We start from the raw sequence: 121588 nt of genomic DNA on the forward strand, positions 1-121588 counted from the left end.
TTTTTCTGGTTACTTAAGTGCTCGTGCCACAGTGTTCTATCCAGTGCTCTGCTAATCCAGTTGAACGTTGCCGTTTCTTATGTGTCAGATGCCACATGTCAAAAATAGTTTGAGTTGAAATAGTAGATCAACTTTTACTCTGTTTTCTATCACTGAAATGAAGGATAGCAAACTGACACATTAACACTTACTCACTTTACTTACCCTAAATGCAAAACACAATTTGAATCGAAATATATTTTTCTAAATCCATTACAATCATACAACCTGGTTCCCAAAAATAATCACCCAAAAGTTAAATATCCCATCATTTGGTCACAGGTATTTATTAAATCTTATTTCATTTTAAACAAAGTGTGCTTTCGTCAATGATGATCTTTTAAAACCAAATTGGGAAACACAATCTGCTTCTCCATAGAAGATTCACGTTTTACGTGTACCTATGCTTTCATTTTAAAGAACATTTTAAGGAGAAGATGGGCCTCCGTATATACCTTGTGTATGTCAGTTCACCTTGAAACATTACATTTAGACTATGGATACTGCATTTATACATCATGCATATGTTGTTGTCTCAGAGTACGGTTAAGGGATAATTGCTGCCATACCCAACACAATGCAGTCGTTATTTAAAGCTCCCAGTTTCTACATTGATGAGTCCATTAGACGCCACGGCGTCAAGGAATGTCCCAAACGTTTTGTTCCAGTTGACTGAAACCTGAATCGCTACCATCCAAGTATATGACGGTAACACTCGCTACTCAGTTGCAGGACTGGATGTCTCAATGACAAATACCATTTACCGTTATACGTGAAACATTTCCCCATATCAGTTTCCAGATAGACAAAGTCGTCGTGTCCACATGGCGCTGATTCCCAGTCACACTGAAAGAAATAAGATGGTTGATTATGGTTGATGTTAACATGACCAGCCCAACTCTACCCGATTGTTGTTCTCCACCGATGTTAAAAATGCGTATAGGTTTTCGCTTGTATTAATTATGTAGTAAAACACCAACATGGCAGTCCCAACTCTTTTAACTGCTGTCCAGGGATGGTGGCGCAGTGGCTTTGTGCCACTGTCATTGGATCCAGAACAATATCTTCTCAATGACCAGATAACAGCTCTATTTTTACAGCAGAAGCAAGCGCCATATTAACAGCCTAAAAGTATATTCAAAAACACCCTAAATACAAACAATATATAATCTATTCAGACTCTCTTTCTTGCCTTCAGGCTATTAAAAATCTTTCTTGTAAACATCCACTTTTAACCCAAATTGTTGAATTATATAATGATCTTGCTACTGGCAAATACGACATCGTCATTTGTTGGTTACCCAGCCACGTTGGCATTTCTGGGAACACAATGGCTGATCTTGCTGCCAAGGCGGCACTCAACAAATCTGTGACACCACTTCTTATTCCATACGGCATCCGTGAAGAGCCACCTCCTCGTGGTGGGTGCTGGGTAACGCTAAGCGCTCTTCAACCCCCCGTTGTGGACCCGGGGGTATATTTGGTCCACCAACCTGTTGGCCGTGGGTTGCGCCCCTGTGTCGGTGAAGGAAGGGAGTCTGGTGGTTGAGGGCGCTGGTTCCAGGAACAGTGTTCCTTTGCCCAACACACCACTTCGCCCCTGACTTCACTTAGACGGGTGGTTGAATGGGCCCGGTTCAACCAATCGGCTGGTCACGCCAAGCCCTGAGCATTACATTATGTTATGTTGTCTTGGCGAAATTTTAGACCTTCACATTTTCAAATGCACACTTTCATGTATTTGCCTAGAGTCGTATGCCCAGAAGGCGGTGGCTCATGGGCCAATCTGGTGGAGTAATTAACCTTTTAATTTTTCCGCGTGCGTATATCATCCGGGTATCCTTGGTGAGACCCGCTTGTGTTAGCATTGTCCTTGTGATACTCCGTGGTGCGTGGGGGCCCGGATGATGAAATTTAAAAAATACAACATGGCTTATGAAACCCCAACAAAGAAAACCAAACGTCCTATTGACGATGACCTCAGACCGTCCAAAGCTATTGACTTTTACGCGGATGACACGGCAAGGTCTACGGCAATGGAGGTTCCCGCTGTTAAGACGTCGGCGTACTGTATCAGAACCGATTGGTCTTCCGTGTATTCCCACTGTCTGGCGTGCTGTTTCGGATGCCTGCATGAAGGGATTCTGTACGTGCTGTCGCACAGCATGGCGGTCTTGTCGTCTTGTGATCACCCTTGGTCTGCCAGTACGGGGGCGATCATTTGTGGTATTAGAGGCCCGGAAAGGTTGCTGCAGCCTGTAGATGGTCCGAACGTTGACCTGGAAGTGATTGGCAACGGCTTGTGCAGTGTGGCCAGCTTCAAGTCTTCCTGACATAAACATCGCTCCATGTCACCCCAAGCGTGCTCGATCGGGGACAGATCCGGAGAAACAGCTGAGCAGGGGAGTACCGTAATCTTCTGCTGTCTCAGGAAATCGGTCACTAAACGTGCGACATGTGGACGGGCATTATATTACGTCTTTGTCCTTAAATAATATATCTCATCCCTGTATCGCAGACCTGTCTGATTGCCATTTACAATGACAAATTGTGTCCGACCATGAGATGTGACGCTTTTCTATACCATAACGTTTATGCCACCAAATTGTCGACGTTGAACAACACGCGTGACACCATACCGTTCACCTCGACGTCTGTAGACCCTTCCCTGTCATCTGAGCTGTCCAGATGAAATGTCGACTTGTCATTGAACAAAACACCATCCCAATCTTGTCTCCTGTACTGTAGATACTGTCTGCATCAGGCAAGACGTGCCTGTCGGTGACGTTGGAGCAAAACATGGCGTCTTGCGGGCCGGATGTTATTCTCCCTCAGTCGGTTCCGTACAGTTCTGGAACTGATTAGACGTAAGCCAGAAATGATCCTAGCAGTCAAACTGGCAGTCTGGAATCGATTCCTTAGATGGATCATTCGAATATGTCGGTCTTGCCGAAGTGACGTCACGCGTGGACGGCCGGTGCGAGGCAAATCTCTCGTGTTCTCATTATGTTGACAACGTCTCCTCAGAGTGAGTGAGTTAAAGTTTAACGTCACATCGGCAATTATTGCAGCCATACCGTGACGAGAACAGTTAATATCAATATTCAAATCAATAAATGTATAACATAAACATCTGTCATCGAAGGACAGTAAAACTACTAGAATATTAAAGCTCTTAATTTAAAACTAGTACGCTATCATAAACATAGATCACGAGAGATAACAGTACAATATAGGAACGGGCTATAGATCACCAGCAACTGAAGGTTGATCACCATACTAAGGACCAAGGGGACTTACTGTACCTTTGCTACCTACATGGACCCTAGTTGGATTTAAATCATCCCTTCTTCAGCCGGCGATTGTAGTCAAATTTAGCCATAATTAAAATCACAAAAATTCTACGCTTAAAATCCTGGTAAGTTTGAAATTTACTTTGAGAGTTTTGGGGCTTACGTCCCTTCCCCGGAGGACAATAATTTTACAATTCTTTAATTCCCCTTGAGGGTACAGCTAAACTTCCAACATTAAAAACTATTTATGTACAAATTGTATCACTCAAAATTTATCAATCAGTTCAATTTCTTTTAAAAACTCAATAATTAAATGATAATTAACTTCGTTAAAACGATCTTTTACCGTTTTAACACTGAAATATTTATCCCGTGTGATGGAAAAATCAACACAGTCAAGCAGGACATGCTTGACCGTGATTCTTTCATCACAAGGGATACAAAACGGAGTATCCTCACCTTTTAGTATAACGTCTACTTAGAGATGAGATCGCCTTTCGGTGGACACCAAATGACTGTCCACTTCATTTGGGGCCATTTCAGTCTCCAGCATACATACGGCGCGTTGGGGCTGGTCTTCTATAAACCGCGGCATGACTTACGCACAGTTTAGGTTGAAATTAACGTATTTTCCACAACATTCAGAGGCTAGAGAATAATCAACCGTTCTTCAATAGCAGGTATGTGAACTTCAGGTGTCAAATAGCATGCAAAAAAGGAGTAAGTTGATTGTGCAATGTGCACGTGCCAAATTTCATGTAAAGTGCATTGCTACGTGTTTATTTAGGGTTATTTTTATAACTTTTAAAATAACTTTGATTTTTCGCCATTTATTTCATTTAACACGGTATAGGCGAGATATTCTCCATGGATTCCGGGATGCCATATCGGTGTTGTGTCATATACGGATTTGGTTCCAGTTAACATATTTATTATCGCAAACTGTATATTTATATATTACCCAGTAACCTTAGGAGCATGATGATATATGTTGAATATTCTAACCAAGTCTTCGTAACATAATGTATAAATGTTTAGTGTTACACTTATCTCTAGGAGATTTATTCCAAATTTATTCAAGTAATATAGCAATGCTTCCTGATGAAATAAAAAATAATGAACAAGAGATCACAGAAAATCCTACATTTTGAAGAAGCGATTCCACAATTCATGGATCTTGCATATACATCTCTGAAATAGTATATTAACTGTAAGAGCAGATATTTGATCTCTACGCTGCCATCATGCGTGTAGGGATAATAAAAAGAATATTTGCATTTCAGGGTGCAGTTCAACTTGTATAGATTGTGTCAAACATATGTCCGTACATATATACATTCAGCAATAGCAAATAACTTCAATGATTTATGATCACGCTTTCACTTTCTAGTATTTACTCATGCTACCTACCTTAAGGACAATGTTTTCCAAGATGTGTCCGTAACTGCTGTTTACATATACTAGTCCGTCAAGAAACATCTTTGAGATGTCCAACTGACTAAGGTTAACGTTTGGTAACTGTTCATCGAAATCAGTATATGGATACGCCACTTGCTGCGCTTCGCTCCATCCAAGATTCTCAATCAGTGAACTCCTCACCATATTGTTATTACATATTGTTATGGTCGGAAACGAAAGGGTGTTGTCAAGGATTTGATCTACTCTCACGTTGACCGGGGCGGACAGATATAAAGATATCTGCTTGTAGATGTTGAAGGTGGTGAAAGAAAGTCCGCCACAAAAGATGAGGAACCAGACTACACGTCTGAAGATATTGGAATTGGCGTCACATATTTGAGATAATCCCTGTACCGTCACCCTCTCGTGAAACGGTTTATTGCCTCTCATTGCTTGAGAGCAGATACGTTCGTCAAGATGGCCAGAATTTAGATTTCAAACCATGCGCACACGAAGTATAAGAACATCTTGTCATTTGGTTTTTCAATTGGTATCCCGTGGTCGTGGAATCTCTGCTGATTGCTCAACATTGTGGCACATGGAACGTGGGTGTTATGTATGGACTGTGTTGTGTGGGTTCAATACATGACAGATTCATGTTGACTTTGTAAATGGGTTGATGGCTGACATCATCGTATTTGGATTCTATGCATTAGTCGCCGCTGATTAACGGCTAAGCTAACAGCTCATTCCACTTGCTCAAAATTGTTCTCTGAGAGAGAGAATGTTACCCTGGGGAGAGAAGTGTGGTGGGCTGAACGGAAAATATAGAGGGATTAATACAATTGCACAGTTAGAACCCTTTACATTATACCCTGGTATTACTATGGTGTCGTGGCTGTGTATCGTTATTATTCCCAGCGAATGGATATTCTTTAGATCTTGGAATTCAATACAACCACATCTGATATTTTCACTATATGATAGACGTAAATGGCTGGATGTCCACCGTAGTTGTCTGCGGCAGAACACATTATATATTGTCTTCTGAACTGTTCCTTCTCTTTCTTCACATGTGAAACCAACAAACACCAAAGATGTGTGATATACAATACAAATGTATATAGATACACGCCATGGTATACCGATATGACTGAAGAAAGTTTAGAAAAGCTTCTGTAAAACTATGGAACGGATGATCAGTTTGCGCCTTGTCTGGCCATGGTATCTGGAATCACATTATCGGATAACGGATATCCCATGTGATTTAGACATCACAAGAGCACTGTTGATCATCTTGTGAGATTAGAATCTTTTGTCCGAAATGGCTTTTTTTAATACACAGCATGTTGTTTCACTACTTTGAGACTTTCAGAAAGCTTATGATACGACATGGAAGTATAATGATATTCTGAAAGATTGGCATCATATTTGTCTTCGAGGCCGTATGCCTGAGTGTATTTCACAGTTTGTAGGAGACAGGATCTTTAAAGTCAGAGTATGTTCCATATTTGCTACTGTATTTGGTCAGTAAGTGGGAGTCCCTCAAGGTAGCATTTTATCAGTTGCTCTTTTTAGTGTTAGAATAAGTAGCCTTGTGAAGGTTTTGAATGAAAATACCGATGGATCATTGAGAAACAATTGGAAACAATTACAACTTTGTCACAACAAAATACACATGTTTTGTTCAAAGACAAAATGTGCTGTGTTTATTCTTGTCGTAAACGCAAAACGACCCGGGTTCGATTCCCCACCTAAGCACAATGTGTGAAGCCCATTTCTGGTGTCCCCCGCCATGATATTACTGGAATATTGCTACAAGTGACGTAAAACCCAACTCACTCTTAGATAAAAAAAAGAACCTGAAGCCATTCACCACCAAGGTCTTATACTGTGTTTAAGTGCATTTAGAACTTACCCTGTTGGAAGCTTATATGTTGAAAGTAATGAGCTTTGTCTTGAGATCAGACGGATAAAACGGGCACGGCAATATGTTACTAAACTCAATTCTAATCCATTCAACCCTGCCTTTCACTTTGCCGTGTCCTTATTAGACCTTACATGATAAGAAACCCAACTCGACTGCTGCACTTTTGTCCGCATTAAGTATCGTATAGCAGATGCAAATGTACATGTGTCTGATTTTGCTGATTATATACTACCGGAAGTGCCAGTCAATAGTGTCTGATGTCAATTTGGGATTAAACAATTTGAACATAGCTGATACAAACCCCTTGTTTTGTCAACAGGCCTTCTTTGAACTTAAACATCAGTATTCCAATCATACAAATATCAAAGAATGGAGATAAAGTGTCAGCTGCGGCTGCTGTTCGTCCATACACACTTCAGATTCAGGGTTCATTGGAATCTACCTTGTTGCACAGCGACCACGACCACGATGCCTCTACTGACTTCCAGGATTTTGCATAATCAAACATGAATACAATCAAAGAAGTACCTTCTTTATCTTTACAGGAAGTACTTGAGACAAGTGAAGTTAATACCTTGTGGGTTCTCAAAATGGGATTTGCTTGAGTTTTTGCCTCTAAGAAAAAGTTCACTTCTGTCAAAATGCACTGTTATCCCACACGACATGCATACAGAGCCACCTTATTGACAAGTGTGTTAGACTTGAAGTGATATACGAGTGAGTGAGTAAGTTCAGTTTTACGCCGCTTTTAACAATATTCAAGCTATATCACGGCGGGGACACCAGAAATGGGCTGCACACATTGTACCCATGTGGGGAATCGAACCCGGGATATACGAGGATTTATGTCAACTGACCACTGGGTGATCACTGAAGGAGTTACGTACTGAATTCCTCAAATATTGTACAGTTTCTAACCTCGAGTATTCTACTTTTTCAACAGTTTATAAGTTTGAATTATAGAAAGTTGTCCAGTTCAATTCTGTCAAAAGATCTGATCTTATAACTTTCAACACCACAGAGACATATGCCTGACTTCGTTCCTTCATCCATTGGCCATTCTTAACTAAACGTACTGATGGTAGGTATTGGTACATTTCTTACTACAGAGAAAAGTGTTAACTGAAGTAACAATGCATGCAATGTCTGAATTCCTGGACTTCCTTCATTGATAAAATCTACATGTATCTGAAATTTGGGAGAAGACATTTAGGAAAGAAGTATGTGTGTGCAACTAATGTGCTCCCCTGTCTGCCGATCCCTTTCGTTATACATCGGAATCACTGCTCGTATTGGCAAAATCTAAACAAAGGAATTTTGTTGTGCACATCAATCTCTGTATCTTTGCGTTTTTCATGATAGCACACTGGTTTCATATGATAGAATATGTGAATAAAGGAATAACGATTTCTATGTCATAATTATGAGCGTATACTATTAGGTTAGTGTACTTTGTCATATAGAACATGTAACAGTGTTAGACCTATTCAGATAATCAGAGAACATTACAACCTATACCCAGCATAGTTGTGCGTTCTGTATAAACAATAGCTTAACAGAAATAATCATAATGAACTATTTGCCTCACTGACATTGTAGATCCTGTGATGTTGGCCTAGTTGTAGAGTTTGGTCCTTATATTGTTGTTTATTGTGAAGCGGTTTTAATGGCGCTGCATTAGTTACGTTGGGATTTGGTGGAGGTCAAAAATGAGTTTGTTGATATGGAAGTGAAGAATTATCAGGAATTGTCAGGAACAGCTAGAGTAATCCAGCATGGGATACAACCTCCCGGGCGGTTGTTAAACTACACAATAAGGCGTGCGCCTAAATCAGTCATGCCACATACCACACCAACAGTTTATTGCTACACTCATCTTGGATGTTCACCCTAGACTTGTTCTGGAGCTATGAGGCTGACATTATACCATACGTCGCTGTTGGAAAATCAGAGGTATATAAATAGAAATTATAATAGCTCTAAATTTGATTTAAAACCGATTTACCGAACGCGTAGCGTGAGGTTTTAAATCAAATATTTAGAGCTATTATAATTTCGTTATATACCTCTGATTTTCCAACACAGTATGTTTATCTCCATTCTACCATAACTGCGTTATTAAGATTTTTAAAACGAACTATTTACCTCCGCGACTGTGCCGCTGCGCTATTCGGTACGACAAGCTCGCGCTCGGAACACCGAAGAGGTGCAACAATTCTTTTGTACAGTCCAACTGCATGTAGGGGTGATGGCCTCTTCCCAAATTTTGAACAATGCCAACTTTGTAAAAATATATTCAAACAAACAACAGCTTCAATGCTTCAGAACTTTATTCACACGTTTTACTATGTTATGTTTACAGTGTGAAGCATAATTGTTGGGTTTTGAACAGATGAAAACTTATGAATTTTTAAAACTGGAACCCCTCTCAAGTTTTGGAATGAATTAACCCACTGACCTAATTCCCACCGTAATGATTGTTGATGACTGTCACTGCACAGTTAGTGATTTGAAATGTGGACGACGCACATGACTTTACACTTTGTGCCAAGTTGACCTGATTCGCCGAATTCAAACTGAAAGATGGAGCCAAGTGCGTGGAACTACCTGAATTACCCTGCAGAATTGATGAATACTTTCTTTTTTGGTCGGAGGAAGAATCGGTGTTGTATGAATTTAAACTTTGCTGATTCTTGTGTCCTGTCAACTTTACGATCTCGCGCGATTCCACACCAGCATGCGACAAAATAGTTACCGTTGTGGCACGCACGCAGTGATTTGTGTAAATTTTACTCAAGCCGGCACTTACTGACAAACTTTTCATCATTGAAGAAAGCGTGTTGTGGCCTAATGGTTTCAGAGTGTACCACGTGGTGTCGAAAGCAGTTACAGATTTCCGCCCTTGCTGAAAAAATGCTGGATTTTGTGGATTCAATTTCGATTTGTATTTTGAAAATGAATTGACTGGACACGAAGACAACCCGGTCTCATATATACGAGGTTTTCCCTGCCCCTTATCATGAACCCCCCCCCTGGATGATTCTTTGTAGCCTCAGAGTGTGTCATCGTGATGTATTGAAGACCCATGTCGTCTGTTTCGACAGTGAAAGAATCGCGGGAGAGAGACCGCTGATTTTCACAGCCCCGCCTACCGAAACCGAGTGTGAGATCGAACCAAACTTTAACTTGGAGGTTTTCCGGTGTGTCAACAGACAAATGTGATCTTATTTTTGCCATGTCACCCTCAGAAATTGCCTCATGATGTTTGGGGTTATCCAAGCCCATCTTTTTTATTTTGCGCAAGATACCGAGAAAAACATTATTTGCACTGTGAAACAGCTGATCCTGCAAGATATTGAAATTGCACTCGTGAGGAGGTGCTCTGAGATGGCGATGTATGGCGGCCCTGATTCCCACATAGCTCGACTTGGAGTAATACTGGCCGTCGATCGTCCTTACTTCGGCATAAAAAATGTCGAAGCAATTTTGCCAGTTCATCGGCCGGAAGACTTTCAAAGTTTGGATTCCCATTTTGTTGTGTTAGCCATTCTGAATGGAAAGGAATATAATCAGTAGATCTACTTGGAATACCTATGAAAAGGTAGGAAATATGTTTTTTTCAGTATAAGTAGGGTTCGGTTACACTTACAGTACTTTTTATACAATTTTCACATGAATTCTGATGATTAAAAATATTAGGTGTATGTCATGTTAGGTCTATATGTCATGTTGTGTAAAGCTATTTTCTAAATTAGTAAAGAAAACTCATTGGTGAAATTAAGTGAAAATAAAATCGAATTCTAAAAAAAATTCTTGTACATTTTTTTCATTGCCTTATTTTCTTACGTTTGAAAATAGAAACGCCCCAATGAGTTGTTTTTAGGGTGTTTTTAGGTCTCTCGGCAAGGTATATCTGGTCCAAATCAGCCTCGTCCACTTTTTCGAAGCGCCTTGATTTGTTGGTATCCGAAGGTGCTGAATTTTCATCTTTGACATCTATTAAATTACAGTAAATAGACACATTTAGGTAATGTTTACCAATGTTATTTTCACATGTAGGCCAGCTTCAAACTTGTTATATTACTATTGCGATTGTTATGTTTATTGTTATATTAATAGAGGCCTGTGGTAGTAGCTAATTTCAGTCATGATGCTGTAAATATATTCATAATCGCTTTCAGTTCTGACATTCGAACATACTCTTTTTTAATTATTCATTAATCTTGTTTTCTTATGGCAAAATTTTCATACCCAAATTTCCCAAATCAGATTTGGTTTGGTCAGGTTCATTAGGGCGACCTACAGTTTCATTCAGGCTGGGTGTTGACTGTACCGTGAAATCTGAAGAAATTGAAACTGGAATTAGGAGATAAACCTACTGTGTTTTGACATCAGAGGCAGTATAACGGAATTGTGATAGCTCTGAATTTAATTTCTCCTCCGTTACCAAGTCAGGATCAGTGGTGATATCGTCAACGAAATCTGATAATAAATACAATTTAATATGAAAAATTATGTATACTGGATCCGTTTTGGCATAACACTGAATGTACGTAATGACAGTTTTGCTTGTGTTTTTATTCTTCGAAAAGCAGACGATATCTTGGCGTTATTCGACTGAGTATTGTTTTCTATACTTGTGAACTAATTTGTGTATATAATCACCTGTTTCTGTGATTTGCGACAGTAATGAGTTGAACTCATCATCGCTAAATCCATCATCGAGTAGAGATGCAAAATTTCCAACTGCAAAATCGCCGTAATCCATCAATGTATCGGTTGCTTTGTTTACGTCGGCCATGTTGGTGGTCAAACGAAAAAAGTGCATTACCGTAAACAATGTATAATTGCGCACGGAAAACAGAGACCTGTATATCGTGATTATATACCTCTGAATGACTATAATTAACCAATCACAATCCAGTGTTTACTGAAGTCATGGTAGAATCATGGTAACACGAGCATCCTATTTGTTATTATTTATCAAAAAAACGATAAACATCAGAGATTATTTCTACCACAGAAAAAGAGAAACTGTATTGCGATAATTTGAACTTGGGTACAGCTTGGTATATAAGTGTACAAGCGTCACAAACTTCTAACGTTCTTTCATTAAAGGGAGAACAAAATCTACTGCTTAATTCGTTGGAGTTTGTCTTTGCAGGAATTTCATATGGACATCAAGCATAAAATGGTAAAAACATCATTATCGCTGATGCAATATCGCAATATGTTTGAGTGTGATCAGTTTTGACTGAACATGTGATTTGCATTTTTTTTCTAAAGTTATATTTGTTGTTTAACGCCACACTCAGCAATAGTCAAGCTATATGGCGACGGTATGTAAATAATCGAGTCAGTCCAGTGATCAACATGAAGAGCATCGATCTACACAATTGGGATACGATGGCATGTGTCAACTACATCAACGAGCCAGACCATGCCGTTAGTCGCCTCTTGCGACAAGCATGGATTGCTAAAGACTCCTCACGGTCCATTTCTGTAAAGATTACTAATAATCTATACCCAAATAAGCAAAGAAAGTTCTGTGTTCTCCAAAGGTGACAATACCACGTGGCAGTGTACACGTGGTTCATTGTGAAACAGTGTTGTGGTTGTGCGGCATCGTTTCTTTTGGGATTTTGTGGAGGACAGTGGTGTGGTAGTTATGTTTATACTTGGCGACAAGGATACAAGGGTCAAAGATTCTATAACCGATAGTAGTATTCAGCATTAGAATTACGAAATATCCCAGCAATATCACGACGGGGTAGGGGCGGTATGGTAGCCTAGTGGTTAAAGCGTCCGCTCGTCACGCTGAAGGCCCGGGTTCAATTCCCCACATGGGTAAAGTGTGTGAAGACCATTTCTGGTGTCCCCCGCCGGGATATTATTGCTAAAAACGGCATAAATACATACTCACTCACTCATGGCGGGAAACATCAGAAATAGGCTTCACCCAATATACCCATGTGGATTATCGAACCCGGCTTTTCGGCGTGACGATCGAACGCTTTAACCACTGGGCTACCCCACCTCCACCATAAGGTATTAAGAGCATATAAAGGGTCACGTGCGTGCCTCTATAATCTCAGTCATGTACAGCAATCCGTTCAGATCAGTATTTTCAGCCTACCCGTGAAGTTCCGGGTTAGAATATTGATCTTCAGTAACCCATGCTTGTCGTAAGAGGCGACTAACGGGATCGGGAGGTCAGGCTCGCTGAATTGGTTGACACATGTTATCGGTTTACATTTGAGCAGATCGATGCTCATGCTGTTGATCACTGGATTGTCTAGTCCAGACTCGATTATTTACAGACAGCCGCCATATAGGTGGAATATTGCTGTGTGCGGCGTAAAAGTAAACTAACTCACTCACTCATTCAGTATTTTCAGCCAGCTTTGGAAGTTTATCCATTTTTGCAGCTAGCTGATTATCATCATCACGTTTTTTAAAGCGTTGGCTCGTCACGCCGAAGACCCGGGTTCGATTCCCCACATGGGCACAATGTGTGAAGCCCATTTCTGGTGTCTCCCGCCGTGATATTGCTGGAATATTGCTAAAAGCGGCGTAAAACTAAACTCAGTCAGTCAGTCATCACTGTTTATAGATAGCATTGACAGTGGTCTTGTACTGCCATTGGAATTCCTTTGCTGTAATAGGTATTTATTTGTAAACTGAGTTGAATTTATATAGTTAACAGTTGTTAACAGTGCAACATTTCTTCCTTGTATGGTTGGTTCTACACAAAATTTGTTTGCCAAGTTATTGTTTCAACATGGAAATCGACAGGTCACAGTTTCAATGGTTTCACACGCATCTCTTGTATGTACTGGTTTCTGGTTATCTTGTTTCAACTTGGGAAATGAATTTGCAATGAAGCCAAATGAGGGCTCTGTTTTTAATGACGAGAATATACTATCCAAAAAAGGAAACGCATAGTCGTTTTGTATTTTAAAAAATCTATTAATTACCTGTTGTATTCAAATAATCGTCAAAATATGTAACAAAAGTGTTGATGATTTTACACAACTGCACAAGTAAAAAATCGACTTTACATGAAAATGTTGATTTTGATGAGATTTCTTACAAGGATTAAAAAGGCATCGCCACAACGCAGCAGAAATCACCTTCCAGTTGAAATTGTGCAGCAAAGAGCATGCATTGTCAGGCTATAAGAATCCAAATTACTTTCGGAAATCGGCATTCGTTTTGAAGGAGTTTCAAGGTCAAATCACTACGCCACGTCTTGACTCTGCGACACGGAACATCGCCATTGAAAGAATGCACGCTGGAGATTACCAATCTTCTGTTCCAGGCGTCTGAATGTTAGTCTGAGCGTAATAGACTTGTAGGTCGTTACAACCAAACAGGTATAACAAATGACCGTCACCGTAAAGGCAGACCTCGAGTCACCACTGCAGCCCAAGATACGTACATCCGGGTACTTCATTTGCGTGATCGTACTGCCACGGGTGAGAGCACAGCAGTCAGGCTGCCTGGACTTCGGAGGATACCCGGTCACACTGTACGGAACAGGTTTAGAGAGATTGGACTAAGAGCCAGGAGACCCGACGTCGGGACCGTGCTACGTCGTCCCCATCGCGTCCAACGTCTCCGTTATCTACAATTTTCTACTTGGTTGTATAGACATTTCCGTCTTCTAAACTGATGTAAGAATTCATGTACTATAGTCTATTTGTGGACGAGTTGTACATGTTTGAAAATACAACATTTTCGCAACAGATTTCTGGGTTATGCGTTTCTTTTTTTAAATAGTATATCATCTGTCACGCCACTTAATTCTAGCTTGATGGGTTTTTTCAACAGTCATTAACCTTGAGGGCATTTGGTGCATTTGAGTGTTGTGTAAATAGATATCACCTTGTAAATGTAATACGTCACCAGTAAATCACTAATGTTTGTGATGCACAGTGTATGGTCTTATCAAAGTACGAATGGTTCACACATTTCATCCTACAATGACGCTACGCATTATTCCTAGTTTACATCAATAAAGATATTTGTTCCGTGATTGATCACATTATTTGTTCAGGGAGAGGATACCACGTGTTAAGTTAACGTTATTCAACTTTCCATGTACACCCTAGATCAACTCCCCAGTTCAACCAACATGTGTTTATCCTCTTGTTTGACTATCTCAATTAAACATTCCTGATAAAAATCGTTGGCCAAATGAAGTATAAAAGACTCTTCTACCAAATATAACACCATTACATCTAACATTTATTCACATAATTACAAACAGTGAAAGTCCATTACGAGGTATGATGCCCCATTGTTCATCGGAGTGAACGTTGGCATTACACAAATAATGTTCTTGGATTTATACCACGAGGAATCTCCGAGCACCGGATAGAATTTAATGATATTGAGATCCTATGATGTGGAACGTTGTTAATGTCACATCCCAATTAGTTATCCACTCCTCGATTCCCAGAAATCAACATGAATATCAACTTTGGTGTGTCAGGACTGTTATAATGGGTGTTCCATTACTGACATGAAGAAATTATTAGATGCCTTTGTCGGCTGTAAGTGATTGCCGTCGTGTACCTATTGAATAACATTAAAAGTATTAAACGTCCAAATACTTCAGAACATCCGACGTAATTCTTTTTAGATTCAGTATCAGGTTTTTCTCAAAATAAAGCAATGTATATATAAATATTTTAACGACGCACAGGAATATGCAACGATTTTATGCCAATTGTGAGCGTGTTGGTGCTACCAGTTAGGCCAGGTCGTCCTTACTCTCTTTGCGAAATCCTTATCGATTCACATCATTTCTACCACTATGGTGTCTTTTGTGCGAATTGAAATCTATTTTGAGACTAGATATATTGTAGCTTTGACATTTTAGAATTATTCTCGGATTCTGAACAGTCTCTGATTGGGAATGAAGACAAAAACACACACATAGAATATGTTGAGAAAATTTTATTAAATTTAAATGAAATACGCCACCCGAAATTATAATTCATAAGTAGAGACAATAAACATTAACTGCGGTGTCACTCATCAAACTAATATATTGACACATAAACCAGTTGCAATCACAATTTTGCAACACAAAATGCAAGGTCAGCGCTATCTGCAGTAGTATTGGACAAAATACTGACACCGTTTGTTGTCCGGTTTGCAAAACGTGTTTATCGGGGTTTGGTCGTTTAGGACGACAATGCTTTGTCACCGTGCACGAATCGTCAATGCTCCAGGTGCACAACGTCCATCGAATATCACGGTCAGCAACGAGTCCAGAGTTTTCCCCCACTGACCATGGAAAGGAAATGGGTGCGTCCATGTCAAGGGCAAAGGGGATAAGTGAATGAATGTCTGACAATGTGTTGCGGAATTACAGACAAATGATCCAATAACGCCAACTTTGAACATTCCTATGTTACCCCTTCGTCATTCGGGATCGCTGGCCGTCATATCATCTATTGTCATACTTCTCCAATGGATGTAAAGTGTTTCGTTTATTACTATCCTATTCCTTTCACTAAAAAAGAATTTTCCTTACAATTTTCGAAATATACACATGGAAATGAATACGGGAACACATGAAAGTACAAGTGTTCCTTGATTTATTTCCAGAATTTCACTCACAGCGCAATACATACCTTGTGAAAAATCCTGGAAAAGAATAAAGGAATACTTGTACATTCATGTGTTCCCTTATTCGTTTCCAGGAGTATATTATATTAGTGTCCTCTACATATATTTCAAGAGTATATGAAATCGGTGTGGGGGTTGGAGTGGGGTATTCTGCTGTGAAGTTTAAAGTATCTTGACAGTTGAATGAATACTTTGAGTGAGTGAGTTTAGTTTTACGCTGCAACTCAGCAATATTCCAGCAATATGGCGGTGGTCTGTAAATAATCGAGTCTGGACCAGACCATCCAGTGATCAACAACATGAGCATCGATCTGCGCAAGGGGGAACCGATGACATGTGTCAAACAAGTCAGCGAGCCTGACCACCCGATCCCGTTAGTCGCCTCTTACGACAAGCATGGGTTACTGAAGATCTTCACGGGTCATGAATACTTTGAAAGCCTTAAACATACCAACTTGCATTTGCTGATATCACTACTTCATACGATCGGTTTTGAGAAAGGGAGAGTTCTTCTTTTACATTGTATATGTCTTTGATAAACAACCTCATGCATGTCAACATCAACCATAAACCTGACCTAGGGTCAAAAAAGTTGGCATGGTAACTGAACACTTAATCAATATCATTTATTTCATACAATATATTTGCCATTAAATGTTCGAGAACACATTCATCACATCTGTCCGGTTGCAGTCTCATAGGTGAATTAGCCACACGTTATCAAACCCAAAACCAAGTACATTTCTTTTCATGTTTGTTGGGTGCTTTTTTTAAATCACCCATCCATTATTTGGAATGATCTCCTGGGTAAATCAACTTTGTTCTTTTCAAATAACGACGAGAAGACTGTGATACACAAGAAGTCAAACACAAATCATCACATCTGTCAGATTGCAATCTCATAGGTACGTAAATTAGCCACACGTTATCAAACCAAAAACCAAGTACATGGTTTTAATGTACGTTGGGTTTTTCGTTTGTTTGTTTGTTTGAGTTTTTTTTGGGGGTCTTTGGTTTTATGTTTTGGGTTGTTGGTTTTTTGGTGTGGTTTTATTGGTGGTTTTTTGGGGGGTTGGGCTTTGCTTTTGGGGTTTTTTGGGGGGGTCGTTTAGATCACTCATGCATTATTTAGAATTATCTCCTGGATCAATCTTATGAACTTTGTTCTTTTCAAACACCACCGAGAAGACAGTGATACACAAGAAGTCAAACACTTCTAACACTGTCAGCAGACTGGCACCAAGCAACAGCCCCAGTGCTCCACCGATGTCACAGAACAGGTCCAGGATCTCATACCCGACCTGTTTTTCCATGTGTTCGTAGGTCATAGAGCTCATATACATCTCCAGAATAACGAGGTTCCTCCTCCAGTACTCTTCAGTCTTACCCTTGGCCTTGGTGTACGCAGTAATGTAGTTCCTGGTCAGTGGGGAGCTGGAATGTTGGGTGGTGAACCTGGTGTATCTGCATGGCTCAGGACATCCAGCTTCACAGCCAGTGTCTGTCTCCAGATACTGCTCTACGGCTGGGATTAAACATTCCTGGTACTGTTGGGGCGTGCAAAGTTGAACATCGCTTGGATTTGAAACGTCCTTGCAGTTGCACATGCTGACGATGAAATCCATCTCACACTCCTGTCTGCATGCATCCCGAGAGTAGTTTCCTGGATAATACTTCAGAAACTTCATGCCACAGCCACCCACACCCTCATTTGCTGTTACCTTCTGTTATAATACAGAAATAAATAAAGAAAATCATACCTCAACATATAGCATCAGGTTAGGATACCATGTATTCATTGTAATCGTATGTTTTCCACTTCAATCATGTTGCAACAGTGCATACAAACAGGTAGTAAACTTCTCTAAATCTCGATTTCCACTTAAGTAGACATGTACAGAAAAAGAACCCTTTCCATAGCAATTAGAACCTTCAGCTGAAACTGCCATAAGAATATGTTTTGGAATCCTTTTTGAAATAAAGATGATACCAGGTGCTGGCGAGTCAGTTATTAGTAGCTCAAAGTATAGTACCATGCACCCTATACTTACGTGTATTTGGATATTTTGGAATAGTGTCAGGATCCATGCGTTTATGGATATCTGTAAGTAGGAATATGTCTTCACGTCGCAATTCGAACTATTTATATGGATTTACATTAGCTGTATGTCAGTGCCCGTCATTCCCGTACCTACGTGCATGCAGAAGTAAAGGTTCACTTTCCGTCTTTTTACGCAAACGTTATTCCTATATAGTCAAAATACTGTCAATGTTAAGAAAGAATTGCATTGCAGTTAGTGTGAGTCCATTGGACTATGAACCTTCATGGAATGAGGGCCGAACTCATACAATGAGTTCGGCCTTCACTATTTGATGGTTAATACTCCAATAAAGTCCAACACAGTGAAAGCATTCCTTCGAATGTTTTCATGCCACTATTCTGTACTTTGACGGATGGGTTACACAACTGACTGTAATGCGGAATTAAATAGTTCATCAACAGGAGTGGTTACCTGAGGGTATGCATGCTAATATAGCTCTACAGGAAACAGCACTCGTTGTTGGGTCATAACAAATGGATTCAAATAAAGCCATCATTTGATGCTAACACTTAATTTCTTATTAGGATATTGTTAGAGGCGAGTGACACCGTTAATCCCCTTTTCGCAAACACCTGGTGCCATCATTGATTTTCAGCGATCCATTCATGTAATTTTAAAACACCCTTTACCTTTTGTGATTTACAACGGGGAAAATCAACGTGCAGCTGTTTTCGAGTTTCACTGGTATCGACTTCCGGAAGTTGAAGAACATGAAACTGACCTTGATTTAGCTTATGAAACTGACCTTCACTCCGAAACTCATGAAGTGCTGGGAGCCGGGCGCTACAGCTATACCCATCTCGGACATGATTGGGGGCACCTCCGGCGCGTGAACAGCAATCTTTAATATAACAGCAAGACCTTAGCACTGGAAAAAATATACGCTCACATATGGGAGCATGGAAATACTTCACGGGATAAATGATATAAGGAGAGAGCATATATTTTGTCAGTAACAGTATGTTGTGGCTGGCGTTTCCCGGTTTTGAGATTGCCTGTTTTCAGATAATGCTATGAATTAAGTCAGAATCGGGTATACAGTTGCTCAATAACCAGTATACCTCCTGATGCAGAGCAAAATTCCAGAGAGCAGTCTCAAAACTACGCTGGGTATGCACATTTTGCTGATTTCACAGATGAGCTGCAGTAGTCCTGACGATGGACTCTCTCTCTTGAACGATTACCACAAATTTCGATTTTGTCGTCTGCGTGGCTTTGATAGTAGTACCAATGGCAAAACAATTCAGTGGGGTGGTTCATTGTTTAAAGTGTGGAAGAACCTATGTCCTACATCACGGTGCCCAATTCCTGCCAAGGTCTTAAGTTGAATCAGACAGAAGCTTTCTGCGGGGAGGACCATATTGGTAAGCGTTAATCACACCTGTGGAGATGATATTTAATCGATAGTCACCATAAAACCTGTTCCCAGGTACCCATCAATACTTCGAGTGTATTCCACGTCCTCGACATTCAAGACGAGGCGCAGCCCATGACTGCGTCCAGACTTCCGAGCTTGCAGAGAACCATTCACTGCAACAGAAAATATGTGTGTAGATTTATATTGTGTGATATAAGATCAGGTCACCTGAAGGTAGTGAGTTTACGCCGCTTTTAGCAATATTCCAGCAATATCACGACGGGGAACACCAGAAATGGGCTTCACGCATTGTACCCATGTGGGGCATCGAACCCGGGTCTTCGGCGTGACGAGCGAACGCTTTAACCACTAGGCTACCCCACCGTCCTGAAGTCAGGGTGGTGTATAAGTACAATAGAAGCTGCCACATAGGTGAAGAGTCTTTTTATTATTTTGTTCAGTGTAAGTTATAACATGATATGAGTGAGCTTAGTTTTACGACGCACTCAGCAATATTCCAGCTATATGGCCGTATAACATGATATGATCTTAGCAGGGGATACATGAACTGTCACAAAAATACCCAAATCTGATCAAATGACAGATTCATAATAATTTATGACATGTTTTACCATTTATTCCATTCATTGAAAAATGCCAACAGTTTATTCATGTCAGCACATATACCAAAATACGTTTTCGTTTAAATTGCCGTCTAATAGCTTTCAGAGTCGGACTTTCAAAACGGGATCTGCTGGGAAGACTGGTGGTTGGGTCCATAGCATATGTGAAATGCTTGAAGCAAGTATGGATCCAGGGACTATATATGAACGCACGCACGCACGTACGCACATTTCCACACATTTTCACACGTCCAGAATTGTAGGAAGCGATGAGGGCCTGTTGGTTAAAGCCTTCGTAGAAGCCTGTGTTTGACTTACCACATGTGTTAAATTTCTTTGTTAGCTGTGATAGTGCTAAACACAATACCCACTCTCATAAATGAATACCATTTCAAGCGAAGAACAGGTACCAACATACCTTTAATATGGACGATCAACCCGCTCTACGAAATCGAGTTGGAACAAAGAATCAAATTGCTACTACATTTAATCAAGCTACCGGAATGCGAGTTTTGCAGAAGATTTGCAATCTCCATGCAGTCATGACGACGTCGAGTTATGTCCCCGATCTAAAACCGACATATTGTCGTAGATGTCATTGATACAGACAACGTCGAAACTGGTCGCTTATCAGTATCATGTTTTTGGTTGAGTTACGTTTCTCTTTGCACTTTGCCGTCGTGTCTGGCGACGTCGGAAGGCTCAAGCCAATGTCAACATGACACGTTGATGTTGATCGCCTATTGTATGGGATGGCATCACAATAGCAATCAACCCGCTCCATATTGTGTAAGGAAGGGCCATTAGAGAGAACTATCTGAACTACATACTGACACCCTTTGTCTCGCCAGCGAGTGGGTCGATGTGTTGTCTTTCAGGATGACAACGCGCGTACTCTATAACATCTATAACATCCCATGGTCAGAAATGAGAGCAGACCCATTGAAGACGTCTGGAACATGATAGGGTGACGTCCGGATCAACATCACAGGCGGCCGTCGACTGTTTGGGCTGAACTTGACCATGCGCTGGAGTGGGACGTACTCTCTCCAGTCGCCATTGGGAAACCCACACCCAATATCCCTCGTCAACTGAATGAATGTTTGTCAAATCGTGGCGCTATTACGCTCTATGCCAATGAAAACGTCAACATAGAAATTTCCCATCTTACCCCAATCGCCCGTCAACATAACAGGCGATATAAACAACTGTATATAAACTGTCGATATAAACTGTCATACTTCATTGCCCGTTTCCATGCGTTCATAATTCGTTCATCATTACCATGCAACTATTACTGGGAACTAATATGTATTTTAATCTTCGAAATATTAAGTTATTCTCGAGTACCCACCCCAAGTCCCACGAATACATATTCAACGTACCGTTAAATGTGAAACATCTGCCCATATCTGTTTCCTTGTAGACAAAGTCGTCTTGTCGACAGGGCCTTGATTCCCAGTCACACTGAAACATATGATGCTTGAATACATGATCGTGACTATTTGTTAAGTTAATATTATTCATTGATTAACAGTCAAGTTCGCTCAAATAATTTACCCACCTGATATAAAAGACACTCATGTAACCGCCTCAACTGTTTCATATTTACGTCAATGCATAACGATTCAGACTGAAAGAATATCTCAACACGTCTATATGACAAGAGGAAAGCTTATTTAAAACGGGTTTAACGCCGCACTCGGCAATATTCCAGCTATGTGGACCAGACAATCCAGTTCTCAACATTATGATCATCGATCTGCGCAGTGGGGATACGATGTCAACCAGATCAACCACTGCACCCGATCCCTTAACCGCCTCTTACGACAAGCATGGGTTGCTGAAGACCAATTCTAACCCGGATCCTCGGGATCCACACACACACACACACACACACACACACACACACACACACACACCCCCGTTGAAAATATTTCAATCAGGTCCAATCTATATATATTTCACGATTTTGTTGGTACAAGATCAGCGCCCCGTTCCTCAAAGCGATCGTAGCGCTACGACAGTTGTAAGTCTATGTTAAAGTATGGGAGTTACGATCTTCTTAGCGCTACGATCGCTTTGAGGAACGGGGCCCTGGTTTACAACATTCGTGGCTTAAGTCGAACATCGTGATTACACAATGATGATTGGTCTTCAGCAACCCATACTTGTCGTATGAAGCAACTAACGGGACAGGGTGGTCAGGTTTGCTGACTTGGTTGACACATGCCATCGTATCCCAATTATTGATGCTTGATCACTGGATTGTCTGTCCCAGACTCGATTATTTTCAGATCGCCGCCATATAGCTGGAATATTGCTGAGTACGGCGTTAAACAACCAACAAACAAAAACAAACAAACACGATGACGATGTCGTCATGAGCTACTGGAAAATAATGCCGTCCACTAAATTCCTACGTGCGAAAGAGCACTGTGTAGATAGAATGTTACCACCGTCGAGATTCTTCAACATCATACAACTTCATTGTTATACATGTAGATAGATTGTACGGAAGAAGAATAAGTCTGTCAAGTGGAATAGGACTCAAGCTGTAGGGGATGATATCAGAACCCACTGGGAAAATGATATGAAAATGTATTTAGGATGCAGCTAACTATTTTACCATATATCCGAAGCATTAATTATATACACTGACAAAACGACAAATCACTTTCAGACATGCACCGACATAAAATATCTGTTATGGCCAAGAGATGTTGTCCTGACATACTGATCGTAGCTACGTCGCTTATAACGATTGCCGTCATTCGTAAATCGGAGGCAGGCCATATAATTCATCTGTAAGTATGATTCAATGCAGTTCCAGCTATTGCCTAGTCAACCCTAATCTGCTGCCTAATTTAAACTGTTAGGATCACACCTTTCCCGTGACGTCTTGCTTTCGCTATGGGAAGATTCGAATCCAATGCCTAAAGCAATTCATATAAAATCCTTATGCTAGGGTTACACTATGTCCCCGGAGGCCAGGGCAGCCCCGTTTCCCCGGAATGTAGTGCGCCGTGAGATTTTGGACATGTTTTCCCTCCAAAGTCAAGTCTTGTCACGGTCTATCACGGTATCCGTGATGGGCCGTTAGGAAAAACGGGCTGCTGAGTCCATGCAGCTCAAAGGCGCACTACGGTTCGGTTCCTTCCCGCCTGTCGCGTTCTGGGCGACTATCTTGTCGTAAGAGGCGACTAACGGGATCGGGTGGTCAGTTTCGCTGACTTGGTTGACACATGTCATCGGTTCCCAATTGCGCAGATCGATGCTCATGCTGTTGATGACTGGATTGTCTGGTCCAAACTCGATTATTTACAGACCGCCGCCATATAGCTGGAATATTGCTGAGTGCAGCGTAAAACTAAACTCACTCACTCACTCACTGTCGCGTTCTGATGGGTTCCCACACGTTTTGATCAAGGTATTTTGATCAAGGTATTGACACGTTTTGATCAAGGTATTGACACGTTTTGATCAAGGTATTGACACGTTTTGATCAAGGTATTGACACGTTTTGAGTGTTCTGTCAAGACTTTCAACAGATGAGACGTGGACGCTGGCCATTTAATGAAATTTAACCTCTATAATATGCCTATGGTACCCAAAATTCCATTTGTGTCTGTTGTTACTTATCGACGTATTCGACGAAAACAATTAGGTATCTCAGAAAATGAACTAGGTTTACAAATCAATAATAACTACTGCACAGCAATTACAATTGAAGTACAGAATAGAATACAATAGCAGTGGTATCAGCAAAAATAAAGTCAATGATAATAGTATTCACCTTGCCGCAAAAAAGGTCACGTTTCCAAATAGACCTAAACTAGAACCGCTGGTCTTAATGTAAGGTTAGGTGAGAGAGAGGCACTTTTCCATGTATTCTAATTATGCATTCTAAATATCTATTACAAAGTGCCTTGTCACGCTGGATTGGTCTATAGTTCTACTATGTCCATTTCTGGAGTCCCTCACAGTGACATATGGAATATTGTTAAAAGCGGCGTAAAACCTGCTTCAGTCACCGACTATAGTTCTTCTTAAAGACTAGATTATACTTGCTGCTTTGATTTCTGGTGTGAGAAATAGTAGTATTGTTCGTAAAAGTGTCCCGACGAATTCCCAATTAGCCTATCAAATGCCTGGATTAAGTAAAGAGTGGCATGTGATCCAACTTGTCTACATGTGAGTTGATAATGATACAATGCCCTTTCCACGAAAATTTCAAAGAACGTCATTAACTCTTTAACAATAGTTTTAACATTCACAACATCTGTAGCTTGCAAAGAGTTTAATGGTATACATATGGAAGCCATTTCAATAATGACAAAAATTATGTCATACGCCATTCCGTATTCTATTTGAACAATGGTATTTTTAAGAGCGATGTCCGCAAACATTTGGAATTATTATTATTGGATAGTGATTCACTGCCATAACGTAATCGTAAAATTAATGTTGATGGAGTTACTCTTATATTTCAGGCAGGAATAGAAACTTTGGCAACATGTTAAACTTATTTTATGAAATTCCGTGCACTGTTCTTGTCAAATATGTAGGTACTTGAACAGACACGTGTTTGGAAACGTTTACGCTTTGAAGACGTCACTGTGTCTAAGAAGAGTGAGAGTGAATTTTGTTTAAAGCGGTGGCATGAAATGATCCTCACCAGCCAACAGCCAAGTTGAATACCAGTTCAGTTGATGCTACCATTAGTTGGCCCTTACCACAAGCATGAGGTGTAATAGTTAAGGACAACACTCTTCTTGACATGACTCACAGGTTTGAGAGACTTAGGTAGCTGCTGTAATGGGGGTTCGGATTGGAAAGTGGTATGGCATCAGCATATACGTAATACTAAAGACAGTTCCCAGTTATGGCATTTTGTGGATATTTTTGTAAATGATTAATGGTATTTAGCCCTGAATAGATCTTTAACTTCAATATCAATTTCAGTGGGAGAAGGATTTACATCAGTAGCATGTCCTGGTATCGAGCACTCGCGGTGCTGTCTACTGACGAGTAAATAGCTGCATCAAAGGCACACGCAATATTCCAGGTTGCACATACTAAACTACTGACGACTAATTTTCCGACTGCTACATCAGCAAAATACACATTCATCGACCTTGTTTTATGTTCTCAAAATACCAATACCAAATCCGTTAATCATGACACTCAAAGATTAAAGAAAGATGAATAGACAGAGGATTCCAAATTTGGACGTTAGTCCCGAAACATTACAAGTAAATTTGAAACTTACCAGCGTACTTTTTTTTACTTTTAAAGCGTAGTATTTTTATGATTTTTAATTATAGCTAAATTTGTCTACAATCGCCAGCGGCTGAAGGAATGATGTAAATCCAGCTAGGGTCCATGTAGGTAGCAAAGGTATTGTAAGTCCCCATGGTCCCTAGTATTGTGATCTACCTTCAGTTGTTGGCAATCTAAATCTAGTTTTATATTCATATCTGTGATACTCTAGTAGTTTTACTGTCCATCGTCGACACGTTTTACTGTTCAGAATGTTTTTATCTTTATTGTTGTTTAAATTGTTTTCGTCACGATATGGCTGAGATATTGAGTTTAATTTTACGCAGCTTTTAGCAATATTCCAGCAATATCCCGGTGGGGGATACCAGAAATGCGCTTCACGCAAACGTCCCACAATGCCCCAACGAAGTCTGAATTTTCAATTAGCATGTCCAATGCCTAGAATAAAGTAAAAAGTGGCATGTGCACCAACATACTACATGTGAGTAAAAATTAATGCAATGCCCATTCTACGGACATTTTAAAGAGTATTATACAATTCTTTAAAGTTGTTGTTAGTTCAAGATTTTAACATCCATGGCCTCCACAGCTTGCAAAGTATTTTCTTGAACACAAGTGGAATACATTTCAAAAATGGACACGATGGCGAGAAAAAATGATGTCATACGCCATTCCGTATTTTACTTGAACACCGGTATTTTTAAGAGAGATGTCCGCGAACGTTTGGAATTATTATTGGATAGTGATTCACTGACAACATAAATTGAAAAAAATTAAGTTGATACAGTTACATTTTACTTCAGGCACTCTAGCAACATGTTGAAAATGTTTTATAAAACATCGTGTACAGTTATTGTCATATATATCTGTATTTGAACAGGTGTTTGGAAACGTTTACTTTTACTGTGTCCAACAATAGTGAGAGTGAATTTTGTTTAAGGCAGTGGCATGAAATTTTCCTTACCATCGTGGTACCAGAGAAATGCGAACAGTCAAGTTAAATACCAATTCAGTTTGTGTTAATTTTAGTTGACCACTACCACAAACATGAGGTGCTGGGCTCCAGATCGGAACCGGAACTCTACAGGCAATAATTATGGACAACACATGAAGACATTGATCGTTTGGGACTCTTCGGACATAATATATTGGGTATATATACTAGGCGTCATTAATAAAGGGCAAAATGATATATAGCACATGTAAAGAAAAGTTTCTCAGAAATAATAGAACTAAGAGTGTCATCATAATGTTTAATGTGTTGACAAACGTGACACATCGTGACAAACAGACACAAAGTTCAAACAGTACTAGCAAACATCAGTTGTACAGAACAACAACCCCAAAACCCAAACAAAAAAACAACAACCAACAACAACAACAACAAAAACGACACACATGAAGCAGTCGGTCATTCGGTATCTTATGTACCCTCCTCGCGCGTCCAAGACACAGGTGCACCTTGTCCTCATGCTCCTTATCAGGTTCATACAGAAAGCTGGAGGAATCGCATTCCATTCCTCTACTAGAGCTCTTCGGAATCCTGGTAGATACAGGGGCGGTGGGGTAGCCTAGTGGTTAAAGCGTTCGTTCGTCACGCCGAAGGCCTGGGTTCGATTCCCCACATGGGTACAATTAGTGAAGCCCATTTCTGGTGTCCCCCGCCGTGATATTGCTAGAATATTGCTAAAAACGGCGTAAAACCATACTCAGACAGTCAGCAGCCAGGCAGATACAATGGTGCTGGGTGACGTGTGTACATACGTCGACCGAGTTCATCCCAGGCATGCTCGATTGGGTTGAGGTCTGACGAGTATGCTAGCCACTCCATCCGCTCTACACCCTGCTGTCTAAGGGATTCCGTGACAATCCTGGCCCTATGAGGCCTAGCGTTGTCGTCTTGCAGTAAAGAGAGTCCACCATAAAAGCCATGCATAGCTTGCAGGAATAGTACTGCTATAGGAGTCAGAATGTCGTTCCGATAACAGTGTTCGGTTAAGATTACCGTCAACCATGTGCAGTGGAGGGCGTCCAGTAGGAGTTATCTCTGCCCAAACCGCGACCGACCCCCGCCAAATCGGTTATGCGTGGCTACAGTTGCATCTGTGGTTCACTCTCCACTGCGACCATAAATCCTTTTCTGACCATCATGGCAGGACAAATTGAATCTGCTTTCATCAGTGAAGAGCACACGAGACCATTGGCGTTGATTCCAGCGGCCATGATGTTAGTGGTGGACGCCTACAGCGGAGTCCGGCTGTCCTTAAACGTCGAAGAACGGTGCTCCTGGATATGCTAACCTTGTTAACATTGAAGTGTTCATGGTGAATATCTGCTGCGTTAAGAAATCTGTTACGAAACGAAGTGTCAATCATGTGCCTATTATCTCGGACTGTGGTGACTCTGGGGCGACCTGGTCGACGGACATATTGCACGGACCCATTTGCTTGAAATATCTGCCATAGTCTACCAATAACACTCTGAATCACATTAAAGCGCACAGCAGCCTGCCGCTGAGTTTGACCAGATTCCAAAAGGCGTTTAGTCTAACCCCTTTCAGCAAGTGTCAAAAAACGTCTCAATTTAGGCTGCGATTTCAAGCAGGTACTTGAACAGAGAACGACAGTGAAGAAACATCAATGCATGTGTATTGTCCTCCACTTTCCATGGATAGAGCGACTTGCACGTGCAAATCATTGACATTAATTGTCAAGTGAATTTCCATATTGACAATCTGAATAAAAAATGTGCCATTTATACCAGATTGTATTGGAAGTTAAAGAACGTAATAATGACATTTCAACGACCTGATGTCTTATCAGCAAGCAAAATAGTAAGCATATAACACATATAGCACAGTACCACAGCCACAGACAGGCCCAAAAAATTTCAGTTCATACAAACAATAAGATGAAGGAGTAGGTTTCTGAACACACTCTGTCCAAAGTAAGACATACAGTGGACTCTGTATAATCCGACAATCTGTGAATTCCGACATATTTTTTGGGTCCCGGCAGCGTTCTTCTATATTATCATCATTTAAACATTGAATTATCCGACATCTGTGCATTCCGAATTCATTTTCTTCATTTTCTGGTCTTCATTTTCTGGTCCCAATGATACTATTAATCTGTACAATCCGACATCTTCTCCCGATATTGGACTAAAATGGACAATCAACCTGCCAATGGCAAGTTGACAACTAACATCCTGTTACTGGTAATCTCAAGCACTTGCTAATTGGGAGGTAATTAGCAATGTGAGAATGCCCGTTCCTTTGTTTTTACACGCTGAGTGGCCAATATGAGGACCTTGGTATGTTTTGTCAAGCATAGGATGAATGGGCTGAGAAAAAGGGATCAATTAATATTGAATATGATTGTGATAGTAGTACATGTATGTATATTGTACTGATGATAATAAATCCAATGATATACATCCACATGTAAATACAGAATTTGTTTTCCCCCTTTTATTTACCAAGAAAATATCTGTTAAGGCCAGACCAATCTTATTTCTTGTTTTACGGATTTTTGTCCTCAGAAAACCTAATGGCAGGAGGGGAAAAAATAAAAATAAAATCACCAGTCAAAGTAATATTCCTTCTAAATACTCAAAATATTTTACTTTTGGCAAGTTATGAAGTGTATATGGGGCAAAAACAATCTAAAAAAGTTTCTTGTAAGTTTACATTTTTGGCCTATAAAAACAGTAGGAGTTTATTTTTTGAGCCGGGAAAATTAATTTATATTTTGTTTCTTATTCTTGAAAAAAATACGTCAGGCGTATCCGTGAAATAAGAAATAAAATTGGTCTGGCCTAAGCATTAATTTCATGATTTAAGCCAGTTACAATGTATGGTTACTGTTTGAAAAGTATTCAAGCAAGGAGACATTGAATTATCCGACACTCTGTATAATCCGACATTTTTTCTCGGTCCCAGTGAGCGTCGGATTATACAGAGTCAACTGTATTTTCATTGTTATAATTCAGCTGTATTTTACACACTAAAAATTAGAAAGCTATGTGTATACAATGCAGACGTATACATAAATGTATTCATGTTATCATAAAGTAGACAACGTTCACACGTAAACGGTTTAGGAATGAGCATTAGTCTGTGTAATAAAGTCATAAAACAAGACCATAACCTACACTGTAAGAACAGGTTTATGTCATGACCCATTGACCAATACTTGAAGTCATTTCAGGGACCGTACATAATTTATGGCTGGGCGTGGGGACTGTGATTATCATTTTTATGGGGATGCATGTACAATGTGAATGACCCTCCCTGATATTTATGTACAAAGAAAGTGACAACCCTCCACACACACACACACACACACACACACACACACCTCCCCACAACAATATGGGGGACAATATAGGTGCACAAGTGAACCGCAGTGCCTACCTTAAGAATAGCTCCTTCAGTGGTGTGTCGAACATCTATTGATAGCTGTCCATCCCCATAGATTCCAGACAAGTCCAGGTGACTTAAGTTCACATTTGGTATTTGTTCTTCAAAATCAGTATATGGTAACAGCACTGGAGTTACATGGTCCAAACCAAACTTTGCAAGCTGTGAACGCATTGCATAATTTTATTACATAGTGTTATGGTTGGAAACAAAAGGGTGTTGTCAAGGACTTGATCCACTCTCACGTTGACCGGGACAGACAGATATAAAGATATCTGCTTGTAGATATTGTAAGTGGTGAAACCAAGTGCACCACAAATAATAAGGAACCAGATTACCCGTCTGGATATGCTGGAATTGGCATCGCATATTTGAGGTAGTCCCTGTGCAGTCACTATCTCGTGCAAACGTTTGTTGGATCGCATTGCAATATAGTACCGGGGTTCGTCAAAGAGATATTAGTATCCAACCAGTTCGTATGAAGTATTACTTCATCTTGTAAACTGCTACAGAATCCTACCACAGAATTTATGGCCGTAATTGCGAAACGAATATCTACTGATCGAACGTAACCTTGTAATATATTAACGACAGTCATCCGATATGGCTTGTGTTTTAAAGAGTCTTTCCACAGCATAACAAATTCATGTTGACCTGGTAAATAGCTTGATGGCTTACTATAGCTGTAATTGCATCTGTTGCGTAAATAATTGTCTTGTCGCTACACAGCGATAAAAACGTCCAACTCTATTTGTGTAGGGAAGCTCATTATAGACATTCTGATAATAGCAGTTTTTCATCAACTGCCAACATGGCCACTGATGGAGTATGTGTACAATAGGCACGTCAATAATTAAGCAAGACGTTTCAAGAAAATGAGTCTAATCAGAGTTCAATATTACATCATGCTAAAGCAGCTCAAACAGGTATACACAGAAGCCAATCTGTAATCACTTGCAAGGGAACTCACAGTCACCCTTGGAGATGAGTTAAACACACTCATAACAGTCCAAAATAATAACCTTCACACGTTTGATGAGTCGATTCTACATAAACATCAAGTCAAATCCAGACTCCGCGGTGCTGGCTACTGACGGCTATCCAGCTGTATCAAAGGCACGTGCAGTATTCCATGCTGCACGTACTGAACTACTGACGACTATTTCTCTGACTGCAGCACTGGGGCACGAGAAATTCAGAACTGCAGGTATTAAACTGACCACTAATTATTTATTGACATCCTTCATAACATGAAATCATGCGTCGCTTCATTACCCTTCATCAAACGAGGAGTGAAAATTACAAGTGGTACGGCGATTATGCACTGTTTTGAACCCAAAGTAAGGTTCTTAAGTTGCCCATTCTATGCTGGTGATATTGATTCAGAATTTGAACACATTCATCGACCTTGTTTTATGTTCTCCAAATATCAATACCAAATCCGTTAATCATGAAACTCAACGATTAAAGACAGATGAATAGACAGATGATTCCAATCTCGGTACCTGAGACAACATGCGAAGCATGATGCTTTTGCATGCCCTGTATTACAATTTGATGATGTTGACTTGCATAGAGGTCTAATATCTTTCATAACGGATGTCTAAAAGATCAAGAATGTCATGGAAACGCCCCATGAGATTTTGGTTTCTCTTCAGTACAACATCTGCTAACATAATAAACGAAATCGTGGGTACATCTGTTAAAAACTGACACCATATATGCTGAAAAAGGGTTGAAGTCTGGCGAGTATGCTGGCCACTCCAACCGCTCTACACCCTGCTGTCTAAGGAATTCCGTGACAATCCTGGCCCTATGAGGCCTAGCGTCGTCGTCTTGCGGTAAAGAGGGTCGACCATAAAAGCCATGCATAGCTTGCAGGAATGATACTGCTATAGGTGCCAGAATCTCGTTCCGATAGCGCTGTCCGGTAAGATTACGGTCGACCAAGTGCAGTGGAGTACGTCCAGTAGGAAATATCCCCTGCCCAAACCAAGACCGATCCCCCGCCAAATCGGTTATGCGTGGCCACGGCTACATCTGCGATTTGCTCTCCATTGCGACGATAAATCCTCTGCCGACCATGATGGCAGGACAAATTGAATCTGCTTTCATCTGTGAAGAGCACACGAGACCATTTGCCTTGATTCCAGCGGTCATGATGTCTACTGCCTGTGACGTGGTGTTAGTGGTTGACGAACTTCAGGTCGCCTACAGCGGATTCCGGCTGCCCTTAAACGTCGACGAACGGTGCTCATGGATATCCGTACATTGTTAACATTGAAGTGTTATGTCTGAATATCTGCTGTGTTAAGGAATATGTTATGTACCGCAGTGTTATTTATGAGTCTATCATCTGGGACTGTTGTGGATCTGGGGCGACCTGGTCGACGTGCATATTGCATGGACCCATTGGCTTGAAATCTCTGCCACAGTCTACCAATAGCACTCTGACTCACATTTAAGTGGACAGCGACCTGCCGCTGAGTTTGACCAGATTCCAAAAGGCCTTTAGCCTGACCCCTTTCAGCAAGTGTCAAACAACGTCTCAATTTAAGCTGCGGTTTCAAACAGGTACTTGAACAGTGAACGACAGTGAAGAAACATCAATGCATGTGTATTGTCCTCCACTTTCCGCGACTAGATAGAGCGACTTGAACGTGAAAATCATTGACATTAAGTGGCATTTGGATTTCCATACTGACAATTTGAATAAAAAATATGTCATTTGTAACAGAATGTGTCGGAAGTTACAGAACGTAAATAATGACATTTCAGCGACCTGATGTGTTTTTCCATACTGTTAAGAAAGTTTGTAACATTCAGTTGTATATATGTCAAACAAAAACGAAGAAAGTTCTATTAAGAAATAGAGTTACCAATAGCTTGACCCTTCATTAATGACGCCGATTATGTTTCAGGACATCACGTCTTATGCATAGGGTGGATTGAAGGTTTTAAGAGACGAAGGTGTGTGTTAGTTACTAAAGGACAAGGTAATGTGTGTGGCGTTAACACACCAGGGCTTATAATACAGGCGAACTTAAGGGCAATTCGTGTACCGTATCAGCAAGAAAATAATAAGAATATCTAAAACACATATACCACATAACCACAACCACAGACAGACCGAAAATTTTCAGTTCAGACAAACAATTAGATGACGGAGTACGTTCCTGTAGACACTCTGTCCGAAGTAACACATATATGAGTAGCATGTGTCCACAAGCAGTCTCCTACCCAAATATTAGCCAATGTACTGTCGGTCACTGATAGACAAACTGCGACTGTTTGAATTCTGTCCAGAAGTGACTATGTTTGGTTGAGAGGGTTTGACTCTTCCCTACTGTGTATCCATCTTCTTTGGGCATATTGCTCGATATGAATAGTTTGCTTTCTTGACATCACTCACATGTTTGAGAGATTTCGGTAGTTGTTGCAATGGGTGTCCGGACTAGAAAATGATATGTCATTAGCATATAAGTAATACTAAAGACAGTTCCCAGTTATGGCATCTGTTGGAATTTCTGTATATGGTATAGAATATTTATCCCTGAATATATCATTAACTTCATAATTAATTTCAGTGGGAGAAGAATTTACATCAGTACCATGTAAATGGTATGCCAATGGCTGTATGGCTATTGTGTATTGGTATCAAAATCTGCTATAAGGTTCCCGAGAACTAACATCCTAACGTTGCCATTGTCAACACAGTGCCTTAGATCATGAACAAACAAAACCATAACCCTTCACCGTTAGAACCAGGTTATGTCATGACCAATACTTGCAGTCATCTAACAATGATAATTTACGTATCTGCAATATCCAGCTGCGATTAAACTACTATACAAGCTATGTTACCTGATATTATTTCTGTTCGTTAATCTGATGGTCAGAAGAATATATTTCATACTTTGTCAGTGTAATAATGACAGTATCTATGTTGGATGTGTTGTTAGGATTATTGTGAGCTGATTCCAGTGGGTGAAGCATGTCGTAAATGTTTTCAGTATGCATCGAGTTAAACATATATCTTAAGCACAAAATAGATGCATGACTAAATCAAACATCGGACTCCAATAAACGACCACCTTTGAAACTATCATGTTGTTCCGTTAGGTGCACAGGTAAACCGTAGTGCCTACCTTAAGAATAGCTTCTTCTGTGATGTGTCCAATATCTGGTGATAGTTGTCCATCAACATATACCTTAGACAAGTCCAGTTGACTTAAGCTCACATTTGGTGTATGTTCATCAAAGTCAATGTATGGGAACACCGCTGTAAGTACATGGTCCAATCCAAACTTCGCAAGCTGGGAACCCTTTGCATAATTGTTATTACATATTGTTATGGTTGGAAACAAAAGGCTGTTGTCAAGGACTTGATCCACTCTCACGTTGACAGGGACAGACAGATATAAAGATATCTGCTTGTAGATGTTGTAAGTGGTGAAACCAAGTCCGCCACAAAAGATGAGGAACCAAATTATCCGTCTGAGGATATTGGAATTGGCGTCACATATTTGAGGTAGTCCCTGTACAGTCACCACCTCGTGCAAAGGCAGCTTACGTGTCATTGCCAGAGTCAAGCTACTGAAGCTTGTAGTATCAAATCAGTGCAATGGAATTCGTCCCGACGGAACATCCAAGCCTTGTGATCTCTGGCGTTGACCACATATAGTTAAGTAACAGTAAATGTAGTGACAACAGTGAAATGGACCTCTGTTGGTTGTGTTGTACTGTTAGTACTACTTACACAAAAAGTATTGGCGATTTCACCCACACCATATTGTTTGGATCAATAAGTGGGCTTTGACAAAAATAAGGACAGCCCATTAGGAAATCCCATTTAGCGATGGGACCTTTCAGACTTTTCTACTTGTTGTTTACACACCGAGCAAAGTACAGAGCAAATATTATTGTTTGAGGTGTAGGAAATGCCTAATAAGAGGATAACGGATGGTTCGTGAAACGCTCATATCTTTCCCGATGAAAGATAATTATTCCATTAAAGATACAATGACTGCTTCATCAAGGACAGACCGTTTAACTAACAGGAGAAGGGGTTGAAGACTGATCTCGGGGTTTTCTTGTGTTGGATTTGTTGTTTGTTTGTTTGTTTTTTGTTTGGGTTTGATTTTAAGGGGAGGTATTTGTTGGACTGTGTATTTAAAGTTAACTCTCATAGCCATATTAGAAAATTTCTTTGACTAGACGACGGTTACACAAATGTCTTTGGGTATCATGCTTCTGATCAGAAGGAAGTTTCATGGAATTTCCAGAGGCATCTACTAAATATATTAAATGTCCCGTTTGCACACATCAACAGTAACATCCTTGGATTGTCAGCATCATGTAACATATGTTATATTTGGGATTACACTTGTATATTCATTGTCAGACATCAGTGTTGACAGGGCCATTTTAACAGGGGTCCCAAGGGTCGGGGCGTCAGAAAGACATCGTGTAGCTGTCCTTCACTCCCGCCCGCAACACCTTTTCCCGAGCATTTCGCCCCCACGTACTTACATAGGGATTGTGCACATAGCAACTTTGAGAATTTCCGACCAATTATTTTCATATTAGGGGAAAGAAGCACTGAGTTGTTATGAAAATGCTGGATTTGTTGGGTTTTTTATAATCTCTTTTCACAACGAAACTGATGGCTATACAGGACGTCCCTTAAATATCTGGACATCTTCCACATACAGTACAATGGGTGAAGTAAGTAAGCAGGAAACATTAACAGGCCTTGTAACATAAGTCAGTGAACTCATGAATAAAGAGAATTTTTCCCTCTGGATTATCTTGAAGAGCATCGAATTCAGTTCTAGAATCCTGAACTATGCTGGAACCCTGAATGAATTTGATGTTTTCATTATTAATATTACATCCACACTTGCCAAGTGTACAAGACACAAGTAAGTTTACAAATACCCCCAAACATACCTTTAACTAAGGAACTGTCACATCACGAAACGTATTGCTCGACATCAAAACTCAAAGGCTGTGCCTCAAAAGCATACATCCAGAGCAAATTGCCTTCTCCATCACTAGATATTTTAGGAGAGCTTCACTCATTTACTGGCCCCGCTCCACTGACAAGCACGATACCCGATAAACCTGAGTGGGTATGATGCAGATGGGAGACATCCATGCCCACATTGCTGAAACATTTCGTTGCTCCCGTGTTGCTGTAACTAACCTGATACAACATTACAAACAGAACAGGCAGACATCAAACAGCCAAAGGACAGAACGGCCCAGGCTACTTGCGTACATGAACTTTCCATCCCCGAAATCAACTCATGACGTCATCAGAAACGAATGTCTTGAGACATATTAACCATATAGTCGGCAGACAGTGAACATGCGATTCAGGGATAAAGGCACTGGGGTCTTCAGATCTTACAGAGGACAAACTGATACCTCAACATCGTCGTCGTCTAAAAACATATTCTGAGCCATCACTACTTATACAGACTTGACGCCTGACATAAGAATACAATGACTGATTCTATCGTGTCAAACCCAAATGGCAAATGTGTCGTGGGTCAAACCTGTCATTAACTTAAATTGGGTTATTTTATTAAGGTTAGTTGTTATTTCATCTGATGTTCGGATCAGTATCATAGCCAGACGTACGTGTAAAGAATTAAACACGTTAAAACCAGTGTCAAAGAGGAAAACACAAGGGGCAATCACTTCGACCTGGTTGAGTGCTGCGACCCTCGCCCTCTGTAGACGATGTGACCTGCGCTATGTCAATTTTACAACTGCAGTAACGTCAACGTAGAGTTGGCTAAGACAGACATCCATTATTTTATAGCAAAGCAAAACGAATGTTAAGCTAACACTGCTTTGAAACAGACAAGGGTCCGGTAATTGGTCAATATATATTCTGAGCTGACATCACTATGAACAGAAACAAGGTTAAATTTCTTTATAATTGCTTCACAACATACACTTGCTTTTACTGGAAAGTTTGAACAAAGTGATAAAAGCTTCAACAACATATTTCTAAACATCAAGGCCAGAAAATAATCATTCTCGAATATCTGCTTAAAAAATCTTTATATCATTTAATGTAGCTTCTTCTACCCATTTACTATATGGTTCTGAAATTTGGGGTGTAAAATACCATGACTCTATAGAGAAAATACAAAGCTTTTAACTTTATATTGAAATACATAAGTGTCGGTAAATATGCTTCCAACAGAGCGATTCTTGGCGAAACGGTTAGATATTCTATTTTTGTTTCAACACAATTAAGAGCAGTCAGCTTTTGGTTAAAGTTAATACGTATGGATGCTTATAGACACCCATATCAATGTTATTTTATGTTAAAACAATTAGAGACAAAGGTAAAAATAGCTGGGCGTCTGATATTAGAACTATTCTTTTCATGTGCGGGTTTTCTTATGTTTGGATATCACCGGATGTCGGTGATAAAAAATGTTTAATTTCATTCTTAAACAAAGACTAATAGACACATTTTACCAAGATTGGCATTCTTATGTACATTCATCCAAATATTTTCTTATTATGCTCTTGTGAAATCGTTATTAGAGCCAGAAAAATATTTAACTATATAAGTGAAATTTTATGTGTAAAATGTAACAGCAACCAGGTCGAAGATGAATATCATATGCTATTTGTGTGTAAGCACTATCGAGACCTGCGAAATAATTATCTTCCAAACTTATGTACAGGGTATAAGGATCAACATTTTATGATAAATCTTTTAAATTCTAAGAATGAAGATGTTATTACCTCTGTTGCTCGTTGTCTGAGAAATGTGTTTATATGTAGATGTACAACGTGATAAGTATGAAAAAATTGAAAATATGTAACTGTACTATGGGTCGTTTGGCCTAAAATACTGAATAACCTGTCTGTCTGTCTTAAACAATCTTTAATTGGCTGACGCTGTTGCAACTGCAATGGCCAGATCTCTAGTTCTGTCTAGAATTGACCATTGTAGCAATACAATTACATGTTGACATAGTCAATAAACCATCAATAAACTTCCGCGACTGCAAAATACTACAACACGACTCTGCTAAAAAACTCACCATCCCCCTGGCTTCATGTAAATGAAAGAGTGACTACAAAACTTGTCCCTTGTCTATAACTGCATTAATAACATTGCACCACGTATCTCTCAAAAATGGTTGATGTCTTCACCCCATCAGATCACTCCACTCCAATTTTCAAACGTTTGGTTCCCTTAGCATTTCCATCACAATCAGCATGCAAATGGAACTCTTTGCCCCTACCCCTTCAGCTTCATCGTCGCTTCTCTTTATACCTACCTATGTTTATCTATGTTTATCATCCAATACTGTGTTCAACAGGAGATATCGCTTGTGTGAGATCATATGATATCTCCTAGGAGATATCGTTTTGACAGTAGATTTTGTACAATGCACTGACAATGCTATGACGTCATCAACTTGATGACGTCACAATGCTATGACATCGCTGCACTGCAAGTCTAATGGTAGTACAGTGTTGAGAGATGTACATTTTTTCATTGAAAACTAATGAAGAATGATTTTTGATGATAAATAGAATGTCACCCTCGTGTCTACTGATATCAATTATATCAACACTCGTTGATAAAGGTAAAAATATCCTCGGCAAGCCTCGGATATTTGTAACTTTATCAACTTGTGTTGATATAATTGATATCAGTAGACACTTGGGTGAGATTCTCTATATATATAACTGTGTAAATGTTGTCTGTTCTCTGAGAACACCTCGGTGTGGAGGTTGGTGCATTACACATGTTCATATTTTATGCACAGGGAACAGAATGCAAAGTATTGAACACGAACATCCACTTCCTATTGACAGTATCATACGCTGATAATAAAAGTACTGGGGAAATTATGTCATTCCTGTTAAACTTCAGCAATATGTGAATAAATCAACAAAAGTCAAAACATGGTCATAATACAGCAAGAAAATCAAGGCACAAAAGATTTATGGTTTTAAGTTTCTTTACATGTGTCTGCATATGTATACCATACGTTCACAGCTGTTGCCTCTTGTTGTTGTTCAGTGAATCAATATGTTCATGAAAATGTTGTGAAAAACGAAATTGGCCAGATTTTTCCAAAATTAGTGTGCATGGGATAGTTTGTAAACCGTTCCTAAAATCAAAGAAGTAAACCCAAGGTGAAATCCAGAATCAACACAGTATTCCAGTATTACCTGCAAAACAGCATATAAATGTGCTGCATTGTCCGGAATGTCTCCTATTATACAATCCCACTGAATAATCAATAGGAGTAGGATGAGATGGAAATAGCTGTACATGTATGTTAGGTTACGCATGATACGCACACAAGTGAATCATCTGCATTTGCATATTGAAATAACATGTTGTTACCTTTTCCCAAGAGTCGTCAGCGTTGGATAAAATAATCCCGACAAGCTCGCAGTTGACCAGTACAGTTTTCATCATGCACCAATCAGAAGGACGGGCGCTTTGCGGATTTTTCAGACTTACTTCCATGGTCAAACGATACACCTGAAGCGATGTGTCTTCGATTTGCGCCGTTGTCCCTTGCGATATTCATTACTTATCACTAGGATTTGATGTATACCTTTACCAAAATCCACACGGTCCTGACAAAACTTTTTGAGGAGGCATGCGATAGGCCTCACGATCAATTAAATGTCGGCACCATCTTTCACGAATCCTACGTCTGCTCGAAAGGGAGAGTCTGCACGAAATTCTGCTCTTTTGCACAGTGTATATTCATTTCCAGTAGATTGCAACACATAACAAGTTTCTATTTCATAAATGATATAAACAAGGACGATGGTGGTAACAAAATCAGTTTTAGTTAACGTGTTTTGCCAATATCGGCCATTGAGTTAGCAGGTCACGTTGCCATGATACAATGTAAACAACTGATCTGATTTCGGTTTGTGCAGATCGAAAGAGCGCCACTATATAAATTAATGAACATTTGGGTGGATGTTGTTGCCTCATCTCTTAGACGTTATCAGTTTTCTCACAGACTTGTTTCAAAATCAGAATCATACCCAATAATCCATTAATATTGCAAAACTTTTCAGCAGAACTGCTTTTTAAAACTGAAATATAGTCACTTTTCGTTCACGTTAATGACACATAACTGTTACTTCAGCATGGGGAGAATTTGTAAAAACAAAGGCAACTGATTTTGAAATGTATTAAACCCAAATTTGTTGTAATTCTTTCTACAAATTATTCAGTGGATTTTGAGGGAGTGGCCAATATTTGAAGACTGGGCGAGATGTAGCATTTATTGAGGATGAACTCCATATTTACTTGCACAGTGGTTTTCTGGATGCAAATATCTTCAGGAATTTAATGTGGGTATCTTTTCAGCTTTTCATAGGACTTCAGCAATTTATAAAACAACTTTAATATTGGATGGCAATAAGTAAGTATCTAAGAAAATATACCAGTCCGAATATCTTACGTAGGAATGTCATATTTTAGGAATGTTGTTGGATTTAAAAACAATATTTTAAGCAGTATTCATGGAGCATATTTTAGATACTTAATGAATCGTACAGCTGCCTCAGAAATGCATCTAGACATTTGCTATTTTGATGTGTATGTACATGTAATACTTGTCACTTTACTAGTGTGGGGGGTTTCTAAAATGTAAAATGAAAGTCGTGTAGGGACATAGTCTCTGATCCAATGAAACAAAGATTATTTTACTAAGAAGCAATGACTATGTCAACATGTAATTGTACTGATACAAACTTTGGATGTGTCTCTTTTTACTTAAGTAGTTAACAGTAAAACACCGTTGGCAATATCTTTTCAATAAAAAATACTTTGAATTTGTGTTGTATATTTCAGTACTAATGAACTGATTGGACAGCTACTATACGTGGCCTCTGTTCAAATAATGTTGCCATCACAGGCTTCCTAATTCTGGGAGATGGAGCCTACTACGAGTGCTGACCTTGGATCAACTCAAAGTTTTCTTCCTTTGTGACACGCCTGTGCTTCATTAGTTCCACTAAGCAGGTCAAGATACATCCCAGTAGACAAGCCTATTCCATTGTTCCGGATGCTCAAGTTATATAAAGCATATGTTATGACTAATGTGTTTACATTAGGTTGGACAGACTAACAATGCAGGGTGGGAGTGGGGTGGAAGCGAGGGAAAATATTTTTGGCTCTGCTTCTGTATACTAGTTTTATATTTTTATTCCATGAAAAGAGTTATTTTAGTATGGTGATCTACCTTCAGTTGTTGGCAATCTATAGCCGGGTTTTATATTATATTGTCCCTTTTAGGTAAAATATTTTAGATTTAATTACTAGTCTTAAATTTATTCCTGTGATAATCTAGTTGTTTTACTGTCCTTTGTCGACAGGTGTTTTATAATGTGATTGTGTTTATTGTTAATTTATAACTTTTTAAGTCACAATAGGGCTGAAATATTGACGATGTGACTATAAATTTTAACTCACTCACTACTACTAAAGTAATCCTCGGGAACTCTGTTCCCCTCGTGAGTAATACATTGTATTGGTGTGCCCTGTCTGACAGAGTGGTTGGAGAAATGTATTCTCACCAACTCACCGATATGATTTACTCATTTGTAGGTCCTTTTCACTCACCATATAGAGAGACCATATACCGGTCAAAATCGGACATATGGCTGAAATAGTGCCGAGCTGACGTTAACCTTTAACTCACTCACTCACTCAAAATCGGACACGATGGTGAAAAATGTGATAACAGAAGCAATTCGATGTTTCCACTCGTACATTTATGTTTATGATTGAACAGGCACCTGTTTGGAAATGTTTACACTTTGAATTCCTTACTGTGTCCAAGAAAAGCATGATTGAATTGTGTTTAAACAGAAATATGAAATGTTCCATGTCGTGGTACGAGAGATCGATGCTACTATTAGTTGGGTCTTACCGCACAAGTGAGGTGTTGGGCTCCAGTTCTGATCATTAACTTCACAGATTAAAATTATGCACATAAACACACAGGGAAACTCTTTGAAATTGCTCCGTTTAGATTACAGACAGACAGTATATAAGGCCATGGCCCACATTACAGAATAATAACCATTTTTGCACAATGTACAGGCACAATATACCCTTCTAAAGATAACATGTGAATCTTATCAAAACAGCAACCGTACATGACTCAAGTCTAACAAAACTATCTTTACACGGGTTACTCATATAGGTATGGTGGAAATCATTCAATTTTGTGCATCTTTATAACATTGACAAACCATCAATAGGTGGTTTTCATCTTCAACTACTGATATGCTTTGCTATTACAGTACAGTGTAGTATGCTTCCCCGTTACAGTTGGAAGTTATTCTATCTGGACTGGCTTAAAACATGTTTATGATATGTAGAATATATCTAAGGAAAAATATCTTTCAATTGCACCATTGTCTTAAAGTGACAGTATGTTGTCACAATCATATAATTCTGCTTTGTAAATGTCAGACATTTTTGCACAAAGTATAGGCATAATATATCCTTCTAAGAAATAAAATATGGATCTTAGTGTGTAGAATGTAGATTGAAATTTATGTATTTCTAATTTTACGAACCTTTATCAGAAACTTAGCAATATTTATCAAAACATTTTCATCCTTACATGACATAAGTCTTACAAAACTCTCCCTACACGGGTTACTCATATAGGTATGGTGGAAACATTTAATTGCATCTTTATAGGGTTGACAAACCATCAATAAGTGGTATTCATCTTCAACTAATGACATGCCTTTGCTATGACGATATAAGCAAAGCCTATTACAGTACAGTGTATTATCATGCCTCCCTGTTTCAGTTGCAAGTTTGAAGTTATTACATCTGAATTGGCTTAAAACATGTTTGTAATACCACGGAATATCTAAGGATAGATATCTTTCAACTTGCAACATTGTCTTAAATTGACAGTATGTCTGACATTTGTTCAAAAGTGAAACAGTGTGATGCCAATCTTGGTTCAAATTAAACTACTTTGAATTTGAAGAGGCTCTGCACGATATTTCTGCTCATCATGCCTTATCGGCATTGGGTGGTTTGACAGTTCTGAGGGAAGAAGGTCTTACTTTCCATTTGGTAAAGGTCACGGGTATAGTGCTGACACATCAGGGTGTAATATAGGTGAAATTAGGGGAGATGCATATACCTTATCAGCAAGCACAATAGGAAGGCTAATCTAAAACAGATGGTGCACTTTCCTGGATAACAGTTTTGAGTTCAGTCAAAAATGAGATAACAGAGTACAAGCTCTGTCCGGGATAACATGCAACATATCTCCTAACCAAATATTAGCCAGTATACTGACAGTCACCGATATTTAAATTCTGTCCAGAAGAGATTATGTCTGGTTGAAGCGTCTTGATAGTTCCGTACTGTATTTCCACCTTTTTCACCATTCCCATGGACGAAGATTACTGAGAGGTACGTTGTAAAGACTAATGTTTGATACTGATTGCATTCATACATCTGTCGTAAATGTTTTCAGTATTTTCTCAACTTCTTGCCCAACAAATATTGTCAGCATTAGATGTATGTATAAGTAAATATATAAATTATATTCCAATGTATGACCGCCTTAAAACCCTTCATACTATTTCTCTATTTGCACAAGTTAACCGTTCTACTTACCTTAAGAATAGCTTCTTCGGTGGCGTGCCCAATATCTGTCGATAGTTGTCCACCGGGAAATACCTTAGACACGTTCAGCTGACTTAAGCAAATATTTGGTGTATGTTCTTTAAAATCAGTGTATGGGAACACAACTGTAAGTACATGGTCCATTCCAAAGTTTGCGACCTGTGAACTCTTTGCAAAGTTGTTATTACATATTGTTATGGTTGGAAACAGAAGGGTGTTGTCAAGGATTTGATCCACATTCACGTTAACAGGGACAGACAGATATAGAGATATTTGCTGGTAGATGTTGAAAGTAGTGAAACCTAGTCCACCACAAAAGATGAGAAACCAGATTACCCGTCTGGGGATATTGGAATTGGCGTCACATAATTGAGATAGTCCCTGTACTGTCACTATCTCGTGCAAAGGCAGCTTACGTCTCATTGCCAGAGTCGGCGTGTTCGTCAAGCTAGTAGAACTGGAGCTTGTAGTATCTAGTCAGTGCAATGAAATCCAATGTGGGAGAAACCAGGCCTTATAGTCTCTGGCGTTGAGCGCATACAGCAAATACAGTGACAACAGTGAAATGGACTTCTGTTGGCTGTTAAGTTCTTCTTACACTGATGGGCTGGCGATTTCACCCACACCATATTGTTGGGATCAATATGTGGGTTTTGACAGAAATAAGGACAGCCCATTAGGAAAGCTAATTAAGCAACGGGACCTATTAGACCAAGTACAAAGCAAATATTGTTGCTTGAAGTATAGGAAATGAATAATAAGAAGAGGATAAAGGATGGTTCCTGACACATTCACATCTTTGCCCATGAAAGAGAATTATTTTAAGACGTATTCCATTAAAAATACAATGACTGCTTCATCAGGGGACAAACCGTTTAACTATCAGGAGAAGGGGTTGAATATTGATCTCGGGTTTTTGTTGTGTTGGTTTTGATGTTTGTTTTTTTGGTTGGGTTTTATTTTTATTTTTATTTTTTATTTTATTAACATGCATTTCCAGAGGCATCTACTAAATATATTAAATGTCCCGTTTGCACACATCAACAGTAACATCCTTGGATTGTCAGCACCATGTAACATATGTTATATTTCGGGTAACACTTATATATTCATTGTCAGCATAGGTCTCGACAGGGCCATTTTAACAGGGGTCCCAAAGATCGGGGCGTCAGGAAGACATCGTGTAGCTGTCCTTCACTTCCGCTCCAACACCTTTTATCGAGAGATATCTGCGCATTTCGCCGCCACGTACTTACATAGGGATTGTGCATATAGCAACTTTGAGAATTTCCGACCAATTAATTTCATATTAGCGAAAAGAAGCACCGAGTTGTTATGAAAACGCTGGATTTGTTTTGTTTTTTATCAGTCTCTTTCAGGTTTTACGACATCGAAACTGAATGCTATACATCCAGTACATTTTCTTTCACCATTCAGTAAATGGTTTGGTTTGGTTGTTTGGTTGTTCATTTTTAAATTTACATTTTTGGGAGACGATTAAGAAACTGTAACGTCAATGTTAACGAAGGAAATTTTCTTACAAAACTAAATAGTGAAACAAGTAAATGACCACACACGATCAAAGAGTAATCAACAAAGTATAAGGTTGTTAATTTAAAGGCAATTCAAAAAGCGCACAACAATACAATGGGTGAAGTAAGTAAGCAGCAAACATTAACAGACCTTGTAACATAAGTCAGTGAACTCATGAATAACCAGAATTTGTCCTTCTGGGTTATCTTGAAGAGCATCGAATTCAGTTCTAGAATCCTGAACTATGCTGGAACCCTGAATGAATTTGGTGTTTTCATTATTAATATTACATCCACACCTGCCAAGTATATAAGACACAAGTAAGTTTACAAATACACTCCCAACATACCTTTAACTAAGGAACTGTCACATCATGAAACGTAGTGCTCGGCAACATAACTCTAGGGGTGTGCCTCAAAAGCATACATCCAGGGCAAATTGCCTTCTCCATCACTAGATATTTTAGGGGAGTTTCACTCATTTACTGTCCCCAACTCCACTGACAAGCACGATAATATGACACGGGACAATCGCTACTGCTACTCCAATATCAAACACAAATACAAATATACCAACTGAAGGACAAACAAACTTTAAACCTTAATAATGGAATTGAAACTTTACCATTGTAAAAATGAAATTGCAATAAATTTACAAACATAAGTTCAAACTAATTCATTCCAAAACACATCAAAATGGTTTATGCAGAAAGTACAGGAACACGAGTTTCTTTGCTGAAAATGGGAAAAAGTGCAAACACGTGCAGTTTTGGCATCCGGGACTACATGTGCAATTAAACTATATAAATAAACTGAAATGCTGCGACTGATACTCGAACAACCCGAGTTGATCCTGGCTATGATACAGATGGGAAACATCCATGCCCACATTGATGGAACTTTTCGTTGCTCCCGGAAACCTGGTACAACGTTAAGCAGAACTGACAGACATCAGACAGCCAAAGGAAAGAACGGCCCAGGGGTACTTGTGTACATGTACTTTCCATCCCCGAAATCAACTCACGACGTCATCATGACGTAAATAAAATAGCTTTAGATTTACATGCTGTTTAACACCATCTGTGATACGCTAGTTATTTTAGTCTTTCGATGGCTGGTTCTTTCATAACTCGTATTTATTGTTTATGCACAACCTTTCTCGTCACTCTATGGCTGAGATATTGCCAAGGTGACGTTAAAATTTAGCTCACTAACTCACTCAGACCAGCGCTATGTGAATTTTACGGATGCAGTAACGTCAACTTTACTTTGCTTTGTAACCGACAATGGTCCTGTAATTGGCTATTTAATATTCTGGGCGGACATCAATACGAGCAGAAATAAGGTTAAATTTCTTTATAATTGCTTCAAAACATGCAATTGTTTTTAACTGGAAAGTTTGAACAAAGTAATAAAAGCTTCAATAGCATATTTCTAAACGTCAGGGCTAGAAAATAATCATTTTCGTATACCTGCTTAAGCAATCTTTTATTGGCTTGTGTGCAATCGTCAGATCTCTAATTCTAGAATTGACTATTGTTACAGCGTGCTCAAGGGAATATCCAAAGAGAACATCAATAAACTGCCACGATTGCAAAATACTACAACACGAACGCCCAACTCTGCCCATAACTCACCATCCCTCGGTTCAAAACTCTGGATTCATGTAAATGAAAGAGTGACGACAAGAGCTTGCCTCTTGCTTAACAGCGCCTTAGATAACATTGTGTTTGATGAGTACAGCCCATCAAGGTCCCTCCAGTCCAGCCAACAGTGTCAACTAATAGAGCCCTCATAATGGTTCCCTACAATCTTTTATTTGGCATCATTTGCCGCCAACGATGTTGAAGAACGATAGGTGATGACGGGAATTGTCAGATTATTATTATTGATTTTATTATGTTTTTGTTTGAGTTGTTGTTCTTTTTTTGGTTTCCGTTTTATTTATATTTTTTGATTTGTTTGTTTTGTTTTTGTTATGTTGCTGGTTTGGGGGTTTTTTGTTGTTTTTGGGGAGGTTCTGTCATGAGCGAATTATACCCCCACGATTGTCAAATTTCCATTCACTCGAAGCGGGATATGAGTCTCACAATGACGATTTGTGGTAGTCTGTTCCACTCCTCTTGCAGCGCCTGACCCAGCTCATCCAACGTTGTCTGCGTCATATTACGTTGAAGCACACGCCTCCCCATCAGGTTCCAGACATGTTTTGTAAGGGGGACATCTGGTCCCATTTTATGGATGTTCTGTTACTGTTGGTGGGCACTGCATTTGTGTACGGTGGACACGGACATAGTCGTCCTGAAAAGCAAAACGTCGACTCATGTGCCGTGCAAAAGATATAACAAACGGTGTCGCTTTGCTGTCCCGATACTGTCCACGAAGTCTCTTTTCACAACATGGAGTGGGTTTCGTCAGTAATGTGATGCCCTCACACAGATCAAATGATGTCTCAGGTTGACATTGGCAAGACGCACTTCGACCTCGCCATACACGGCACGCCCTGGACTGGAGGCTTTTTGGACGTTTTGTACACCACAGTCTTTGTTCTAATGTTTATTATTTACATATATATGTCATCATCACGTCCCTTAGTAGGAATACATATTATACTCAGCAGCAAAAAACGTCAGTACGAATTCAAAATCAGATAGGCACTGTAATCAAATCATTACAGAAATGGAGATAATAAGCGGATCAAAAACATTTTTTGTGTACAATATCTTGACACATCAATGAATAACTCAGCACAATTCCAAGACATTACGTGAACGTTTGCAGTCCATTCAGACTCTTGACTTCAGTATCTAGTGTGAGCACCACGAGCGGCAATAACTGCAGCACAGCGTCTATGCATGGAGTGCACCAGTCGATTGATGAAGGCCATTGGCACCTGGAACCACACTCTGAGAAAGGCCTGGCGCAATAAATCGGCTGTGTTGGGTCTTGGTTTGCCATTATTCAGTCTCCTTTGAAATTCATCCCAAAGATGTTCCAATGGTTTAAATCAGGACTAAGGGCTGGCCACTGCATAACGTTGACACCGTTCTGCTGTAGGAAGTCCCGTGTAGCTCTGGCAGTATGGGCCCGGTCGTTATCATGCTGGAAAATGTTGTTCCGGTGACGTGCGAAATGTGGTATGACGTGGGGTCTGGGAGCTTGGTCGATGTAACGCACCGCTGTGATGCCGCCTCCTCTCCCTGGACCAAGGTTCTGGAACACCACAGGACCCCATACCATGATGCTTGCACCTCCCCATGAGTCTCTTTCCATAATACATTGGTCTGAGGAATACTGGCCACGTCGTTGCCATATTCTTGTTCTGCCATCGGCAGTTGATACGCAGTACCTACTCTCATCTGTGAACAGAACAGTTCTCCATTGCCTGTATCGCCAGATTTGGTGTTGTAGGGCAAACTGTAGACGTTCACGCCGATGACGAGGGGTGAGGATAGGTCCACGGTAAGGTCTACGGCAATGGAGGTTCCCGCTGTTAAGAAATCGGCGTACTGTATCAGTACTGAATGGTCTTCCTTGTGTTCCTACTGTCTGGCGTGCTGTTTCGGATGCCTGCATGAAGGGATTCTGTACATGCTGTCGCACAACATGGCGGTCTTGTCGTCCTGTGGTCACCCTTGGTCTGCCAGTACGGGGGTGATCATTTGTGGTGTTGGTGGCCTGGAAACGTTGCTGCAGCCTGTAGATTCTCCGAACGTTGACCTGCAAGTGATTGGCAGCGGCTTGTGCAGCGTGGTCAGCTTCAAGTCTTCCTAGCGCCCGGTTCCTCTGAGCTATCGTGAGTCGTGGCATCCTGCTGACGTTGTAATGTGAATGTTTCAACCAGGTTTGGGGGTGCATTTTATAGGGCTGGTCCTTGTGAACAGCACGTGCAGCATGAAAAACATGGAGAACACCGTACCATCTCCGAGATCAGGTTGCGTTTTAGAGACCATTTTCTGGGTTCCATTCTGAGTTTGGGAAGGAAAGTCTTTGCTCAGGTAAAGTTGGAGATGTTGTCAAAAATATACAATGAGTTTACAGTTATCCGTTTCTGCGAAGGGAAATTCCAAACTAACGGGGTTTTTTTATGCTTAGTAAATATACGAATTCAACTTTAGACTTGTTTTGAGTTACAATACTTTCCCTTTGCCAATCTTGTTGCTTTCAGTCATATCACATAATGCCGTAACATCACATCAAGCACTACTAACACTGTCAGGAGACTTTCACCAAGCAACAGTCCTATTGTTCTTCAAAAGAAAAACTTGTTTTGTTTTTATTTGTGTCTTTCTTTAACTTTCTTTAATTATTCCCATCTTATGAGGGCTGTCTGTAAATAGTTTGATTTAGACAATCCAGATATTAGCACCATGTGCATCTATCTCGAGATACGATGACATGCATCAAACAACTCCTCGTGGGGGACGTCCCGAATCCGTTAGTCGCCTCCTAAGACAAACATTAGTTGTTGTTGAAGACCAATTCTCTTCCTGATCTTCTCCGGTGTATTTATGGAATATTTATTCATTAACCCGTTTGACATAATGAACCGAGTTTGTTTTCAGGATACACGAGCAGTTTTTCCCTGTAACATAAAAGGAAACACAACATATGAAATAGTCATTCATATATATGTTTACATCATTGCAATACATTCCATAGTGGTAGAGTGAGTTTAGTTTTAAACCGGCGTTTGTAAATAATCGAGTATGGACCAGACAACCCAGTGATCGACAGCATGAGCATCAATCTACACAATTTGGACAATATATCCCATAACAATTCAAAGATAATTCCCAACTTGAAGGCATCCAAATATAAGTAATGTGACTTCTAGCAAAATTCACACAACGTTTAAATTCAAAGATCGTCATACGACTCTTGCTCAAAGGTAGTTTTATCAAAGCTTTCAAAGCTTTTTATGATACACATGGGGAGGCCATTCGAAACTGGACGCATCTGTGACCAAATGATGTCCGATGCAATTCCATATTTGGACAAGGGGCATATGTTCTCGTGTTTCTCCAGGTGAACAACAGAGTGTCCTTCAGACGGCTGTCTCTGTTGGGCACGTTAATTCTTCGCGAACACCTTGTATTATCTAAATTCGCTAGTGACTGATGAAGTCGCAGTCATACAATCATTTCAGCATCTATTGGAGATATATCTTATGATTATCAAAAGAGTTGTGTTGCTGCTGTGTACACGTGTATATTGTATTATTACCTCCCGTAAACCTAAACAGATGGCACATGTCTTATTTGCTTATAACTCATTCCATATTTTGTATTACTGTGTCATTTTTAGATTTAAATATCATGCATGTCTGTTTGTATAACTGTGCAAAAAATTCATCTACCAAGCCACGCCCACTTAAGCGCCCACTTTCACTCGCATACACACCTACTTACAATCAGAAATACTTTAAAAACACAACAAACAATTCAAGGTTATATAGCACCCTAATAAATGAGAAGGAAGACCTATAATTTTTATATGATAAAACATGCTTTTCACATTCTTGTCAGTGCGAATCTAAAATATATTTCTCTCATTCATGTTAGGGAGAAGAAAACACAACACAGATTGGAATATATTATACATCAAAAGTTTGCCCAGCTTTGCTGTTGGTCCATTCGACCAAACACTCGAGATTTCCCCTCTTGGAAATTACAGAATATGTTGGACCTTGGTCCCTTTTGTTCAATGTCAGACACATTCTCGTCAAAAGTTGTGTATGGAAACTAAGATTGTTTTCAAGTAGCAACTGGATCAAACGCTTAATGAGGCTGATACTTGTTAAGGTGATTGTTTGGAGAGGCGTGGTTTAGTTACAGGCGTGATCAATTCTAACATTGACAGGCACCGACATCTACGGCATTAGCTGCTGGTAAACGTTGAAAATAGCAAAACCTGATGAAACCAATGGAGACCAGCGTCCACTTCTCAGAATATGTTCATGCTTTCCCGTTGTACAAACGGTTCTCTTCCTCATTGGACACAGTTTCCGATGTGGCGCTCATTGGAGTGTAGCTTTCTTAATGCCCTTCACACCTCATGTTCCTCCTATCTGACGGTTGCATGACCCTGATCTGATTAAACAGTCGTTGTATGTATAGGAATCCATATGTCTTGAAATGTGTGCTAATGAAGAGAAGCACATCAAGAAAAATAACTGGTGAAGTATTGATAACCTGTCATTTGAAGGAAAACAAAGTTCTATGGATAGTCAACTTCTTTATTGCAATTCATCTATACAACTTCTAAAGTGCCTCTCAAAAAGAAACCTGTCATTTGACCAGATTCAAAGACTATCATTTATTAGAAGTTGGATATTTGATTAGGGTTCTCGAAATAGAATATATTATGTTAATATTTATTTGTGTATCAATGATGTTAATATTGATGTTTGCGGTAAAATACACTTCACAACTTAGTGTGAAATTGGAAAGCCTTTAGCTCGTTATTGTAAGGTTTATAATTACTGTAATGAAACCAAGATGTAAAGAGGAAGAATTAAGGAAAGAGTAGGTCTTGCTAACATGAGAATTCGTTCAAGGTTGGTCAAAGGGCAGAGATATCATTCAGCAGGTCATTGTCAGTTTCTAAGATAATACTACATCCACATACTTGAAACTTCATTGTGCATGTTACTAAACTCTTCCTAATTCGTTGGCCTGTCTGTATACTGTCAAGACCCCCGTTAGTATCACTGTTTGTCGGTTATTAATTTCCCTACACTGCATACCAAGAAATGTTGGGGAAACTGGAAATCATCAGTCTGGTAGCTCACATAGCTATTTTATTAAGGGAGCTAGATGAGTTGAAGTTTCTGGTGTGAGTCCTGGTAGCCGGGCCCAGATGGACACAAGCTCGATTGCTCTGGTAGATACAACCCCAGTTGCATCCAAGGGTTCCGTTGTCGTGATATATAACCAGTACTGACTCATTCACATATTCAGGTGAGCTACATTGTTGTGTGATTACCGGGTTCTATAATATGTATGGTCTTTAGTGATATAATGAATCTATATATGTCGACCAGTCAACATCCAGGATAATTGCGCAGTATCCCCGAAATCGATTCATAACAGCGACATAAATACCCGATAGGTACATAGATATGTACAGTGGGAGTTTAGTGACCGGACAGGATATTAGTAAGGTTTATTTAGATGGTAGATTATCGGTAGATGTTTCTCTATTGAAATTCAAGTACACAGTAAAACGAAATACTGTGGACATGTACTGATAAAGTACTTTGCGTTTTGAACCATACAGTAAAAACTCATCCTCCTGCTAACGATCCTCTTCTTCGTACGACAAATGCAAGTAGAAAATTAAAATAATGAGAGTTGGGGTTTTCCATGTCTGGCAACAATAATATAACAAAGAGAAAATAGCTAATAAGCAACGAGGATTTCCGAAATAGCTTTCAACTTTCACTGTCACGGGTAAACATATGGTTTTAGTGTGTTGCCTGTATAGGTGGTCTCAAAACATTCATTCACAGGGAAGTTCCGAACAGACAATCCAAACGCCGAGTTCTAGTAGGTCATATAGATCAATGTCTCATGCGACCTTTTGGTTTGAAACTGAAGGAAAATTGGATGTGCTCGCATTAGTCCATATCCTCTGCCAGATGTATCTCTTTCATGCGACCTTTTGGTTTGGAATTAAAGGAAAATTGGATGTGCTCTCAATAGTCCATATCTTCTGCCAGATGTATTTCTTCCATGCAATCTTTTTGGTTTGGAACTGAAGGAAAATTGGATGTGCTCACATTAGTCCATATCCTCTGCCAGATTTACCTCTTTCATGCAACCTTTTGGTTTGGAATTGAAGGTAAATTGGATGTTATCGCGAAACGACAGTTGAATCAAATAGATGTCAAATATATACATGTGGAAAGGACTGGTTGAATGTAAAGGTACTATACACTCTCACAAAAATTAAATGCATAGGTGTATTTTCACGAATTTATTCTGCTACCTTCAAAGTGAAATAACTCATGCAATTCTGGATCACGCTGGACCGAACTTGACAGTATAAAGATCGGATGTCAGTTGACATGTACAGGTCGTAAAATGTTCATAAAGTGAGCGTTGTCTTCAACATCTGTCTTGGTCGCCATAAACCCCCATAACTACTCTGCAATGTCTCGTCATGAACTGAACAGACTTTCAGTTCGACCTTGAGGAATTCTGGCCTGTTCGTCTTGCAATGCCTACGACAGTGAATCTAGCACCTGCGTTCACGTACGCGTCGAGGATTGGTATGTTGATATCTGTCCAATACACGACAGATGGTACCATGGTGAGCACTGAGGTGACGTGCAACAGCAGATTGAGACTTCCAAGCCTCCAGAGGTCCAATGGGAATGATTCGATTTACAACAGAGTCGCGACATTACCATATTCTTTCATTTGGTTAAGACGACAGCAAACGTGCATTATAATTTAATTTCCGAAGATGCGATTTACACTTTCTTTTCGTTCCATGTACACAAATGAGCATAAAAACAATCTAAAACTAATTTTGAAATATATTTGACATCAATATCACCTATGCATTTTCTTTTTGGAGAGTATATAACAGACGGTAATTATCTAGATCTCCATGTCATGAAACAGTTGCGGTAAGTTATTATCTGCATAGCATGTGACTAAAGTGATTAATTCTAACCACCAAAATATTTGGATATTTTAGATATGAGAAAGTGGTTGCAATGAAATATCACTTTTTTGCTGTTTTGGGCTATATTTCATTCATTCTACAATAAAGAGTTGACTATCAACAATGGTGATAGATACTTGTGAAAATACCGTCACAAACGTACATATACGTGAAATGGATGCGTTCCTAATGTGTAATTTGACACTGTGTTTCAATAATCGTACTCAATCAGCAGTAATTCTTAACCGCTATTGATGTAGATTGTCTGTTGGGCCTCTCTCGTGTAAGTAGTTTGATTGGAAGTAAGCACGCAGTCCGGATGTATGCACATCATACGATCTTCGGACTTTTAGGTAATCAGGTAATGACGTGTATCCTGTTACCCATTTCAGCTCATTATACGTACACGAGGTATTGATGTTCCCGACGTGGAGGATTCTTCAAACAACGGCCTTCGAGGCGCGTTACACACACAGCAGAGCAGGTTAATGCAAATCTTGAAAACGTATTTTGGACAACTTCCACCAAAGATAAACATCGTTAAACGGGCGATACAGTATCAGCTGATTGCCTTAACACCAGCGGACATCTCGATCTATACTGTAAATATTTTTGGGTACAATGTGTGAAGCCCATTCCCCGCCGTGATGTTGCTGGAATATTGCTAGAAGCGGCGTTAAGGCAAACTTTCAAACTACTTACAGCCTTAAGTCTGACAATCAGTAATCCTACAAACAATAAGGCAAAGTAAACGCCTTGAACATTTCCCCTCAATACGAATCAAAGTTAATGACTTTCAGGCCATTAAAATTTGTTAGCCACCTTTGAAATGCAAGAAAAACGTTTCACCATCACGTTCAGAAAAAGGCGGAACGAGTCTAATCTGCCTTGAATCACCAAACGATCCATCACCTGTTGAGGAACCTAGAGCGGTATGATTTGGTAAATCAGTTTGCCACAACTTATTTCTTTATCAGCTAATTCTCATTCTTTCATCCAAACCTCTCTCTCTTCTTCTCAAGTTCATTCTCTTTAGGTCGAAGTTCTCTCTCCCCTTCTAATGTCTATAAAGCCAAAATGTCAGCATTTTTCTCCAAACAAGGCCAATCAAAATCATCCATTATTTTGTCATCAACCGGGAATGTGATCAAAATTTTCTTGGCAAGATTTGATGCCAGGTTTGTAATAATTGGCCAAATGTACCAGTTCAGACTTTTTGAGCAAAGAGACTTGTTCTGTAGAAGGTTGGCTAACACATTCCTCTAAACTAAACACCATTGAGATTGTTGGTTTTTATGCAGTCTAAAACAATGACATATTATTCCGGACATTTTGACAAATAATCTTGTGATTTATTAAATTTTAGTTTCTGCTAATTGTTGCTTCCCAAGTTCACAGGTCAATACAAAGTATCACCATGAAAGTACAAAGCAGCAGCACTACAAAATTCCCAAGTAATAATACAAGAGCAGTAATTATAGCATTTAGGACTCTGATTGTAATATTCATCTCTCAGCAACACTCTTCCAACTTGCGACTGTTTGATTTTCCCATCACAAGAGATAAATATTTTTGGTTCAAAACAATTAAGGATCTTTTTTATAATGTAAATTATCATTTAATTATTGGGTTTTTTTAAAGAAATAGAATTATTGGATAAATTTGTTTTGTAAATAGATAAATGTTATTTTATAAATGGTAGTATAAATTAGCAACTGTTACTGGCTGTATCCTCAAAGGGGGTTCAAGTATCGTAAAATTATTGTTCTCCTGAGAGGGTACGCAAGTCCCCAAAACTTTCAAAGTCAATTTCGCTCAACCATACTTTTTAGTCGAAGTATTTTTGCTATTTTAAATTTCGGCAAATATTTCTACCATCGCCAGGGGCTGAATGGATGGTGTAAATCCAGCTAGGGAACTAGTCTATGCAGTCAAAAGGGCCGAGCAAAAGTAACAAAAGTCAAAAGTAAGTCCCACATGGTAACATTACTAAAGCCACTGTCGCTCCATGTAGTCACAGAGACCAACCAGCTTCTGTGACGACGCTCTCAAGACAAGAATAGGAACAGAAGATGACTTTGAAACATGTGGCTATATGAATATTATGCTTATACGAATGAATGAATGTGTTCCTGGCAATGTCGCCAGATGGCTTGTGTAAGATGGAAAACAGCCGCGTAGATTGACATCGGGGAGGAGTCGATCAAATACCTTCCATGTGGCAGCTTCGAAATCCATCATAATGCATCGGACTTGGGGTGGACGGGGTAGGACGAGCAGCATCTTCGTATGACTTTCAAATTCCAATTCCAAATCTTTCGGATTCTTTGGCCGAAGTTTTACTCTACACCTGTTGGCGATACGAGCCAAATTTTCAGGGTTGTCTCTGCTCCCGGATGGCAGTATTGGATCTACCATATCGCTGGTGACACCCTCAGCTATTGACCTGGCAGACTTAAACAGGTCTTGCGTTGCAGTCCTCTTCACCTATAACAACAAGGTTGATTGATCCAATTACGAATCAATTCAATTCGTTAATATCTACCAATTAACAATTAAGGATGTTCAATTGACAATTTAACTAATCCTAATTAGGAATCAATCAATAGAAAGTACTACTCACCTGAGCTGTTACTTGGACTGAAACAATTTTGCCTGCCTCTGCTGTGTGGCTGTGGTTATGTTTGCCTGGCACTCTGTCTCCTGTTGAATTGGTCTCGGCAACAGTTGCCTTTCAGGGACGTTTGCTACATCTGTTGTAAATCTTATTCTGAGTGACCTCCTTCATACTATTTTACTACATAATTTATTAAATTTTATTTTATTTTCGGCCCTTTTTTCGGCCTTTTTGACTTTTCATTTCGGCTTATTTGACTATTAGCCTCGGCCCTTTTGACTCTTTTTTTCGGCCCTTTTGTCTTTCGGCCCTTTTGACTACAACCCTGGTTTCTAGTATGGTGATCTACCTTCAGTTTTTGGCGATCTATAGCCCGTGTTTTATATTGTATTGTCTTCTTTAATTAAAATGTTTTAGTTTTCATGCTAGTTTTATATTCTGTGATATTCTAGTATTTTCACTGTCCATCGTCGACTGGTTTAACTCTTAAAAATGTTTTCATTTTTATTGTGAAAATTGTTTTCGTCACGATATGGCTGCGATATTGCCAATGTGACATTAAATATTAACTCACTCACTCACTCACTCTTCCAGCTTGCATGAGACCCTGGAACTGAGTTCAGATGGCCGGAAACTGAGTTACCAGCGTATAGAGTCATCACACAAAATGCTGGTCTTCTGGTAGCCCGAGACGTAATGTGAGATGACAGACAGTAGCCAGCTCACTTCATATACACATTTCTAGAGTACGCTCTGATGCAATAAACCCCGGGACCGGCACCCTGCAGTACTTCCCAGATTTGTTTTTGGTCTAAATCTAGTTAAAGTCTGAATATAGCACACCACCTTACGGGATCTACACGTACAATAAAATACATATATTTGGAACATTGTTACACAATGAACACTAATGCCATATAACACTACTCGTAAGACCACGCAGTAAAAACTACTTTCAAGCTCTATACATTGATTCCAGTGCCTTATTGCTGCAATATGTTGACTAATATTCCCATACCCTTTACAGTCACATTGACATCATATGATAAAATATCAGCCATTGCAAATATCTTCTGTCATATAATATACGGTGTTTAGGATACGGAAACACCCTAGCGTAATAATCTCCATTTAATTTATAAGCCTAATGAAAGTTAAATATTAAAGAACCACTAGGTATGGAAAAAACACAGAGCTCATCTTTCAACAAGCAGGTTCGATCTCACGATTCCAGCTGCAAGACCCAGCATACATGTTTGTCGACGACATGTGAATTACGTCCCTTACCTGTCATGGCGGTAAAAGTGGCGATTGATTTAGTTTACCAATGTATTTGTGTTGCTTACTCATACAATCAAGCGTTTACCTTAAATTAAGTGTGTTTGATTAAAGCCAAGTGTATCAAATCTTGAACTGAGTTTAATGAAATTAAATGACAGTGTCACTAGCCTTTTAAAATCGCCCTGAGTCGAAGCGGGATTGCTGACACACACTTTTTGAAAGATGTCAAAACAGGTTACGCTATCAAAGTTCTTTGCGACCAAGAATCCGAAATCGTCGGGAAACAGTTTTTCAACTGACGAAGATACCCAGTCTAAACGAAATGGAAAGGTAGGTGCATGAAAGTCTCCCCACTTTCTAATAAGTATCATATGTCTGTATGTTAGTCTAACGCACAGGAAGTTTTGTATTCACACGTGGTAACCGTAAACACTAACAAATGCATAAGCTGCCTGGATATACACAAATGGATACCAGTCATAACGGACCAGATTTCATAACGGAATATATGCTGGTCGAAACGAACCAGTCGAATATCTGTATTCATAGTAATAAAAACAAGTTTCTCAGTTTACACACTCAGTTTAATTGCCTCACTTGTCTACTTACATGACATACTGTGACATATGACTAAATAGATAAATGTACGTGAATGTACTTTCACACAAATATAGACACACATTAATAAAATCCATACATTGACACACTTTTGCAATTAATTTTTATTTTTCGCCCCTTATAAAATTATTATTGTATGCACATACTATGGTTGTGTTATGTTTAATACCAATAATCATTGTCTGTGTCCATTGTCATGGTCATTGTCCATCAAATAACATGATCAGGTACCAGTCAAATTGCACCAGCTACCAGCAATTTGGTCAAATTGCCCTGGATTTTTTATCAAATTGCTTTTACTTCATGTTCTGTTTTATGTAAGGAATATGTAGAAGATTCTGACATCATATTTCTGATACACCCACAAAACCTAGTTTGATTAAGAGTGAATCTGTTATATGTGTTTCAAGAACGTGTAAATTGGTTCTTTTACTGATATGGCTTAGATTTGCAGATGCAAAGTTACATTGTAATTCAATGGTGGGATTTGGTCCATAGACTTTGTAAGAGTAAAATATTATTACATGGTTACATTGTGACTCTGGGTGGATGTGCATTATTGCACCTCAAAGGTGTCTCTGGCCAAGCCTTTATTATTGTCAGACTGGCATAAGATAGCAGGAATATTGCTGAGATTCAACCTCACACATACAGGAAAATACAACCAAAATCAATGTTTCAAAATCTGTGCATGCAGTTTTGCTGATGTTTAGAGTGAATCTACCAGGAAAATATAGAACATGATATCTACATAGTCTGAAAACTGAATGAACCAATTCATCCTCTATGAACTCCATTTCAGAATGTCAAATCATCATTATCATCGTCCAAAAGAAAACAGTCTCCTAAGGAAAGTAACAACCCCAAACCACCCAAAAAGACATGTCTAAGTCCTACAAGCAATGGTATAAACAACAGTGAAGAACCAGTCACATCAACAGCTGCAGCCAGCCCCAAGACACCTTTAGGGAAACTTGCAGAAAATACATTGAAGAGACTTTCAGAGTTCTCAGCTGAGTGTGAGCCATCCACTTCATACACAGAAATAAAAACGTAAAAGTTTTCAGAACAGTGAGTCTCGTTCAGACAGCCCACCACCTAGTACGTCCAGCTTTGAGAACCCTGTGTGTTTGGACAGTAGCGATGACGAAGCCATGGAGGTAGACCAGGCTCAGAGTGTTGGTAAGGAGTCCAACCTTTCTGCTAGATATGCCTCTGGAAAAAACAGTTGGAAACCGAAGGTATCTCCTGTTGTGAACAAAACAACAAAGACTAAATATACTCCCCTTGAACAGCAGTTTATGGAGATCAAGGAACAGTATCCTGATTCAGTACTGTTTGTTGAGTGTGGTTACAAGTACAGATTCTTCGGAGATGATGCTGAGGTAGGTCTTTCAGGTGTGGAAATAACTTAAACTTGCTAGTGTACTCCGCTACAGTGGCACATGTAAAATCACTTGCCCTGATCATTTGTCCACTATACCGACCGTTTTCTTGTTGATTTTTTAAATAAACAACATAATTAACATTGGAAAGTCAACTGGACACCGGTACAGTGTGATATACAAATTTGCTTGCCCAACAGAAAAAACACACTGGACTCGGACGTCAGGCAATGGGTTATTTCCACCCCTGTCTTTGAGTATTGTACTGTGACTTTATAGTATCCTGCTTTCTGATTGGTCCACCAATGATGTTTACCACTGTCTCAGTATTCGTGTGTTTATCATGTTGTAGTTTTGTTTTTGTTTCTCATAGGTTGCAGCAAAGGTGTTGAAGATATTTGCTCACCCTGACCACAACTTCATGACAGCCAGTATTCCTACTCATCGGTTGTTTGTGCATGTCCGCAGGCTAGTGTCTGCTGGATACAAGGTATGTACAGTGTCCAGAAAATACTCAGTGTGGTGATTGATGAGTCACCTAGGTGTGTAGGTGTTGGACATGAACATATACCAACAAAGGCCAGTAGACCTGGGTATGTTAACTGCATGATTACCACTTGAAGAACAGGTTGTATCTGCCTATGTTCTGCCTATGAGGGGCAGTGGGGTAGCCTAGTGGTTAAAGCGTTGGCTCGTCACGCCGAAGACCCGTGTTCGATTCCCCACATGGGTACAATGTGTGAAGCCCATTTCTTGTGTTCCACGCCGTGATGTGGCTGGAATATTGCTAAAAGCGCCGTAAAACCAAACTCAGTCAGTCAGTCTGCCTATGACCGGAAGCTTTCATTGAAACTAAAAACAGGCCAACTGTTAAAACCAGTGAAAAGTATGAGAATGAAGGTGATGGAATAAACTTCTGAAAACATACCCCTGAGTACAGCCAGTAATTTAGGTAATGTATGCACAATACACGACAAGCTGTTTGGGTACGAAATAGGTTAATTCCAGATGTAACTGGACCTTTCTCTCAGGAGTTAATAGAAAACAATTTCAGAAATTTAATCTTTTATTAAATTTGTGACGCTTCAATGATGCGGATGATACAATGTAGATGTTCTCTGAGATTGCTTGTTTTGTTCACATCTTAACAGATATATACTTCCCATCAAAAGTTTAGACTCACTAGTGTAAATATAGCCACTTACTTCAGGCAACTGTTCTGAACTAAATTTTGCAAAATATTCCATACTGTTTAAAGGTACTGTTTACACATGAACTGATGTATTGTAAAACAAATTCGTAAAGTTGAAAAGATTATTGTCATGAGTTCAATAAATGATAAACATCAGTGTGAATTGGCGAATTCTTAAGAAAACTTTACAACAAAATGCAGCTGTTCACATGTATGGTCCTCGTGCAGTTCATCTGCATGAGGTTTGCAGTTGGTTCCCCCAAGTGAGTGGAGAAATCAATCTTGGATGTAACCATATATCAAGGGTGGAAATAACCCATTGCCCGACGCCCGAGTCCAGTGTTTTTTTCTGTCGGGCAAGCAAATTTTTTATATCACACTGTACCAATGTCCAGTTGACTTCCCAATATTAATTATGTTGTTTATTTAAAAAATCAACAAGAAAACGGCCGGTATAGTGGAAAAATGATCAGGGCAAGTGATTTTACATGTGCCACTGTACCGGAGTACACTAGCAATTTTAAAGTTATTTCCACCCCCTGTATATATATACATAACATATAGTGAGTGTTTTAAGTGAGTCTAAACTTTTGATGGGAAGTATAGATAACAGAACTGACCTAATATTAATAAATATATAAATGTTGTAGAACCTAATTGGGGATACGATGAATTATTGGAGTTACACCACTGTGAGCTCTATGACCCAGTTTCAGAATCAAGCCTGGATTTGTTTGAAAGTGGAAGAATGTTAGAAATGCTTGACAATATCAAGGGAGATAACTCATCAATATGTCATTCCAGTGCTTCTCTCATTTCTCTCCCCTAGGTTGGTGTTGTGAAGCAGACGGAGACTGCAGCCCTGAAGGCTGCTGGCAGCAACAAGGCGGGACCATTTGGCCACAAACTGTCTGCCCTCTACACCAAGTCAACACTCATTGGGGAAGATATCCTTTGTTGTTTAGTGAAGATCCGGGTTTGAATTGGTCTTCAGCAACCCTTGCTTGCTAATGGGGCCAGATGGTCAGAAAAGAGTGCAAAACCTTCTGTTTCATTACTGGTATATATGTTTACATGCTACTGTAAACATCCTGCGGTTTATTTGGTGTAAGACAATTGCATTGAAACAACCACCACAAAGTTATGCCATGTGATGTATTCAAATATTAAGCTCCTCCAATTAGTTTTATTTCTGTCAATAATAATTTGTATGTACAAACAGTTTGGTATAGCAGAGTAGATCTTTTAAAAAATTGAAACTTTATGAAATTAAAAGCTGAATTACTTGAAATATCCTTTGAGGAGTAATAATATGATGATTCTTATTGAATGACACTGTGAATGATGTAAGACTGTGGCTGTGTTCAAGTCCTTATCTTCTCACATGTGGACCCTCTGTCAGGGTTGGGGGACACGGATGCTGCATCCCCTGGGGTCCAGCCCAACAACTATCTCATGTGTGTGTATGACTCTCCTGAAGGACTCAGCAAAGGAAACAAGCGAGAAGTTGGGATGCTGGTAAGAATGGTGCTGCTCTTACAATGTGGGGTTGTGGTAACATTAGCTTATGAGCTGATTTATCTAGGATTAGAAACTAAGTGCTCTTGGCAAGGAAACTGGGACAATATCTTGACATTGTTCAAAATGTGATTTTTCAATGTGATTATTTTTCTTCAATTCTGAGGAATTGGGAATTTATTTAACTTAGGAATTTTGGAATCATTTGATGCAGACTTGGAGCTGAATGTTAGCCATTAAACAGGTCTAGATAAATCCTTGAGCTTGTGTGAGTAGTTATGGCCATGTTCAGTAGGGATATAGGGTCAATCAAGTCCTGGTTTTCTTTTGTGGGGATTATTGGTAAGATGAATTCTGCTGACATTCTTTGAAAGAGAAGCCTGAACAACATCACTGCTTATCACAAGGAACAAGAAACATTTCTGCAATAAGTCTGGAGAACTGATATACACACACTGTGAATCTATCCATTCTTTCATTGTACAGTCAGGCAGATTTGTGTTGTAGTATAAAAACAAAATTGCACTTACTATTAAGTATTTTCCGACACTAATGGTTCCTAAAAGCTTAATTTAGAATGATAGTTACATTTCCAGACAGCTATTGTTTATCGTTTGTTAATATCATGTTTTTCTCCGAACAATATCTATAATATATCTGTATTCGACTATTCATATAAGCACCATACTGCTTGTTTACCAATCCGGTTCCTCTTTTGGAAATAAATATGTTTAAACCACTGTGATTCCACCTTAATTTAGAAACACTGACAGTGATGTGTGACAGTTTTGAACAATGTAACTATATTGTATGTTCCTGGTTCAGGCTGTGGATCCTGGTACTGGCGATGTCTTGTATGACTGTTTCGTGGATAGTGACACAAGAGCAGAGCTTGAGAAGAGGATAACCCACATACAGCCAGTAGAGATGCTGCTCCCAGACTCCTTGACTGACAAGACAGAGAAGCTCATCAGTGATATTGTAGCATTGAGGTATAAGTCAGTCCGTGTCTCTGCCGACCTCGCCTGTTGCATTCATTCATGTTTCATTCAGGGTGGTGTGGTAGCCGAATGGTTAAAGCGTTTGCTTTAAGGCAGTGTAAAACCTCCACTCACTCACTCAAACACTCACCCATTATTTTGTATGTCTATTGCTAATATGTAATTATTTTGTATGTGAATTGTTAATCTGTGATTATTTTGTATGTTAATTGTTAATCTGTGATTTGTTTGACTTATACATACATGCTGACTTATTTCAAAGTTTTCATCCTGGTCATAATTTGAGTACTTCTATGGAGACTTTCGTACAGTGAAACCCTGTAACAACACATTGCATCTCAGTGTACTATCCTTGAAACAATAACTTGATTTATTTGAGGAGAAGCATTTCCTTATCAATATGGGGTCTGGACAAATAGGGTCTCGGTTCATTAAAGTATCATACGACTGATGTAAACTTTGATACTTTTACTTCAAATTACGACAGTCAATATTTTGTAAAACATGGTCCTGGTCGTTAAAGAAAGGGGATGGTCAAGATTAGGACTGATTAATTTGTTGTATTTGTTCAAATTGTAACTTTTTTATTTGACTTATAGTAGAACTTTTCATTTTTGCAATAGCTTACCTTAATTTGCTGTCTGTAGCTATAGAACATAATGGATCATCTGTATTTCAGTTCGACTGACGATGATCGTATACGACTAGAACGCATAGGAGATGAAAACTTTATGTACAGCCAGGCATTTGAAACGGTTTCTGACTTCTATTCTGGTAAGTAATATTTGATATCAGTAAATTCATGGTTAGCCAGGGTTTATAAAATAATATATTATTCAGTGTTTGCATGTATATATCGGCATTTTGTGTTTCTAACCCTGAGCTCCTCTCTTCAATAAGAGTGTGGCTGCTTCACATTATGTGTGAAAGTTGTGATTATTTTTGCATGTGGGGCTGATTGGACTCAAGTTGGAGGCCTCAAGGCCAAGAACAAAAATAGCCATGACTTTGAGGACATATCCAACTTAAAACAATGTCCCATTCAAAATATTGGTGAACATATGTCCACCTGTTGTCTGAGTGTATGGATACTGGAGGGTTGTTTCTGTTTTTGTTTACGAGTGTAATGTTTTAGAGTCATGAGAGCTGGTTTCCATGTGATCATGTGCAATCAAAATTATATCATCAAACAGAAGTTGTACATTTGCCCGTCTGGTGTTCTGCTTGAGACCCCATCGGAAGAAGGGGCGTGGGATGCTGATCCGTCAATTCTAAGAAGCTGACCGGCCTCCCCAGACATCCCATCATCAGCAGATAAAGTCAAGAGGGCCTCAACGTCTTCTCAAGCGCGAACCCGTACCCCCAGGGAGCGTCATCCTCCAAAGGGAAATCACGAAGTCGCCGAGAACTTTCTCAGCCGAGAATCGTTCCAGCAGCAGAATTGGGCCTCTACGATGACCAGCCAATCATCATAATCTCGACATACGCCTACAAGAAGCTTACCAGTGACAACGACAGTGACTTCAGCAGAGATCACCATGCAGCCTGATGCCTCTACACTGATGTCAGGCCGAGATCGCTGAGGGCCCCACCGCTATCAGCGCAGAGAGGGCACCATCTACTTAAAATGCGCCCAGATCATCCCAGGCGATCTTAATGAAGCAGATCATGATCATGATGGAAGGCCACTACAGACTGGAGAAGCAGCCATCCTAGGGGGTCCGGCCTTAGCCGAAGGCTCCGTAAATCGTGAACAGCACCCCAGAGGCACCCCCAGCCAGCGAGCAGCCACGACGAGTGCCAGCCTTGGGCGAAGTCAAGGTGACCACCTCGACGAAGGACCCAGATGTACAGCCTTGGCGAAGGCCTGGGCTGGCGGGGAAGATCATCACCTTCTTGATCATACTCAGATACGAATCTGATCAGACCTCACGGAAGCCTTGGCGAAGGTCATATCACCGTTCCCAGGACCGGACTTCAGAGGAAGCTTCGAAGAGGCGTTATGAAGGACACGAACAGATCGTCATCATCTAAAAAGGACATCAGGGACTACACAAAGAGCTTCTAAGGCTTCTAACGTCCCCTCACAGGTCTCCCAAGAAGATCAACCCTATCGATGTAGATCAATCAGGACGGATCGCCTTCGGGCCGATCACCACGCCCGATCTCCACGTGCATCACCATCGTCGATCACCTCTACAGGTCTGCACACAAGCCTACAACTAGATCTCCACAAGCGTCAAACGATATAGAGATAGAGCCACACAGTCCTACATCAGAAGAGCAACAACCTCTCATTAATGATGATGGAATGGAAGATGATGGAGGAATTATTTTCTCAGATGCAGAGATAAGATATTGGATGGTCAATAATCTAGATCTCTCATCACCTTCCAAGAGTGGCAACTCGGCGCGAGACATACCTGATGAAAGAAGGCGATGCAGATGCTATCACACTACCCCAATGTCGACCCGGATTAGCGGGCGATTACCACAGAACTCCTGATACAGCATTCCACAAAGCCATGAAGGTTCAGACACCACATCTGCCAAACTTTCACGCCAAGAAGTTCTCAACGATAATATGGACCCCTTCTTCAAGGGCGCAAGACATCGATGAGAACTACAAGCTGATCTCGACGCCAAGAACAAGTACTACAAGATTGATGATGGGAAATTGGTTCAGATAGAAACCATGGCGAGGACGTATGTTCTTTGGTCTAAATAGATCTAGAACAATAAATGAGACACTTATCACCAGATTTCGTAACACGACCTCTGAAGATGATAGAATGATTTACTCGGCCCTACTAATGCAAAAGAAGGACCAGCAGTTCTTAACAGATCATCTCACGTCTGTCTCAGCAGCACTGACCTTAGCTCGTCGTCAAGGCCTCCTCGCTTCCTGTAACTGGGGTGAGAACTTTACAGCTCCACTATATACAGCCCCGTGGTCTTCCCCATCCATCTTTGACAACTAATGTACTCATATGGCAACTATAGAGGAGGGTCAGGAAGAGGCAGGACACCCAGAGGTTCCCGCAACTATAAACGCTGAAAGACAGGTTCGGAACGACTGGAGTCTTCCACCCCCAGCCGTTCCAGTACAACCGTCACAAGTGGGTGGACGTCTCCAACTACACTGGGAAAACTGGGGAATGCTTCAAGACACCTATGTCTCCAACATTCTTCAACACGGATTTCGTATCCCACTACATGCCAAGCCTCCGCTAACAGTCAACCCTCACAAGTTCGACGTGACAGGCACAGCAACTACCAAAGTTAAGAGGCTTGTTACATTACTCTTAACCAAGCAGGCCATAGAAGTAATAGATCAAGGAAACATCGAACCAGGTTTCTACTCCCAGTTTTCCTAGTACCCAAGAAAAACTCCAAGGAGAAATACAGACTCATTTACAACATGAGCTTCTTCAACAAGACTTATCTACGCAGACCACGAGGTTCCGCGATGATACATCTACGCAGTTACGGCACATGATTCGCCCCCATGGACTACATGGGCGAGTATAGATCTACAAGATGCCTATCTGCACATCCCTATACATCCCGAATCCAGGAAATACCTACGGTTTACACTAGGCGGGTTACATTACCAGTGGAAAGTACTCCCATTCGGAATATCATCAGCCCCATGGTTATTCACGAGGATAACGAAACCGATTGTCACCTATCTACATCGTCAAGGGGCTACGCGAGTCGTTCTTCCTCGACGACGGGATACAAGTAGATCAAGATCCACAGCATCTCAAACTACAGTTAAACTACATCATAAAGCTACTAACACAGCTGCGATGGTTAGTAAACTTACTCAAGTCGGACCTAGTACCATCGCAAGATCTGCAATTCCTAGGCATTCGATTTATCACCAATCTCAACCGATATAGTGGTACCAGAAGACCGTTGGCTCAAGATCCAACAGATCATTCCACCAGCCCTACTCTCCGCTACCGCTTACGACAATGGCAGAGCTTACTAGGTCTTCTAACGTCAGCCCAAGACTTGACAGTCAGAGGCAGATTACAGTTCGTCCCTTACAGGTCTTCATCAACACACATCTCGGCGACCTACAACCATTCCTAGTCTGCGGAAACATCTCAGACCTCATCTACTATGGTGGACCAAGAAATCGAATGTCTGCGAAGGATTTATTTAGCAGAGCGAGAATTCAAAACCCATCTATATGTAGGCCAGCGTGGCTCCAAGGTTGGAGAGCTCATCTCACCAACGGACGGCATCAGGGTTATGGAATCAGCTAGAAACAAGCTCCACATAAACTCATTAGAGATGAAAGCTGTAATCAGCGCCATAAGACATTGGAGCAACATTCTACAGAATGCGCACCTAATGATACATACCGACAACTCGACAGTGGCGTTCTATGTGAACAGGCAAGGCTCCAGCGAGATCGCCGAACCTTTTGACTTTAACCTTTCCAGTTGTTGATTAATCCAAGATCTAAATCTACATGTCAAAGCATGCCACATTCGGAGCCAGGAATATACTAGCAGAGCGCTTCTCTCGGCCACATCTACCGTCGCCGAGAATGGATGCTCAATACAGAGATATTTGCACAGATAATCAAGCAAATAAGGGGCCCGCTAAGTAGATCTATTATCTCGCCACAAGATTCAACAATCAACTTCACCGACATTCGTGTCACCAGTTCCAGACCACAAGCATGGGCAGCGGGCGGCTCTAAGCATATCATGGGAAGGCCTCAATGGGTGCGTGCCGCGTTCCTTCCCCAGCAATAATACCTCTAGTATTACAGAAAATCAGTCAAACACAGAGCCTACAACTCATTTTGGTCGCCCTACTGGCCGTCCAGAGCGTGGTTCCCATACTAATACAAGAAATCAGTCAGCGGAGACTACCCAAGCACTCAAAGCTGTTAATACATCCACACACCACCAAACGGGTGCACAGAAACCAGAAGTATTCAAACTTCACGTATGGACTGTATTAAAATGTGTTTAAACAAGAGAGGATATTCTACCAGGGCTGCAAAAGTCGCGGCTTGCCTACGATACTCAACTTCGTGGCAATGCGGCGACAAAGTGGCACAGTTTCTGAAAATTACGCGGCAAACAAGGGTTTTACAGCGAGGATGCTCGCGCATCCTCAAGTGGCAGAATATTTGTGTTACTTACGGGCAAAACAAACATTTAAAAAGGCTCGACATTGTCCACATATCTTGCAGCTTTAGTTCTGTGATTTCTATGAGAGCGGGTGTTAAATTGACAAAAAACACAAGAGTTACTGGCCTTAGTACGTGCTTTCGATTGGAGGACCAAAGCGGAAGTTCCAGCCCCAGCTTGGGATCTGAATGTAGTGCTACAACACCTCACAAGTGAGGGATTATGAACGTTGGAATCGACAACCTTTGAATTTCTCTCTCACAGAAAACAATTTTTCCTGTTATCGCTAGCCACGGCAGCCAGAATATCTGAAATTCAGCTCCTAGATTATGAGAGGATACAGTTTGATGACAATCAAAAACACAGCACCTGGGATTAAGATGGGATTTCATCGCCAAAATCAACTACCAGGCCAACCAGACAGGTTATTTCACATCCCTGCACTATCCTCGATTCTCGGATCTCAAGATACATTGGACTTATCGCTATGCCCAGTACGAGCTCTCAAAATCTATTTACGTCGTTTCCAAAACAAGCTAGAAGATCGCTCAGAAGATTGTTCATCCGTTATCGCCTACTAGTCAGACAGAAGTCTCTCGTTACCACCATATCTATATGGATAAGGACTGTCATTCTACAGCCACTTACAAGGCAGCAGGACTGGACCCTCCAACAGCATCAAATCCCCATGAAATCAGGGCATTGGCTTCCACCCTAAGCCTTCACGGTAACTGTTCATTGAATACAATTATGGAAGGATGCTTCTGGAAATCCTAACATGGTGTTTGCTTATTCACTATCTGAGAGAGATATCACCACGAGGGCGTCTCTGGCATTCACCATTTCGGTCCTTTGGTCCTGCGGCTCAGCAACTGACAGTCCCTCGTGTGGCTTAATATTCACCCCAAGAGATTATTATGTATATTATACATACATTATTTAGCTTATAACTCCCGCGGAGTTCTAGGGCTATGTATATATTTAACTTAGGTTATTCAACCTTAAGCTCATACTGAGTTTATGTTCAGTTGTACAACTTCTCTATCAGAGTGGCTTTTATATCTATACATTATTGTGTATATCAAACTATTTGAAGAAGAGGAAGTTTAGCAGATAACTATTGGGGGGACCTTTCTTCAGTATTCAGGCTACTAGAAGCTTTCATTAAGAACTTGTGTGCTGAATCTTCTACTGACATTAATCTGTTCTATGCAGGAAACAGCCTTCAGTCTGTGGTCAACCTACCGAAGCCTGTCATTTGCTGTCTTTCAGCTATTATTGTCTACCTCAAAGATTTCCACTTACAGAACGCACTACAGCTGACAGGGTAAAGCATTTCCTCCTTCATCATGTCTCTTTGTCTCTGTGTTATGTGGAACTGTCACTGAACACAAAAATATTTCTTATGAAGCATCATTTATCTCTCCAGAAGGTACATGCTTTTTTCTTGTAAAACCTTTAGAAATAGGAAAGAGATTTGTCTGAAATTGCTCAGTCACTCTTAATCCACACCAAGTCTGCATCCAGAGTCAGTACAGTCCCATATTGGAATTGGTATTTGCCCAATGAATATTGTCCCAATGTCCAGTAACTTTGGTTATGACCTTCTACAGTTCATTTACATTTCACGAGGCTAATACGAAGAGTTGAGTGCTTAGTTATACTCTATTTCACTGCATTGCAATGTAAAGCTATTTCCTACTTTAAGAAAATAAGAATTCTGTCTGAAATTTGGTTTTTAGAAGAAGTAATTGTTTCCCAATTTTGCTGCCAAGAGCACTTAGTTATTTGGAATGCCTAGTCCTCAAAATGACTTAAAGGCATGATTCTTTTATGGACAGTAACTTCGGTATCGAGTGGACAAAACTGTGAAATGGGCCTGAACTGTTGTTACAAACAATAAAGAAGTTGTTATCCATAACAGTTTCATGTCTTCATGTTATTCAAAGTTCAAAATTCCTATCAAAGACGCTCTGTGATTCAGTAACTTTCTGTGTTGGATAAACCTCATGTGTCTCAAGAATATGGATGTTTTCACATTGATATATTTGAGTACCAAGTGGGTAACAAAGGACATGTTGCTATGCTCTGTTTCAGTAATTTCAACGAGTTTTCCCTCAAGTCCAAGTTCCTGCAGCTAGGTGGCAGCACTGTGCGTAATCTGGAGTTATTTCAGAACCTGACCGATGGCCGACAGAGAGCCACGTTGTTCTGGGTCATCAACCACACTGTGACAAAGTTTGGCTGCCGGCTTCTCAGATCATGGCTTGCCAATCCACTAATGGATGTAAGGTAACAATGGTAGCCATCAGCCCCTGCCTCAGTGTAGTGTATATACCAACTGATATAGCTTACCTGCCCCGCTGGAGTGATTGGTAAAATCTCAACAGAGTGTTTCAACAAGTAATCGGTGATACAGCAGATCTTCCCATGGTTCAGAAGTTCTGCCGAGGGCGTTGACTGTATCATAATAAACACTTATACTTGTTACATTGCTTTGTGCTCTGCATTTTAGAGCAAGGCCTGATTGGTTTAGGGTTGGTATAATATGTAATGTAGCATACACAGAGGAATACATTTTGCTATATGAATACGATATTCGTTGTAACTTTAAACCTCATCGTACCTCCCAATACAATATGTGACAAAACAGAATGTGTAAAATATTTGTCTGAAGGATGTTGACATATAAATGCAGATTTGGGGTAGCCTAATGGTTAAAGTGTTCGCTTGTCACGCCAAAGACCCGGGTTCGATTCCCCACATGGGTACAATGTGTGAAGCCCATTTCTTGGGTCCCCTACTGTGATATTGCTGGAATATTGCTAAAATCTGGCGTAAAACTAAACTCACTCGCTCACTCACATATAAATGCAAGGACACTTATTTGTCAAAACTATTTTAACATCACAGAAACTTGTCTTGGGCTAGAGTCATCGTTCTAAGTTTGCTATTTGACAATGATGCCCTCTAAATGCTCAAGCCTGGCCCATACAACAACATGTGTTTCATTATCATCAGTGCATAAGAAGTGGGCTGAACATTTCTCTTTACTCAAGTAGTGAGTAGTTTTCCATATCATTATGTGTTATCCCATTCCTCTCTAGTGTTATCGGGCGGTGGGGTAGCCTAGTTGGTTAAAGCGTTCGTTTGTCACGCCGAAGACCCGGGTTCGATTCCCCATGTAGGCACAATGTGTTAAGCCCATTTCTGGTGTCCCCCGCCATGATATTGCTGGAATATTGCTAAAAGCAGCGTAAAACTAAACTCACACTCACTCACTCTAGTGTTATCCGAGAGAGACAGGAAGCTGTGGAGGAACTGGGCAGTGGGACTCTGTCTGCCATAGTGAAGCTGAGAGACATCCTGGCCAAGCTGCCGGACCTGGAGAAGGGACTCTGCTCCATCTACTACAAGAAGGTAATACAACAACATGACTGAACTGCTTGTGTAGTACATGGAGGCTAATTCAGTACAGGATCCATTATTTTGAAAAAGGAGTGCTTTCACCACCAAAGCCACAAAAATCAAAGCGCATAATAGGTATATGGGTACGATGTACGGAAAATAGGCTGATAACTTGAGATATTTAGATATTTAGCACTATTCCAGCTATAAGATGGGAGGGAACATATGTTATATTTGGGATTACACTTTCTTGGTAAAGTACAAATTCTAGTAGTTTTGTTGGGTTGAGATTCAAAGAGTCCGGCACCTAATCGCCAGCACACAAAGTCAGCCACCTAACCCACTCAGCTACTGCGACTTCCACAAAAATGGAAGTCGGACAACTGGTAGTCTAGACTGTGGACTTTGTGTACCCTTCTGTTAAGTGGAAATGGCATTGTGTAATCATTATAAGATGGGAGTGTGTAAATATTTGAGCCTAGACCAGACAATCCTGTGATCTACTCACTTAAGATACAATTACATGCATCAACCAAGTCAGCGAGCCAGACCACCCATTTCCATAAGTCGCTATTGAGGACGAGTATGTCTTGCTGGAGATCAGTACTAGCCAAGATCGTCATAGATAGAGTGTATTTGTACTGCACCAGGGTGTGTAGTGTGGTCAGGGGTACTGTACCTGACTTCTTTGTCTTTCAAATGATTGCTCTGAGGGTGAGGAGGAAACTTCCATGTTTCTATGGCTGTTTTATAGATGGGAAGTTGTTAAACTAATCTCACAAAACAAATTTGTTCTTGATCTGATGTTTCTAAGAAAGTGGCAAACGGGGAAAGAGAACCCTTCAGCATAAATGAACGGGAAAGAGAACCCTTCAGCATAAATGAACGGGAAAGAGAACCCTTCAGCATAAACAAAAGAGAACCCTTCAGCATTAATGAATGGGGAAAGAGAACTGATTAAGAATGGGGAAAGAGAACCCTTCAGCATTTGAATGGGGAAAGAGAACCAAGATTAATGAATGGGAAAGAGAACGGGGGGCAAGAGAACCCTTCAGCATAAATTCAGAAAATGAACAGGGAAAGAGAACCCTTCAGCAATAATGAACGGGGAAAGAGAACCCTTCAGCATAAATGAATGGGGAAAGAGAACCCTTCAGCATAAATGAATGGGGGAAAGAGAACCCTTCAGCATAAATGAACGGGGAAAGAGAACCCTTCAGCATAAATGAATGGGGAAAGAGAACCCTTCAGCATAAATGAACGGGGAAAGAGAACCCTTCAGCATAAATGAACGGGGAAAGAGAACCCTTCAGCATAAATGAATGGGGAAAGAGAACCCTTCAGCATAAATGAACGGGGAGAGAACCCTTCAGCATAAAATGAACCCTTCAGCATAAAATGAACGGGGGAAAGAGAACCCTTCAAACGGAGAAAAGAGAACCCTTCAGCATAAATGAACGGGGAAAGAGAACCCTTCAGCATAAATGAACGGGAAAGAGAACCCTGGGAGAACCCTTCAAAATGAATGAAAGAGAACTCCTTCAGCATAAATGAATGGGGAAAGAGAACCCTTCAGCATAAATGAATGGGGTAATTTTAAAACCCTTCAGCATAAAAATGAATGGGGAAAGAGAACCTTCAGCATAAATGGGGTCACCCTCTGAGGGATGATAAACAAAATCAAAACTGGACAGGCAGTTTGTTGATGCAGAATCACTGTCCACATGTAAGACTTGACATACAGAGGATGTTTCACATGTGTTTAATGTGTGGCCTCTTTGATTTGGCTGTGAAAGATTGAGTTAGACTGGATACATTTGGAACTGTGAGGCCACAATATGACAGATGCTGCAGTAAATAAGTGTTAACATGCAAAGTAATCATACCTCCTTCTTGGAGTATAACCTCTGTTATAGATCTTAGTGACGATTTGCTTGTTCCAGTGCTCCACAGGTGAATTTTACCTAGTGTGTAAGGCTCTAGAGAAGATGTTTAAGGAGATGAAGAGTCTGTCTAGCTCTGTAGGAGACCAGGTCAAATCCGCTTTGATACGGACAATACTGACTGAAGTACCAGGTCTGCTTGGGGAGGTGAAGAGCTTTTCTGGACTTATCAATGAGAAAGCTGCAAGGTATGAGTAGATAGAAAACAGTAACCATACGTCTTATAATGCACACCTTTTACCTAAACATTACAGCTGTGTAGCAGGAGGTATGTGTTGTTTGCACAGGCAATAATGTTTTTCCCCCAAACACTACCCAAAATAGCAAGTTTGTAAATTTGTAGTGAAGGTATTTTTATTCTAATACTATTTTGTGATCAGTGGTGTTCAAAGTACTGCCATCTCTTGTCCAGTTTCCTTTCTTTTCTTCAAATTTGGACTTGAATGATTTGTGAAATTGGGATGTTGTTGAATGTTTCAGAGAGAATGACAAACCCAACCTGTTCAGTGATGAAAGTAGGTTTCCCAAGATAGTCAGCAGAAAGAAGGAGCTGACTGATGTGCAGCTGGAGCTGAAGGACCACCTCCGTGACGTCCGCCGCACCGTCAGACAACCTGCTCTCAACTACGTCACTGTGTTACAGACAGAGGTCAGAAAAGCATGGAAGCAGCTGATGTATATACTGTGCATGTTGTAGTTATTCCTGAAATCTATAACAGATGTCTTTCATGTTTTACCAGTCATACAAATTTAGTTCACTGTGACTTCCCTGATGTGAAACTATTTTGACTTTTGGAAGCATGCAGTATTTGACTGATCTAATTTCTGGTCTGGATGTGATAAGTGAAAGCTGTGTGTGTCTAGATGTTGGCAGTGAATGGTCTGTGGGTCTTGAGGTTATCAGTAAATGTTGCTTGGGTCTAGATGTAATCAATGAATGTTTTGTGGGTCTTCATGTTAGCAGTGAATGCCCTGTGGGTCTAGATGATATCAGGGAATGCCCTGTAGGTCTAGATGTTGGCAGTGAATGCCCTGTGGGTCTAGATGTTGGCAGTGAATGCTGTATTGGTCTTGATGTTAGCAGTGAATGCCCTGTGGGTCTAGATGTTACCAGGGAATGCCCTGTGGGTCTAGATGTTGGCAGTGAATGTTCTGTGGGTCTAGATGTTACCAGTGAATGCCCTGTAGGTCTAGATGTTGGCAGTGAATGCCCTGTGAGTCTAGATGTTGGCGGGGAATGCCCAGTGGGTCTAAATGTTGGCAGATGTAATCAGTGGATGCTGTATGGATCTAGATGTTTCAGTGAATGCCCTATTGGTCCAGATGTAATCAGTGAATGCTGTATGGATCTAGATGTTTCAGTGAATGCCCTATTGGTCCAGATGTAATCAGTGAATGCTGTATGGATCTAGATGTTTCAGTGAATGCCCTATTGGTCCAGATGTAATCAGTGGATGCTGTATGGATCTAGATGTTTCAGTGAATGCCCTGTAGGTCTAGATGTTGGAAGTGAATATTGTTTGGGTCTAGATGTTTTTAGTGAATGCCCTGTGGGTCTAGATGTTGGCAGGGAATGACCTGTGGGTCTTGATGTTATCAGTGAATGCCCTATGGGTCTAGATGTTGGCAGTGAATGTTCTATGGGTCTAGATGTTAGCAGTGAATTGCCCTGTGGGTCTAGATGTTAGCAGTAAATGTTCTGTCGGTCTAGATGTTATCAGTGAATGCCCTGTGGGTCTAGATGTTGGCAGTGAATATTGTTTGGGTCTAGATGTTTTCAGTGAATGCCTGTGGGTCTAGATGTTGGCAGTGAATGCCCTGTGGGTCTTGATGTTATCAGTTAATGCCATGTGGGTCTAGATGTTGGCAGTGAATGTTCTGTCGGTCTAGATGTTATCAGTGAATGCCCTGTGGGTCTAAATGTTGGCAGTGAATGTTGTTTGGGTGTAGATTTTAGCAATGAATGCCCTGTGAGTGTAGATGTTGGCAGTGAATGTTCTGCCGGTCTAGATGTTAGCAGTGAATGCCCTGTGGGTATAAATGTTGGCAGTGAATGTTCTGCCGGTCTAGATGTTTTCAGTGAATGCCCAGTGGGTCTAGATGTTGGCAGTGAGATGTTTTCTGTGCCCTGTGGGTCTATGTTGGCATGAATGTTTGTCGGTCATGTTATCAGTGAATGCCCTGTGGGTCTAGTGGTGAATCTGGGTCTATGGCAGTGAATGTTTTGTTGGTTTAGATGTTTTCAGTGAATGTTCTGATGTTGGCTCTAGTCTATATGTTATCAGTGAATGCCCTGTGAGAGTCTGTTGTTTGGTCTAGATGTTAGCAGTGAATGTTCCTGTGGGTCTAGATGTTATCAGTGAATGTTCTGTGGGTCTAGATGTTGGAAGTGAATGTTGTTTGGGTCTAGATGTTAATGAATGCCCTGTGGGTCTGGATGTTGGCAGTGAATGTTCTGTCGGTCTATGTTATCAGTGAATACCCTGTCAGTCTAGATGTTTTCAGTGAATGCCATGTGGGTCTAAATGTTGGCGGTGAATGTTGTTTGGGTGTAGATTTTAGCAATGAATGCCCTGTGAGTGTAGATGTTGGCAGTGAATGTTCTCCCGGTCTAGATGTTAGCAGTGAATGCCCTGTGGGTATAAATGTTGGCAGTGAATGTTCTGCCGGTCTAGATGTTTTCAGTGAATGCCCAGTGGGTCTAGATGTTGGCAGTGAGTGTTCTGTCGGTCTAGATGTTTTCAGTGAATGCCCTGTGGGTCTGGATGTTGGCAGTGAATGTTCTGTCGGTCTATGTTATCAGTGAATGCCCTGTGGGTCTAGATGTTTTCAGTGAATGCCCTGTGGGTCTAGATTTTGGCAGTGAATGTTTTGTTGGTTTAGATGTTTTCAGTGAATGCCCTGTGGGTCTAGATGTTGGCTGTGAATGTTCTGTCAGTCTATATGTTATCAGTGAATGCCCTGTGAGTCTGGATGTTGGCAGTAAGTGTTGTTTGGGTCTAAATGTTAGCAAAGAATGTTCTGCCGGTCTAGATGTTATCAGTGAATGCCCTGTGGGTCTAGATGTTGGAAGTGAATGTTGTTTGGGTCTAGATGTTATCAGTGAATGCCCTGTGGGGCTGGATGTTGGCAGTGAATGTTCTGTCGGTCTATGTTATCAGTGAATACCCTGTCAGTCTAGATGTTTTCAGTGAATGCCATGTGGGTCTAAATGTTGGCGGTGAATGTTGTTTGGGTCTAGATGTTAGCAATGAATGCCCTGTGAGTCTAGATGTTGGCAGTGAATGTTCTGCCGGTCTAGATGTTAGCAGTGAATGCCCTGTGGGTCTAAATGTTGGCAGTGAATGTTCTGCCGGTCTAGATGTTAGCAGTGAATGCCCTGTGGGTCTAAATGTTGGCAGTGAATGTTCTGCCGGTCTAGATGTTAGCAGTGAATGCCCAGTGGGTCTAGATGTTGGCAGTGAGTGTTCTGTCGGTCTAGATGTTTTCAGTGAATGCCCTGTGGGTCTGGATGTTGGCAGTGAATGTTCTGTCGGTCTATGTTATCAGTGAATGCCTTGTGAGTCTAGTGAATGCCCTATGCGCCCAGATGTTAGCAGTGAAAAATACATAGTGAAGAATTTGTCAATGGATGCTGTATGGATCTAGATGTTTCAGTGAATGCCCTATTGGTCCAGATGTAATCAGTGAATGCTGTATGGATCTAGATGTTTCAGTGAATGCCCTATTGGTCCAGATGTAATCAGTGAATGCTGTATGGATCTAGATGTTTCAGTGAATGCCCTATTTTCAGGTCCAGATGTAATCAGTGAATGCTGTATGGATCTAGATGTTTCAGTGAATGCCCTATTGGTCCAGATGTAATCAGTGGATGCTGTATGGATCTAGATGTTTCAGTGAATGCCCTATTGGTCCAGATGTAATCAGTGGATGCTGTATGGATCTAGATGTTTCAGTGAATGCCCTATTGGTCCAGATGTAATCAGTGGATGCTGTATGGATCTAGATGTTTCAGTGAATGCCCTATTGGTCCAGATGTAATCAGTGAATGCTGTATGGATCTAGATGTTTCAGTGAATGCCCTATTGGTCCAGATGTAATCAGTGAATGCTGTATGGATCTAGATGTTTCAGTGAATGCCCTATTGGTCCAGATGTAATCAGTGGATGCTGTATGGATCTAGATGTTTCAGTGAATGCCCTATTGGTCCAGATGTAATCAGTGAATGCTGTATGGATCTAGATGTTTCAGTGAATGCCCTATTTGTCCAGATGTAATCAGTGGATGCTGTATGGATCTAGATGTTTCAGTGAATGCCCTATTGGTCCAGATGTAATCAGTGGATGCTGTATGGATCTAGATGTTTCAGTGAATGCCCTATTGGTCCAGATGTAATCAGTGGATGCTGTATGGATCTAGATGTTTCAGTGAATGCCCTATTGGTCCAGATGTAATCAGTGGATGCTGTATGGATCTAGATGTTTCAGTGAATGCCCTATTGGTCCAGATGTAATCAGTGGATGCTGTATGGATCTAGATGTTTCAGTGAATGCCCTATTGGTCCAGATGTAATCAGTGAATGCTGTATGGATCTAGATGTTTCAGTGAATGCCCTATTGGTCCAGATGTAATCAGTGAATGCTGTATGGATCTAGATGTTTCAGTGAATGCCCTATTGGTCCAGATGTAATCAGTGGATGCTGTATGGATCTAGATGTTTCAGTGAATGCCCTATTGGTCCAGATGTAATCAGTGAATGCTGTATGGATCTAGATGTTTCAGTGAATGCCCTATTTGTCCAGATGTAATCAGTGAATGCTGTATGGATCTAGATGTTTCAGTGAATGCCCTATTGGTCCAGATGTAATCAGTGGATGCTGTATGGATCTAGATGTTTCAGTGAATGCCCTATTGGTCCAGATGTAATCAGTGAATGCTGTATGGATCTTGATATTAGCAGTGAATGTTCTATGGGTTCTGATGATAGCAGTGAATTCCCTGTGTTAATTTGAGACAGTCAGTGTTATGAAGGTATGCCTAATTTACAGCTGAGCATAAACAGCTTAGTTGATTATGGAACAGTTTAGGACGGCAAGTTGGCCTTACTGTCAACTCTGTTAGGGGAAATTCTGAACTCCATCTGTATTTAATTTCATTTATGTACATCACTCAACACAGTGTTATATGTCCACCTGCACTAGTTGACTGACAGAGGGGACACACAGACAGACTCCTGTATCACATACAAAATTAGTTCCCGCCACTAGTGATACGTAGTTGCATATCTGTGTTGTGTTGACTGCAGGTGGTGTGATTCAGAGATATTACCCTTTGTTGTAGTTTCTGGTTGAGGTACGGAACACCCAACTTAAACTCGTACCCCATGACTGGACCAAGATTAGCAGGTTAGTTATGTTGTAACTTGTGATGAACTGTCTTACACAGGAGATATCACTTGGGGGTGATTAAGTGATATATACAACAGATACTTGCTATCTAATTGCATCACAATGCTTTGTAGACTATTGTGATGTCATCGGTTACATTGATGTCATAATTAAGTGACATCACTAATCCATCTGTCGCTGAGTCTTGTTAGATTACAAACACTCTTGACGCTGGGTATTACTGCAATCTGAGAAAGTAGCAAGAATGATTTTGGATGAAATTTGAAAAGTAGAATCTGACCCTCACATAAGAGAAAAGTAAGAAGTGGAAGGTTTGCACATGTGTGAAAAGAAAAATATATTTGACTATTAAGATAACTTGTTGTTAACAGAGTTGTGACTGTTTTTCTGTCTCTAGTACGAAGGCAGTGAGCAGGTTCCACACACCCGTCATTGTAGAGAAGTACAAGCTGATGAACCAGCTGCGGGAACAGTTGGTGCTGGACGCGACGGATGCATGGAGGGATTTCCTACAGTATGTGCTGTACCATTGCAGAATATGAATGATTGTGACCTTGGAAAACTCATTATAATATTCTGAAAAAACGTCCTTCAGTACGATTGAAATATATATAGTGATAAGTGAAATCATTCTCTTCCCACAGAGCTTACTTGTCATACCTTCCTACGAACCTCTGTTCTAATACGGCCCTTTCATGGTGCGAGTGTTCAGGATTCATGATTGGTTGCAATCAGATTTAGTTGTGCAATCGGCGACATTGTTTCAATCAATCAAATCAATCAAATCTTTATTTCTGATACTATGAGGCCACGGGCCTATGAGTACAAAAACACCTCATCGGTGCAGACATGAAATAAAATGTTAACAATGAAAGCATGTATAATATATACAATCTTAATATGACAAAATTGATTTCCTTTTTTTCGAATGCATAAAACAGATATTTAGCAGTATTCAAGGAAATGTCTTCATTTTTGGATGATAACAACGAATTGAATTTTAGCATACTGGGGAAAACATAGAATTGCGACAAAAGATATTTACGTCTTAATTCAATGTAGGCTGGACAAATAAGTAAGAAGTGATATTCATTTTCAATTACGCTTAAGTTACACATTTTGCATGTTCTTTGTTCCCGGGAATGTTATAGTAACGCCCTGTTTCAATTTCTAAACTATGGGAACTTAACCTAAATCGTGATAAACAAGATCTATATTTGGATACAGTAATATGAGTTAAGTATGTTTCACAAGAAATCGCTAATTTAAAATTACAATATGTAAACATTTTGGGGCTCTCAGATAAATCACTATGGCAAACTTGCCGAAAATTATCTTTCAGTCGCTTGAAAAACATTTTAACAAAAACGTTTTTATCTCCGTAAGTGTGTGATACCCAAACATCACCAAAACCTAATTTAAATATGATATTTCTAACCTTGGTAACCCAGTTCTCATAGCCTTGCTCATCAAACATAATGATCATATTGTAACATTTTCGAGGCAAACGGCATCCAGGCATGTTAATAAGATTTAACCAATATTTAATACATTTTAAAACAGCAGATAGTTGGACAGGATATCTACCACACTCGGCTAATACTCCATTATTGGACGTTGATAACTTAACGTTTAGAAAACGTTTGCAGGCATATAAATGTACTTTTTCCAGTTCTTCAATATTATTAAGCCCCCAAATTTCAGCCCCATAGAGGAGAATTGGTGTTATCTTTGTATCGAATAATTTGAAGTACAGATGAGGCGAGAGTGGTTTCAAACAATGTATACTACTAAGAAGTAATGACAGCATTTTTCTGGCTTGAATAGAAATATTGTCAAACGCTTTTGACCACTGTAAACTATTACTAAAATACAATCCGAGATAACAATATCCTGAAACAACTTCAACAACACTACCATTATAAAACCATTTTTCATACCGAGATAAACCACCTCCTTTCTTAAAAACAACAATTTTAGTTTTATGCATGTTGACTGACAATTTCCATTCTGAACAGTACCTATTAAGAACATTTAGTTTAAACTGCAGACTTCTCACGCTGTTCCCGAACAAAATAAGGTCATCCGCAAATAAAAGAAGGAAAATATGAGTAACATCTGGATGTAGCTGGACACCAAACCGACATTCAGTTTCAATTACATTAACTAATTCATTTATATAAAACTGAAACAAAAAGGGGCTGAGCATACACCCTTGTCTGACTCCCATTGGGCAATCAAATACACGAGATAAACTACTATTTGAGCTTAACACAAGATTTTACACTATTATAAATAGACTCTAACATTTTACCCATTTTACTTACTCAGACCGTGTTTATATAATAACTTCCAAAGAAAATGTCTTTGAACAGAATCGAAAGCTTTCGAGAAATCGACAAAAGCTACATAGAATTTACCACCTTTGCAGGAAAGATAACGCTCGATAATAGAATTCAGAACAAAACAATTGTCAACCACTGAATAACCTTTTCAAAACCTGATTGACACTCAGAAATTTTACTCAACACATCAGCCCAGCACACTAATCGCTGATTCAGGATGTACGTGAAGACTTTGCTGAGGATACTCAGGAGGCTTATTGCTCTGTAGTTGTCGGGGATAGAAGTGTCACCTTTCTTATGAAAAGGAATAATTATTCCTGTAGACCAGGTCTCTGGGAATTTACCCTTTGGTACATACTATTGAATATTATTTCGAGGTATGGAACGATTACATGGGAGGAATGTTTAAGATATTCACTCAATATGTCATCAAGTCCTGAGATTTGTTGTTCTTTAGCCTCGAGACTGCTAATGATCTCCAATCTTGTTAAGGGGAATCCAGAATATCTTCAGTGATTACCTTATAGAATCTGGGGATCTTCTATATCATGTATATCGCCATTTATACATTCTAAATTATCTGGACTGTCGTGAGAGGGTAGAGAAATAATCCACCCAGTCTCCAATATCTATGGGGTTTGGGCACAGTTTACGACCTGATAAACGTTTTATTGTACCCCAAAACGTTTCGAGTCAGTTGTCGAGGTCTCCAAATCATCTCTCTGACGCTTGAATATATACTTCTTTCTTTGTTCGACATAAGGACTTGTATTCACTGCATGTTTTCTTATATTTCAACAAGAATGATTTGTCTTTTGATTTTCTAAAAGCATTTAGAAACTGACATCGTTCATGCTTTTTAGAGAGGCATTCACTATCGCACTACATGGTGAAGTGCTGCTTTTGTGACTTTCTGGTCGCCTAAACATGGAGGCAGCTGAAAGGATGGCGTCCGTGAATATCGAGACTGCTTCTGCTACATTAGTCAATGAACACATGGCTGCTTGTTCGAGTAATGCTAAAGTCTCCGAGGATTCCATATGATGAAGAAAGTTGAGTTTACACGACTCCTTCCATATGTACCTGCACTGATCTATATGGGTAGAGGTCGGGTTCGCAAAGAGCTACCGGGTATATTGACCTCTAGCTGTATGGGAAGATGCTGGGATTCAGACCGTGACACTATGTGAAAGTTGGCGATTAAAGGAACATATCCGTGGACGCAAGAATATAATCAATCACACTACATCCTAAATGACCTAAGAAGGTAAAATCACCAATGCCGGAATCACTTCCACATCTCCCGTTTACGATATGTATATTCAGTATTGCGCACAAATTCAGTAATGTTTGCCCAAAACTGTTCACAGTCTTGTCACATGAATATCTTACCATCTCAAATTCTGTGAAAAATTCACTTACAAAATCTTTACCCTCAACATGTTGGATAATTGAATCTTCCATATAGTCAGGCTTAAATACCAGTCCTGCTGTCCATATCCCCTAAAACAAGGACTGAGAAAACAGAGTGTGTTTCTACCACTTTCAGTATAAAATTAAGCAAAATTTCCACCCCATTCCTCGCATCCTTGTCAGCATACCAGCTTGAACCTTGTGGATGGACATAACTAAAAACACAAATAATATCTGTGTCAAATCCAAACATTTCCTTGTCAAACGATATCAAAATAGCATTTTCGCCATAAACCACATCAATAATATATTTAACATAAAAACATTTTATCATAACTAATATTCCTCCAGAATGTCTTCCAAAATTGGTAAGCTTTGTTGCTGGTAAGCAAAAATATCTATAACCTGGAAAATACAAACTAAAGTCTGTATCAGTTGTCCATGTCTCATAAAAAGCAACAATATCATTTGATAGTTTAAAGTGAATAAATTCATTATCATGTAATTTGTTTGATAAGCCACCAATATTCCACGAGAGAATTGATAAGTAATTGTCTGTTAAGCCCTGGCCTCCCTGCTATTTTCTCGAGGTGGATTTGACCTTCGACATTGACCTGAGCACGCCGTCACGGTCATGTGTAGATGTACCAGACGGCGCAGTGATCCTCTTTCATCCGTGACGCCAGCAGACGGCGGACTCTTGGTCACCTCAGGACTCTCAGAGGGTGCTAGATCCTCCACAACCAGCCTTCCATTCTTGTAGAACCCTCGCTTGTTCTCCTCCATCGTAGTTGGCTCAGTGTCTGACGTTGTCGCTGGTCAGGTCGCTAGCTACTCCAATGTTGTGTTTACCAAGTTCAGGGCCGGTCCTTCAGTACTGCGATCTTCTTCATACTGTCCACAAACTTAGCTTATCATGGGTCTAGCTTTTCCAGGGATGGGTTTCCCTATCCTGTGAGCTCTGGTAATGTCTTGTAGCACAACTGGATCATTAGATCTTACCGTATTCAGAGTGTCTACAACTTTTTGTTTACATGCGTCACCACCTTCATCACGTGACTCAAGTATGCCATATATGAGTAAATTGTCCCGCCTACTTATCGCTTCCAGCCTATCAACTTCGTCCTTCAACTGCTCGAGTTGCTCGTGCGTGTCGTGAGCTATGTTGGCCGTTTCATGAATGAACTGTACTTCATTCTCCAGATGACTTGTTTTTTTAGAAACATTATCAATGTCAAGTTTCAATGACATTGTTTCAAAAGTGATCATTCGCAAGGCCTTGGTAATTTCCGTATGCTTTGGGAAAACTGGAACCTCTTCGCTTACCCAATACGCAAAGGTTTCTTCTAGACAGAACAATGGCGTCACCATGGCCCTCGTTGACAATGGACCAGCTTGCCATTCTTGTGTGTCACATCAACACAAGTCCCCGGCAGAGAAGAGGGATATTTGTGGCCCTGTTTTTACTTGCATCGATGTAACATGTGTTCTGATTGGATAGAAAGAAGGGAGGTAATTCATGTTGCGACTTCTTGACGCTAGGGGATTTTATGAGAACCGGGAAATATGGCCGTATTAGAACAGAGGTTCGTAGGAAGATATGACAAGTAACCTCTGTGGGAAGAGAATGAAGTGAAATATATGTTACAATATTTTACCCACATATACACATACAACATATTATTTGTCAATTAATCACTGTTGGTATTATGTGATGCAAAGCTATATTTGAAGAAGTTTTCGGTCCTCCACTTTCTGGTGCTTGATTACTGGAATGGGGACTGGGTGGGAGATTCTGTGACTTGCTGATTGCATGTCACCGTGACCCTGTTAGGTTCTCCACTTTCTGGTGCTTGATGACTTTAATAGGTATCTGGTGGAAAACTTGCTGATTGCATTATTACTTGCAGAGGTGCCAACCACTCTGATTTTGGCAGAGTTACACTGATTTTCAAATACAAAATCTGCTCTACGATTTCTCTTGCAAAACTCCAATTTTTTAGAAAAAATTCTGAATTTATTTTTACAGTATACAATTTTGTATGTCACCGGTGATTTATTTGAGTGAACACTGGTAAAAGCATTCAGAAGCTTAGCGTGTGATCCTTTGGGTGTCGATTGTGTATATTGCGTGTTATTGATGATGAAGTTTCACAAAGTTTTTCGAATACATGTCATAGTCCGTATGAAAGTGAAACAAAATGGCAGAGCTGACCATGCGCTCACCCCCAACTCGCACCTTTGGTGCTCAGGCCTGGATTTCAGCCAGTTATGACTCAACTTTCCTGAGATTCAGGGTTGGCATCTCTGTTACTTGTAATTATCATTGGCATTTGAACAATTTGTTCACTACTCTGTTTATTATAAGTTCAGCATTCAATAAAATTCTAAGCGTCCATGGGGCTTATTAACACAAATATGTTACATTATTTTCTCAGTGCAGGAAAGCTTTGCATCATTATCATGAAATTGAAAAAGAAAATGCAACCCTATAATAGTTTGATATCTGGATGATGATGATCTCAAAAATGACTTAGCAAAATATTTGTCAAAGGAGATTTTCTGTATGATCACATAGGATCGGTGGTCGTCAAGCTAAAGGCACGGGTTTGATCCCCCACATAGGTACAATGTGTGAAGCCCATTTCTTGTGTCTCCTGCCTTGATATTGCTGGAATATTGTTAAAGGTGGCATAGAACTAAACTCAATCAATCAATCAATCAATCAATCAAGTGACTGTTTTGCAGGGAGTTCTCAGAGCACTACCTTCAGTTCAAGAGGGGAATACAGCACCTGGCTACTCTAGACTCTCTCCTGTCTCTGTCTACAGTAGCTCTGCAGAATGGATACTGCAGGTTGGTTTTTGTGCATTCAGTATTGATTTACTACATGATCAATGTACTTCTCATATTAATCTTTCTACTGAAATATTAAAGATGTTGTTACAAAATTTAGAACTGGGCAGATTTTTGCTCACAAGGATCACTAAATCTATGAAATAAAATCTTAACTTTAACGATTCAAAAACAGAAACACAAACTGCCCTTATATTTGGTTGTTTTGTTTGTTTATTTATTGTTTAATATCACACATAGCAGCGGTCTGTAAATAATCAAGTCTGGACCAGACAATCCAGTGATTGACATCATGAGCATCAATCTATGCAATTGGGATACAACGACTTGTGTCAACCAAGTCAGCAAGCCTGACAACCCGATGCCATCAGTCACCTCTTACGAAAGGCATGGGTTGCGAAAGACCAGTGCCCTTATACAAAAATATTATCCCCAACTGTATACATTCACATCATATTCACCGAAAGTGTGAATATTAGAATTTCAATAATAAATAGATGTACTTTCATTTCCTAATTTCATTCCCGATTGTTGAATATAGTCTACCAAGTGCTACAGTGCAGTACATGAAACACCAGATCCACACAAACGTGTGCAATTTGTCCATTGACCAAGGACCTAAGATCTACTCTTCCTTTTGTTTATGTGTTCTCATTGTTCCAGGCCTGAAGTGGTCGATGATGCTGTGTGTGTGGAGATTGACCAGGGACGACACCCTGTCATAGACATTCTCAAGGCTGACCATGAACAGTTTGTGCCCAATGATACACAGTTGCAGGTAGGCTGTCAGTGTGTGTGGAGATTGGTTATGTCCGATCAGAGCTCAGATAAGATTTAGCTCATGTGGGTATTGTACCCACTGTATCTTTTTTGGAGTGGGTATTATGAAGGTTGAGTGGGTATTTCATTTTCCGTTACCCACTGCTTTCAAACATGTGGGTATTTCAGTGATTTTACTCACCTAAGTATATATCATTGAGTAAGTTTACTAAGCAGGTATGTACTGCCTTATGTCATACTGAAGCAAAACCAACTTAAATATAATGGAAATGATTTCATAAAAAATCACTCATCCTGTACTGACAGTACAACACTAGTCCTATACTAACAATACAACTTGATACCAATCGATGTCTTTTTCATTACGCGAAGTGATTTTTATAGATATATTCCATATGTGCGTATCTAACATTTTAAATGCGTAATTGGTACGCAACAATTATTTTTCAGTGCGTAATTGGAAATTTTCTGTGTTTATTTTACCCAAATACGCAGCTTATCTTGGCCTCTGTCCGATACATTATAGACCTTCTCAAGTCTTTCAACGTTTACATGAATGTTTTTTTAGTATTTTACCTCATACATCTGCACCTTGCTAATCCAGGATAATTATCTTCCATAGATTATACTACACACCTGGACTCATTCACTACCAAAGCTTAGTTTTAAGTCTGACACAGAGTTATTGTGGATACTAAATTTAGTTCTAATACCTGATAACACCCACAAACAAGAGAAGTTCTGTGAGAACATCCTGATAAGAGAGGTAGAGATGATGAAATCACTTCAAAAACTTGCAAGCACAGTAGCTTGGAGATGAAAACATAAACATACTGCTGCAGTAATATTTCTTGTGCATGTTTTGTGTTGAGACTTAAGAATGACTAAGTGTGAGAATGTTAGAACCCCGTTCCACCAGGAGATCACAGTCTATGTCTATTTTAAAGTACGGGAGTTACAGCCACCTAACGCTATGATAGCTTTGTGGAATGGACACCAGTGACATTGACAGTGTAGCCAGAAAGCTTGAGCATGGAGTCCAACTTACAACTTTTGTCGGTAGTCTATCCATAAACTGGTGTCACAGTGGTAAGAGAAATCCTTGTAATGTGAACATTTCCTTGTTAATCTGTTGAGCACAGGCAAGTGCTGAGCGAGTGATGATTATCACAGGACCCAACATGGGAGGCAAGAGCTCCTACATCCGACAAGTTGCGCTGATCTCCATCATGGCTCAGATTGGGTCGTTTGTTCGAGCCGACAGAGTCAAACTGGGTGTGCTTGATGCTATATATACAAGGTAGGCCTAAAGATAGTTCACACAGCCCACCAAGAAACTACTCCATCATTGGACATGGGGCCTTAGTATGGTGATCTACCTTCAGTTGTTGGCGATCTATAGCCCGTATTTTATATTGTATTGTCTTCTTTAATTGGAATACCTAAACTTTGATAGTTTTATACTGTGATTTTCTAGTCTTTTTCCTGTCCATCGTCGACAGGTTTTAATCTTCAAAATGTTTCTACTTTTTATTGTATGGCTTGTTTTCGTCACGATATGGCTGCAATATTGCCGATGTGACGTTAAATATTCACTCACTCACTCATTGGACATGGGTCTAGAGTTGCAATGCTCTTTTGTGGCAATATCAGATCATCAAGGATTTGCATTGGGTTTTTGGACTTTTCAGCAAAGGTCTTTAAGTTCTATCACTTTGGGTTGGTTGGTTTGTTGTTTAACGCTACACTCAGCAATATTCCAGCTATATGGTGGTGGTCTGTAAATAATCGAGTCTGGACCAGACAATCCAGTGATCAAACTAATGATACACAGTTACAGGTAGGCTGTCAATGTGTGTGGAGATTGGTTATGGCCGACACATTATAGACTTTCTCAAGGCCGATCTACACAATTGGAATACAATGACATGTGTCAAGCAAGTGGTAGTGGCTATAATGTGATATCACAAAGAGATACAGAAAGACATCAAGGCATCAACACAGCACCCAATGTAACAGAATCAGGAGACAAAATGTGTGATACCTGCATAAACTTGGTCCATTTAGGTGATCTGTCTTATTCTTGCAGTGAAATATCTAACACTGGAATAACAGCTCTAGCACACTTGATGTATTACTACACCAACTTCTAAATGGCTTTGACACATTGAAAGAGTGCTCATGTATAAATCATATTTACAGACCGCCATACAATTAAAACTGAAGGTTATTGGTATAAATCGATATTTTACATTAAAACTTAAGGTTATTGCATGATTCCAGAGAATGATAAAAGATTGTACATCTGTTTACCCTAAAACATGCTCTGTGATACGGGGTAAAAGAAGGACATGTTGGCCTACCATGACTATATGTCTGTGTGGTCTATTCATGATAAACTGTTGCACTGTATCTGTATGGGCAATATTAAATTTTCATCAGTCCAGTGAGTGAGTGAGTTTGGTTTTACGGCGCTGTTAGCAATATTCCAGCTATATCATGGCAGGGGACACCATCATGGGCTTCACACATTGTACCCATTTGGGGAATCAAACCCGGGCCTTCAGCGTGACGAGCAAATGCTTTAACCACTACGCTACCCCACCGCCTGTCATCAGTCCAGACTTGTACCAGTACATACATGCACACGCAAGCACACGCAAGCATAACCACAAACACATACTCTGCTGATAATTTCACACACAATTTCTCCAAACCTCACCAACAAGTGACAAGACTTTTCTCCTATACCGTAGAATGGGTGCAGCCGATGAGATCTTCAAGGGGCGCAGCACCTTCATGGTGGAACTGGAGGAAGCGTCTGACATCATGGCCCACGCCACGGAGAGGTCTCTCGTCATCATGGACGAGCTTGGCAGAGGGACTTCCACCCATGATGGAGTGGCCATTGCCTATGCCACCCTCAACTTCTTTATCAAAGAAGTGCGTATATTATTGTTATTGATGTTTATAACTTTACAAATATTGTGCAAATGGTGACATATATGAGATTGTTTAAAAAGTAATATGTTTTAGTACACATTTATTTTAAAAAATGACAAATTCTTCAAATAACTGAAAGTGGCAAGCCATTTCTGGTGTTCAGGTATTTCTTGCTAAAACAGCATGGACCCATACTAGCTCACGCACTTGATCACTGAAGCAAAACGTTCAACATATGATAAAACATTTACTGACTTGGTTGTCTCTTTTGTCGGTGGACAGCAGTTTGTGGTACAAGGCGAGTAAATTTAATAACGTGTTGTTGGCATGTCATCAACACTTTTTCATGGGGCATTGCCCGTAACGTCAGCACTTCGACACTGTCAGGTTCATAGTCTGTATAGTTACATGATGTAACTAAACTGTTGCTGACATTCTGGACTTATTCAATCTCCTGATGTTGCCTTTTGGTTACAAACGTTTTTAGTCTTGAAACCTTTTTATGGGTAACAATTTCTTTATTGGTAAAGATGATAAAGATGAAGGAAGTAGCTCTGAGACTTTGATATCCATGAAAAGTTTCATCAAATATTTCCTACATCCTCCTTAATTCCACTTTGAGACTAATGACGATATTGTTTGTTATTGTTCCATAGGTGAGGAACTTGACGCTCTTCGTAACCCACTACCCTATGTTGTCGGAGTTCGAGAGCATGTATCCTGACATCGTTGGCAACTATCACATGTCCTTCCTGCTGCATGAAGATGATGGTGGGTACAGTGATACACCAATAGGGGTGGTTGGTTGGTTGGGTTGGCTTGTGTTGGGTTGGTTGGTTGGTTGGGTTGGCTTGTGTTGGGTTGTTGGTTGGTTGGCTTGTGTTCTGTTGTTGGTTGGGTTGTTGGTTGGTTGGTTGGTTGTTGGTTGGTTGTTGGCTGGTGTTGGGTTGGTTGGTTGGTTGGGTTGGCTTGTGTTGGGTTGTTGGTTGGTTGGCTTGTGTTCGGTTGTTGGTTGGTTGGGTTGTTGGTTGGTTGGTTGGGTTGGGTTGTTGGTTGGTTGGTTGGGTTGGCTTGTGTTGGGTTGTTGTTAACGCCACACTCAGCAATATTCCAGCTATATGGCGGCGGTCTGTAAATAATGGAGTCTGGACCAGACAATCCAGCGGTCAACATCATGAGCATCTATCTACACAATTGGGATATGATGACTTGTGTCAACCATGTCAACAAGCCTGACCACACGATCCCATTAGTCGCCTCTTACGACAAGCATGGGTTCCTGAACACCAATTCTAACCTGGATCTTCACGGGTACAGTAGGGGTGGTGGCAGTGATACACCAGTAGGGTTATATAAAGACAAACATTGCATGTTTACAAAAGTTGACACTGCTGATTGTGTATCATCTACGGCAACAAGTGGGCCTTTGCAAAAGCGGCTGAATACCTTGGACTGGACTCATTCAGTAAAAAAATAATGTGTTAAGATATAAAGGGAATATTGCTTCCTTTCTAAGTTGTATCATTCATTAAGTCCCCTGTGTGATTATTCCCTACAGATGAGGATGACGGTAATGTGATCACGTTCCTCTACCAACTGGTGCGTGGTGTCGCCGCCAAGAGCTATGGACTGAACGTGGCCAGGCTGGCAGACATAGCAACAGACGTCATCAAACTGGCCACTCAGAAGTCATCAGAGTTTGAACAGAATGTCCTCCACAAAAGGTTAGAACAGGTTACAGGCTCATCACTATCAGAGGACATTTCTATACGAGATTCTTGAGAATCAATATAATAATATGAACATTGTGTCTTCTCAATCTGAAGGCACAGATCACATGATGATTGATACATGTTCAGAATGCTGTGTGAAATAGCTACATTATTGTATTCATGGGATGTCAAATGGAAGTAATTGTTTCTTCAAATGTGTCCAGATCACCATTTTGAACTTTCACATGTTGTTTTATTTCAGAAACACAATGCAACTCTTACTCTCCTGCTTTGGAAACGAGTCTGACGTACTGCAAGCTGTGAAAACCCCTTGCAACACAGATGCTTGACATCAGATGGATTTATCAAAGCTGCAAACAAAATTCATATTCAAATTCCCAAACCTGCATACGGAATATGTTCAAGCATACAGCAGGCATTGACGGTTGTTCCATGTGCCTTTAACTGTCCTGGAAAGCAACAAGGCCATGATAATGACCTGGCCCAACCAGTTCAGTACATCCTCCATCACCTGGTGTATTTTCATCATTCTGATATGATAAATACCCTGGCCCCATTTGCTGCCATGGCTTGTTTTGCCCAATTTTGATACCCATGAAGATCCGGGTTAGAATAGGTCTTCAGCCGCCCATACTTGTTGTAAGAGGCGACTAACAGGATCAGGTGGTCAGGCTCACTGACTTGGTTCAAACAGGTCATTGTATCCCAATTGCGTAGATATATGCTCATGCTGTTGATCACTGGATTGTCTGGTCCAGAATCAATTATTTACAGACCACCGCCATATAGCGGGAATATTGCTGAGTGTGGCATTAAACAACAAACACACAAAATTATCCCAATTTGAAAGACACCCCAGATAGCATTCAGACGTTGGCCCAACGAATGCTATTGGGGACACTGCTAACACAAAGCCGTTCAATCATCCTACTCAGAGGGAGAAGTTAAGGATGGAGGTGGTGATGTCACTCTTTAATCTGTGGTAGTGAATAGGTCCAGGGTAGATATGTTAACAGCTTTGTGATAATATACCCTGTATACTCGAAGATGAGTACAGTGTGTCTGTGTGTCATTCTCTCTAACCACCTGACGAGAGAACAGTGGAGAGAAATAAGATAATGTACAGAATATATTTTGGATAACTAATATCTTGTTCTTTCTTGTATTTAATGCCAAACTGCTTCTGTGGCCTAGTGGGTAGAGTGTCTGCCCAGAAAGCAGGTCAGTGGTTCGATCCTCTGGCCATGTCAGACCAGATGTTGAAAGGTGATGCTTGTTGTTGCCCTGCCTGGTGCCTGCATTAATGGTGAGGGGTGAGGTGAAATTGGGTTCAGCGTCGTACTTGAGAATATTTCGCTCATATGACGACGTGCATGCGTGTGTATGTGTATGTGCAGCTTCTTGTACTAGCCCAGACTTAAGCTGGTTTTATAGTGCTAGCTCACTGAGATACCATGCCGCAGTGAAGCATTAATGCCCCACTCAGACACATTATACTGACTCCGTGCCGACCAGTCCTTGTTGTACCCATTAATGCCGAGCGCCAGGCAGGGACCAACAAGTACCATATTTTAACGTCTTTTGGTATGACGCGGCCGGGGATCGAATCCGTGACCTTCCGCTCTCCGGGCGGACGCTCTAACCACTACACCACGGAGGCGGTCGAAAAACAGCTGAAGTCAGCGCTGATACAAATAGCAACACATGCTCAAAAGGAAGCAAGTCTCGATTTCCCACAGGTTCTAAATCTCCCATCTCACTGGAACTCAGAACCCAGCTGGACTCCCTAATTAACACAAAACTCAAACAAGTGTTTTAAAACTACATTTATTATCTATTCAATCATAAACAATATGAGGACAACTTAAACCTATGTATAGTCTTCATACAAAATGATAAGTATGACTGAAAAGCAACAGTAAGCTTCTATGCTGATTACCGGTATATTGATTGTACAAAACAACAAAACTTTTGACACAACCACTTCTATAAACATCCAGACTTCAACTTAATTCCTGAGAACATAAATCAAAATTTGTTCCCAGAGGAATGATATATTAAAAGATGATCACAGACACCTGGATTTCCATTCATTAAGCAAGGACATATACAACCCTATGACAAGATGAAAACACAACCACATCAATATGTAATTAATATATGATCTGTAAAGAGTTAACAATCAAGAATGATTGGCAAATAACAAAAGGTATAAATGACTTTGGCCTGTATAGAAAAGCTTTAAAGCTACGTTGGGACTACACCACTCTAACAAGCAAGTAACCATTTAAACAGAATTTTTTCTAACTAGTGTTGTGCAAATAATTGATGGTGACATATTGAAATAAGTATCCAATATGATGAACACTTAAATTGACCGAGATCAACTCTGTGTACTGTTCACTATAGTTGCTGTAGGTAGACGGTCGTGATAATGGATCTTAAGAAACAAACCTGTGATATGAAGGAGCTTTACTCAATCAAAAACACAACACAACCTAACCATGAACTGAACACTTTCAAACAACCATAATGACATCAACATCACTTGGCAGGGGTGGAAATAACTTTAAAATTGCAAGTGTACTCCGGTACAGTGGCACACGTAAAATCACTTGACCTGATTATTTTTCCACTATACCGGCCATTTTCTTGTTGATTGTTTAAATAAACCACATAATTAACTTTCGAAATCAACTGGACACCGGTACAGTGTGATATACAAATTTGCTTGCCCGACAGAAAAAAACACTGGACTCAGACGTCGGGCAATGGGTTATTTCCACCCCTGCTTGGTAGAGAATATAGCTTGCTGACCGGTCAGTTGTCATATTGAATACGCAAATAAATAAAATAGTCTGCTGGCCTGCAGGCATGGAAAGCACAACACCACAAGGTCTTACATGACTTCACATCTTTTCTCAACATTGTTCATACTGGAATTCCCATACTGTGAGTCTGAAGGCCGTCACAACATGGATGATATTGTAAAGCACATATTTCTCTGAACCAAAGTCCTCTTTCCAGTAGTTGGAGGCAAGGGACAAGTTCATCCAGCTCATACAATCACATTTACTCATATCAACAGAAACCATATTTTGGAAGACAATAAGCCGTCCTTCAAGTTGACAGTTAGTCTCAGGACTACAAGACTAGAGAACCTATCAGACCTACGGCCCCCACAAAATGTGAAACAGCTGTATCATGGCCTAACATGAATATACCGATACCGTTGTGAATCATCACAGCCCCAACCATTCTCATTGTATGGCACTTATGTAATACTAACTATGATACACACCGGTTAATACAAAGCTGCTTCATGAACACAGTCAAAACAGAAATGAGTAATACAGGATAAATACAATGCCTTTTCTATTCTTACTGACGCCACACAGTGCTTTATCTTCCCCACCTTAACCAGACAGACAGTACTGGAACAGATACAAACGAAGCAGGCTTGTCAGTGCCTCAACACCCCAGAGTTATCTACCTTGGTCCGTTCTCCTGTCTTTTGCTGTAGGCAGCTGATGTAGCATGGACAGTGGTGCCAGAACAGTAAGGCATGGAGGCAGACGAGGTAAGGGTAGTCCTTTAAGGTGTAGAATCAGGTAACTATAGAAACACTGCATTCATTTCCACATGTTCTTCCCCAGTAGTGCCAGAAATGGATAATGTACTATCATAAGTGCCAGAGATGCTGAGGAAGCATTGCATAAGCATCAGGCAAGAATCCCTCCAGCCCCAAAAAGAACTGGGGGATATGGTGCTGGTCAAGCACTCTCAGATCAAAGCAGTGGTCTGAATATTAAGAAAACTTGGCAGGGCCATCATGCATGAGAATGCTCACATCTGGTGTGGCTTGTGGGACTCTGGAGGCAACAGGACAGCACACCAATAACCTTGAAGAATATCCGAGTGGAGCCAAAGTGATGTTAAGTGTCACTTCAGCGGTGACACCGTCAGAGACCAGAATGAACGGACACTGATGGTGTTGTGTGGACACTTGAGATATTGGTGCAGTCCTCGTGATAGGGCACAGAGCTTGTTCCTGGTCACACATGTCACATAAAACCGCATTTAGGTCTCAAGCTGGGGGGCCAAACTTTTGGTTTGCCCAGAAATGGCGAAAAGGTCTGGTGCTAAGGCCAAACAGTACCTTGAGCAACCTGGAAAAACAGTAATGAGAGCAGGGAGGTAAATCAAAGGTGTTCGGTTAAGGTGGGGAAGCTAAAGCACTGTGTAAGGGTGAGGTAAGTTTAACATAATGAACTGGGTGCCGTTGTACAAAACAACCTTAGCGCTAAGGCTACCTTAAGTCTATGTTAAAGTATGGGAGTTACGGTCAACCCTGGTCTTTCAAAAAGTACATCTACTGATTTAGATTTCTTCATCAAACATGTATATCTGTATAAGGAATATATATTCTGCATGGTAGTGAATACTGGGGCAATGGCCCTTCCCAGTCATGGGCTACCAGCAACACAGGATCTGATTCCTGGAGATCTGAAGCAGGTGGAGTGCAATATGGCCTCATACATATCGTATAATACAATACAAAACAAGAGTATAAAAATACAACTGTGCATCTGAATATCTATACCTGCAGATATTATCATTGTATATCAATAATATGTCACACATTTTCTACCATGTACCTCAGCATCACATCTTTACTTCAGAAAATCTTTCATGTGTTTATTAACTTCTTCTGGAGTGTCCATCATGACCCAGTGGCTAGCCTCCTCTATGTATTTAACGGAGTGATTCTCTACGATGGAATTAGCAGCAGCAGCAAGGCCAGTCTCCAAGGCCACGTCCTTGCAGCCCCAGATGGTCAGCACCGGGCAGGAGATCCTCGGCAGCTTTTTGGCACCGAACCGAGTTGTAGCTCGATAGTAATTAATGGCACATGTTGCAGCACCTGGAAATACGGGGCATGTGTTGATATAGGGTATACAGTGTTAAACGAATATATGGAAACTGCACAAGTTAATAATAATGGTAACCAAAGTTATCCACTGTCTAACAAACTCACTAACATTCTATTGGACCTGGATGCCATTGTACAAAACAACCTTAGCGCTAAGACAGTCGTAAGTCTATGTTAAAGTATGGGACTTATGATCACCTAAGTGCTAAGGTTGTTTTGTACAATGGCACCCAGGGATACAGCCATTTCTATGGCCTTGGAACGAACTCCTCTTCTTACTGTCAAAACACAATTCCAACAGGTGTCCTTCTAATACAATTGTATTATGGAGTATACAACCCTACACAGTAATTACCTGGTCTAGAGAAAGCATATTTGTAGGCTTCTACATCGTCAGGGCTACAGTTCCCAGTGGTGACACCACCCTGACGCCCCCGTGAAGATTCTTTCCAGGGATTTCATGTCATTTACTTTCAGCATCAACTCAGGGAGAAATGGAACTTGGAAGAAGAACATGTACCTGAAACACAACATGAAGATAAATGATCATAAGACCACATACTTCAGCTAAAGTAATTAGTAAATGTAAAATATATTGTACTAAATATCAAAAACTAGAATATATTTTCACTCACAACAAGATATGTTCCCCCTCCCTTCCCCTCCTCCTTTGGTTGACAAATAAATTCGAGTTGTTTCAGCAAATGACTTTGCAAATCTCACAAACACTTATAACAAAAACATACATGTTCAGATTTTGAATCTATGGCATGCTGTCTGGCTGAAATAGGAAGGTAATGACATTTGAAATCACAAAATCTGTTAATATGTTTCACTCATGCTTTATTTATTTATTAGTTCAAGTTGTTACTATAAATGATTTTGCTCCAACACTAGCTACCACCTCATAATACATCGTGGAATTTTATGTCTTCTTTCTGAATGTAATCAGGTCATATATTTGACAAAGTTCGAAAATAGGGTTACTTGCGTTAATTTCATGATGCATTTTAGGCAAGGCTTTATGCATTCGCATTAATTTGGTGATGTGATACAGTAATTTGAGGAATTTCTGAATTTCTGAACACAAACAGCAAAGAGGTTTCAAAGGAGTTGTTAAAATTATGCCTAGTTTCACCTTATTTCATGGTATATATATCTAAAATATATTCCTAAACTCATCCAAATGTTCCCAATTCAACCAGTATCTTCCTATGGTCGTGAAGTTGGAAGTCTAATCATGCTTATGGGAGAACCCTCTGTGGTCACACCTGTCTACAGTTACCATGGTTACCATTGGCAGATAAAAGATACTTATTTGTGTATCATGTCCCGAGAGTATGATGAGCTGATTCTCAGGGTACAGATGTTATAGAAGAAACTAAAGATATTTTTGGTACCAAGATTTCCTGAACTGCGTCCAACTCTTATGCATGAAGCTTCGGAAGATGCCTGGATGGGGGCAGTTCATCACGATCAGCTTGTCGACCAGTTCTGGGTGGAAGGCAGTGAATGACCAGGCAATGGCGCCGCCCCAGTCATGAGAAACCAGCACACAGGACCTGTAGCCTGAGGAAACAGAAGCAGCTGGAGTGTCCTGGAGAATCATGTTTAGACTCCATAAAACACACAAGAAGCATAAAACTACTTCTATGTAAATATTTACCTTTTGATCACGCTTATTCATATTTCATTGACACAGTATACCAAGAGAGTGTATTTTCTCTGTGTAAACTGATAGTTGACTTATCAGGGAAATAGAGACCCTCCATTTGTGTAAAAAGTTGGAAAAACTCATGATGGATGTTCACTAACTTCTCATAAACATCATTCCAACTAGAGCCCGATTTCTGACATCAAATTGTTTGTTTGCTTGTTGTGTAACGATGGAACTCAGAAATATGACAGTGGTTTGCAAATAACTGATTTTGGACCAGACAATCCAGTGAGTGACTTCATGTGCAATGATCTACAAAAATATGATGACATGCATCAACTATACCGAGCCTGACCACCCAGTCCCGTCAGTCACCACTTAGGACTATCACTTCCAAATTTTGATGTTACCTAGAGCTGGGATGAGTTGTTTCAGATCGCCCACCATCTTGGACATCTGGTAATTGTCAACACCGGACGGCTTGTCAGAGTCACCATAGCCTCTCAGATCAATGGCCACAACCCTGGGTTAAAACAACACAGGTATTAAAATTAATCAAAATAGAGGAAAAACAAAGGTCATAGGTATTGTATCAGAACGTGATTTATTCATGATTGCAAAATCAGAACTTTGACATAATGTGTATATCTTTCTGGTAAGACAAGCGATACCGTTTGTTTGTTACTCTCTGATGGATGGAGATTGGCAAGTGAGTGAGTTTAGTTTTACGCCACACTCAGCAATATTCCAGCTATATGGCAGCAGTCTGTAAATAATCAAGTCTGGACCAGACAATCCAGTGGTCAACATCATGACCATCGTTCTTTGAAACTGGGATTCGATGACCTGTGTCAACCAAGTCAGCGAGCCTGACCACCCAATCCCAAGGATACGACAAGCTTTCGTTACTGAAGACCAATTCTAACCTGGATCTTCACGGGCCCTGGAGATTGGTGACTTCATGAAAGCTGGTTGCATTCGGACTGTTGGTGACTTTCTGATCATCTGAGTGACTTTCTGATGTGGTGGGTAACTTTATGATGGGGTTGGGGTGGGCGACTTTCAGATGGGGTGGGTAACTTTATGATCAGGTGAGTGATGTTTAGATGGGGTGAGTAACTTTCTTATGGGTTGGATGACTTTCTGAAATGTACTTTCCTGTTGGTAGCCAGGTGTATCTGATTGGATGGGTAATTTATTTCCTGGGCAGGTAATCTTTTGACTGATTACTGCAAGGTTGAAGCAGGTAACATTCTGATACATATTGAAACTGGTCTTTGAACTTAATGCGTGAGGACCTACCGGTACCTGGCAAACACAGTAACAGAATGAGAGCAAGCCTGGGATTTGGACACCCAATCATATATTTATGGCAAAGCCAAAGAAATACAACTCCGGTCACCTGTAATCCTTCTTGAACTCACGCAGCTGGTATCGCCATGAGTACCAGAACTCTGGAAACCCATGCACAAACAGCATCAACGGTTTGGTCTCGTCTCCCTGGGCAACATAGTGGATCCTAACATCCTGAAATAAGAAAAAAGAATAGTTTAACAGTGGAACAGGGACACCTGACTGAGACTTGCATCAGTTGATGAACATCAGATGAACATAGATTTTTTATATGATTGGCCAAACAGTCCATCATGTCACTGACCATGAAAAGTCAAACTCATTAATATTGCATGAATCTGCCAATATGCTCAAGGCAAACCTGGATTTGACAGGGCATACTCCCAATCAAATATCCAGTGTCTGCTTGTTTCATTCTTCCTGCAGAACAATGCCAAGTTCTTGAGAGCAGTCGGCGGTTGTTGGTGACGAATGTTCCGTGCAAGGATATCCCAGACATGCTCACTGGATAACAAGTCTGGACTGACTACCTAGGACTGCAACAATATTTGAATTTATTCCAGTTGCTGATTCTGAAGTAAACGTTCAAAAAAATCAGAATCTGACACCATAGTAACATGTGATCATGATTTCTGTGAGCTAACCATTATCACTAATTTGAGAGATGTACTTTGATTCAATATTTGAATTGTCACACTTGATATTTCATAAACGCTTTTGTCTATCGACAGTGATTTTAATTACTGACTGTGAAACATTAACAGCTCATGCCACAGTACTCTGTGTTCTTTCAGCTTCCAACATGCCAACTGCATGTAGCCATTCCTGGTGTGACACATGCCACAATTGGCATGTTTGCACTAAATTAAAGGATGGAATAATTATTTTCGAAATCCAAATACAATCACATATCTTGGTTCCCAAATAATATCATCCAAACCCGGAATATCCCCTACATTTTTAGTAGTACAAGTAGGGCTGTGTATTGCCCCAAATTTCATATTGCGATATATTGCAAAACACTCTTCTGTATTGTGATACGTACTGCAATATACAGTCAAATCCCGATGATTACGGAAATCACTGTCTGTGCTAATCAGACTGGAACTGATAAGGTGCCCTAATACCGGTGACATGGAAATCATTACGATAAACAAATGCTTGTCCCAATGAGATGAGGAATTAGGACTGGATCATCTTTTTTTCTACCCTCATAGACATACCTATGTCTGAATACATCGATAAAGTGATTTCGAATTTATTACTTTGTCCCCAGCGGACATGGAAATCATTAGATAAACATGCTTAGGGCGGAGGGAATTGACTGTATCTTGAAAGAACACCTATGTTATTGAGATCTGTCCACTTTGTCTTGAAAGAACAGTATCTCCACTTTTACCTTCCTTCAATTGAATCACAGTATATGCGAATAACCATTGTGCATTGTATAGCTTCTTTCAAAGCAAGAAAAAGGAAAAACCAGGACATTCTTCTGTGTATATTTTAATTTTAAAACAGCAGGGATTGACACTCACTAAATATTTTAACTAGTCCTCCGGGCTAGTGGATTTTGTATGTCACTAGTCCTATCCAAATATAACAAGCCCTACACTTTACTATAAAAAACTTTCAACAAGTCTTTCTTTTAATGGTAACTGCTCTCCAAAGGAAAGTTAACACAGATAAGTGTATGATTTCTCATTTAATATATATGACAAATTCAACTGAAACTAGCTTACATCATGTCCTACATCAACCCACCCATACTAAACTAACGGACAAAAGAAACGATACTATTTCAAAATCACTGATATTACAAAACGACAAACCACCATTGTGTAAAGGGAAGAGAATTTTGATAGCAGGTGTACTCCCGCTATTTTAATCCATTTGAAAGATGTCATAATATCCTCTTACCTGTTTCTTTCACATTTTCATTTTTATGTAATCCGAATATTATTATCTAAAGATTAATTAAATAATATGTGTGATCGCCTATTTCCCGATAACCGTGGCTTTTCGCCCGGTAACATGACACAACATTGGGAAATGCCTCCGTTTTCAAAGTTCCGTATGAAAGACACTCGAAAAGATTAATTTGATGGCGGGTATCGTTCCAATGCTCTTATCATCAATAATATCACAATAACCTTACCAGGAGTATTTTCGTAGTTGTAAGAAGCTATTTTATTGGATAAAGATTGGTTCCTAATGACATCGATTCTTTGCTCCTTGACAATTTTTAAGTGGATCCGTTGCCAATCATTTGGAAAGACTTCCGCCCAATCCCCACCACCCATATTACCTGAATATACATGTATACATATCTTTTTCCTCACTATTATACAGAGGGTATACGGGCGGAAGTCTTTCCTGCTGTGCTGAATGGATTAAAATTGAACAAACAATTCTTTGTCTGTATACCGGTACATCATAAACGTATCGCGATACGTAATTGTAACAATGTCGTATTGCAGTTTACACGTATACCGGTAATACCGTGCAGCCCTAAGTATAAGCATCATTAGGAAACAGAACTAACTTTGAAACTGTGCCGGACGAGCCTACAATGATTGGGTTTTTTTCATGCTTAGGTAAGGGACCGTTCATAATTAATGGCATGGGGATGAGACACCACCCGCCTGATGATGTTTACCACATGACCGCCTGCATGCATATCATGTACAAAATCAATTACCCCCCTCGACCTTCCCATAATTTTAAGCATTATTTTTAATATTTTATGTACAAAATTGCTGACACCCCACCACCACCATCAGTACATGTGTACATAATTGCTGACCAGCCAACCCCCCTATTTCCCCAGAACAAAATAGGTGACCCCCCAGAAATTATGAACGGTCCCTAACACATCTGTAGATCTTCAGGTAACACTCCTTATATATCTCTCCATTGAAAATACAGAACTTTGAATGTCTATTTCCATTCTACAACAAATTTCCACTAACTCTTTGGTGTCAGAAAGGCAATGAGTTAAAATACACTGCCTGAGAGTGAAAAAACAACTTTTCCAGAAATTATTCATGCCTCACTGTGTGTTCATGTAACCTGGTAACTATGGTAACGTAACTTGGTCATCTTGGCAGAATAGTTTAATATGGAAATGCTAGTGGAAATTTGTGTTGCTTATCTGTTTTGGTTGGGTTTTTTTCGCTTATGTATGCTAGCTGTTAATGATTATTGTCATAATAGTAGGTTAGATTGTAGAAAAGATTTCCAAATGACTCAGCAAAAGTGACTGCAACTCTGTCCTAGCTTTTAGTCCAAAGTCAAAAATATAGGACGACCTGTCAAAAGTCTCAGCAAAAGTGACTGCGACTCTGTCTTAGCTTTCTTCAGTCCAAAGTCCAAAATATAGGACGACCTGTCTCACCTGTCGCGACAGCACAAGGTGTCAAGAATAATTTGTACGATTGTGACCACTTACCCCACTTTGTGCAACTTACTGTCATACTATCTAACCTGACCGTAAATGTGTAAAATAAATCTGAAACCTCTGCATCATTCAGCACAAATAATTAATCAAAAGTCCCGCGTTGACATACGGTTTGTTCACTCACCTCCAAGTGCACGTAGCCATGTGTTCCCAAGTCCGGGTCGTTTAGAACTGATGGCATCACATCTCGTTTCTTGCGGGAGAAAAATGCGATAGGGTGTTTCACAAAACCCAGAGTTAAAGTGAACAAAACGAATGTCGAATAGAAACAACCGAGACCGAAAGAGATCCACCTGACGAGAATACCTTCGATCGCCATACTTCCTGGTTGGGAGAGTCAAAAGTGTGACGGGAATGAATAGAAACGAAATTCAGCACGACTTTTGTTCAGTACTGCGCGGACTTTGACCCACGTGGTCAAAGTATGAGATTCTAACGATTTGATTGGATAACCGATGACCTCTCAGTTAGGTCACGTTACTACTTGTTCATTCATAACAAACACGTGAATTCATTCATTCTACAACTTAGATGCATTGTGGGAATGTAAACATTGCGAACGTTATCGTGTCGCTGTTTAATTGTGAGTCGGACTGAGACATTATATCAGTGGCAAAACATAAACGCAATGTTTCCACCAGTTATATTAGCCGAGTGAAGCAGTTGCAAACCAAGAAACGGTGTTCTACGGAGTAGTTTACTGTAGGAGGCTGTATGAGAGGCGATGACAACTGACATGCATCGTGACGTCGGTTACCAGGGAACAGACGAGAATGGCGTAGTGACGTCATTACAGTGTGACGTCATGCAAAAGTGTTCTACAGAACAAAATTCTTCCGCAACCTCTTTATGAAACCGGTTGCGGTTTGAAACCATAACAATAACAAAAATACGCTATTTTGTCAATTCAATGCATGTAAGACGTGGGTAATAATCTCTATGTATGTCATTGATAACGTTGTACATAGTATATTGATGTGGTGATTTCATAGATAGATAGCTATACTGTAAAGCGAACAATGTCTCTTTGAAACAACGCAAAGATAAGGTGGCTGTTAATATGTTTTGGTGCAATACATTTCAGTTGTTTCTAGTGCTAACTCATGCCATGAACGGCACATATATGCCACTCAAAAGAGCCAGTCCACTGACACTCATCGCAGTGTTATTGTTTATATTCCCCTTCAGAAACAGCTGTTTTGCGGCGATATTGTCCTTTATCTGATAGAACCTGGGGTTTTATAGACCTAGAGTTACACAGGCTCTTCCCAAAGTATAGAACTCGATTCTAATCTTATTATTGTGCTTATTAATTGTGGATGTGTTTAACAACTTCATTATTAATTATCATATGCATCTTAATATATACATAGAATATATTCTGTTTTCATCAGATCTGTGACAAGCTACTGCATTCCCTTTAAAGTAAATGAAGCAACGATACAACTGGACCATTAATTTTACTGATGATTGCAATTGGGTTGCTGATTCACATATACATTCTAGTTTATATATGTTTTCATTCGAAACGCGTAACGGCGGAAACTCGGATTATGGATTCACCCAAAGAGTTGAGCTTGATAAGATTAATGTCAAAACGGATAAGCCACTGTCATATAAATGACTCATATTTATAGTCAGACCTATAAGATTATATTTATTTATTTCTGTTATCAAGATGACTGACAGTGTACTCAATAATATTGCTATAGACCCACAGCACACGCAATGTTTGGTGGCATGAATTATCCATGTAATTGGAGAAACAGTTTAATTTTCTTTGCTGTTAGTCTTTGCTTAAATATAAAGTAATGTTATATACATCATCAAAGTTTTCAAATGTAACAATTTCGATCAAAGATGTCACAGTTTGAGACTTGGTGACCTGTCTAAGATACACGTTTATTTGAGCTGAGTAACGCTCACATACAAGCAATACATGGAATTCAACTTCATAACAGACCCACTGAACTCACACTCATCTCTCAGAGACGTTCAGAGCATGGGAGCATCAACTGCAAGTTTAAATCTACTACATCTTAAACGAGTCATACCTAATCTCCGCTCCACTGGGGTATTGGGTTCAAGATATCTCAAGCTCTCTGCGTTGAATAGGGTTTTAAGGTGCTTATAGTGGAATGAATCAGATATACAGTTGATAAAACTAGACAGTGGTTGGTGAAGGTTATCAAATAATCTTTGTTTAAAAAGGTGAATTAATATAATAATACTGCCAATATATATCCAGATCCTCGTTTTCAGTAAATGTATTTGATTTGAATAGCCCATGTGGTACGACCAGAGCCATTAAGTGATTTGAGCCTTAAATCCCATTGGCGAGTCAGTCTGTGATCATCCAAATGCAACAGCCTGCACAAATACCTGACATATAGCCCTTGTGGTATACACGAGATGGTCTCTACCACATATTCCCCAAACCGTAGCATTGTATGTTGTTTGACCCATTCTGGGAAACCATTTGGACATTTTTGCTCTACATCTTCTGAGAAGCAGTACTTTACAATATGTAGTGTCTCATACCTCTGCACCATAGCAAACCATAGGGCAAAATGGTGACATCAAATATATTGAATAAATCTTGACAGGGCCATTTCAAACTTTCTTTTGATAGCTGTACAATGTCATGATAAGTTTGTTACTCTGCACAGCAATAGTTAGCGCCCAAGTCCAAACAAGTTGATAGCTATAAAACGACACAGTTTCAATATATACACCATCGATCATATTTCGATTTTCACAATGTTCGAGAGGCCTGCCACATCCGAATATCAGCCCCAGTTTTCTTAAAATTTACCTTCATGTCTGTGACTTGCAAAAATGCTCTCTCTCTCTCTCTCTCTCTCTCTCTCTCTCTCTCTCTCTCTCTCTCTCTCTCTCTCTCTCTCTCTCTCTCTCTCTCTACATCTCTCTCTCTCTCTCTCTCTCTCTCTCTCTCTCTCTCTCTCTCTCTCTCTCTCTCTCTCTTTCCGCAGGACATGAAGTCGCCTCGGACATGGAAAGACATCCGTTGAACGCGCTGATGCAACCGACTCAGTTATCTGCCATTATTGACACAGAAAAACGTTTGTGGCCTTATTCCATTTCGGGATGTCGAAAAATAGACGTTAACATGGTTTGGATAGCCAACTGGTGCGACGGAATCACTTCCGGATTATTTATATAAGAAATCACAACAGAAATTACAAAGAAACGGAAAATCCCCTTAACATTTCACATTGTTTTATCTTCAGGTTGGTTGGTTGTATATCGGACTGGGCTGAGGGGTTGGAATAACTTTTCGTAATGTCGTTCTCTAAGCCAGTGATTAACAGTTTCGTGCATTAGCCATAACTGAGAGAAATACGTATGGTGTAGAGGCCTACATTAGCGATAGTAGAAATAGTATTTGCAGATTATAAGAATTAAATGCAACAAACATGGTCCGGTTCATCCTGGATCAGACAGGCTGATTAGGTCCAAAGCCCGTAATTGCCTCCTGTTACACGCAGCCATGTAAGGACGAAGGGGCCGTTTCCCAGGAAGGGCTGCCTTGTTGAATCTACCAATAACATTTTGGCCAGAGTGACAAAATGGTTTGTACCTGGCAGCAAACCCGGATACTCTCCCAAAGTCGGTCAACTGATTGGGAGGTGCAAACCTAAGGCACTCTTTGTAGAGTCGGCCCGTTGAACAAAGAGATCGTACTACGTAGCGCTGACCTTAAGTCTCTTTTTAGAGCGGGCCTTGGTACGCTACGGTCTCTTTGTAGAGCGGGACCTTGGAACTTGGGTCTCATTTTTGCCATCTTTCTCCTGACTCTGGACGACCATAGTGAGAAATGTCGAAAGTTTGGAGTCATAAAGAAAATGCAGTGATTAAAATGATTTCATTGGGTTTATAACACACGACAACGTCAGGTTATTGGCCAGCATGCGTATGAGGCTGCATACGGACCAGTACCAGAGAATTATCATTTTCCATGTCGCCCTCTACATATTCTGGGTCGTACCATATGGATCTGTGAGACAAAACTACAAGTATGGGGAAATAATCAGAGAATGGAACCAAACCATCATGTCACCTAAGGTGCTGTGTTTGTGCCACCTTTAGACATCTACTGACAAGGTGTTGGTCATTTTCACGAAATACATTGCACGAACTACAGTACATGTTTTACATTTTGAAACAAAACCACACACATAGGGTTTCTTGTGAGATGTGACTGGTCCTGGGCAGCACAGAGAGAGGCTTCTGATACACTTCATCCAAGCATACTGCACATTAACTCCAGTCTTTTGTCAGTTTCCTTTAAAAATCTTAGCCTAAGTAGTAGTAGTAGTAGTAGTAGTAGTAGTAGTAGTAGTAGTAGTAGTAGTAGTAGTAGTAGTAGTAGTAGTAGTAGTAGTAGTAGTAGTGGTAGTGGTAGCAGTAGTAGTAGTAGTAGTAGTAGTAGTAGTAGTAGTAGTACAAGTAGTAGTAGAAGTAGTAGTAGAAGAAGTAATAGTAGTAGTAGTAGAAGAAGTAGTAGTAGTAGTAGTAGAAGTAGTAGTAGTAGTAGTAGTAGTATTTGGCAGCAAAACGTATTAGATTGAGTGGGCAACATAAAATTAAAGCAAATATGAAATCGCCCCTCTCACTAACTGACAAAAACACAAACATGAAGGTCAAATACTGTATTTATCTTTTCAAAATGTTGTTGTATACATATTCTTCACACAAAATAACAGCAGGAAGCACATTTGTCTATAAAGAACTTGTGTGCATTAACCATCTTCATACAATGATCAAGATACAAATCTATACACACAGTAACATCATTACATAGTATGACCAAATATCTTTCAACCTCGTTTTCACAACATGAAATGAATGAGGGCACACGATTGTTATTCATTTTGGTTTGAAGGCTCAAATCAGAACGATAATGATGTATATATGGGTTTATTAGCCACGCTTCTAAGATGCCTAGCGGTTAGAACAATCGAAAAAAAAATTACATTATCAGACAATAAAGGTATAGCTTTTTGATGACGTAACAATTGAATGACGTTATCCTGTCACTGCGCCATTCTAGTGTGCCTCCTCGTAATCGAACCATTTTACATTAGGTCACAATGTAAGCGACGTCACGATGCATGTCAGTTGTCGCCTCGTACGGCCTCCTACAGTAAACTACTGCGTTGCATCCCGTTTCTTGGTTTGCAGTTGCTTCACTCACCTAACATCACTGGTGGAAACATTACGTTTATGTTTTCTGACGTAAAATGTCTCAATTCGACTCACAAGTTTTCAGCGACACGGTAACGTTCGCAATGTTTACATTCCCACAATGCAATCGTGGAATGTCGCTTGACTACTCAGCTTCGTCTGGATGTACTGATCTAAACATACGTTGGTAGTAGAAATGCGACGTTCACATGGTTTACGTTAATCACAGATGTAATTAAAATAATTTAGAGAAGATATTTAATCCGAACGTAAACCGTCATCAAACTGTTTATCATTTGTTTTTCTGGTAACGTTCGTCTTAACGTTGGGGGGCAGACACATCAATAGAACAGCGCGCCATTTAGCCCTGTGCGAGGATTCTTAATTTAGGTCACCGACACCGTCGTTTGTTTTCTGCCTTAAATTAATCGTAATTATCCTTAGAAAGTATTAAATTTGGCATCTTAGAAAAGAAATACAGTTCGCTCTACCACCATGTATAGTGTAATAAAACACACTTTCGCCCTGAACTATTATGACGTTAAAGCACTCGGTTAAATAAAAGGATAAAATAGAAAAAAGTTGGCTGGTCTATATAGTAACCAAAGTTAAGAATTAAAGATAGTTAGCAAGTACATTAGTCAAATATGCAAGTTATCATATCTGCCTCAAGCGGAATTTCTGACAATCTCAGTGTGTGTGCGTGCGTGCGTCAAATGACTGGTGTCTGCATAATCACCCAATGTCGGCATAATTGAAGACATTGGGTGAGATATCTCGTTTACATAAGTTTGAAAAATGGCCAAAGTGTCGGGGTGGCCTTGAAGATAAGGTCAAGGTCACCCAAATCGACTGCTATCTGCGTAATCCCCCAATGTAGGCTGTCACCAAATTTGAAGACACTGGGTACAACAGTTCATGAGATATCGCGACGCGTTAACAAGAATCAGGACGGACGGACGCTGCTGAATATGGCGGGGGACAATAAGGTAATCAATTTAAAATGTCTGTCGACAAAGGACAGTAAACCAACCAGACCATCACAGATATGTATCTAAAACTGGTAATTAAATCTAAAATGTAGAGAACGATACAATATAAAAACAGGCTATAGATCGCCAACAACTGAAGGTAGATCACCATACTAGGGACCATGGTACCTTTGTTACCTGCATTGACCCTTGTTGGATTTACACCACCCCTTCAGCCGCTGGCGATTGTAGGATATATTTAGCCAAACTTTAAAAGGACAAAAATACTACGTTTTAAAAATCTGGTCAGTTTAAGTTCAGTTTTGAAAGTTTGCGGACTTACGTATTCTCTGAGGAGGACAATAATTTTACGATACTTTAACCCCCTCCGAGGATCTAAAATCCTCAACCACTAACAATCGCTGTTGCTAATTTATACTACCATGTTTAAAATACCAGTTATCTTTTTACAAAACATATTATCCAAAATTTATCAAGTTATTTCCTTTAAAAATTCAGTTATTAAATGATAATTAATGTTATAAAAAAGATCCTTAACTGTTTTGACATCGAAATATTTATCCCTTTTGATGGAAAAATTAATATGATAATATGATGCATGTTTCGTTGGCATAATAGATTGCAAGCAAAGCACCGATGCCGTTTTGAGCAATCACCAGAATGAATTAATCATTTCTTCTCAAAACAATTGTTATCATTTAACGGCAAAATAAAGATTTACTTTAGAAAATCTCTCATATGTTTGTTAACTATGTCCGGAGTGTCCATCATGACCCAGTGACCTGCCTCCTCTATGTATTTGACTGTTTGGTTGTCTACAACAGCAGCAGCAGCAGCGGACATGTCTCTGTCCAGGATCATGTCCTTGCAGCCCCAAATAACCAGCAGCGGACAGGAGATCTTCGAGATCTTTCTTGGAGGGAACCGGATAAAAGCTCGATAATAATCGATAACAGCGGTTGCAGCACCTGGAAATAACCAGTAAATGTATTATAATACAATGTTAGTTACATATATGAAATCACTATGCCAGAAGCTTAGACTCCATCGGTGTCCTTGTGCCTGAAGACTGATCTCAAACATCTAATCCCTGTTCTCGGCAAAATTAAAATCTGAAATGCCTTTGGGGATTTATGGTAAATGTGCTTGCTGCACGTCACAAAGGAATGCGCCCGGTGGTCATGTTCGATGATTTGGTCAGTTGCTTGTCACCATGACTCGGTGTGAGATAAGGCTCATTATATCAATCGCAGCTTGGCTGGTCCCGACGTGATAACGTACAAGCCGCCAATATATCAGACTTAATATTTTGGCATTCACAAACCTAAGAGTTACATGAGGCACCGTCCCTATACTATTTTTCAGGGGCGGTGTAGTAGCCTAGTCTTTAATGCGTTGGCTCGTCACGCCTAAGACCCAAGTTCGATTCCCCACATTGGTACAATGTGTGAAGCCCTTTTCTGGTGTCCCCCGTCGTGATATTGCTGGAATATTGCTACAAGCGGCGTTAAACCATAAATGCGTCTCTATCCCTTTTACACAATGAAGAGATCCAAGGGTCTCAGGACAACCCAGAACCATATCTAACAATATACCTACTGATCCATTGCACCAAGAACATCTCCACATTTACAGACTAATGTAACACATTGATAACTAGAGTGACATCGCTCTCTAAGAAGCTCCCTAGCAACCTACTAAACCTGGTCATAGCCACATGTATGGCCTGAACATCATTTAAAATAATATAATGAAACCTACAGCATGAGGTTGGGGCCCCTGTTCTGCCTCAACTCTCCCAAATGATTTAATTGATACTCCTTTAGATATTATGGCAGTGGGTAGCCTAGTGGCTAAAGCGTTCGCTCGTCACGCCGAAGTCCCGGGTTCGATTCCTCACATGGGTACAATGTGTGACCCTATTTCTGGTGTCCCCCGCCGTGATATTACAGGAATGTTGCTAAACTATAACTCACTCACTCACTTTAGATATTACAGTAATTAACTGCTACAATGTAATTACCTGGTCTAGATAAAGCGTATTTGTAGGCCTCCATGTCCTCAGTGCTAAGTGTTCCTACCGTGAGATTACCATTAGGCCCCGCCATGGTTGTTTCCATAAGTTTCATGTCATTCACTAGCAGCATCAACTCAGGAAGAAACGGGACTTGGAAGAATAAAATGTACCTAAAACAGACAATGATAGGTACATATTAACAAAATCTAACTCGTCAGAAAAAGTAAACATTTATTGTTATTCATTAACGGATTAGCAAATGTCATAAGTTCAGAAGGATATATAATAAACGCATAAGCCGAAATGACATATTCAATATGGCTGCCACGATGGCCATATTGAAACCGGACAAGACTTCAGGAATGAAACGTCACAGAGAGTAAATTCTTAACTTAATGCTTCTTCCTTGCTCGCATTGATATAGTGAAGTATTCTTATCTGGAGATATTGGTGTAGACTGCATATTGTGTTAAGGATGTTTAGTTTCTTAAAATATATTTTGATCACGTATATAGTCAGATGGCATCATTTCACTTGGTAATCTTGCCTAATGTTCTTGATTACAAGCAACACCCTGCCGGCCAACACATCCTCGATAATCTCCAGGGTATACGTTACGATCACTCTCCACTATAGTGGAGATTATCGACGATGCCGGTCAACACTGTTCATGAAGGGATCATACCGCCCCAACATTTGACTTTTCTCAACAAGCTCCAGACAGCCTAAATGTACTTGTTACACGGTTACCACTAACAGATAAACAATGTATATTCGTGGTACATGTACCATTGTCATGATTAGCCAATGCAGACTATATACTGTTATTACCATACTTTCTTCAACTCGAACATATGCGTCTCCAGATAGTTGTGAATAATGTCTGGACGGGGACAGTTCATTGTAATGAGTTTGTCGACCATGTGTGGGTGTTTAGAGGCGAATATTCTGGCAATTACTGCTCCCCAGTCCAGACCTACTAGCACACAGGATCTGTAGCCTGAAAATAGAAGCAGGAGTTACTGTGTTCTCCGACTCCACACAACACACGACAGGTATAACATTACACCTGTATATCAAACCACTATCATGTTCACGCATGTTTATATTTCATATTGTATTTTTTCTTATTGTCTAGGGGCGGTGGGGTAGCCTAGTGGTTAAAGCGTTCGCTCGTCACGCCGAAGACCCGGGTTCGATTCCTCACATGGGTACAATGTGTGACCCCATTTCTGGTGTCCCCCGCCGTGATATTACAGGAATATTGCTAAAAGCGGCGTAAAACCCAACTCACTCACTCACTCACTCTTATTGTCTATGCAGATAGTTGATTCAGCAGGAAAACATATATGCTCAGTATGTTTAGATGTTTACTTTCGTTTCACGTACAATATTCCATACCTTATCCGAGACACTAGACTTGGTAATTCTATGATATAAGCAAACCACTTCACATTTCATTCTCCTCAAAGAACGAACGTTCACAACCAGGACATACAGTAATTCTAAATTAAAAAGCACAAGACAGCAATTAATTGCATTTCGGTTCAACGGTACACACATGAACCTCAAATCTAACTTCCTTTATTTCAGTTCGGTGCTACCACCCTGAAACAACTGGATTACGTTGAGTACAACTTCAAGAAAAAGGACATATTTAATTTGTTTTTCTGTATGTTTGTTGAAGGTGGCCTGTAAATAACTGAAACAGGACCAGATAATCCATGATGTTTACATACATCACTACCGAACGCAAGGGTGCGATAACACACCGACAACCAAGTCACAGTGAGTGAGTATGGTTTTACGCCGTTTTTAGCAATATTACAGCAATATCACGGCGTAGGACACCAAGTCACAGATCCTGATAATTGAATCCAATCAGGTGTCCCTGACAACCATCACAGATATCAAGTTTAACCCGGAATCTGCACGGGAGTAAATACAATCTTACCAAGAGCAGGGATGATCTGTTTAAGATCCGTCACCAACTTGGACATCTGGTAATTGGCAACACCGGAAGGCTTGTCAGAGTCACCATAACCCCTCATATCAATGGCCACAACCCTGGGGGAAAAATAACGCCGTTTTATAATTACAAAGTTAAAATGTGAGGAAAATGAAAAAGTGGTAAATTCGATCAGCAAGGTCACTGAGCTGACAGACAGAACATTCAGTTCGAATAGCATAAGAAGTAATAGACATCGTAGAAATTGGGAAGTCATAATATTAAAATCATATATGTTTGTAAATCTGGTTTCTCTGTGACCATGTACCGTTCAGGGTCCCGATCCACAATGCGTTCGTAACGTTACGACCTGTCGTAACTCCATAGTTTATAATTGACTTACGAATGTCGTAGCGCTGAAAACGTTTTGTGGATCGGGACCCTGATGTACACAGCTTACTGCCTGACAATGGTGTCAGTCCTGCATCACTTGTTACCTACCAAACCTAGACTTGTACAAATGGGAATAACAAATAATATTGATGGTTTGCATATGTTGTCTGATACATTTAGCAGGGTAACCACAATCGGACAGGATCAAGAGAACTAGACTTCACAGATAAAGATGTTATAATTCAACTTGCCAAACAAAGCTATTTGCTTGAATTCCCCAAACGAAAGGAAGACCCTTTAAAATAATTCCAACTTTCCACGTCCTACAGAGGGAATGATATCATTACCATTTCATTACAAAATGTGCATCAATATTGAGAAAAAGTTCAGAAATTCCCACAAATTCTGTTTTTCCTTTCATCTATTGCTTATTGAATCACCCTGTCCGTTTGATATTCACTTGTATTGTTGAAATGTGTAATAAATACAAAAGTGCACACAAGACCATGCAACAAATTATATATCATTTTTCAAAAACCCAATGACAACAGCTTACATAGAGGCTCAATTTGAGTTCGTCTGGGATTTGGACACACTTTCATAGATTTCTGGTAATGCCTAACCATTAGGGAAGAATATGTGACGAGGGGGGGTGATTTATTAAATAACCTATAAGGTGGTGGTGAAATCTGTCACGAGTGAAGTTATTGTTAATTAATGATTGACATACATTCTGTCTGGACACATTAATTTAAACTCGTAATGTATTTGTGTACGTGGTTTACTTGTCTACCGCCGACATCGAAACCTTACCTATTGTTGCACGACATCAAAGTGCACTCATTCAGTTTGTTTGGTTCAAATTGTCATTTTACCTGACCAATAAGCAGTTACCATTTCCATAATCTCACTGGTGCCATATTTAGTATTACTTTGATACAATGCTTATGGAACACTACAGAAGATATGTGTTGTTAAATATGTTGGGGATAGTCTTTCAAAGAAGTTTCAAAGAACAAGAAAATCCGAACCGTTTTGGAGACGTGAAAAGTTCTAGTAATTTAATTTCTCTATGTTTAGGGCAACCTAATAGGGAAGACGCAGCACGAACAGTAAACCAGTCTAATGGAATCTCTCTTGATCACCTGTAATCGTTCTTGAACTCACGCAACTGGAATCGCCATGAGTACCAAAACTCTGGGAACCCATGCACAAACAGCATCAACGGTTTGGTCTCGTCTCCCTGGGCAACATAGTGGATCTTTACATCCTGAAATGAGAAAATACCATTTATAAGATGGTCTTAGCAGCATAGACTGTTTGATTCCAAACAAAAATTGGTTTAAGTATATTGGTACTGCACGGAAATTGAGTAATATGTAACAAGTAAGGACAGATTAGGGGCAATCAAATCAGGTAACACGCCCGATTAAAAATACAGAACCTAGTAATTCCATTCTATTCATTATCTCCGTTCTGACAAGGAAATATTGAACGCAAACTGTTTTTTGTCAGTGTAGACAATGAAGTCTCATTGTCAGCATTTGCTCAAAGTTTTGCATTGGTTAGAATCCAGGAAACACTGAAAAATGTCGGAAACAAAGTACGTTCCTCTTTACGAATTGTTTCAAAATCCATATACTAGTACTTAACTCACATGCATGACGGGGTTTCCAGTGGATCAACACTGGCGATTTCTCTTCTCCTGCAAGGTAGCCAACCCATTCTCACACACACGTGTGATATGAAGTATTTCACATGGGTTTCTCATCCACACGTATGTTAGAAATACTTTGGCTAGGGACAGAACCATACCTCTAAATCCGCTAACAATTTCTGTTGATAAATATTAAATTATACGAATAATGACTTGACACGTTTGAGAAAAAATATTTACTCTTAAACATTATATTCTGTGGAATATCAGCGACTGACGAGTAATTATTGTAAATGTTAAACCTTTGATCGGCCAATCGAATGTTTTCCAAGCTTATTTGATTTTTTTTCTCTTTATAAGTAAGCATAATGACCTCTTTCAGCACCAAGATTTGGTTGTATTGTTTTCATATTCATGGTGGTATTACAGCAATGTACGTGAACACCTGCTTGGTGATGTTGTATTTTTTTTGTATTCATTTCAGTTGGATACAAGCATCAATTTGCCGAAACGCTCAAGTGGCGGACACCATACATGGAATGGAACACACACATATTCAGTCACATTATGTGAGGTGAGGTGAAATTGGGTTAAACGTCGTGCTTGAGAATATTTCGCTTATATGACGACGTGCATGCGTGTGTATGTGTATGTGCGGCTGCTTCTACTAGCCCAGACTTAAGCTGGTTTTACAGTGCTAGCCCACTGAGATACCATGCCGCTGTGAAGCATGAATACCCCACTCAGACACATTATACTGACTCCGAGCCGACCAGTCCTTGTTGTACCCTTCAATGCCGAGCGCCAGACAGGGACCAACAAGTACCATATTTTAACGTCTTTTGGTATGACGCAGTCGGGGATCGAACCCGCGACCTTCCGCTCTCTGGGCGGACGCTCTAACCACTACACCACGGAGGCGGTCAGTTACATTATGTGTTGGGAATAGTATACTAAGTGCAAGACCGTGGAATCACAATGGAAGTTCTACATCATCGTCAGATACAGTCATAACAGTCACAGCGCTGGTGATATTATATTCCATTTTCTATTAAATTCATCCGTATTGATATTTTTCGAACAAATATACCTTTCAATTTGAAATACTGCTTTATAGATACTAAAACAGGGTTTCAGACGCTTTATGTTCATTTCTGATATATGGCGTTTGGCCAATAAAATCAGGTGATAGAGTAGGTGGTTGCTATTGCAGCAAAATAATATATCTATAGTAGGAGGACACAAGTTCATGTATTATGTTCAATAGTCTATTAACGAGATTGATAGATTATTTCCAAAACAGTTTGATAGTTGGACATTCAATATATACCTGATAGATGTTACTGAACCACTTAATAAAATATCTATGGTAGGAAGTTCATCAATAGTCTGTTAACGAGATTGATAGATTCTTTCCAAAACAGTTTGATAGTTGGACATTCAATATATACCTTTAGATGTTACTGAACCACATAATGAAATTAAATCATTATAACCAGTTTCATTTTAAGCAACTCCCTTTTGTGTAAATGGCTTTAACAGGGTTTATATATATAGAACTTGTAGAAATATGGTCTGCTGCTGGTCATATCACATTATTTTCTTAATTTTGAAACTTTACATTTGTTCAAATCATTCCAAGGGGAATATTGTGAAAAAAACGATTTAGATCAAGTACCGTATCCCTAACATCAAATTTTGCTTTAAGTTCTGAAAATGTAAAGGAAATCATGGTCATTACAAATATCCTTAATGTGTACTATTCATTTTTGAAACCAGTTAATCAAATTAGTGTGGTTACACAGGTGATTTAGATAAATGGGTTGCATGTGAACGTCATTTATATCATTCATAGCCGACTAACGGGTGGTCAGGCTCGCTGACTTGGTTGACACATGTCATCGGTTCCCAATTGCGCAGATCGATGCTCGTGCTGTTGACCACTGGATTGCCTCGATTATTTACAGACCGCTGCCATATAGCTGGGATATTGCTCACTGCTGCGTAAAACTAAACTCACTCACTCACTCACCATTCATAGCCCTTAATATATTTATTCCATGCATCGAGTGCGTCTTTCCGAAACGGGTTTTCGAGTTTGTATTGTTTATTAACATTTGAGCCTAATAGAAGTATGCCTTTTAGAGGAAAACCAGCTAAACTATAAAATTTGAAACGTATCTCTTTAAACATGCAATTTTTAGTGAATCAGTAAAAGTTTTGATATTAACCATGCTCAGACCATCATCTTCATATGTTGATTTCTGTTGTTATTACCTACGAGGGCGAACATATCGGGTTCATATTTTTCATACGATGCCCTAGGGCAAAATATCACTTTGTCATGGTGACGTCACGATTCTTCTGTGACGTTGCGTTCTACATGCGGCGACGGCTGGTAGCCAGCCTATATTTGAAAGCAGATTTTGGTTTATTTTCCTCAATTTGACGACTTCGGTAATAAGCAGATATTATATTCGTGCCCATATCATACTATGTTAACGACACTCGTGCCTAAATATCGGTATATCCCTCGCTCTTGCTCGGGAAATACCAACATTTAGGCACTCGTGTCGTAAACATAGTATGACATGGGCACTCAAATAATATCCTCTATATAATGTTTCTTCCAAATATACATACACCAGGGAAGTTAATAATAAAGTGTTATGTGATAACAATTATGTTCATAACAATAACTTAGATTGACATTATACAACAACGAATGTATTTAACACGTATAACGTCGACAGCACATGTAGACCTGATTCCCGAATGACTCGGCACTTTTGTGTAAGCGACAGTAACTCCGCTAACCTTTAGTCTAAAGTCTAAAACTAATATCAGTAGCGACGATTAGCTGGCGAGACTCAGCTTGCTTGTACATTTAATGTCACTCATTCTAAACTGACGTTAAATCCGCGAAACAGTTCGTAAGGTCTGCGTGATTAGGAATATGAGCATGAATTATTCGCTAGGAAATTAATCAAAGGTCCGCTTTGACAAAAGCTATTTATTTTACTCACAGCCAAGTGAACATAGCCATGTGTTCCCAAGTCCGGGTCGTTTAGAACTGATGGCATCACATCTCGTTTCTTGCGGGAGAAAAATGCGATGGGATGTCTCACGAAATACACAAACAAACCAAGCAAAACGAATATTGAACAAAAACAGCCCAGTCCGAAGGAGATCAACCAGCGCAAGGTATCTCTGATCGCCATTCTTCCTAGTTGGGAACGTCAAAACTGTTGACGGGAATCAGTAGAAACGAAATACGTTTCACGCCTATGTATGTGGTAATACTTGCGTCATAGCCTGTATAAGCGAAGTACAATTTGTTTCAGGGTCACTTTCAAGATATTTGCTCATAGATAGCGACGTGCAGAAGCTAACAAGCACTGAGACTATTGTACGTAGGGGTAGATTGTATGTCGATGCGCTCTCACGGACATCAAGCTACTTTTTATTGACAAAAATGTTTTCTGTTTGATTTATTTTGTTTTGTTATGTCAACAATCTCGTTACTTTGACTAGAAACTGCATTCACAAAAGCCGCAATATATAGAACAACACGAATGTTGAACAGAAGGAAAATGCATTTGAGTTTCAGTTGCCATAGTTACTGGTAGTGAAAATCCAATGATAATGGGAATGAATAGAAACGAAATAAGTTTCACCCTATATGTGGTAATGCCCAAACTGTGATCCGTGTCTTTAACTGTGTAATATTCATAAGAGTTTCACCCTTTATGTGGTAATGCCCAAACTTTGATCCGTGTCTTTAACTGTGTAATATTCATAAGAACAATAATAATACAACATATCCATCCACTTGTCAGCTATAAGAGGTTACGGCCTATACTCCCTAATGTGCAGGTGGTTGGTAAATGCCTTGGATCAGTGTATGCATCAGATGCACATTTTGTATCTCATTAGGGGCCTTTGCATTAAAACCAACTAGTTAATATACTTAAAGCCATTAAAAATGCAATTTGACATTCATACTTTCTTTACTCACACAAATTTCAACATATATAAACCTAACTGGCAGATATGTTTTAAGTGAACATCTGTGAATAATTTCATCTGAAAATGTCCAGTCAACAACAACATCAGTGACGCAATAACGACATCAAACAAAGGAGGGGTCACTTGCAGTCAATATCGTGTGTGTCCACCGTGCGCTGCAAGACATGCTCGCAGTCTTTGGGGCATTGAAAGACACACATTTCTCAGGAACAGCTGTTGGATGGTCTGCAGCCTCTGATGGTCTGTGGTCTAATCATGACACCACCCCTTCCAAAACGATCATGTTCAAGGACACAGTTTGGCGCAGGTCTTTCTCCTTTACGTCGATAAATCTGTTGACGTCTATCTGCAAAGGATAAGTTAAACCTGGATTCATCTGAAAAAATGACATCTGGCCATGTCCTGTTGCCAAGATTGGCCCCATTTGCTGCCCATCGCTGTCTGGCAAGTCTGTGGCGATGCAATAACCACGGTACGGGTGACGACACCGGATGTTGAAGGCAGCAAGGCGTCCTTGCACCTTTTGGGCGCTGAAATGACGTTGACTTGTCCCAATTGTCCTCCTTGCCTAATCATCAGCTGTTTGGAACCGATTTCGCAAGTGTGAAACTCGGATATTGCGGTTTTGTCGAGCTGTTATCACAGGTGGTGCACCAGGTCGCGGACGATCAGCAACACTTCCGGTAGCCCGAAAACGTTGTCTGAGTCGACTTTCAGTGGATGGATGCACATTAAAGTGACTGGCAATCATCACATCTGAAGCACCTTGGCTGACCATACCGATAACCTAATTCCTTTCGTCTTGTGTCAAGTGTGGCATTTTCTCAAAGTGATTGAGTTCCACAATTCCTTGTGCTTTTACAGGGCCTGGGTGCAGGTAATGCATGTGCACAACGTGTTTCATGAATGTGGTTGTGTTTACGAGAAATGTCAAAGGTTCAGTTTTAAGTATCAAAGTTCATGTGAGAGGAATGCTCCGGGACTCGAACTCGAAATGGGCCAGAATAACAGCCTTTTATCCCTACATCCTCTGTATCGCAGGAAAAAATCTTCAATAGAACTTTTGTAAGTTTCAGGACAACAAATACCAACTGCGTTTTTAATGGCTTTCAGTATATATACTTGCTATATTCATAAGCACCAAGTGATACTGTAGCACATGCTGAAGAAAGATATTATGTAATAGACTTTGATGGATTGTTCATGCACATTTGGATTATAGTTCGTTCATTTCCAACGCATCATGGACAAAGCACGGATTTGTCATTCAACAGTGGATCTTCGATAACATGCCAGTCAGAAAGGTCCAGTCAAAACTTTATCACAATGACCCAGTCACTTCTAAACGCTCGTCTGGTCACAGCGACCCATGTTTGTGAAGTGTTTGTACTATTTAAGCGCATATCCATGCGTAAGCAGAGTCAATACGATGTTAAGAATAGCGTTTTGGTTACACTCCACTTGAACAATTATGTTGTCTGACATCACACAGGATGTCCGCAGAATCAAAACAATGCTATAATGTGTATGATATATATAAATCTTGAAAAGTCCTTCTCGGAAATCTTCTCGTGATCCATGTTTGGAAAGTGAAGCAGATCCAAATTTACCAACATTTATACTGGTCTGGTGCTAATTATGTTAATTTGCTTTCAATAATTAACTATAATTATGTCGTGACTGTATTGCATTTTGACCCTGTTGTATTGTATTCACAGACCGTTTTTTCAATAATTTAAAGTGTATTTCTTACAATAAATGCTTGAAACCCTTTATTGTTTGAATACTGTGAACACCATGCTTTTCGATAAATAAGTATAATTATGTTGTGACTGAACTACACTCAACCTTTGATCCTGCTGTATTTTATATACCACAAGAAGACATATCAATGAAAACCAGACTGACTTTAAGAGTTATATCAATATTTCAGCAATTCAAATGATTTTAGTAAATATGGATAATTTTGTTTCTTAAATTTCAGGAATTATGTATAATTACTGAAAATTTCAGTAAATATACATAATTCCTTACTGAATCAGACATTATACATAATTACTGATATTTTCAGTAATTATACATATTTACTGATTGTACATATTCCCAGTAACATACATACATACATACATACATACATACATACATACATACATACATTACATACATACATACATAATTACATACTTACATACTTACTTACTTACTTATTTATAACACATGTACTTAGTGTCGATGTGTACCGCACACCCAGAGATATGACTGTCAAGTTACGAAAGACTAATGGTGTTACTTTATGTGGCATATATTTTCCTTTAATCACACTTTCTCGTTACTTAAATTTTAGTTTCCTGTGTTT

The 121588-nt window shown here is 39.9% G+C and overlaps 4 protein-coding genes across 4 annotated transcripts; 1 reads left to right on the top strand and 3 right to left on the bottom strand.

The window, feature by feature from the left end:
- Positions 1 to 17426: 17426 nt before the first annotated feature.
- LOC124289912 (acid-sensing ion channel 1A-like) lies at positions 17427 to 47477 on the bottom strand. Its single transcript, XM_046726587.1, has 5 exons — positions 47403 to 47477; positions 21770 to 21851; positions 19816 to 19934; positions 19150 to 19245; positions 17427 to 18026 (listed from the first exon to the last, which is right to left on the bottom strand). Exons 1-5 carry the CDS (start codon positions 47475 to 47477, stop codon positions 17427 to 17429), a joined length of 972 nt encoding a protein of 323 aa, XP_046582543.1.
- A 10422-nt stretch (positions 47478 to 57899) lies between these two features.
- On the top strand, positions 57900 to 92264 carry LOC124289436 (DNA mismatch repair protein Msh3-like). Its single transcript, XM_046726055.1, has 21 exons — positions 57900 to 58216; positions 59307 to 59889; positions 60263 to 60379; positions 61911 to 62028; positions 62466 to 62599; positions 63425 to 63591; positions 64280 to 64374; positions 69975 to 70086; positions 70857 to 71051; positions 72047 to 72179; positions 74111 to 74298; positions 74591 to 74759; positions 79451 to 79515; positions 79916 to 80032; positions 86025 to 86132; positions 86796 to 86910; positions 88055 to 88212; positions 89669 to 89855; positions 90512 to 90626; positions 91414 to 91579; positions 91830 to 92264. The coding sequence occupies exons 2-21, from the start codon at positions 59659 to 59661 to the stop codon at positions 91915 to 91917; spliced, it is 2778 nt and encodes a 925-aa protein (XP_046582011.1). The 5' UTR covers positions 57900 to 58216; positions 59307 to 59658; the 3' UTR covers positions 91918 to 92264.
- Positions 92265 to 93400: 1136 nt separating this feature from the next.
- LOC124289444 (epoxide hydrolase 4-like) lies at positions 93401 to 103409 on the bottom strand. Its single transcript, XM_046726065.1, is given in 7 exon segments — positions 93401 to 96512; positions 96877 to 96955; positions 96957 to 97041; positions 97922 to 98090; positions 98589 to 98701; positions 99581 to 99705; positions 103113 to 103409. Coding segments are annotated over 7 exon segments (1017 nt in total). The 5' UTR covers positions 103308 to 103409; the 3' UTR covers positions 93401 to 96261.
- A 5241-nt stretch (positions 103410 to 108650) lies between these two features.
- LOC124289455 (epoxide hydrolase 4-like) lies at positions 108651 to 118496 on the bottom strand. The gene is made up of 6 exons (XM_046726073.1): positions 118230 to 118496; positions 114692 to 114816; positions 113160 to 113272; positions 112037 to 112205; positions 111212 to 111375; positions 108651 to 110156 (listed from the first exon to the last, which is right to left on the bottom strand). The coding sequence occupies exons 1-6, from the start codon at positions 118422 to 118424 to the stop codon at positions 109906 to 109908; spliced, it is 1017 nt and encodes a 338-aa protein (XP_046582029.1). The 5' UTR covers positions 118425 to 118496; the 3' UTR covers positions 108651 to 109905.
- Positions 118497 to 121588: the final 3092 nt, after the last annotated feature.

Source organism: Haliotis rubra, unplaced genomic scaffold (genome assembly GCF_003918875.1).
Source record: "Haliotis rubra isolate DU_JTF1 unplaced genomic scaffold, ASM391887v1 Scf112, whole genome shotgun sequence".
Classification (NCBI taxonomy): domain Eukaryota; kingdom Metazoa; phylum Mollusca; class Gastropoda; order Lepetellida; family Haliotidae; genus Haliotis; species Haliotis rubra.

What these genes read in the sequence shown, in the direction of transcription:
- LOC124289455 (XM_046726073.1), bottom strand. Translation starts at nt 118,424, where the DNA reads ATGGCGATCAGAGATACCTTGCGCTGGTTGATCTCCTTCGGACTGGGC. An exon ending in GAGTTCAAGAACGATTACAG is followed by an intron (nt 113,273 to 114,691) that starts GTGATCAAGAGA and finishes TTTTTCCCCCAG; the next exon opens with GGTTGTGGCCATTGATATGA. An exon ending in ATACGCTTTATCTAGACCAG is followed by an intron (nt 110,157 to 111,211) that starts GTAATTACATTG and finishes GGTTATTTCCAG; the next exon opens with GTGCTGCAACCGCTGTTATC.
- LOC124289436 (XM_046726055.1), top strand. Translation starts at nt 59,659, where the DNA reads ATGGAGGTAGACCAGGCTCAGAGTGTTGGTAAGGAGTCCAACCTTTCT. An exon ending in GCTCCATCTACTACAAGAAG is followed by an intron (nt 72,180 to 74,110) that starts GTAATACAACAA and finishes TGCTTGTTCCAG; the next exon opens with TGCTCCACAGGTGAATTTTA. An exon ending in CTGCAGAATGGATACTGCAG is followed by an intron (nt 86,133 to 86,795) that starts GTTGGTTTTTGT and finishes TCATTGTTCCAG; the next exon opens with GCCTGAAGTGGTCGATGATG.
- LOC124289912 (XM_046726587.1), bottom strand. Translation starts at nt 47,477, where the DNA reads ATGACGCAGACAACGTTGGATGAGCTGGGTCAGGCGCTGCAAGAGGAG. An exon ending in CAGATGTTTCACATTTAACG is followed by an intron (nt 19,935 to 21,769) that starts GTACGTTGAATA and finishes TTTCTGTTGCAG; the next exon opens with TGAATGGTTCTCTGCAAGCT. An exon ending in TCATGAGTTTCGGAGTGAAG is followed by an intron (nt 18,027 to 19,149) that starts GTCAGTTTCATA and finishes GTATTATAACAG; the next exon opens with AAGGTAACAGCAAATGAGGG.